The 108,373-nt window shown below is 57.0% G+C and overlaps 4 protein-coding genes across 19 annotated transcripts; 1 reads left to right on the forward strand and 3 right to left on the reverse strand.

The window, feature by feature from the left end:
* Positions 1-3,117: 3,117 nt before the first annotated feature.
* Positions 3,118-40,402, forward strand: UNC13A (unc-13 homolog A). 13 transcript variants are annotated; one of them, XM_068174045.1, is made up of 44 exons: positions 3,118-3,258; positions 8,055-8,084; positions 8,403-8,502; positions 8,719-8,836; positions 9,007-9,130; positions 9,304-9,377; positions 9,457-9,511; positions 10,217-10,252; positions 10,781-10,991; positions 11,435-11,560; positions 12,909-13,520; positions 15,162-15,255; positions 16,220-16,266; positions 17,342-17,420; positions 18,959-19,030; positions 19,335-19,554; positions 20,086-20,313; positions 20,496-20,637; positions 21,011-21,180; positions 21,623-21,738; positions 21,842-22,005; positions 22,739-22,889; positions 24,960-25,028; positions 25,134-25,223; positions 25,374-25,508; positions 25,782-25,915; positions 26,358-26,443; positions 26,674-26,800; positions 26,882-26,978; positions 27,103-27,246; positions 28,359-28,442; positions 28,673-28,750; positions 29,027-29,115; positions 29,243-29,395; positions 29,512-29,635; positions 32,801-32,839; positions 33,821-33,850; positions 34,951-35,007; positions 35,202-35,282; positions 35,404-35,551; positions 36,623-36,679; positions 37,965-38,057; positions 38,135-38,294; positions 38,578-40,402. In XM_068174045.1, the coding sequence occupies exons 1-44, from the start codon at positions 3,237-3,239 to the stop codon at positions 38,864-38,866; spliced, it is 5,355 nt and encodes a 1,784-aa protein (XP_068030146.1). In that variant the 5' UTR covers positions 3,118-3,236; the 3' UTR covers positions 38,867-40,402. The 13 variants fall into 13 exon arrangements, with proteins under 13 accessions (XP_068030146.1, XP_068030156.1, XP_068030145.1 ...); XM_068174044.1 differs by having other exon boundaries at positions 3,119-3,258; positions 22,739-22,901; XM_068174047.1 differs by lacking the exon at positions 36,623-36,679 and having other exon boundaries at positions 3,119-3,258; positions 22,739-22,901.
* A 14,715-nt stretch (positions 40,403-55,117) lies between these two features.
* MEX3D (mex-3 RNA binding family member D) lies at positions 55,118-67,033 on the reverse strand. Its single transcript, XM_068173977.1, has 2 exons — positions 66,464-67,033; positions 55,118-56,509 (listed from the first exon to the last, which is right to left on the reverse strand). Exons 1-2 carry the CDS (start codon positions 66,924-66,926, stop codon positions 55,257-55,259), a joined length of 1,716 nt encoding a protein of 571 aa, XP_068030078.1. The 5' UTR covers positions 66,927-67,033; the 3' UTR covers positions 55,118-55,256.
* An 8,984-nt stretch (positions 67,034-76,017) lies between these two features.
* MBD3 (methyl-CpG binding domain protein 3) lies at positions 76,018-93,016 on the reverse strand. Of its 4 annotated transcripts, none has more exons than XM_068174144.1 (8): positions 92,925-93,016; positions 88,655-88,711; positions 86,439-86,598; positions 84,206-84,343; positions 81,453-81,543; positions 80,393-80,570; positions 78,989-79,186; positions 76,018-77,851 (listed from the first exon to the last, which is right to left on the reverse strand). In XM_068174144.1, exons 1-7 carry the CDS (start codon positions 92,978-92,980, stop codon positions 78,994-78,996), a joined length of 873 nt encoding a protein of 290 aa, XP_068030245.1. In that variant the 5' UTR covers positions 92,981-93,016; the 3' UTR covers positions 76,018-77,851; positions 78,989-78,993. The 4 variants fall into 4 exon arrangements, with proteins under 4 accessions (XP_068030245.1, XP_068030246.1, XP_068030247.1 ...); XM_068174145.1 differs by lacking the exon at positions 92,925-93,016 and adding an exon at positions 92,545-92,765; XM_068174146.1 differs by lacking the exon at positions 88,655-88,711 and having other exon boundaries at positions 92,925-93,008.
* Positions 93,017-98,302: 5,286 nt separating this feature from the next.
* UQCR11 (ubiquinol-cytochrome c reductase, complex III subunit XI) lies at positions 98,303-101,620 on the reverse strand. Its single transcript, XM_068173770.1, has 3 exons — positions 101,479-101,620; positions 100,174-100,308; positions 98,303-98,545 (listed from the first exon to the last, which is right to left on the reverse strand). The coding sequence occupies exons 1-2, from the start codon at positions 101,526-101,528 to the stop codon at positions 100,188-100,190; spliced, it is 171 nt and encodes a 56-aa protein (XP_068029871.1). The 5' UTR covers positions 101,529-101,620; the 3' UTR covers positions 98,303-98,545; positions 100,174-100,187.
* Between the last annotated feature and the right edge of the window lie 6,753 nt (positions 101,621-108,373).

A 108,373-nucleotide genomic window follows, 5' to 3' on the forward strand; every position in this document is an offset into this window, starting at 1 on the left:
GTGTGTGACAGGAGTGTGTGACAGGAGTGTGTGTGTGACACAAGTGTGTGTGTGACACGAGTGTGTGTGACAGGAGTGTGTGTGTGACAGGAGTGTGTGTGATGAGTGTGTGTGTGACACAAGTGTGTGTGTGACAGGAGTGTATGACAAGAGTGTGAGTGACAGGAGTGTGTGTGTGTGACATGGGTGTGTGTGTAACAGGAGTGTGTGTGTGACATGGGTGTGTGTGTAACAGGAGTGTGAGTGACAGGAGTGTGTGACAGGAGTGTGAGTGACAGGAGTGTGTGTGTGACAGGAGTGTGAGTGACAGGAATGGGTGTGTGTGACAGGAGTGTGTGTGACATGGGTGTGTGTGTGATAGGATTCTGTGTGTGACAGGAGTGTGTGACAGGAGTGTGTGTGTGACAGGAGTGTGTGACAGGAGTGTGTGTGTGACAGGAGTGTGTGTGACACGGATGTGTGTGTGATAGGATTCTGTGTGTGACAGGAGTGTGTGTGACAGGAGTGTGTGCGACAACTGTGTGTGGTGTGTGACACGAGCGCGTGCGTCTGTGGCACACGTGTGCCAGCGCGCGGGCGCTGCGCTGACGCTGAGTGGAGCAGACGCGTCCCGCTAGAGGCAGCTCTGCTGCCCCAGGGCTGGCAGGGAGGTGATGCCATGAGACGGCACCAAAAATACATCGAGAGGCCTTGGTGGGGTTGGGAAGAGCCTCTGGCACATGGCTGGCTGTGGGGAAGGGCTCTGGGGGTGTCTGGGGGGCCCCCAAAACTCCTGCCAGGATGGTGGTTGTGGGGGGCAGTGCTGCGGAAATGCCATGTGCCATAGCTGGGGATGGCACACACTCCTGGCCCATCCCCAGGGGCATCACCTGGACTTGGTGGGGGTCTGGAAGTGCTTTGACAGGCAATGGGGGGCAGAAGGGGGTGACAGTCCCCAGAGTGAGGGGTGGGAGGGAGGGGGGTGGCCTCAGTGCTGACAGCCACCCTGGTGTGGGCCCACTCTGCCGTTCCTGCCTGGGGCAGTGCTGTTGGGAAGCAGAGAGCCAGGAGAATGGATGTGCCAGGGAAGGGGCTGGTGCTGAGCCAGCTGCTCCAGCCTGAGGACCTGGGGCGTGCCCTGGCACCTCAGCACTGCCCAGGGTGATGCTGCCTCCTCTGGCTCCTCATTGGTGCAAAGCCCAGCCCTCTATGCCTCAGTTTCCCTGGCAGGAAGGGCTGTGCCCACTGCTGCCCACCGTACCAGTTCCTGGGCCATCCCTGCAGCATCCCCCAGGGCCTTATCCCTGGAGAAGGGAGGGACCTGGCAGCGGGGCTGTTCACAGCTGGGTCTCCCTGCTGCCCAAACTGGGTCACCCTGCCTGGGCTGTCACCTCACGGGGCTCTGTGTGCACGTGTGGGGGTAACGGGGGGTGTGCAGGTGTGTGAGGGCACACATGGATACCCAGCTGCCACATCTCCTGCCACCAGTGGCTCCAGTACTGCACTGTCAAGGGGCTGACCCGCCCCAGGCCTGGGGCTGCGCTGGGAGGGTCAGGCCCTGCTGCTCCTTTGGGACCACTCATTAATGGTGACAGACCAGTGTGAGGGTCAGGCCAGGGCACACACTCCCACAGGTACCCTTGTGTGCACATCTTCCCTTGCTGTTCTGTGCCTCAGTTTCCCTTGGCATCTCTTTTCCCCCTGGTGTTCCTGACGCCAGTTTCTGCCGGTCCCTGCAAGATGCAATGATCCCATGGCAATAACACGGTGACACCTTTGCTTGTGCCACAGAGCCACCAGCATCAGCAGGATGGCAGCGTGAGCCCATCACCTGGCTCCACGGCAAGAGGAGGCAGACGAGGCCAGGATGAAGCCCTGTCTGAGCTCGTGTCCCCAGTGATGGAGGTGGAGGTCTCTGCTTTACTCTCATGTGGGACCCCTTCCATGAGGGCCAGCACCTGGAGCTGGGTGCTGGTCCCTGTCTGGGACCACGGCAGCTTCTGGGATCACTGCCCAGATCTGAGCATTTTCTGGGATGTCACATTTGGTTGCCCAGAGGAGAGAAGGGAGAACAAAGGGGGGTGACAACGACAGTGTGCCCCCACCTGCTCAGACCCATCTCTGAACATGTCCAGCACGGCCCGGGGGGGGCATGCCTGGGGGGGTGGGGTAAATTCTGCACCCCAAAACCACCCCCCGTTTAAGGCTGTGCAGGCAGGACCCCGGCCAGATGACCCCACCCTCCCAGGGAAAGGAGGGCACCACAGCCCCCCAGGGCTGTACGAGCCAGCCAGACGCACCCCGGACAGCACCGTCCTCCCTTCGGGCAGGATCCCCCGCCCGTTCCGCGGGGCGCTGCGGCTGTGCCGGGCGGTGCGGCTGTGCCAGGCAGTGCCGTGCCCGTGTGCCGTGCCGTGCGGGTGTGCCGTGCCGTGCGGATGTGCCGTGCCGTGCGGGTGTGCCGTGCCGTGCCGTGCCGTGCCGTGCCGTGCGGATGTGCCGTGCCGTGCGGGTGTGCCGTGCCGTGCCGTGCCGTGCCGGTGTGCCGTGCCGTGCGGGTGTGCCGTGCCGTGCGGGTGTGCCGTGCCGTGCCGTGCCGTGCCGGTGTGCCGTGCCGTGCGGGTGTGCCGTGCCGTGCGGGTGTGCCGTGCCGTGCCGTGCCGGTGTGCCGTGCCGTGCGGGTGTACCGTGCCGGGCGGTGCGGCTGTGCCAGGCAGTGCCGTGCCCGTGTGCCGGACGGTGCGGGTGTGCCGTGCCGTGCCGGTGTGCCGTGTCGTGTCGGTGTGCCGTGCCGTGCCGGTGTGCCGGGCAGTGCGGGTGTGCCGGGCAGTGCGGGTGTGCCAGGCAGTGCCGTGCCGGTGTGCCGTGCCGGGTGGTGCCGGTGTGCCGGACGGTGCCGGTGTGCCGTGCCGTGCCGTGCCGTGCGGGTGTGCCGTGCCGTGTCGTGCCGTGCCGGTGTGCCGTGCCGTGCCGTGCCGTGCGGGTGTGCCGTGCCGTGCCGGACGGTGCCGGTGTGCCGTGCCGTGCCGTGCGGGTGTGCCGTGCCGTGCCGTGCCGTGCGCTCCGTGCCCCCCCGGACCCCAGACCCGCCTGGGCCCCGGCGCCGGGCGGGGCTCGGGGGCGGCGCCGCGCGGGCGGGGGCGGCGGTGACGTCAGGCGCTGTCCGCGGTGCTGAGGGAAGATGGCGGCGCGCTAGAGCCGGGCGGCGGCCAGGGCCCCCCGCGCCCCCCGCGGCCCCCGGCACCCACACCGGCGCCATGTCGCTGCTCTGCGTCGGAGGTACCGGGGCACGAGGCACGGGGCACGGGCCGGTCGGGGGGCGCGTCCCGCAGCCCCTGTGCTCGGGGCGGAGAGGGGGGAGCGCGGGGCTGGCGGGGCTGAGGGGAGTGCGGGCAGAGGGGGGCGGTGGGGGGGGGGTCGTGGGAACGGCTCCATTCACGAGCGCCCGGCGCTCGGATTTATGAATGAACCGGCGGGGGCGCGCGCGCGGCGCGGGAGCCGGGAGTGGGGGTGGGGGAGGGGCGCGGGTGTGGGCGCGCCCTGCCCGCACAGGAATCCCCCGGAACCCCCCGGGATCCCCCCCGAACGCAGGTCCTGACCCCAAAACCCCGCCGGGAGCGACGGGGCTCCCTCCGCGCCTCCCTCCGCCCCATGGGGACGGGAGTCCGCCCGGAACCCTCCCTGGCTCCCCACCCGCGGCTCCCCTCCCGCTGTGGGAAGGGGGCTCCCCCCGGAACAACTCCCGGGCTTCCCTCATAACCTCCCAGCGCCGTGGGGCGGGAGCTGCCCCCGTAACTTCCCACTGCCGCGGAGGGAGGGGGCTCCCTATGAAACCCCCCTGGGCTCCCTCCGTGGCCCTGCCCCGCCGTGGGGAGGGGGCTCCCCCCTCGCCGCCCACCCCAGCCTCTCCAGCTTGCCGCCCCCTCGGAACCCGCTTCTTCCCATCCCGTCCCCTTCAGGTCTCTTCCCACACCCCCCTGAAGCGCAGACCTCCATGTGCTCAGCCCCCAGACAACCCTGCCCGTACACCCCCCTGCCACCATTGCATCTCTACCCCTATATCCCCCTACCCAACCCCCAGGACCCCACCCCTCACGCCTATCCTCAGGCACCCCCATTCTGCAGACACAGCCCTCTGCATTCCCAAACACCCCCTCATCAAAAACACCCCATATGTGCCCCCAACACCCCACATCGGTCCCCAACCCCCCAATTACACCCTGAAGCACCCCTGACCCCTAAAATCCCTCCAGTCCCCAAATCATCCATTCCTATGTATCTCTACATTCTCACTCCCCTGAACAGACCCCATGCACCCCAAATCCTCCCCACTTCGCTCTGTGAACCCCTAAATACTCCCCTCAAATTACAGCCCAAGCCCCAGCCCCACCTCCTGCAGCCCCCTATGCCCCTGCAGGTGTTGCCGACCTGGCATGGGGATGCTGGTGGGAGTCAGGGCAGATGGGGGGGTCAGGGTAGGAGCCTGGGGTCTGGTGCTGGTGTGTGCCCAGTTAGGGGATCTGGTGCTGGTCACCCATACTGGGATAAGCTGACGGGAGTGCACAGGTAGGAGATCCCTGCATCCAGCACGCTGAGCCCTGCCCAACTCGGTGCCCAAATGAGTCCTGCAGGCTTGGCCTCAGCCTCACTGGTCGGTCTGGGTTGAATGCTCAGTAATGGGGGGACAGAAGTGGGGAGGGGGTCCCTTTTCCCCGTTCTCAAGGCCCTGTGACATCCTGATGGGGACAGGGTAGCACTCGTGTGTCTTGGGGTCATAGGGTGGAGGTGGCAGGGTGACAGCTGGGACAAGGTGGGGCATAGAGTGCCTGGGATTCCCCCACTCCAGGTGAAATCTGGAGGAAAATGGGGCTCTCCTGGTGCTGCCTGAGTTTGTCAGGATGGGGGCTGTGCCCCTTCCACCGCCTGACATGTCCTTGTCCTTGAGGTGCTGTCACAGCCCCCTCTCTGGTGGCAGTGCCACAGCTGGTGTGCCCCTGTGTGTCCCCCGAGCCAGCCCCAGATTTCGGTACTCTCCTCTGGCAGAGGGGCGCCTCTTTACTGCCACTTAAAGGACTGTCACATGTGGTGACACCCTCGGTGGCGCTGGGGGTGGCTGCTGAGAAACAGCTCTGAGTGGGCTGGGGCTTCCCCCAGTGCCCTGTCACCACTCGCTGGTCACGCTTCTCAAGCTATTTTTGGGGGTCTCGGGGGTGGGGGTGCCACCCCAAAGCCTCCCCCAGGCTTTCCCTGCCCCTCCTGGGGGGCTTTGTGCCAGGGGGTGTCCCTGTGTGACAGGCACTGGACTGACCTGGGAGTGTGGGGTGAGTGGGGACAGGAGGGGGTGTCTGGAGTGGCGGGACGCAGACGGACAGATGGACAGGCGGGCAGACGGGCATCTGGAGAGACAGATGGAGAGACGGAGGGACAGATGGATGAAGGGGATGGGAGACATGATCACGGAGGCTGAGGGGTGGGTGGGTGGACTGACAGAGGGAGAGGAAGGACAGGGGTGGATGGAAGGACAGACGGGTGGGTGGATGGATGGAAGGATGGATGGAGGGGTGCATAGACGGATGGTTGGATGAAGGACAGAGGGATGGACAGATAGATGTATGGGGGATAGACATAGGGATGGGTGTGTGGAGAGACCGGTGAGTGGACAGATAGTGGGGTGGACAGGCAGGGGCATGGGTGGGTGAACAGAGAGGGGAGTGCACAGAGAGACAGGTAAATGGATGGACAGAGGGATGGACACGCAGGAGATGGACAAATGTGGGGTGGTGGGGTGAATGGGTGGACTCAGGCGAGTGGATGGATAGACAGAAGGATGGGTGAGTGCAGAGACGGGAAAATGGAGAGAGGCGTGGGTGGATGGGCAGAAGGATGGGAGAATGGAGAGACAGGAAAATGGACAGAGGCGTGGGTGGATGGACAGAACGGATGGACAGCAAGATGGGTGGCAGATGGATGGGTGGATGGCTGGAGGGATGGGTGGGTGGAGAGAAGGGTAAATGGACACACAGCAGGATGGATGTACAGAGGGATGTGTGGACAGGCAGAGGGGTGGACAGACAGACAGGCCTGCATGCCAACAGCCCAGCCCAGTTTTCATGCCATTCCCAGTCCGATCTCTGCCAGCTGCCTCCTGCCTCAATTTCCCCAACTGGTCAACATCCCCTGAGAGGAGCCAGATCACCCCAGCCAGGGAAGATCCATGAGTGTCACACTGTCCTCAGTTCCTTGCCTGGAGCCTCAGGTTGAATTTAGCCCCAGGGTGGCACCCCAGGTCTCGCTACCCCTGTGCCAGCTTTGGGGACCCTTTGATGGATGGGAGGGCATCACATCCCGCAGATGGTGACAGCAGGACTTCTCCCTGGCAGGAGATGACAGCCAGGAAAGCCACGTGTTCCCTGGGTAATTGTTTGTTCCTGTCAGCTCGGGTATTTTTGGAGCTTTTCCTTCCTCTGCTCTCCCGTTCCTTTTTGGAAGCAGCAGCTGGTGAAGAGTAGTGGGTGCCCCTGGGCCCGGGGGAAGGGGGATCCCTGTCAGCCACAGGCAGGTTCTGGCTCCAAATGCCCTATTAGAATAGAATAATATCAATTTATAATCTGTATAATATAATGTATAAATAAATTATATTTAATTTACATAATTATTACACACAGTGGTGCCAGCCATCCTCAGACAGCCCCCAGGCTGCCAACCTGGTGTCACTCGAGGATCTTTAGGATCCCGGAGCCTTGTGCCAACCCCCCAAGTGTGAATTCCCCATCTCTGAGAGAAGCTGCAGCTCCTGGAGCCCTGTGATTCCCTGGGAACATGGCTGCCAGTGAGGTAGCTGGTGACCTTCCTTCGGGCAAAAAGCCACCCAACGTGTCACCCTTTCGGTGGCACAGGGCAGGCAGCCGAGTCAAAGGGTCCCCAGTTCTTTTCTGAGGCGATGATTTCTATTGCCTCAGTTTCCCCGAGGTTTCTGGTGGCCTCCTCCCAGCCCTGCCAGGCACGTGGCACTGGCAGCAGCCCCACGTCCCCTCCAGCGCTGGTGGCGGGTGATAAGGGGCTGGCGAGTGGCACGTCTCCGAAATCAAATTACCTTTGATGTCGCCAGGGCTATTTTCATCCCTGCTCGGTCACGTTGGTCCTGCACCCGCTGGCACCCGCGTCATTTAAGCGTTCTCCGGGTGCTGTGTCATTCCCTCCCTGCCTGGTCCCCTCCCGACAGCCCCGAGGACACCCTGGCCCCGCCGCGCCCCCGGCACTGGCAGCGTCGGTACCTGGCTGTGCTCGGCTCCGTTTGGCCCCCGCCACTGCAGCCAAAAGCTGGGGACCGACCCCCACTCAGCGGGGTAAAGCTGGGGGTGTCAGCCAGAACTGGGGGAGCTTTCCCATGGAGCTGAGCAGGATCAGAGGGCTCCCTGCACCCCGCAATGGGCAGGATGGGAACCAGCCCCCCAGTGCCCCCATGGGGGAGACAGGGCTGGGATGCAGTGGGAGTGTTTTGGGCTGTATAGGATTTGGGGGGGGGGCATCTCCTCCACCCCCGGGGCTGTTTTGGGTCAGGAAGGGTTACAGGCCCCTAACCCACCCGGTTTTCCTGTGGTTTTGGTTTCCTCTTCCAGTGGTTTGGGAGAGCCTTAACCCTGGTCCTGCTGGGCTGGTACCACCCAGATGGGACTCGAGTGGGGAACTGCATCCCCCAGACCACAGATTTTCCTCTGGATATGGATGCTAACATCATCTGTATCTCCAAATAAATCCCAAATCAAAAGTGTGGGGTGAGGGGGGGTAACACCCCCTCAACAGAGGAAGGCTGGTCATTTGGGTTTGCAAGCTGTCCCAGAGTAGCAGGTTTTTTGGGGGAGCATTTTCTCCTCATTGATGCCCACCTCCAACTCATATCTGATCCCTCACCCTCACTTGGCATAGGGGTTCCCAGCATTTTCCCACCTGGCAGCTGGGGGGCATGGGGGTCAACCAGGACTGGGGTCCTCCCGCCGCCTTGACACCCTGGTGGGGATCCCCAGCCTTTCCCCAGGGTCTCAGCCTGATTTTCTTCCCTCCCTTTGTCCCTGCAGTTAAAAAGGCCAAGTATGATGGGCCCCAAGGTAAGTGAGACCCCACCTGCCTGCCCACCTGAGGGGAGAAGGTGGGGGGCTCTTGGGCTGGTTGGGTGTGGAGGGGCTGGGGAAGGGGGTCGAGGGGACCCTTAGCTCTGGAGTCACCATTTGGCAAGTTGGGGACACACACACACAAATGGGGGTGCCCTGGACCGAGCGGGGGGCTCACATCCTTCCAGCCCTGGCAGATGGAGGATCCCTCCTGGGACTGGGGTGCTGAGGGAAGTGTGTGTGGGGGTGGCAGGGGGTGGTGTTGGGGAGTAGGGACATACTGCGGGTCACTTCACCCTCTGCTTGTTCCCACAGAGAAGTTTAACACCTATGTGACCCTGAAGGTGCAAAATGTCAAGAGCACGACCATCGCAGTGCGGGGCAACTTGCCCTCATGGGAGCAGGACTTCATGTTGTGAGTGTCCAGGGGTCCCCTGATCTCCCCTATCCTTGCTGCTCCCCCCCATAAATAACACAGGGAGTCCCCCACTGCCCTGACCCCAGATCTGAGGGGCTCACCTGAGTCCTGGGCCCAAGGGGACAGGTAGAAGATGGGGTGGTTCCAGGAAGCTGCTGAGATCTCAGGGGGGTTAACTTCATGGCAGTAACCTGATACCTTTCCTGTCCCCAGTGAGATCAATCGGCTGGACTTGGGCCTGACTGTGGAGGTGTGGAACAAGGGGCTCATCTGGGACACCATGGTGGGCACGGTGTGGATCCCCCTCCGCACCATCAGGCAGTCCAATGAGGTAGGGAGGCAGGCACAGGCTGAACCCCAAGGGACATGTGCCACCCCCAGCTGTCCTTTGGGCCAGGCAGAGCCTTCCCCATCCTGCCTGGGGCCACACCCTGTGTGCTGGGGTTGTGGGGAAACGAAAGGGGGTCTGGGAGCACTCCTCACCCCATTTCTACCTGACAGGAGGGCCCTGGGGAATGGCTCACACTCGACTCCCAGGTCATCATGACCGACAACGAGATTTCAGGCACCAAGGATCCGACTTTCCACCGCATCCTCCTCGACACGCGCTTTGAGCTGCCGCTGGGTGGGTGCCCCATCCCTGGCCCCCAGGCCCAGGCTGTGTCTTTCCTTGCCCTCAGCCCCAGGGGTGCTCATGAGCTTTGGAGCTGAGGCTGAGGGTCTGATCCTGTGGCCCCAGAAGCTTGAGGGCTGTTATGGGGGAAGTCTGTGCACCAACTGGGGTCTTTGCCCTCGCAGATATCCCTGAGGAGGAAGCCAGGTACTGGGCCAAGAAACTGGAGCAGCTCAACGCGATGCGGGACCAGGATGATGTGAGTGCTGCCAGGCCTGGGGTGAGGGGGCAGGGGCAGTGCTGCCAGCAGGAGCCCTCACCAGCCCCTCTCTCCCCAGTATGCCTTCCAGGAGGAGCAGGAAAAGCCTCTGCCTGTGCATGGCTCACAGTGCTGTAAGTGCTGCCCTGTCCCTGCCCCGCTGTGGGACCCCCACACCCTCCTTTCTCCCCAGTCCCACTCCGAGGAATTTTAAGGGGCGGGCTCTACATCTGCGTTGGGGCATTGGACCCCAACCCTAGTGGGGTTCAACTTCACCCCATACCTGGTCCCCATCTCCATTCCTGTTGTCCTTCCTGTGTTTGCCAGTGTTTCTCTGCTGTCTCCCAGCTCCACAGTGGCTGAGCCTTCCTGTGGGTGGAGGGGAGCAGGGCGTAGGAGCTATGGGGCTGATGAGGACAGTTCCTCCAGGGCAAGGGACAGCAGGCTGGTGTTGAGGGCTGCTGGATGGGGGCCCTGCAGAGGCATTTGGGGTGCTCAATTTGTCCCAACACATGCCTCAGTTCCCCCTTCTGTAACCACCCCAGGGGCATGCATTGTTCAGTGCCCCTGTGCCCAACCCCATGCCCTGTCCCCTGTCAGTGCCAACATGCCTGGCCATAGCATTGTCTCCAGCCTGGGTCAGTGGCACCATGCCCACTGTCTCCAGTCCAGCTTGGTGTCGTCATGTTCAGGCCCAGGCAGTGTCCCAGTGCCAGTGTTCCCCGTCCCGGATGCTGTCCCCAGGGCAGTGTCCCCAACCCAGTGTGCCCTCTGGGGAGATGCTGGTTCTTCCCAGCCAGCTGCCTCCATCTTTATTGTCTCTGCCCCTTTCTTTGTAGGCAACTGGAATTATTTTGGCTGGGGAGAACAGCAGAGTAAGTATCCTGCCCACTCCTCTCTTCCCAGCCTGGGGGTCCCCAGCACATCCCTCTTTGCCTCGCCCAGGGCTCAGAGGACCTGGAGTTTGGATCTAGCCTGTGGCCTTGTGCCATGACTCTGTACTGGGTGAGGACAGTGTCACTAAGTGCCCTGTCCTGGGCAGGCTGTCCCCATGGGCTGGTGGGGACAGGGCACCATGGGGCTTTGTGCCCTTGGGGTGTCCCAGTGGCAATGAGCAGCTGGGGCTTTGCCTCTGTGGTGGAACATTGGTGGGTCAGCGGGAGGGTCCCTGCCGCCATCCTCTTCCCCCTTCTGTGTGTCCCAAATCCCCCCTCCACCTTCCCCTCATTCCCCCAGACCCTTCCTGTGCTGATAACGTCTGCTCGCCCCTCATCCTGCCCTGGGCCCACCTCCCCAGCACGGTCCCACAGCGGTGGGGGCACAGTGGTGGCACTAAAGGGTCTGTGCAGGGTGGGGGGCAGATTTGGGCCATCCCCTGCCCCACTCACTGTGGCCCCTTGCAGACGATGACCCCGACAGTACTGTGGATGACCGGGACAGTGACTACCGCAGCGAGACCAGCAACAGCATCCCGCCACCCTACTACACCACGTCCCAGCCCAATGCCTCCGTGCACCAGTACCCCATGAGGCACCAGCAGCAGAGCTCCCGCGACTCCTACACTGACTCCATGCAGAGCTACGAGATGGACTACTCGGACCAGGCTCCCATCAGGTAGAGTGGCCACAGCCAACTCACCCTGGGCCCGGCTCTCTCAACCTCCCCTGCAGGTGACAGAGGCCAGCAGATCCCCAGGGTGACGCCAGGGATGGCGCTCCCAGTGCGGTGGGTGACAGAGGGAAGGATGAGGTGAGGAAGAGTAGGGTGACGCTGGCCTCATCCAAGCCTTTCCTTCTCACTGGGAAGTTTTCAAACTCTTTTGGGTCACTGCCCTCCTCTGTCCTCAGGTGGTTTGGGCCCCCCCACCCCTGGCTGTCCCTGCTGGGAGCTGGGCAGTGGAGTGTGGGGTGGCTGGGAACACAGACGTGGCAGAGCTCAGCCCAAAGTGCCAGCCCCATCCAGGTGGACAGAGCCTCCCTGCCAGTGTCCCCACGGCAGCAGGGGGTGGCGGGTGGCGGTGGGACCTCGCTGACCATGTTCCTCTCCTCCCCTGGCAGACGCTATGGTAGCGTAGACTCTGCCGCAAACGGACGCAGCGACGCTGAGTCCGGTTCTGAGTCGAGCAGGCGGACCAGCCGCCAGCCTTCCCTTGAGAGCAGGCGGTCCCTAGACCTATCGGATAGGTGGGTCGCTACCTGTGCCGTGTGCCGTGTGCCGTCGCAGAGTGCTGTGGTCGGTCCTTGCAGCCATGGTGAGGCCAACACCAGTCCTGGCAAGGGCGGCCTTGTGCCACCCTCCCCGTCCCCAATCAGCCTTGTACAGGGACAGCTTTGGGATGCTCCAGGTGTCCCCCAAGCCCCTCTTGCTGCACCCCAGTTCATGGGGTGACGTCCCAGCATCCTGGTCCCGCTTGCTGGCACTGCAACTGTCTGGCAGCACTGCTGCCTGTTCCTTGTCATGTCAGCGGGTGTGGGACCGGGCCCCTGGGGACTCAAATGCCACCCCCTGTTGCTGGTCAGCTGCCAGGGTGTGCCTGTCTGGGCAAAAGCTTCATGCAGTGATTTGGGATCCTGCGATGTGCCAAGAGCACCTCTCCCATTTCTGGCCAGGATCAGGATGGGGAGGTGTGGGGTTTCCAGGTGTGAGCTGTGTCTCCTTCATCCCTGTGCCCCAAGTGCTCCTGGATGATGCCAGTACCCCTCCCAGCTGCGACCAGCCTGAGCCATCCCCCAGCACCCTCTTCCTTGCGGTGTCCCCTGGCTTCCCATGACCTGGCTCAGCCACTCTGGGCTCTGCCCAGCCCAACCCCTCACCTTTGTCCCCTCACGCACCCCCTGAGCCCTGGCTGCCAGTGCTGGAGACGTGGTGTCGGCCTCTTCCTCGGCATGTCCCTGTCCTGTCTGCATGTCTGCTTCTGTCAGCCTGTCCCCACGGAGCCATGGGGCTGCCCTGTCCCTGGCAGCCTCCCGGGCACAGGGCCCCTGTGGGCCTCCCAGTGCAGGCAGCTGTGAGAGGAGGGGGCTGGAAGGGCCAGGGGGGCAGATGGGGTGGGGGAAGGAGTCTGGCCTGGCAGCAAGAGCAGAGGGGACCCCCTGAGTAGGGATGGTGTCAAGAGGAGTGAGGGGGTTGAGGGGTGTCCTGGGGTGGGGTGCCTGGGAGGGCTGCACGGAGCACTGGCGACAGATCTGTGTGTCAGGGGCAGGACAGGGTGTCTGGCAGCAGCAGGAGGCAGGATCTGGCTGGGGCGCTGCTGTCCCCACCCCTGGCTGGGGTGAACCTAGGAGACAGACACTGTCAGCCCCATCCCCACTGAGCCCAGGCACAGGCAGGGAGCTCAGGGTGCCCCTGCTTGGAGGGCTGGTTCCACCCGATGGAGTTTCCTGGTTCTGTGCCTTTGGCTCCCACGACGAGGAGCCCAGTGCTCCCGATGGGAGCTGCACATCCTCCCGCCCCTGGTGCAGGGCCCCGGGGCTCTGCCTGGGGTGACATGGACCCACGGGAGCCCTGTCCTTTTGTCCCCTCGCCCCTCAGCCCCACAGGGAGCAGCCGCTACGCCTCGTCGGCCGAGCTGAGCCAGGGCAGCTCCCAGCTGAGCGAGGACTTCGAGAACGAGAGCCTGAGGGACTCGGAGCTGGACGAGAGGGACGGGGACTCCTACCACTCCTGCCACAGCTCCGTCAGCTACCGCAAGGACTCCCCGCGCTGGGAGGAGGAGGATGATGATGATCTCTACCTGGAGGAGGAGGAGGAAGAGTTCATTGAGGACTACAGTGAGACTGAGGAAGGCTACCCCAAGGAGGAGGAGCTGGAAGAGGAGGAGGAAGAAGAGCTGCGGGAGCAGGACACCTATGAACCCCCTGAGCATGAAACATACCCACCACCACAGAAACCCCTGCCACAGCAGCAGCAGCAGCAGCAGGTCCCACAGCAGCAGCAACAGCAGCAGCAGCAACCCCAGCTGGTCCCACAGCAGAAGCCTCAGCAGCAGGAAAGGAAGGAGGAGAGGAAAGAGGAGAGGAAGGAAGAGAAGGACACCTCTGCTCCCCAGGAAGCCCCTGAGGCCCTCCAGGCCCAGCGGGCAGAGGAAGAAGTTCCCATGCAAGAGGCAGCCCTGGAGACTGAGCCCCCAAAACCAGCTGAAAGGTAGGAGGGGAAGCTGACCTGTGGTGTCCCTGGGATGGCGCTGTGCCTGGAGGCACTGAGGATGCTCTGGAGGTGGCTCAGGGATGGTGCTGGTGCTTGGCGCAGGACCAGGGACCTTCTGCTGTGTCTGGAGCTTTTCCAGGTGCCTGAGCCATCGAGGTGGGGGAAGCCCACCTTGTGCCACCCAGGCAAGAGCCAGCACCCTGGGCACGCTGCCCAGGCCCAGCCACCCCTGGTGCTAAACGTGGCTCAAGGTGTTAAAGAACCCGCTGAGACTACAGGGCTGCAGGTTTATAACCTGGGACAAACACAGGGCTGGGGGAATGGGATCCCGGGGCACAGGCTCTTGGCACCCTGGGTGGAGCTTGGTCAGAGGAGGAGATTTCCTTTACAGAAGTCAGTCCTCTCCCTAGGCCTGGTAAAAGCTCATCCATGGCCTCCTGTGCTGTACAAGGGAATTAATTGGTGGTCAGGTTCCTGGTGCAGCATGTGAATAATGCATGTCTTGGGGACAGATTATTCAAATATCATTATTGACCATTTCCATTTTCAGTGAGTGACACTCCTCTGTGCAGAGGTGAACTGCTGTGATGGGCTTTCTCAGCCTTTTATTTAGTTTAAATTACACACCAGGAATCGGGAATCTCTAATTTAAACCAAAGTGTAATTAGCTATTTTTTAAAAAAATGGATATTTACCCCAAGACCTGGCAGGAACCTGGGGGCCTCAGGTCATGTCTGCCTGCAGTGCCCACTGGACAGGGGGCTTAGGGGTCCTGTGCTGGGATTTGGGGACTGTGGATTAGTGCTGGGGACCATGGATTGTGCTGAAAACCCCAGATTGTGTTGGGACCCCCAGATTAGTGCTGAGGGCTTCAAATTAGCACTGTTGACCCCAAATTAGCTTTTGAGACCCCAGAGTAGCACTGGGGACTGTGGATTAGTGCTGAGAACCACAGGTTAATGCTGAGGATCCCAGGTTAGCACAGACAGAGTCCCCCAGGTCTGAGCAGGTTCATCTCCTGAGTGCCCCATGGCCTCTTCCCAGAGTGGTTTGGGGTTCCTCTCTCCAGTGTCACATCACACCAGGCTCTCCAGGAGACTGGTATGTTTGGAGGATCTCTTTTCTTTTCCTCCATGTCTTGATGGAGAGGAGAAAAAGGCTCATGGGTTCCTCTCCATGTCTCCTTGTAGGAGAGGAGAAAAAGCCCCACAGCACCCAGCATGTCCAGGCAGACACTTTTCCCTGGGCTTGGAACCACTGGAGTGTTGGGTGCTCTTTACCCAGGAAGCTGTGGTGGGAAGTGGCCAGAGGATATTGTGCTGGGGAGATGGGGGGCAAAAGATGTTTAATTCACATGCTTATGTCACCAGCTGTCCCTGTGTGTCACTTGGGTGCCCACAGTAGGGTCTCTTGAGGGTGGGGAGGCTTCTGGCTTCTTCCTAGAAGAAGGATTGTGGCTGCCCTTTGCAGTGAGTCCTGCTGCCTTTTCAGTCCTTCTTGGTACCAAGAGGCAATTTTTTTTTCTCAAGGCACATCAGGATCCCCAGATGGCAGCCTCAGACCTGCTGGAGGTGTGGGGGCTGCTCCACCCTCCCTGGTGCTGTGCTGGGAGGTGACAGGGGATGTGTGTGCTTGCAGGGAGGCAGCAGAAGAGGAGGTGCAGGACCCCAAAGCACGAGCCAAAGCCAACTGGCTGAGAGCCTTCAACAAGGTCTGCATGCAGCTGCAGGAGGTGAGGACCCCCTGGCCACGGCCACGGATCGGGGCTGGGGGCACGGCCTCTTTCCACACCTGGGCAGCTTCCAGGGACATCCACGGACTTGGTGGTGCCAACGCTGGTGCCCACAACCCCATTCCCACCAAGTGGAGCACCCCAGAGGGGCCGGGAGTGCTGAGGATCCCCCATGTGTGCTGCATGCGTGTGCTGGTGCAAGACCCCCGCCCTCTCCCCTCTGTTGAGTTGACAATATTTTGTTTTGTTTTTAGACTCCATCCTCCATCTTTTCTTTTTGTTTTGGCTCTGGATTCGCTCCCCGGGGTCTCGATCCCCCTCCCCACCGCTTCTCTTTTCAGTTGTCCACCACCATGGCCCTTGCACCCGCGTCTCCCCTTCCTGCAGGGAAGGGGTGTAGCCTGCCTGCAGGTAAGCATGTCCACCTGGAACCTCCCAGCCATGTGTGTGCCTTCCCTGTGTGTGTGTGTATGCTCAGGGATTGCCCATGAAGGAGGGGTGATGGTCTCTCTCCGCCCTTCTCCTCCAAAATAATCCCCTGCCTGCAGGGGTAGGTGGCACTGCTGGATGATCCCTGCACACACACCCTCTTCTGTGTGCTCTGGCTTTTCCCTGCTCTTCTTTCCAACTGCTGTGGGTCACTGAGGACCTGCTGAGCCTTTGTGATGCTTCTTCACTCCCCCAAGCCCTGAATTTTCACACAGTGTAGCCATGTCCCCTGCTTTGCCAACCTCATCCCCATTGCTGAAGCCCACCCACTTGCTCACCTAGGTCAGCCTCCTGAAGAGATTTATTCCCAGGGCTGGCTTGGATGCGCTCCCCTTGGTTTTGGGGCACACTTTTCTCTGCCCACCCTGCTCATCCTTCCATGCCCCCTCAGTGCTGTGAGCATTCACTGCTCTGGGGGGGCTGTTCCCATGCTGGTGGCTCTTGCTGTGCCCTGACACTGTCCCTTGTTTTCCAGGCGCGCGGGGAAGGTGATGGAGAAAAATCCCTGTGGTTCAAAGGCGGGTGAGTACAACGGGAAGCTGGCTACACTCTGCCCCCTGGGACCTCAGCCCCCTCCTCATTAGGATGTGATTAATGAGCTCAGCATTAATGGGCTTGTGTGGGGAAGGGTTGCCGAGCTGTGGGCATGCAGGGAGGCCAGTCTTTTGGAGCTGAATGTTGGGGCTGGTCAGTGCTTTTGGAGCAGCCAGCAGACATGACATTGCTCTGTGACCCCAAGAGCTGCTGCTGAAGGGGAGAGTGAGGAGGTGAGTTGAGATGGGGATGAGGAGGGGCGGCCACTCCTGCTTCCCTCATGGAGCGGTGTCATGGGGAATCCTGAGCCTTTCACCTGGACAGGCTGGAGGTCTCAGTCCTGTCTTGCCCTCGCAGACAGCCGTGCTGTGGATCTGGGCAGAACCTGGTAGGTTGCCTGAGAGCCCCCAGATCACTCCAGGGATTTCTTTCCGACAGGGCTGTGAAGTTCCATTCCTGCCTTGGGTTCTCTTGCAGCAAAACTTGAGGCTCACCTGCTCAGTGCTCCCCTTTGGGGTTCCAGAGGGAACCCCAGCTCTCCAGCCTCACACTGCAAAGGCAAAGCTGACTAAGCCAAATGGGCAGTTTTTCTCCTGAGTTTCACTGTTAAGCTTCACGTGGGGAAAAAATCACCGTTTTTGCCAAAATCCCTTTCCCCTTAGTTTTTAGTCCAGTGATCCCTACCCTGGCTGGGGTGGTGGTGGGGATGGGGATCCCATGGGTGGGTCCCTGGCCACACAGGGGTTGCTTTGCAGTCATATTCACCAAGTCCTAGATATTGAGAAGAAATCCTTTCCTGTGATGGTGGTGAAGCCCTGGCACAGGTTGTTCAGAGCAGCTGTGGCTGCCCCATGCCTGGAAGTATCCAAGGCCAGGTTGGCAACCTGATCTAGTGGAAGGTGCCCTGGCCTTAGCAGGGCATGGAACAAGATGGGCTTCAAGGTCCCTTCCAATCCAAACCACTCCGTGGTTCTCTGAAGTGCTGAGCGACCATGGGGCAACAACAGGGGGCCCCTTCCTGCCTCAGGTTCCCCTTGCCCGCTGACTCTCCTCTCTCTTGCAGGCCTGGTGGTGGGCTGATCATTATAGACAGCATGCCGGACATTCGCAAGCGAAAACCCATCCCCCTAGTTAGCGATTTGGTGAGGTTCCTCCCAAGGCACCCCCCCACAGCTGCCAGCTTTGCTCCTGCTGCGCCCCACCGGACTGCGCCGCCCGTGCCCCTCTCCCCAGCTGCCTCTAACATGGCTTGTGTTCTCTGTTTTCTTTCCTGTGGCCTGGCTGGGCCTTCCCTGCGGCAGGGGGGCGGCTGTAAGGTTTCTGCGCTGCATTAACAGCATGCCCGACATTAAGCCTGGACGCAAATCTCTCCCTCTAGTCAGCGATCTGGTGAGCGCGGTGCGAGGGGTTAAAGAGACAGCGCCCTTGGGGCTGCCGGCCAGCCCTGGTGCCCCCAGCCCTGCCAAAGAGGGGCGGGGGTGTCCCACACTGCCTGGGGGGCTCCTGGCCCTCCTTGCAGTGGGGAGCTGGGCTCTCCCTACCCCGAGGGTGCTTCTCTTTAACGGAGCTCTGGTCCCTACCCCAAGCATCAGCCTGAGGTTTCCCAGGGCTGTATTTGGTTTCCCTTTTTTTTACTGGTGCTGTATCCCTGGTCCCTTCCTGCCCAGCTGCCATGCCAAGCTGTCCACAGCCATGCAGCTTGGACCACACTGGTGCTGGACAGACAGACCCCCGTACCAGGGGAGGGCTGGCAGTGGCTTTTCCACGTTGCTCAGACCCTGTGCTCCTGTCCCCACTGTCCCAGTGTATGGGGCTGGAGACCCCCGATGTATGGGCTCCCCATGATGGGGTCCCCTCCAGTCCCTGGGCTCTTGCACAGGGTCACTCTGCTGGTCCCCTCTCGCTCCTGATGACAAGAGACAGCAATTTTGGAAACAAGACACCCTTGTCCCCCAGAATTAGGTGCCCTTCCCCCTCTCTTTACACCCTGTCAGCTCCTTGTCCCTCCCTGGGGTGCCACCCTCCTGTTCCCAACCTGCCTCCCCCCATCCCCCCACCCCCTTGCTGTCCCCAACTTGGTGCCCCCAGCCCTCTTGGGCAGCTGCTGATGCTTCTGCACTGTGCTGTGTTGGTGTTCTGGGGGTGGGGGGTGATGAGGTGGGCAGTGTGTGGGGTTTGGGGGTCTGCTGCCTTTCCCTGCTGGGATTTGCAGGCTGCAGCCAGTGCTGTGGCTTGGGGACACACTGCCCCCCACCATGGACTGCTCAGTGCTGGATGAGGGGGTGTTTCCCCAATTCCCACTGGTTCTGGCAGGGAAGGGGCTCTCCTGGGAAGTCTTTGCACTAATACCTTTTTATTCCCCCCTCGCTGGCCCTGGCTGCCCACAGGCCATGGTAAGTGCCACCCACCCCATCTCCCCAGGGGTCTCAGACATGTGGTGAGAGGCTCTGCCCCACTGGGGCTGAACTGGGAATGTCATAGGCTGCTGCACTGGTTCCAGTCCCACTGCACAGCAGTGCTGGCAGCACTGGGGGCTGGGCTGTCCCCACTGCCCCCCATCCAGCCAGGACCCTTCCCTGTCTGGGATCAGGGTCTGTCCTGGGTGTTTCACAGCCACTGGGGGTGTAGGAGGGAGCTCTTATGTTCTGCTGGATCTGGGAACTCACTTTCTTTCCCACAGTCCCTGGTCCAGTCCAGGAAAGCGGGAATCACATCCGCGCTGGCCTCGAGCACCTTGAACAATGAGGAGCTGGTAGGTGCTGGGGTGGTCTGGGTTGGGGATGGATGGGAGGGGGAAACTGAGCCTCAGGGGCCAGGCCAGCAGTGGAGGTGCAGAGTCTGTGCCCCACCAGCATCCTCTGGTGATGCCTGAGCATCTGGGATGCTCATGGCAGCACCTGGGGATAGAATCATGGGATCATTAGGGTTGGAAAGGACCTATAAGATCATCAAGTCCAACTGTCAACCCAGCACCACCACCATGAAATCAGTGTCCCCAAGTGCATCCTCTGCCCTGCTTCAGCGTTTCTCCCCCTCTCTCCCCTGTCCCTGCACAGAAAAACCATGTTTACAAGAAGACCCTGCAAGCCTTAGTGTACCCCATCTCCTGCACAACGCCCCACAACTTTGAGGTGTGGACGGCCACCACCCCCACCTACTGCTACGAGTGTGAGGGGCTGCTGTGGGGCATTGCCCGCCAGGGCATGCGCTGTGCCGAGTGCGGCGTCAAGTGCCACGAGAAGTGCCAGGACCTGCTCAACGCTGACTGCCTGCAGAGTAAGGACCTGGGGCCCTCAGCCTTGTCCCTTCTCACCTTGCAGAGGGAGGAGGTAGCAGCCCCAGAGAGCTCCGCTCCTGACCTGGGCATGGGAGAAGTGGTGGGCAGAGCAGACTCGTCCTGGGCAGGGGATAGATCCCTCCAGGTTCGAATCAATTCATGGATGGAATCATAGAATCATGGAATTGTTAAGGCTGGAAAAGACCTTTAAGATTATCAGGTCCAACCATCAACTCATCACCCTTGTGGTCACCTCCAAACAGTGTTCTCAAGTGCCACAGCCACATGTTTTTTGCACACTTCCAGGGGTGACTCCATCACTGCCTGGGCAGCCTGACCCAGGGCTGGACAAGACTTCTGGGGAAGAAGTTTCCCCTGATATCCAACATAAACCTTCTCTGGTGCAACTTGAAGCCATTTCCTCCTGTCCCTGTCCCCAAGCCCACCATGCCAACCTGTGAGACCTCATGTCTTTCTCCTGGGTACCACCAGCCCCCCAGCCCATCTCACCCATGCCTGTCCTCTCCCAGGAGCGGCAGAGAAGAGCTCCAAGCATGGAGCAGAGGACCGGACCCAGAACATCATCATGGTGCTCAAGGACCGCATGAAGATCCGGGAGCGCAACAAACCAGAGATATTTGAGCTGATCCAGGAGGTGTTTGGGGTCAATAAGACCACACACACGCAGCAGATGAAGGCGGTCAAGCAGAGTGTCCTGGATGGCACCTCCAAATGGTCAGCCAAGATCAGCATCACGGGTAAGCAGCTTGTCACCTTCAGCACTGGGGACCCTGGGAATGTCCCCATTGCCCAACCCCTCATTCTGCCAGGCAGCTTCAGCCCCTGGGGGGACACAGGTGCCTGTTTCGGGGATCTTCGTGTGGCTGTGGCACTGACTTCTCTCTGTCTGTTCTCTCTGCCGTGCTGTGCTGTGCTGCAGTGGTTTGTGCCCAGGGCCTGCAAGCAAAGGATAAGACAGGTTCCAGTGACCCCTATGTCACTGTCCAGGTTGGAAAGACAAAAAAAAGGACTAAAACTATCTACGGCAATCTCAACCCAGTCTGGGAGGAGAATTTCCATTTGTAAGTTCACCCCCAGTCTCCCCATTCCCCTCCCTGGCCACTCATGGTTCTGCTAGGCTGTGCTGGTTCTTGCCATGTCCCAGTAGGGTGGGGGGAGCCAGCTGGGCCTCATCCTGCCCCCACTGAGGGGCTAGGGTCCCTTGGGGTTCTGTTTTATGCCATGAGGATGTGACTCCAGGGGCTGATCCAGGCTGTGCTGGGGCTGCCTGGGTGTGGCACAGAGCCCACTAGGAGGGGGTTGGTGCCCCTGCATCTGCTCTCTTCCCCAGTTCCTGCTTTGTGCTAGTCCCTTTTGCTTAGGGAAGCAGTGATGGGGAGTAGCTGGAAAGGTTTCACTGCTTGTGCTGGAGCTTGCCCTTTGTCACCTCCCCAGCGAGTGCCATAACTCCTCTGACCGCATCAAGGTCCGAGTGTGGGACGAGGATGATGACATCAAGTCCCGCGTCAAGCAGCGCTTCAAGAGGGAATCCGATGACTTCCTGGGCCAGACCATCATCGAGGTCCGGACCCTGAGCGGGGAGATGGACGTCTGGTACAACCTCGGTAAGCAGCACAGCCTGGGACCCTCGCCCTGGGCTCAGGGGTGACACATCCTGCTCCTGCTGGGCCCCCCTGCCCTGGACTCCGAGGGGAAAGTGCTGCCAGCCACAGGATGAAGGCTATTGCAGCAGGGTCTGCCCTTAGAAACAATTTAATACCAATATCCATCAGGATAAAGTGTTTTCCTAGGGTCATTTTGAGAACCCTCTACCCAGGAGGTTCTAGAACACCAGCCTCCTGCAGAAGGGAAACCAAGGCACAAAAAGACCATGTCTCTAGTGGCTGGAAATGTGGCCAAATCCCACCCCAGCCTGGCTGCACGTGGTGCTGGTGTCCCTTCAGCCCTGGCCCTGTGCCAGAGTATTGTTGCCCCTCTTTGGAGCTGGCAGTGAGCAGGGTTGCCCCAGGGAAGCCTGACAGCTTGTCCCTCTCCCTGCACCCGCAGACAAGCGCACAGACAAGTCTGCAGTGTCGGGAGCCATCCGGCTGCACATCAGTGTGGAGATCAAGGGCGAGGAGAAGGTGGCTCCTTACCACGTTCAGTACACCTGCCTGCATGAGGTGAGCAGCCCAGACAGGCACAGGGGGCACGGCCCCCTCCCCAGCAGTGCCACCCTGCCACCCCCTGCCCTGAGGAGCTGACAGGACTCATTTGTACCTCCAGAACCTGTTCCACTTTGTGACGGATTTGCAAAACAACGGGGTGGTGAAGATCCCCGACGCAAAGGGGGATGATGCATGGAAGGTGTACTTTGATGAGACAGCACAGGAGATCGTGGATGAGTTTGCCATGCGCTATGGGGTGGAGTCCATCTACCAGGCCATGACGTGAGTCCCCTGCCCCAGTCTGGTGTAGAGGGGCTGCACCCACCCCCCAGGTGGAGGGTTACTGTCTCCATCTTCCTCTCCGGCTGCCGTTGGCACTCACCTCCCTGCCATGGGTGCAGACTGGCCCCAGATCTGTGCACCCATCCTTCCCCTTCCCAATGCGCTCTGGCACAGCCTCATCTCAAGTCCTGTGTTCAGTTTGGGCCTTCGGGTCAGAAGGACCCGAAGCTGTTGGAGAGTGTCCCAAGGAGGGACACGGAGCTGGGAAGGGTCTGAGGAGCGGCTGAGGGCACTTGGCTCGTTCAGCTGCAGCACAGGAGACTGAGGGGAGGCTCCTCGGGGGCTGCAGCTCCTCCCGAGGGGAGGCAGAGAGGCAGGGGCTGAGCTCTGCTCTGGGACAGGGACAGGAGCCCAGGAAGGGCTGGAGCTGGGCCAGGCCTTGGCATGGAGCTCAGGGAAAGGTTCTTCCCCCCGAGGGTGCTGGCACTGCCCAGGCTCCCCAGGGAATGGTCCCAGCCCCAAGGCTGCCAGAGCTGCAGGAGCGTTTGGACAGCGCTGCCAGGGATGCTCAGGGTGGGGGTGTTGGGGTGTCTGTGCAGGGACAGGGGCTGCACTGATGATCCTTGTGGGTCCCTTCCATTTTGGGATGCTCTGGGATTCAATGATTTATGCACCCCAAACCCAGCATCCCTTCCTATGGCCCTAAACCCTCAGCTGCCACCTCTCTCCGTAGGCATTTTGCCTGCCTCTCCTCCAAGTACATGTGCCCCGGCGTGCCGGCGGTGATGAGCACCCTGCTGGCCAACATCAACGCCTACTACGCCCACACCACCGCCTCCAGCAATGCCAACGCCTCCGACCGCTTTGCCGCCTCCAATTTCGGGGTAAGTCCCATGGTACGTAAACGCTCTTTTCTTTTTCTCTCCTTTCTTTGGGAGGGGGTGGGGGGCTAAGGAAGCAAAACGAGCTGTGCAAAGCACCCCAGTCCATGCTGCAGCCAGGCAGCAGTGGGGTCAGCCCCTGCTTGCCCCAAAAATTGTCCCACTCCTGTGTTTCAGGAAGGAAAAGAGCCACCACCTTCCCAGGAGAAGGGCTAAATTTGCTCCCTGAATTATTATGGGAGCCTGAGCAAACTGGGACCCTGGGTGGCAGTATGCCATCTTGGTGGCCAAATCAGAAGCATGTGGCCATGACCCACCCCTGCGCTTCTGGGGGGCCTTGCACAGCCTCGTGTGCTTTGGGGGACCCCAGCCTGCTGCAAACTCAGCCAGTTGTGCAGCACCACTGGGTGCCAAGTGGGGCGAGTTTGTGGCAGGGATGGGTGCCCCTTGGGGACGTGGGCAAGGAGGGGCTGAGCCCTCACCTTGGCTGCCCCACCCATGCCATCCCTGAGGCAGGAAATGGTCGCTCTGGGTGTGCATGGGTCGAGCCAGGGTCAGTGCCCAGCCCCGGGTGCAGCAAGGTGCTGGGTAGCCAGGGACACAGCCAGGGCCGAGCACAGCTCCGGGCAGCTTTGGCTCACCTCCACGTTCCTGTTGCAGAGGTAGCTAGAGCCGAGCGAGCTGTGCCTCCGGATCACGCAAGAGAAGGAAACCAAAAACCCGCCTTTTCTCTAACATGGAGGATATTAAAAACTTGTCTCTTTCTCTTTTTTTAGAGAGCCTAAGGCTGGGTCCTAAAGTGCCCGGCCGTGTCGCTTTAACCCATCGTGTCCAGTGTTAGAGTGCTGCAGCCACTCCTTGGGTGTTGGGGACGCACGGCCCAGCCCAGGGCCCGGCTGGCCCATCCCCGCGAGCGCCGAAGGTTTGCGGTGGCCAGCACAGGCTGTGGGCATGGCCGAGCCAAGGACTCGCTGCCCCTCCCACCCCTGTGCTCTTATCCCAGGACTCAGACGCTGCTCCGGACTCTCCAGAGCCCTGCGGGTCAGCCCTGACCCCGCACAGCCAGTGCTGAGGGGGGAACCCAGGGCTCTCATGGGAGGCCCTCATGGCTGTCCAAAGCCTCTCCACCAGCAGGAATGCAAAGGGAAATGCTCCCCAACAACATTTTGGGGCCAATATTGGGAAGAAATTCTTCCCTGTGAGGGAGTGAGGACTGAGGTTGCTCTGAGAGCAGCTGTGGCTGTCTCATCCCTGGAAGTGTTCAAGATGAGATTAGACAGGGCTTGGAGCAACCTGGACTAGTGGAAGGTGTCCTTGCCCATGGCAGGGAGTAGAATAAGGTGGTCCTTAGGGTCCCTTCCAACCCAAACCAGTCTGGGATTCTATGATGAGTTGCTTTGCCACCAGCTCTGACCCCTGATCCAATCCACAACCCAAGATGGGATTTACATCCTTCTGCCCTGTGCTCCCTGGGTGGGAGCTGGGCTGAGCTGAACTACAGCCCCTCAGCCCCAGCGGAGACCCCCGACATGGGGTGTTTCTTGCCCATGTCCCTTGATGCAGCCCAGTGGAGTGAGTGAGGAGTCCATGGAAATGTCCAACTCCTGGGGCCACCCTGAAGATGGGCAAGCACTGCACATCCTTTCCCTGCCCTTTTTCTTGAGCTCTTGGAAAGCCCCAATTGAGGGGCTACTGATCCTTCAGCCCCTCTCCCAACTGTTGTCCTGAGCCCAGGCTCAGAGGTGTTCCAGTGGGCAGGGCAGACAGAGCAGCCTGTCAGTCTCCCAGCAATGACAGGGGACACGTGGTGTCACCTCTCCATCCTGAACAGCACCTGGCATGGCCACATGTGCCCCAGGAGCTGCTGAGGGCTTTGAGTGAGCCCCAGCCACCAGCAAGGAGATGCTCTTCTCTGCAGACAAGTCCTGCCCATTCAGGGCTCAGAAAGAAGGCAGGCAGGCAGGCAGGAAGGAGAGGAGAGGGCTGAGCGGAGAGCAGAGAGAGACAAGGGCGGGGGGGTCGGTCCCTGCCGCCTTTGCCCTGTTCACCTGCCCCCGGGGCGTTTCTCCACAGAAAGATCGCTTTGTCAAGCTCCTGGACCAGCTGCACAACTCCCTGCGCATCGACCTCTCCATGTACCGGGTAAGGTGTCTGCCCTGCCTCAGTGTCCCCACCTGAAGCAGCGGGTGGCTGCTCCCTCACTTGCCCTTGTGAATTTTGAGGGCAACTCCCCTCTTTCCTTTCCAGAACAACTTCCCTGCCAGCAGCCCCGAACGGCTGCAGGACCTGAAGTCCACAGTGGATTTGCTGACCAGCATCACCTTCTTTCGGATGAAGGTACTGCTGGGGGCCCCACTCACCCTATCCCTCGGGGGATCTGACTCTCTTTGGCCCTGGTTCTCTGCGGGTTGGGGTTGTGCTGGCCTGTGGTGCTCCCGGGTGGGTGTCTGGGGGTGCTCCAAACACCATGCTCTCCCCACACACCAGGTCCAGGAGCTGCAGAGTCCCCCACGAGCCAGCCAGGTGGTGAAGGACTGTGTGAAGGCCTGTCTCAACTCCACCTACGAGTACATCTTCAACAACTGCCACGAGCTCTACAGCCGCGAGTACCAGACAGACCCGGTGTGTGGGGCAGGGGGAATCCTGGGCACTGGCCTCCCCATCCCATCCCCTTCTCCTTTTCCTCATGCTCCTGCTCCCTCTCCAGAGCGCTCAGTCCTGTGCAGAATGATCCCCAGGCCTTGGAGTTTGAGATGTGGGGTTGAGATCAGGACAGACAAGAGGGGGTTGCATGGGGCCTCCAGGGTATTCCCTCCTGCTCCCTTGTTAGCCCCGACACAAAGTTGAGCCCTGCACTGGGTGACCAAATTCTCCACTGTGTCCCTGCCCCTCCAGACTAAGAAAGGCGAGGTGCCCCCTGAGGAGCAGGGCCCCAGCATCAAAAACCTGGATTTCTGGTCAAAGCTCATCACCCTGATTGTCTCCATTATTGAGGAAGACAAGAACTCCTACACACCCTGCCTGAACCAGTGAGTAGATGCTGGAGAAGGGGACACTGCTGTGCCCACAGAGGGTGCCCATGTGGAGGCACTAAGATCTTGAGACCTTTGGAAGTGATTATAACATCCATTCTACAGATAGGAAGGCTGAGGCTGCTGGGAGGTGTGTGAGGGATGTCAGTCCACATGGAGGGCTGATTCACCCTATGTTCATAGCCTCAAACTGTGCCAGGGGAGGTTCAGGTTGAACATCAGGAAGAATTCATGGAAAAGGTGGTCAGGCATTGTGTGGGGCTGCCCAGGGAAGTCTGAAGTCCTTACCCCTGGAGGTGTCCAAGGAAGGCCTGGGTCTGGCACTCAGTGCTGTGGGCTGGGTGACAAGGGGGGGATCATTCACAGGTTGGACTCAATGACCTTGGAGGCCTTTTCCGCCCTAAATGATTCTGTGATTCACACTCTCCCCTCGCCCCAGGTTCCCCCAGGAACTGAACGTGGGGAAGATCAGCGCTGAGGTGATGTGGAACCTCTTTGCTCAGGACATGAAGTATGCGATGGAGGGTGAGTCCCACCTGCCACCCTGAGCCAGAGAGGGAGGACCCAGGCAGGAGCTGTCCTCAGCTCACACCTCCCCTGTTCCCTGGGCAAACCCATTTCATCTCCTCATCAACACCATGCGTAGCTTAACCCCCCGCAAAAGCACTTCCACCTTTTTACCCTGGAGCTGCCCTTGGGGAGCCACGCTCCAGATTTGGGACTCAGAGTAAGCCCCAGGCCCTTTCCCCGTGCAGAGCACGAGAAGCACCGCCTGTGCAAGAGCGCAGACTACATGAACCTGCACTTCAAGGTGAAGTGGCTGTACAACGAGTACGTCACCGAGCTGCCCTCCTTCAAGAGCCGCGTGCCCGAGTACCCTGCGTGAGTGCAGCCCTGGGGCCGGGGAGGGGGACTGCCACCACGAGGGCTGCTGGCCTCACCATGGATGGGTCTCTCTTCCAGCTGGTTTGAGCCCTTCGTCATCCAGTGGCTGGATGAGAATGAAGAGGTGTCACGGGATTTCCTGCACGGAGCACTGGAGCGGGACAAGAAGGATGGGGTATGAACAGGACTAGGGACGCAGTCTCAGAGCCAAGGGGCTTGTCCCTTGATGCCCAGTATGTCCTGACTGGGGCCAAAATCTCCCCCACACATCCTGCTGACGCCTCGTCTCACTCCTACAGTTCCAGCAGACCTCAGAGCACGCGCTCTTCTCCTGCTCCGTGGTGGATGTTTTCTCCCAGCTCAACCAGAGCTTTGAGATCATCAAGAAGCTGGAGTGCCCCGATCCCCAGATTGTGGGGCACTACATGCGACGGTTTGCCAAGGTGGGCACCTGCCAGGGCGGGGGTCAGCACCACCCCTGGGACCCCAGTGCCAGCCTGGCTGGGGCTCCTGGGCTCTCTGTGACGCCTCCATCCAGCTGTGGGCAGCCAATATGCTACCAACACACCCTGGGACACTCCCAGTTCTGCTAGCACAGGATATTAATTAATTAATTATGAGCTAATTTATGAGTTATTTGCTTAATTAATATAGATGAATTAAAACTGGCTTGCAATTTAGGAGGGAGTTGCATGCAGGTTTGGTGGCTTTTGCCTTTGCAGCTGTGCTGGAGCTGCCCATGGAGACCACTTGTGCTGGATCTGCCTTCCAGTGGCTGTGCCCATGTGGCTCCTGGTGCATGAGCATAAGCCAGATGTGCCCAGGTGGACAAGGAGGACAATGGCACCTGGCTTGTACTTGCAATGCTGTGGCCAGTAGGACCAGGGCAGTGACTGCCCCCCTGTGCTGGCACTGCTGAGGCCCCACCTCAAATCCTGGGGTCAGTTTGGGGCCCCTTATGACAAGAAGGACACTGAAGGGCTGGAGTGTGTCCAGGGAAGGGAACAGAGCTGGGGAAGGGGCTGGAGCACCAGGAGCAGCTGAGGAAGCTGGGGAGGCTCAGCCTGGAGAAAAGGAGGCTCAGGGGGATGTTGTGGCTCTGCACAACTCCTGACAGGAGGGGACAGCTGCGGGGGGATTGAACTCTGCTCCCAGGGAACTGAGAGGAAATGGCCTGAAGTTGTGCTAGGGGAGATTTGGGTTGGATGTTGGTAAAATGTCTTCACTGAAAGGTTTGTCCAGCCCTGGCACAGGCTGTGCAGGGAGACAGTGAAGTCAACATCCCTGAAAGTGCTTAAAAAACATGTGGATGTGGCACTTGAGGATATGGTTTAGTGGTGAACATGGTGGTGGTGCTGAGTTGATGGTTGGACTTGAATTTATAGGGCTTTTCCAACCTTAATGATTCCATGATTCTGTGATCCACAAGGCCAGAGGGTATGTATCCAGATATGAGGTTGTTTCATTGCTGTTGGACTCATGGTTTCCTTCTCTCCCTCCTTACCCTTTGTTGCTGCTGTCTGGGTGTCTTCCTTGGTTCCCTGTTTGGCTGCAGACCATCAGCAATGTGCTGCTCCAGTATGCTGAGATCATCTCCAAGGATTTTGCCTCATACTGCTCCAAGGAGAAGGAGAAAGTGGTGATGTATCTCCCTTTTGCTGTCCTCACATGGTGGCCCCATCTGTCACCTCAGCCCCAGGGTGGGTCGGTCCCTTCCTGATGGCAGTTCCTGACGTGCTGCCAGGGTGGCTTCCATGCCATTCCTATCCTCAGGTCCCCCAGTGGAAGGTGGGAGGGTCCTGGGGCTGGGGCCAGCTGTCCCAGCCATATTTATTGGTGCTGACTCCCCTCTCCATCCCACCCCTCCAGCCCTGCATCCTGATGAACAACATCCAGCAGCTCCGTGTCCAGCTTGAGAAGATGTTTGAAGCCATGGGTGGGAAGGACGTGAGTATGGGGGGTTCCAGCAGGGAGCCCTGTGGGGGGTTGGATCATTCCCTTCCCCCCCGAGGTAGCCCCTTGCCCAGTTCCCCAGTGCTGGGAGCAGACCCCTTCCTCAGTCCTGTGTGGGGTCACACTGTCCTGCCCCATGGCACCCTGCTCTCCCACCATATCGGACTGGGAAGGGCTTCACCCTGCCCAAGGATGCATTTGGGATGCAGAAACTTCCCTGAGGGCTGGTTCAGGAACCCTGTCAGCTTCAACAACTTCTTTCTCTTGCAGCTGGACACAGAAGCCAGTGATATCCTCAAGGAACTGCAGGTGAAACTTAACAACGTCCTGGATGATCTGAGCCGAGTCTTTGCCACCAGGTACAGCTGGGTGAGAGGGCAGGGGCAGTGGGCAGAGGAGAGGTCTGGGGATCCCGAAGCTGTGGCTGGGGTCAGGCTGGCGGCTCTGGGGGGATATGCTGAGCTGCCTGAATGTTGTGGTGCCCAGTTTCCAGCCACACATCGAGGAGTGCGTGAAGCAGATGGGTGACATCCTGAGCCAGGTGAAGGGCACCGGCAACGTCCCCGCCAGCACCTGCAGCAGCGTCGCGCAGGACGCTGACAACGTCCTGCAGCCCATCATGGACCTGCTGGACAGCAAGTGAGTGTGGGGGACAGCTGGAACCCCCACCCTGCCCCTCCTGGCCTCGCCAGGCAGTGCGAGGGACATGCAGAGGGGACATGGGAGGGGTGACACGTGGGATCTCCTCTGTGCAGCCTGACGCTCTTTGCCAAGATCTGCGAGAAGACGGTGCTGAAGCGGGTGCTGAAGGAGCTCTGGAAGCTGGTGATGAACACCATGGAGAAGACCATTGTCCTACCCCCACTCACAGACCAGACGGTGAGTGATGGGCAGAGGGACCAGGGATCCTGAGACACAGGTGACTGACTGGGGCCAGTGTGGGACATGGCTGACCACGTGCCCTCACTGGCATGTGAGAGGGTGGGGACTTCACTGACATCTCCAAACTCTTGTCCAGCTCCTGGCCAGGGAAGGAATGGAAGAGAGATAGGTCATCCTTGCTCCAGAACCTTCTTGGTTGGCTTTGGCAAAGGACCTTCCTGCCACCTCCATTGTGGCATCAAGAGGGGACACTGGCCCTTTCTTATCCATCCTTCCCTCAGAGCTGGGACAGCATCCCATGCCACACTGATCCACACTGGCTGTGGGCATGCTCCCTGTGCCAGGAGGCGAATCCAGGGGCTCCTGGAGTTTGGGCAGATGCTGCCTGTTCACCTTGCTGAGGGTTTCATGAGGATGGGGGGACATATTCCCCAGAAGGGCTGAGCTGTTCCTTGCTCCTGGGGGGTTTAGGAAAGCAGAGCAAACCCAGGGAATGGTCCCTCTCAGAGGCTCCGCATCACATTGCTGTTTGTCTGCCCCCCCTGCACCTGGAGGTTCCTGAGGTGGTTCCTTTGAAGTCAGGCAGGAAAGGGTGACACCGAGTGCTCTCAACCAGCCAAACACCTGTCACTCTTTGGTGGCTTTTGTCACCATTACAAAGCTCAGGCTCTTCCTTGGAGTTACTGGAGCTGTCTGCCTTTATGTCACCTTTCTGGGACTGTGGAGCTCCTGTGCTGTGTCTGTGAGGGACAGCACAGTGATGACATGTCAGATGTCAGCCCTCAGTGGTGCCACCTCACTGTCACCGTGTCACAGCCCTGAGCCTGGCTCAGGTCAGCCCTACGTTGCTTCTAACTGGGCTCACACACCCTTGGCCAAAGGTGGCCAAATCTTAAAGGAATGCTGGTGCCACTGAGTGCCGGTCCCCATCCCAGTCTCTTTCCAGCTGGGATGTGGAGACAGTGCTAGGGCAGAGGAGAGGGCATAGACATGTGGCTCTGTTGGGTGATTTTCCTGAGGGCAGACAGTCCCTGGAGAAAGCTGTGCTGGGACTGTCCCTCGGGCAGGGGACATCCTGCCCAGGTGTCCCTGGGTGCCAGCCCACAGGGTGGCCGGACAGATTGGTGGTTTGGGGGTCTGTGTCAGAGCCAAGTGTTGACTGGGGTCCCTGGAACTGAGCCCCCTGGGGCAAAGCCCTCCCCCGACAGTCAGGAGGGACCGGGCAGGTGAGGATGGGGCTCCTCGGGGGCTGTGGAGGCCTGCGGTGCAGTGGCAGGGCAGTGACACTGAGTGCTGTGGCTGGGGGACAGCCACGGCGCTGTTGGGGGTGGGGGCAGCCAGGGCTGGCGCTGGGGAGGATGGAGGAGGCGGGGGCCGACACTCACGTCACGGTTGTTCTCTCCAATTGCTCCTCTCGCCTCTCAATGGCAGATGATTGTAAGTACGGCAGCTCCCTGTCTGTCTGTCTGTCTGTCCGCTCTGTGTCGGTCCTGGCCTCGCCGGTTCTTGTCTTGTGTGGCTGCCCGTGCCCTGCCCACACCCTCCTTCGGCTCCTGACCTGGTCCAGCTCCTGGTCCCCACCCCTGCCTGGCACTGGCTCCTGGCCGGCACATGCCAGCCCCTCCGGGATGTGGTGGGTGGAGAGGTCTTGGACAGATTGGCAGTGCCGGGATGTGGGGAGGGACAAGGGGGAGTGATGGGGTGGGAGGGGACGATGATGGCAGTGCCATGTCATCAGGGTCTGCCAAACCTGGGCTCCGTGCTGAGGGGAGGAATACCGTGGGAGGCACGAGCAGGGAGCAGTGTGTGCCTGGAATCAGGGCTTCTCGTCCTTTCCCTCGTGCCTCAGTTTCCCCTCGAGGCCCTGGCTGGGGTCTGGCTGTGATGGGGGTGAGGGCAGAGGTTTTCCCTGCCAGGAGGAAGAGGAGGAGTCTCTCGGGGGGGACACGGTGGTCCCTGGCCCGGGTGCTCAGTGTTGGGACAGGCTGCTGGCACAAGTTGTGAGGCTCCTTCCCTGGTCGGGATATGACCCTGGGAACCTGGACTGCTGGTTCCCTTCTCGGCATCGCTGCTGGGTCCCTGCATGGCTTTGACTGAGCAGTTTCCTTCTGTCCTCTTCTGACCAGTCTGTGGCTGTGGGTTTATGCCCTTGGGAGCAAGGGAAGGGCAATTCCCCCCTACAATACCTGTCCCCACCCCTGTTGTGAACCAGGCACCTGTGCAGGAAGAGCAGTGGGAGCCAGCTGCTGGGTGCTGGTGCCAATCCCTGAAGGGACAAACACCCCTCTGCTGTCCCCCAGTATCTGGTGTCCAACAGCAGCATTTGAGGAAGCCTTGGGGGCAGCGTGGGGCTGAATCTCTCCTCAGATCTCATGGGGACCTCATGAGAACCTCATGGGGACCTCGTGGGGACCCCATGTCCCAGCTTTGCTGCTCTGTGGGAAAGAGCAGTGTCAGCTCTGTGTGGTACAAGCTCCTCTTGTTCACCCATCACCCTGTGCCAGGGCCAGAACCCCTCCTGCCGTTTGGCTGTACCTGTGCTACTTGTTCCCTCTGAGGCTTCCCAGCCAGCTGACTCCGTGCTCCCCTCTCCTGACTCCAACAGTCCGTGCTGAGAGCTGAGTTCGTCCCTCCCCCATGGCACTGTGGCTCATTTCACACAGATGTTCTTGCCTGGATCAGTGTGGGGCTGACACTGGGCCCAGCCCTGCACAAACCAGAGCTCTGCGTGCCAAAGCCAAATCCCAGCTACTCCCTCCCTGCTCCCTCCCCAGTGCTGGGAGCACCTGCCAGAGCTGAAGCTGGATGTGTGGGGGCACCAGAGCCTGCCCACACACAGCTGGATGCTGTATTCCAGCAAGGACCATCCCTCACGGATTCAGCATCTCTGTATCCCACCAAGGATCATCCTCACAGATTCAGCATCCCTGCATCCCAGCAGTTTCCCAGTGTGAGGACAAGTTCTCCAGCAGTGCAACATCCTGCTTCCCAGTGGGGATCCAGCACCCTGATGGCACCAGGCCCTCACTGAGTATCCCGTGGGGACCAGTCCCCCACTGGCTGTCCTTCAGGAGCTCGTGATGTCTCTGCCACCTGTGCCCCTGTGTCCTGTCCCATGCTGTCGCCCCACCCCACACTCAACCTCTGACATTGCTTCTACAGGGCACGCTCTTGAGAAAACATGGCAAGGGGACAGAGAAGGTAAATAGCTGTGGGCTCCGTGTGTGTCACCACCCCGGGGCCACACTTGTGGTCTCACACCCGCCTGCTGTGGAGGTCCAGGCTTGTCCGTGCTTCCTCTGTTGTGCTGTCTGGATGTGCTGTTGCCTGCGTGGTGTTGTGGTGAGGTGTGCTGTGCTGTGTGCTGGGGACAGCCCCGGTTCTGTGTGTCCCCGGGGTAGGGAGCGGGGCCTCTGTGGTGTTCAGTCCCCGTGGGGTGGATGTGGGGTGTCGCCCATCCCCGTGGGGAACACTGCCCCGCAGCCCTCAGCACCAGCTGCCTGGTGGGACAGCGAGGGGTTGAGACCCTGTGCATGGGAGACCCTCCACACAACCCCATCCCACTGTGGGGGCTCAGGAAGAGGGGACCCTCTGGGCTGGGCCATGCTGGGCACAGTGAGGGCCCCAGGGCTGCTGAGATCCCCCGGATCTCTGAGCCCACTCCCCCTTCCTTGCTGAGCCCCAGCCCTGCTCCAAGGGCTTTCTCCAGCGCATGGGCTCTTGCCCTGTCTGAGGGCTCCTCACCACGGGGTGGGGGCCCAGCAGTGACCCCAGCCTGCGCCCCACATCCTGGTTCTTGGGAAGAGCCAGGCCAGCATCCATCTGGGCAATGCCTGCGGCTCCCCCTCCTCTCCTGGGGGACACTGGCTCCTGCCCAGTTTACTGAGTGTGCTGGGTGAGCTGATTCCCTCTGATCTCCCAGCCCCAAATGGGGTGGGGAGCAAACCTGCCCGCCCTCAGAAGAGACCTGGCACACTCATCACAGCTTCACCAGCGTGGGCACGGGGCTGAGCCTTTGCAGCTGTGAACTGGTGCCCAACCAGCGGCACCAGCGGGGAGCTGGGCAGAGCCAGAGGAGAGTACAGGGCCAGAGCCCTCATGGCCAAGGGTTGTGGGGGGCCTGGAGCTGTGGCCGAATGCTGCTGGGGCCACCAGTAACTGTCCCTTGCTGTTCTCTTCCAGAGCAGGGTGAAGCTGCCCAGTCACACTGAAGTAAGGACATGGCTCTTCTGCTCCCCACTTGGCACTGCTCTCTCCCCTTCCCTCCTCCCTTGTCCATTGTGCTCTGGGTCGGGGGCTCCCAGCTCAGTACAGTGTTCTGTCGTGCTCTGTTTTGGGGACACCAGTGTCCCCAGCTCCCAGCCTGTCCACTGACTGGGGGAGATGGGAACAGTGAAGGTGGAATTAATGGGACAGAACTGAGTGGGCAGAGGGGTAGACACAAAGGGTTAATGGGGGCATACAAAATGTGGGCATGGAGGGGGCAGACCCCTGTAGAAGGTACTGGTTAATGGGAGAGATGCTGAGGTTCCTGTGTTGGGAGGGACTGGAACTACTGGTGCTGGGAGAGGGAAGGTAGTGGAGGTCTCTGGGCCCCAGTTTATCCAGTTGCATTTGCACACTGGAGGAGCTGAGGAGGAGAGCTTGTGCTCAGCCCAGTCAGAGGTGCCAGCCCAGGGCAGTGAGCAGGATCTGCCCATCCAGGGAGCTGTTGTGCCTGTGGGCCCCACGGAATGGCTCCATGGCCCCTGCCATGGTGGGGGCACAGGTCAGGCAGAGGCAGCCCGGGTCTCCCACCTGGGGGGCTCCCTCGGGTGCCCAGGAGCTGGGAACCTCCCTGGCACTGCTGGGGCTGGGCAGGGCTCCGTGTGGCTGGGGGCTGTTTGGTGGCTGTGGGGTACGGGCTACATCCTCCCCGTGCCTGCTGTCCCTCGCTCTCTGCTCCCACCGTGTCCGATGTCCGAGTGGTCAGTGCCGTGCTGTGCCAGGCCCTGCTGGATGCAGGAGCAGGTGCTTGGAGCACAGGGAGCAGGATGGGACTCTTGGGCTGAGCTGCTTGTGCTGAGCAGAGCCAAGGGTGACGCCAGGGTGGCGTCCTGCCCTGGGGTCCTCAAGCCTGCAGCCTCACAGCTGTGCTGAGAACTTGGGGCTGCCAGCCTGGTACCTGTGTCACCTTCCTGGCTGCTGTCCCCTGGAGCCTGGAGGAGCCCCTGGAACTGCAGCAAGCTTCTGGCATGATGTGCCCAGCCTGGGCATGCCACCCCCAGCCCCCCTGCTCACCAGGGCTGTCCCTGTTTCTTTGCTCTCTGCAGGGCACACAGATGATTTTCAACGCGGCCAAGGAGCTGGGGCAGCTTTCCAAGCTGAAGGTGAGGGCTGGGGGGCTGGGCTGGGGGTCACCGAGCTGAAGATGAGGGCTGGGGGTGCTGGGTTGCTCTCTGTTCCAGGGTGGGTGCCAGTGCCACTGCTGCCAGGACCCCACCACTGCCCCCTTGCTGGACGGGCTGGGCTGGGGGCAGCGGGGTCCTGGTCCTGTGCTGAGAGCGGGATCTGTGTCCCCCAGGACCACATGGTGCGTGAGGAAGCCAAGAGCCTGACCCCGAAGCAGTGTGCCGTGGTGGAGCTGGCGCTGGACACCATCAAGGTGAGGGCCCTCTGGGGCATTTGGGGTTCCCCTGGGGCTCTGACCCTGAGGCCCAGACAAGGGGAGCACCAGGGGGACCCTCTCAGAACTGCTGAGCATCCGGAGGCCTTTCCCCCTCCAGCAATACTTCCACGCCGGCGGCGTGGGGCTGAAGAAAACATTCCTGGAGAAGAGCCCTGACCTGCAGTCGCTGCGTTACGCCCTGTCCCTCTACACCCAGGCCACAGATCTGCTCATCAAAACCTTCGTGCAGACCCAGTCGTCGCAGGGTAGGACACGCTGCCCTGGCCCCCGCTGGGCCCTCGTCCTCCCCAGGCTGCGCCATGGCCAGGACCCCCCTTGGCTCCGTCCCAGTGGGGCTGGGGGTCCCAGCCAGGCTCACGGTGGGGAAGAGATGGGTGGGGTAGGAAGGGCTTTTTCCTCCCGTGCCTTTCAGGTGAAGAGGGGCCATGGTGCCCAGTAGCAGCTGCCTGGCACTCTCCAGTTCCCCACCAGCAGGAACAGTGGGTCAACAGTGCCAGGGCATTGCTAGACTGGCATGGAAATGGGGCCTGTGGGTGGGGGGAAGGTCACCCTCTGGCCAGGTGTCCCAGTGTCTGTCTGGATGGCCCCAGCCACCCAGCACAGGCCAATCACAGGGTCAATGGGATCCGGATGCTGTGCCAGGGCCTGTCCTGGGCATGCTGGGTGCCCAAGCCCCTGATCTGGGCTCCAGGATGCTGGGGTGCAGTGCAGGATGCTGGGCACCTTCCAGGGCAGGATCAGCTCTAAATGCTGCCCTTTATTCTGTCCCTTGGCTGCGGGAGGAGGGCCCTGAGATGCTCGGTGGTGGTCACAGGCCCCTGCAGGGTGCCCCAGCCAGGCTTGTCTGCGTCCTCGGGGCGTGGGACGTGAGTTTGCTGTCCGTGAGTCTCCTTCAAGGGACGTCTGTCCTGTCTGTGCCTCCTGTGCCAGCCATGTCGGGGGCGTGGGGTTGGGTCTGGTGGGTGCCAGCACCCCTGGGTGTACCCTGTCCCCAGGAGCCCACACTCGGAGCTGGGGGTGCCTGGCACTCCTGTGTCGCTGCAGTGTTGTCCGGGTGCTTGGCCGTCAGTCTGTCTGCGAGATCTGATCTCTCTTTCTCTTTGTTCCCCCCCACCCACTGTTCCTGTTCCCCACACACATCATCTCCTTCCTCCTCTCTTCCTCATCTCCTCTCTTCTTCATCTTTTCCCTCCTCCCTTCTTTTGCCTCTCCTCCCTCCTCTCTTTGTTGTCATCTCCTTCCTCCTTCATCTCCTTCCTCCTCTCTTTGTGTACTCTGTGCTGTGTCTCTGTCTCTTTCTCTCTCCTTCCCACTAGTTCATGGTGGGAAAGGGATTAGGTTTACCCTTAGTGAAGAGGTTTATCCTGAGAAGGGTACGTGTGCTACTCGCCCGCCCCTGCACCTGCCTGCCGCCGGCCTGGGCTAGTAACAGTCCCAGCACCGCGGGCTGGGGTGGCCTGGGGACCCCCCAGCATCGCCGGCCTTGGGGACCCCCAGAATGGGCAAGCTGCCACTCCCAAGGCTGCTTTGGGGGGAGTATGGAGGAACTGTGCTCAGCCACCCCCAGAGCGGGTGGGGGTCTGTCCCCATGGGAATAGGGGTGTCTGCCCGCACGCTCTGGGCACCCCACATTGTCCCCAGCACTGCTGCCTGGTACAGCACTGCTGCACCCGCTGTGACCTCCCCCTGGGACATGTGGCCCTAGGGGAGGCCATGCCACATCCTGTGCCCTTCCTGCCCACCCTGCTGCCCTAAGGACCATTACTAGCCCTGCTCCGGCGCGCTCCGTGTCCCTGGGGCACAGGGAATGAGCCCCCCGCGGGCCCTGCTTGGCCTCCATCACACCCTGCTGGGGGCCGGGGCTGCACCCCCGCTTGGCCTTCCATGCCCAGACCCCCCTCCCCACCTGCCATCGCCTCCATCCCGGCTCAGCATGCGGGGGTGGGGGCTGGGGGCTGGCGGGAATGTGCCGTGGCCAGCCTTGGCCTGGCCTGGCACCCTCAGTGACATGTGGGGACGTGTCCTCCTTCCACTGCTACTCTCACCCTGAGAGCTGCCCACTGAGCCCTGTTGGATCTCCGTTGCCCCATTAGACCCACAGAACCTGTCCCTCTGCCTTGCACCCCCATCCTTCACCCACGGGTGCATGCACAACTCTGGGGTGGCGTGGGGTGGACTGACCTGTTGGCTGAAGGTCACCCAGGCTCGGGGACCCCTGGGCTTGGTGTGGTCCGTGGGATGGAGGGTACGAGGGGGCGGGTCAGCCGCGAGACACTGGTAGGGCTGTGGCTGCCCTGACTGGGTCCCTCCTGCCCAGGGCTGTGCCCATGACACTGTCACCCCTCTGTGGCCAGAGCACAGGGAGCTGGGCCACTTTCCTCTGCCCCATCCTGGACAGACCCCTCAGCCCTGCCTGAGCAAGGGGGGGTTCACAGGGGTGGGATGGCAGAGGCAGCGTGCTGCTGGGGGTGTCCTGCCATGTCCATCACAGCTGCTGCACCCGCACTGCTGTGCCCACAACCCTTTGGGACGCACCCTAACGCCCATCCCTTTCCACCCCGCGGGGGGTGACCTGCCTCCTCAGTGGGGTTAGTGTTGGGCAGGGCATGTCAGGAACATTGGGAAAAGAGGCACTTCCATCTCCTCCCTCCGTCACAGGCTCTGGCGTGGATGACCCTGTTGGGGAGGTGTCCATCCACGTGGAGCTCCTGACCCACCCCAGCAGTGGCGAGCACAAAGTCACGGTCAAAGGTGGGTCCTGCTGCCCGGGGTGCTGGGGTCTGGCAGGTGACAGTGCTCCGTGAGCCTCACCTGTCCCCTCCTTGCAGTGGTGGCTGCCAATGACCTCAAGTGGCAGACTTCAGGCATCTTCCGGCCCTTCATCGAGGTCAACATCATCGGGCCCCACCTCAGTGACAAGAAGAGGAAATTTGCCACCAAATCCAAGAACAACAGCTGGGCCCCCAAGTACAACGAGAGCTTCCAGTTGTGAGTGGCACCACGGGCTGGGGGTGAGGGGACGGGCTGGGGGACATATCCCCAGCACATGGGGACCCCCTGAGATCTGCCAGGGAGTTTGTTCATCCCTGATGGGGTTTTTTAGGTATTTTCTCATTGGTAAAAGCAGGGAGAGGGGAACAGGAGTAAAAAGGAAAAGGCTTTTCTGGGGGGGGGGTGGGGACACCAGCCATGTAGGGGCTGTTATACGGCCGGGCTAGGGGTGAAGTGTGACCCCATCTGCCAACACTGCCCGTCCCTTGCCCCCCCTCAGCACGCTGGGGACGGAGACGGGCCCCGAGTGCTACGAGCTGCAGGTGTGCGTGAAGGATTACTGCTTCGCCCGGGAGGACCGCACCGTGGGCATCGCCGTGCTGCAGCTGCGGGACATCCTGCAGCGCCCGGGCTGCGCCTGCTGGCTGCCCCTGGGCCGCCGCATCCACATGGACGACACCGGGCTCACCGTGCTCCGCATCCTCTCGCAGCGCAACAACGACGAGGTGGCCAAGGAGTTCGTCAAGCTCAAGTCGGACACGCGCTCGGCCGAGGAGGGCAGCAGTTAAAGTCCTTTGGCCCCCCCAGCCCTCGGCCCCCGCTCCCGGCCCCTGACAGAATCCTCCAGCCGTGCATAAGCCATAGGAGTGGCCGCAGAGGAGTCGCTGCCCCGGCACTGGGGAGGGGGTGCTGTGGCTGCAGTGACAGACCCTCCCCTCCCTCCCCGGCCACGATGGCTGGCTGACAGCGGTGCCGAGCACAGCCAGACCCCCGTCACACCCCGCAGGAAGGTGCTGGTGTTGGGGGGGGCTGCAGGGAAGGGCTGGAGCCGAGCCTGGCTGAGGGGAGCAATCTGCCCTTCCCCAGCCTGTCTGAGATGGAGGAACCCCAGTGGCTCATCTCTGAACCACCGCTGTCCCACCCAGCCCCACACCTCACCGAGTGACACAAGGAAAGGGCTGCGGGGTGTGTGTGTGTGTGTGTGTCTCGTGCCATGTGCGGGTGGTGGTGAGTGGCTGGCCCAGCGTGATGGCCCCTTGTCCCCATCCCTGAGCGTGGTGGTGTGTCCTGAGGGCAGGGCAGCTGCCAGCCCTGAGCACGTATGTGTACATATGTAAATACCTGTACATACAGGGCAGCTGGACAGGCTGTGTCCTGCACCCGGAAGGGCTATTGGGGCTGTTGGGTTGGCGGGTGCAGCCCCCACGGGCCCTGCACAGGGTCCCCTCCCTGGCTGGCAGCAGCATCACCAGGGTCGGGAGCAGCAGGGAGCAGCCCCCGGCCCATATCCTGTCTTCCCTGCCTTGCTGCCACCGGGGGCTACCCCACTGCCCCCCACAAGGTGCCAGGGCTTGGGGATGCAGGGGCTGGGGGCACCCGAGCAGAGGGACTCGTTCCTCTTTGCTCCGGCCAGTAGGGACCAGCATCCCTGAGCAATGCAGCCCATGGGATTTTCTTGGCGCAAGCAAAACCCTTCCCACCCCACTCCGGAGAAGCCCTCCCTCCAGTCCCCCAGTAAGCACCAGTTCTGTGCCCCCCAGTTCCCCAGTGAGCACCATTCCTGTGTGCTAAGTGGTGTGCATGTCTCGTGCGAGTGCCTGGGAGGCCTGGGTGCGTGGTGTTGGGGTGGCCACCCCAGCTGGCCAGTTTGCCTCGAGTCCTAGGACAGACAGAGGCCTCATGACCCCACAAATCAATACAGCTCTCTCTCCCATCCCAAAACAGGGTACCCCAAATGGCCCCCACGCTCCTTTGTCTAGAGGGTTTGCCTGGGACCAAAGGGTTTCACTTTGCTCTCTCGTTTCTGTTCAATGTTTACACCCTTTTCTACCGGCTGCTCCTGCACGGCCGGGCTGGGGCTCGGCCCTGCAGCCTGACCGTGGTGCCCTGGCCCTGTGCCCCTCCCCAGACCGTCCTGTTTGGCATGTGATTGAACTGACCAGTTCTGCTCCTGTAGCACAGTGTCACCGATGCCTGTGTGTCTGTCCCGCCCACCGTGGCGGCTCCCATGGATGCATGACAGTGAGATGTTTTGCACTATTTTGAAATTTTTGGGCTCTGTAAAAATATTTTATTATAACTGACATTAAAAAGCACACCCTTCACTGCGGCTCCTGTAGAGAGTTGGGAGGGGATGGGCATCTGGGGCCATTCCCACCTCAGTGCAGCACTTCCACCTTTAAAGGGAAACCCAGGATATCCAACCTCAAGGATAACCAGCTCCAAGGTTAACCAGCTCCAAGGTTAACCAGCTCCAAGGACCAATAGCCCAGGGATGATCCCTGTTGCCACTCAGCCTCCCTGAGGGTGCCTTTGCCAAACCAAGGATAGGTGTTAAATGGAATTGCAGGAACACAGAATCCCAGAATATCCTGAGCTGGAAGGGACCCTCAGGGATCATCAGCGCAGCCCCTGGCCCTGCACAGCCACCCCAACACCCCCACCCTGAGCATCCCTGGCAGCGCTGTCCAAACGCTCCTGCAGCTCTGGCAGCCTTGGGGCCGGGACCATTCCCTGAGGTGCCTGGGCAGTGCCAGCACCCTCAGGGGGAAGAACCTTTCCCTGAGCTCCATGCCAAGCCCTGGCCCAGCTCCAGCCCTTCCTGGGCTCCTGTCCCTGTCCCAGAGCAGAGCTCAGCCCCTGCCCCTCTGCCTCCCCTCGGGAGGAGCTGGGACAGATGTGTCCTGGGAAGTTACACTGCTCCCAAGCACAATGCTGATAATTCCCAGGCATGGGAGCGATCAGGACAACCAGCACAGCCTCACAGAGGGCAAAGCCATCCCTCGCTGGTCTCGTGGCCTTCCATGATGGGGTGACTCCATCAGCAGATAAAGGGTGAGCTGTTGATGGCACCTGCCCAGATTTCTGTGAGGCTTTTGACACAGTCCATCAAAACACTTTCCCCACTAAATTGGATTGATGTGGATTTGAGGAATGCAGTGCCCTGATGACCTACAGAGAGAGCTGGGCCTGTTTCTGGGCTCTGGCAGAGTCCTGCCTCACCCTTGAGAATTGTGGGGCTGTCACCAGGCTTTGCTAGAATCATGGGATGGCTTTAGGCTGAAAAGGACTTTAAAGCTCAAGCTTTCTTGAGGTTTTCTACATTAATTAGCTTTAATCATCATAGTTTCTCATGGGGCTCCTGTGCCTGTGTGAAAAGAGAGCAGAGGTTCCCTGGGAGGCTGTGGTAGCACAGGCTGTGCCCCTGCAGCCCAGGGAGGTACATGGGGAGCAGAGATGGACCCGCAGCCCCTGGAGGAGCCTGAGCAGAGCAGGGGATGTGCCCTGAGGGAGCTCTGAGCCTGTGCAAAGGCTGTGCTAGGACAGGCCCCTGGGGCTGGAGCAGCTCGTGCAGAACCTCAGGGATCCATCCGTTGTGGAAGTTCCTGGAGAGCTGGGCCCTCTTCCCCACGCTAGAGCAGGGGAAGAGGAGGAGGAGGAAGGAGCAGCAGGGACAAGGGGTGATGGACTGAGCTCAACCCCCATTTCCCATCCCCTGCACAGCTGGGGCGGGGCGGGGGAGGTGGAGAATTTGGGATGGAAGTTGAACCTGCAGAGAAGAGAGAGGTGGGAGGAAGATGTTTTGTGATTTACTTTTATTTCCCACAATCCTCAGAGGAGTTGATTAACAACAATTTAAACAATACAATCATTTATGCACCAGCTGCCCACTGTAAGCAGAACAATAAATATAATCCATGAGAGACTTGCCCTCAAACCCTGTTGAGTAGGTCCAAGTGAAGCTCTGAGCAAGCCTGGTGACCTCTTGGTCTGTGAGTTCCAGGATGCAATGCAGGGCACTGGAAAACCCAAACCCACCTCAAGTAGGAAAGTGGAGTCCCTCCCCACCAGCAGGACCTGGTGTAACCAAACTCCTTTAAGCCTGGAGAAGAGAAGGATCCAGGGAGACCTCAGAGCCTCTTTTAGTGGCTAAAGGGGCTCCAGGAGAGCTGGAGAGGGACTTTGGACCAGGTGACTTTGGACCAGGGCCTGCCGGGACAGGACAAGGTGAAATGGCTTCCCAGAGGGCAGGACTGGCTATTACTGGTCCATCTTCCCACCATCAAATCTCACCTCAGTCACAGAGTGGAAAACAGTTGGGTTCTTGAATTTAAATTCAAGTCCCTCTGAGCCCTGACTCTCATGACACTTCATCCTACCACCTTCATGTACCTCTCAGTCCTAAGGTTCCCAAAGCCACTATAACTCAAGACCAGGACACAGCATTTTCATGGAAACAGTTAATCTGCTCCTGAAATAGAGCCTGTTTATGAGGAAAGGGGGAAGCTTGTCTTCAGGAGATACTGCAATTCCTCAGGACTTGAGAGAGGATGCTGTGGTACAGTGTCTAACTGGAACTGCACAGGTGGTTCAGGAGGAGTGTACAATTCTTTACTCCTGCTCAAGGGAAGCCCAACTGTGATTAACTGCACCAAACCTCTCTAGAAATGCTCTTGTTCCACCTGGTGACATTACTCCTGCCAACACTCCTAACCCTAACAGGCTGAGGAGTTAAAGTCTGCATGTCATCAGCTAAGCCAGGTCATTCAAATAAATCCACCCTGCAAACAGCCTCAAGACCAGAGTTATGTGCAAAGACTTCTATTAGCTCCAAAGGATTAAAAAGTGGCCAAACAACCCAGTGAAAACTCAAAAGGTGCTGAACCCCCACCCTCACGGCCTTCCCAAACTCCAGAGGGTTCAGACACCTTGAAATGGGACACTGGCAGCAGCCCAGGGGCAGCCCAGGCTCAGAGGCAGCCAGGGAAGGCCAGGTTGAGGGTCTCAGGGGTGTGGAGCGCCCCAGGGACAGCGGGGAGCCGGTGAGGGGCAGCTGCACCGGGAAGATGAGGCTGGTGTCCCCCAGGAGCTGCTCGGGTCCCTCCCCGTCGGGTCCTGCAGCCGCCTTTGCGGGGACAGGGGTGAGACTGGGGCTGCCCAGGGTGGGGCAGCCCCCCCAGCCCCACTCACCTCCACACTGCTGAGGAGAGGGGGCTGAGGTGCTGCTCCAGCCCCATGGCCGGGGTGCACGCCCGGAGGATCTTCACAGCCTGGAGGACGGGGAAGGGCTCGGCACGTCCGGCCATGTCTGGGTACAGCGTGGTCCCCAGCCCAGGGCAGCCGAAGAAGGGGTGCCTGGAGGCTCCAGGTTCCCTGCCAGACCCTGTGGAAGGCCACCTCCTCCCGCAGGTTCTCCCAGTCCTGCTCCAGGCGGGCGTATTTCTGCACCAGCTCCTGCAGCAGCCTCTGTCTCTGCCGCTGGTGTAGCTCTGTGAGGACAACCACAGGACTGTGGGGACAGCCACAGCTCTGTGGGGACAGCCATAGGACTGTGGGGACAGCCACAGCTCTGTGGGGACAGCCACAGGACCGTGGGGACAGCCACAGCTCTGTGGGGACAGCCACAGCTCTGTGGGGACAGCCACAGGACTGTGGGGACAGCCACAGCTCTGTGGGGACAGCCACAGCTCTGTGGGGACATCCACGCCGTGACCCCTCGGGAGAGGATACACCAAGCCTGCAGGACCTGCCCTTGCCCAGGGGGATGAGGAGGTCCGAGCACCCCTTTTACCTTCCAGACCCTGGGACTGCTCCAAGGTGTGCTGGATCAGGGCTCTCCTTCCCTTCCCCAGCTGCATCCATGTCACAGCCTCCATCTCCACCAAGCGCTGCGGGGAGGCAGAAGGGAGGCACAGCCTGAGCCCTGCCCAGTGGGCTCGCCCCAGGGACCACCACACATTCCCAGGAGAGCCCTGTGGAATGCCCAGAAGAGCAGGAGCATCCCCCCACACACCTGCCCATGCTCCTTGGCCTCCTGGCCCAGGCAGCCGTGCCTCTCCAGCTGTGCCAGCTGCTGGACCTGGGCATCGCGGCCGTGTCCTCCTGCAGCTGCTGGGTCTCATCCCACCTGCCCTGCAGCTCCTCGGCCCCAAGAGCTGCTCCTGCAGCTGCTGCTTCTCCTGGGCCTGAGGAGAGGGGCAGAGCTGATGCCCTTTGGTTTTGCCTCTTTTTTCTTTTCTATTTTATCTCTATTTGTCGCACATATATTGTAACTCTGTAGCCTATTGTATTACTAAGTCGTTTCCCCAGTACTTTTCCATGGCCTTTCACTAAGCAGAAAGACAAAACAAATTCCAGAGCTCCGAGCCCTGCTGTGCTATCTTGGCTCTTCCTGGGAACCAAGGCCGAGAACAGCCCTTTGAGATACATTTCATGGACAAAGCACAGCTAGCACTAAGGCAGGGGCCTCCAGAGCAGGGGTTTGACCTGGGGAGAAATTGAATCACCACTTGTCATCCTAATTGGCGCTTTTTATCAATTATGCTAATTTCCTAAAACCTAGAAATATTTACTCATCTCTGTGGGGTTGGGCTTTTGTGGACAACTTTCCATGACTGCCTCTGAAGGCCTTTATGATGGAATAAAGAAAATAAAGATCTGCTCTTATATTACCTCCTTACTAAAATTATCTTGAGTTTCATTTCCAGGTTGGGAAAAAGGCAACAGAGCTTCAGGCAGGGCTGGGAACAGGGGCAGGGACACATCCCCATGTGTCACATAGCTGAGAGCCCCATGGACTCAGAGGCTGCCCCTCTTTGAGACCCCATTTCCCACCATCTCTTTGGCGTTCTGACTCTTGGAATCCCCACACACAAAGCTCAGGCCTGGGAGAGCAGCTGTCCCTGATCTGCCACCCCCACGGGCTCCAAAGCCCATGTGAGGGTCCCTTCCCCACCTCCAGGCTGATCCCCACAGCAGGATTACCCTGCCCTGTTTCCTCCAAGTCCCAGACAGGATCACACCACCCCCCTCATCCTCCAGAGACACCCCCAGAACTGGAGCAGTGACAGAGCAGAGAAACCCAGGTGGTGAGAAGAGACACTGCCAGCAGCAGAGGGGAACGTGTCACACCAGAACTGTCCCTGGCACATGGCACTGCTGCAAGGCTGCGCCCAGGAGGGTGCCCCACCCATCCCAATGCCACGAAGGAGCACAGAGATCCACGAGCCAAGCCCAGAGGCACAGCTTCTCCTGGGGACCCACATCAGGCAAGCAGCTCCTGCCCCAGGGCAGCTGGGACAGGGCCAGGTAAGAGGTGGCCAGCACAAAGCCCCTGCACCTGGATCACCTTCATCTCCGTGCCCTTGTGCAGTGCTGGACCAAGAGAGGGGCCTGGATCACCACAGCCTTGTGGGACCACACCATTTTGGGGGCAGAGACACCGCTGGCACCCCCAGAGGGGACCCTGGCACCCCTAGTCCTGTTGGGCTCCCACCTCTCGCTAATGCCCTGGGCAAACGGGCCCCGGGCAAAGGCCTGGATGGTGGCAGTGGCCTGGCACAGGGGCAGGGACAGGCTCCAGGCCATGCCCAGGGTCTTCTGCAGCACCACGGCAGCCCTGGGCCGCTGCAGCATCCTCGGAAACCTGCAGGGAGCTGGGCAGGGAGCACGGAGCCAAGAGGCGGAACAGGGAGCTGGGCGGGAGGTGGCAGAGCCTGGAGGGGAACAGAGCTGAGCAAGGGGCGGCAGAGCCCAGAGAAGGGACAGCAAGGGCTGAAAGAAAGAGCAGAGAGCAGGGCAAGGCGTGTCTCCCTGGGCAGAGGGAGAAAAAGCCCTGGGCAGAGCCTGCTCCCCATCCCATGGGGCCACCCGTGCCCTGAGCTGGCAGCACTGCCATCTGTCCCCAGCCCTGTCCCCGCTCCCCTGCGGGCCAGCAGCCCCCGGGCGAGCACTGCAAGCACAGCACGGCCCCGCGGAGCCGGCCGGAGCCCCGCGGTGCCGCTGCAGCCGGGTGTGGGCTGCCCGCAGCTCCTCCGGCACAGCCACATGGTGTCTGCGCTTGAAAAGGCAGGTGTCTGCTGAGGACGGCAGGAGCCTCCCCTGAAATGGAAAATGTAAACCCCCTCCCTCCGAATTGTTAAAAATTTGAAATTAAGGGGCTCTCAGGCAAAGATATGGGAGTAGGAATAACAGTTCTTTAATAGGAAAATTAAAAATACAAATGCAATAGTACAAACAAAAAAAAAAAACACTGACAGAGTGAGAATAGACCTGACACCCTGTGGGTCAGGGTGGTGGCAGCAGTCCCATCCCATGGTGGCTCAGCCCTCCTGCAGTGCCAGCTGTGCTTCTGCTGGAGCAGGGATCCTGGACAAGGGTGGAGTTTTCCTCTGAAGCTCCAGGGCTGGTGTGGATGGGCCTGGGCTTCCTCTGGGAATGCAGTGGGGCAGAAAGCTGCTCCTCTGGGAATGCAGTGGGCAAAGGCTGCTGTGGTGTTCCCAAGGTCAGATTGTATCCAGGTAGGAATGCTTGGCTCCTCCCCTGGGCGGAGCATCTCCCCATGGGATGATGGAATTTTCTCAGCCATGCAGGGACACTCACTGGCCATGAACAGAAGATAATTAATAATTAATGGCCCATGAACAGAAGAGATCTCCTGGAGGGAGGATTGGCTGTGGAAGAGATAAAGAAAACTGCCCGATGAACAGAAGATAACTGCCGCACCCCTAACAGATGGGGATAGAATTCACACCCCCAGCCACATCTTGTAACTTAAGACACCTGGCCAGCCCACAGAATCACCTTGGGCTTCTCACACGCGCACTCGCTGGGGTCCTGCGGCAAAGGGACAGTCAGAGCCAGGGCAGAGCACCCCCCAGGCTCCTCCAGGAGGGATCCTTCCCATCCAGCCTCCCCAGAGGCAGAGTTCATCCCCAGCTCACCCAGTTCTGTGCCTCACTGGGCACCAACACACGGGGAAAGCACCTGCAAGGGATGTTCTGCTGCCACAGCTGCATCCCCGAAGCAGGACCTTCACTTGAAGCAGTCTCCCAAGGGCAGTGCTGCAGATTCACACTGGTGCCCTTCAGCTCCTCTCTGCTCACCAGAGGCCTGTACCTCTCCAAGAACTCCTGGTACATCCATCTGTGAGGGACAGGGTGGGGTCAGAGGTGGCACAGCTGCAGAGGGACAAGCCTCCGGGTGCTCTGGGGTAGGGGATACCTGGAGGGTATCCTGAGGTGCTGCTCTGGATGGTCCCCTGGACCCCGCAGGCTCAGAGCTGCTCCACCACTTGCCTTGAGTCAAACCTGGGGCACAGAGAGGCTGATCCAGAGCAGGTCCCGGCCAGCCTGGCACTCCCCAAACCATGCAGGGCAAGAGACACAGGGAGTGGAGGCACTGCAGTGCCCCAGCAGCTCCCCCATCCCCATGCCCATGCCCATCCCCATCCCTGCAGGCAGGCTCTCACACAAAGGGCTCTTTCCTGCTCTGGGGGCTGATGCAGTGGATGTACCGGGTGGTGCTGCCCAGCTCCTCCCTCAGCCTCAGGGAGGCTTTGAACTGCAGGGGACAAGGCAGGGGGGGCTGAGGGCCAGCCAGAACCCCCGGGGCTCAAGGAGGTCCCCAGGGCACACAGAGCTCCTGGTGGAGAGGGACTTCTTGCTCTTCTGGCTCCTGGGCAAAGACTTGCAGCCAGAGCAGCCTGACCCCGCTGGACCTGTGGGACTGCAGGGACATGGGGACATCCCTGTCCTCCAGGAAGAGCTTGGTGAGGAGGGCAGACAGCCCAGAGAGAGCCATGGGAGCCAGGCAGTTCCTGCAGAGCCACCACCAATGGCCACAGCCCCAAAACCCACCCACCCAGAGACACAGCCCAGATGTGCTACATCCAGCTGTGCCCCACCCGCTCCCTGCCCCAGGAAGAGCCCTGTGCACCTTCCCAGGTGAGCTCAAGAACGTTCCCAGGTGCTCCTTACCTTCTGCCAGGTGCATGGAGGGTGGAAGGGAGAAACACCACCTTACACACATGGAAGCAGCAAGAGCCTTAAGGGCTCTGAGCAGGGTCATGGCCAAGGTGGATCCTGAAATGGGGAAGCCAAAGCAAGGGGAATGCAGCAGGGAGCACCCACAGCTCCTGACACACACACAAATGGCTGGAGCTGTGCCAGGGCTTGGCATGGAGCTCAGGGAAAGGTTCTTCCCCCCGAGGGTGCTGGCACTGCCCAGGCTCCCCAGGGAATGGTCCCGGCCCCAAGGCTGCCAGAGCTGCAGGAGCGTTTGGACAGCGCTGCCAGGGATGCTCAGGGTGGGGGTGTTGGGGTGGCTGTGCAGGGACAGGGGCTGGACTCGACTGCCATTGGTCCCTTCCCACCCAGGACATTCAAGGACTCTGCTCCCAGGGTACCCTGACCAAGGCCAGCTCTACGTGGGGCTGCACACAGGGATTTTTCTCTTGCCCCGTCAGTCCCTCCCAGGCTCCCACGGCCCAGCCAGGCTTTGCCTGCCCAGGGGATCTCACCTGGCTGAGATCTCGCCTGGCTGGCTCACAGCAGCCCCACCAGCTCCTCAGGAACAGCATCCCTGTTCTCCCCCACAAGCCATCCCAGCCTGGCTTCTCAGCTGGCAGGACACAGCACCCGCCCAGCCCCAGCCTGCAGCTTCCCAGAGCAGTTTGGTGCAGAGCTCTGCTCAGACACAGCCCAAGCACTTGGGAAATGTCCCTGCAGGAGTCACAAGTGGTGGTGGCCACGGCTTCTCTTGCCCTGCTGTGAGGCTGCTGATGGGAGCCAGCAGACAGTTTCCATAGTTTTACCCTCAGATGAGGAGTTTCAGCCCAGCAGGATCCACCCTCCCATTTGTGTGGAGCCCCTGCCCAGCTCACCACACCCACAGCATTCCCACCTTTCCAGCAAAGTGGGACACAATGAAAGCATCCACAGGGCATCTGTGATTCTGGGAGTGGGAGCTGCTGAGGGGGGTCTGGTAAAGCTCCTGGGCCCAGCTCTCTTCACTGCCTGAAAAGCAAACGGGTCAGAGCGGGCAGTGGGGGGCTCTGGGTGGTCACAGCAGCCTGTTCCCAGCAGCCCTTGCCCCCCTTGCACTCCTCACTCAGCAGGTCCAGGATGCCAAGCTGGCCCTCGAGGAGCTCCAGGCACGCCTGTGCCAGAAGGTGACAAACACCCAAAGGATCCCCTCGGTTCTGTTTTCCTCCTGATCCAGCCTGAAGATGTCCTGGAAGGCAGAGACAGGAAATCAGGAGTGGCCAGGAGGGGACAAATGTGCTCAGCCCCCAAGCAGCACCTTGGTTCCCACATGACCCTGAGCTGCCCTTTCAGTGGAGCACTCTGGGGGAGAGCAGTGACTGCTGAGCCCTGGGCTTGCAGGGACTGAAGCACAGCCACGTTGGACACAGAGAGCACAAAATCAGCAGGGACATGCAAGGCTCTCCCTCAGTGGCTCACAGCAAAGGGACACCCCTGGGGACACCCCTGGGGACACACCTGGGGACACCCCTGGGCAATACCCACCAGGTTAAAGTGCTCCTGGCGCTTCTCGTTGGTGCAGTTGATGCAGAACTGCTCAAAGCTGTTGTGCTCAAACATCTCAAACCTGTGGGCAGCAGAGAGGCACCTCCCAGGCAGAGCCACCTCAGGCACCCAGCTGTCCCCACTGCAGGGAGAGGCATGGCTGTGTCCCAGCTGGAGCAGGACAGGGACCAAGCTCTTCCAGGCAGCCCAGGAGAGGGGAGCTGCTCATAGCCACAGATGTCCAGGATGCCCATGGAGGTGTGGTGACCCCTCAGTGCCCACAGGGCACGGTTGACCCTCCTGTTATGGATGAGCAATGAGATGGTGGCTCACACAATTAAGGGGTGAACATTATGTGTGTGTTAAGAGAAGTTTTGTAGATGTGTAGTTATGTTACTGTAATGTGTCCTCCCCCTTGCACTGTTATCATGGGATGGCCGTGGTACTCGGGGCATTTGGGAAGGTTGGCTCGTTACTATTGCAACACCTGAGCTCCAACCAAGGTGTAAGAAAGTGATCTGCACCCCTGGACAGCGGGCGAGGAGTCACTGACAGGACTTTAGGAGGAGCTAGAAGTACAAAAGGTGGAGCATCCATCTTGAAGAGGAGTGTGTGGCTGGTAGTCCTGGGGGCTCCCAGCGCTGTAATTTTTCCTTATTTAGTCCTTTTGTTGTGGTTTTTGTTAAGGTTTAATAACCCTTTAAATTTTTAAAGGGTGAGCAGTTGTTTCTCACCCTCCTCACCATCCAGCTGAAGACCTGGCCATGCATGTCCTTGGCCAGGGCACCCTGGGCGTGCAGCGCCTGCTGCCTGGACAGCGGGGTCACCTTATAAAAGATGTCACCAGCAGTGACCACTCTGGGGTGGCAGAGCCAGCCTGGGACACCTCCACGCCCAGCAGAGCCCAGGGCAGCCCCAGGGCCTCGCTGCCTGGCTGCAAAGGCACAGCCCTGGTCACTGAGGCCTGGCCTGGCTGCAGCTCTGGGGACAGTTTGGGGTGGCATCAAGTCCTCTCCCACCGCCACAGCGCAGCTGTCCCCACGGTGGTGCTGCCCTCTGATCAGGGTGTGTCCCAAGGACAGGATGGCAGCCAGGATCCTGAACAGCTCCAACTGCTCGGACTCCTGCAGGCACAGCAAGGGAAGGATCCCTCTGATGCCTCAGGTTTGAGCTTTTCTGTTTTTCAGATTCTGTGCTGCTTTAGTGTGTGGGTCTGGGCTTCATATCAGGGGATGGTGAGCTCTCTGCACAGAGCAGGGAGACAAAACAATTCCTTCTCCAGCTGGGGACCAAGGACAAATGATCCAAATCTCAGGCCCAAGAGCACAAACAACGTGGAATGAAGAGAGAAAAACAAGCAGGATGGGACTGCATGGGCTGGAGCTGGAACTGGGCAATGAACTCCAATGTGCCAATGGAGCAGAACTTATAAAAGTGAGAGCCCCCGTGAGCAGGTGTGCATTTTGTGACCATTTTGGTTCATCTTGGGTGCAGCCCTGGCTGGGCTCTTGTGCTGCCCAAGGCGGATCCATTGAGGCCTCCTAATAAACCCCTGCTTTATTCTTTAGCTCTGTCCAGTCTCTGTCCTAGCTCAGCCTTCCCCAGGCATCAATCCTTTCAGCAGGACAGAGCCAGGCCCCATCCTGCTGCAGCTCTTGCTCCCTGATGGGCAGAGCTGGAGCCCAGCCCATGCCCAGGGCACAGGAGGGGCAGCAGCCCGGGTGGGTGCTCAGGTGACACCAAACTCTTCTCAGCCGTGTCGAGCCCCCTGCAAGGTGCTGCAGGCCACCAAGCTGAGCACCAGCACAGAGGTGACCCAGGGGACACCCGGGCCACCACAGCCCCTACAGCTACAGGGTGTGGAGCCCCCCAGGTCAGAAATGAGCCCCCCAGACCTGCGGGAAGGGGGTGAAGTCCCCTCCAGCTCCCTCCAGGGCCCCGTGGGTGGGACCCCTGAGCCCCTCACCTGCAGGTACAGGTCCCTCACAGCCATGGGGTCTGACCCCCCCTGCTGCTGCCAGTCCTCCCAATGCCTTTTTCTCTGGCCCTAAAAATACAAATCAGACACCATCAGAGTGACCACAGTGTACCTTTGTAGGAGGAACCTCAGGTGCACAAATCCGTCAGGTGGAAAAGGCTGAAGATGCACGCAGGGCCTGACCCGTGGGCAGTTTTTATAGATTCTGCAATTAGCATATCTGACAAGAGCACTCCAATTAGAAATCCCTGGTGAAGAGACTCCCAGTTCTAGCACCTCGGAGGTTCCTCCCTTAGGATAAGATCCCTGTTTACAAAAGTGTGTCTCAGAAAGTTGCTTTCAACCTGGTTTCTAAGTCAAACCAAGATAGCACAGGTGTTGGTTTTTTGGTTTCTTTTCTGCCTGGGTTAGGGTTGGGATTGGAAGCGTTTGAGATGGTATTCTGTGTTTGGACTCAGATGTTTATTATTTCTTATCTATATTACAGTCTTATAAGTTGTGAGCTCTCCAGTATTTCAATAACATGCTATAAAATGGCTCTGTATTTATTTCTATGAGATATTTTAAGGAAAAACTAATTAAGAAATTGCACAAATTATTTTTACTTATTTACTTTTACTTTTAATCTAATAACTAATCACCTATGTGGACTTTTCTGTCTAATTACAAAATACCACCCAAACCCATGAAGAAGAAGGTGAAGAAGAAGCACTAGCTACTGTCTCAAAACCTTTATCTTAGTTCTGTATATATTACTATATTCTAAAACCTTCAACTCTAAGTTTTCTATCACACGATATTACACACTTTTATTCAAACTACACACTCATAATCTTAGTTCTAGCATTCCATTTTGGAAGCCTTCTTCACGGCCTCAGGTCGAGTGCAGTGTTCTCGTGGGGGTCTGTGCCTTTCAACAGAGAAATCTGAAATTCTCAGTATCCAGGGCTGCAGCACACAGGGACCCTGGAAGTTTTGTCTTTCTGCCTGGGAAAAATATGAAACTAAGCTACAACGTGAAGCTACAAAGCAACAGCTATATGTGCAAAGGATACAGAGAATATATAAAAGCGAAAAAGGGTAAACCCCAAAGGGCATCACTCCCCCCGCCCTGCCTGCCGCCCTTTAATTAGCCGTTAATTGCCGCTAATTGGAGGGGGAGGGGTTATGTTTCCTGCCCTGGGGGGAACCCCCCCGCAGCACCCCGAGACCTCGGTAACCCCGATTCGGGACACGCCAAGGGTCCCCGTAAGAGGCACCCCAAGACCTCACTCGGGGTGAACAAAGAAGCCTCATCAGCACCCCCAGCACGGAACACCCCAAACTCAGTCCCCTCCCACCTGGGACACCCCAAGATCCCACCAAGGCCAGCCAAAGACCTCTCCTGTTTCGGATACCCCAAAACTGCCCTCACTGAAGGGCACCCAGGGCCCCGCCGGTCCCTCGTGCAGGGCACCCCGAGGAGCCCACAGCACGGCCCCGCTCCCCTCACGGCAGGGACTGCAGGAGGGACGGACCGCGGTCACCCTCGCCCTGGTGCTGCTCCAGCACCTCCGGGTGTCCCCGCTGCCACGGGCGCCTCGGCCTGGGCCCCTGTGCCCGTGTGTCCCCCAGCCCTGGGCGCTGCTCTCGGCAGGTGCCGGCCGTCCCCACACGCCTCAGGGACCCTGCAGGGCCAGAATGAAACCCTGGTGCCACACGGAGGGTGGGTACAGCTGGGGACAGGGTGACAACGGGGTGTCCAAGTGAGGTGAGGGATGATGGGCATGGACAATGGTTTGGGTTGGAAGGGATGTTACAGCCCATCCAGTGCCACCCCTGCCATGGCAGGGACACTTCCACTGTCCCAGGCTGCTCCAAGCCCCATCCAGCCTGGCCTTGGGCACTGCCAGGGATCCAGGGGCAGCCCCAGCTGCTCTGGGCACCCTGTGCCAGGGCCTGCCCACCCTGCCAGGGAACAATTCCTAATTCCCAATATCCCATCCATGCCTGCCCTCTGGCAGTGGGAGCCATTCCCTGTGTCCTGTCCCTCCAGGCCTTGTCCCCAGTCCCTCTCCAGCTCTCCTGGAGCCCCTTCAGGCCCTGCAAGGGGCTCTGAGCTCTCCCTGGAGCCTTCTCCTCTCCAGGGGAGCACCCCCAGCTCTCCCAGCCTGGCTCCAGAGCACAGGGGCTCCAGCCCTTGCAGCATCTCCGTGGCTCCTCTGGCCTGGCTCCAGCAGCTCCACGTTCTCCTGCTGTGGTTCCCCAGGGCTGGGGCAGCTCTGCAGGTGGGCTCTCACCTGAGCGGGGCAGAGGGGCAGAATCCCCCCTCCCCTGCTGCCCACGCTGGGCATGGATGGGTTTTGGGACTGGGAGCAGGAACATCTGTGGGGACGAGGAGAAGGCCAGAGCCAGAGCAGGATCACCCAGCCTGGACAGGGACAAACCCACCTGTGGGAGGTGGCAATGTCCCCACTGCTCCTGCCCCCACGCTGGCACCTTCTCCCTGGGCCCAAGGAAATGGGAACAGGTACCAGGAGGCTCCATGCAGGGAGACACTGGCTAGCACAAGGATTCATATATAGTAAAAAGTCTTTATTAAGAAGGCTTTGAAGTCAAAAAATAAAACTCTTGATACAATTTTCATAACCGTCAAGTCAGCTCAGCAAATATATAATCAGTACTTTAGCCATGTAAGGTTAAAGGTCCGTTATTTTCTTTTTAAAATAAAATATATTTTAGTTTTTAAAATTTATTCAATAAAGTACATATTTTCCTATAAATTCCCTACATATACATAAAGAGGTAAAAAATGAAAAAAATAAAACAAAAACAAAACAAAGAAATCTAAAAACAAAAAAACCCCAAACCCAACCAAAGAACAAAAAAATCAAACCAAACCAAAAAAAAAGACCTAAAAAAAAAAAAAGAACCAAAAAACTAATCCCAAAATAAAATGGAGATAGAAATCTTGTCTGGTTTTTGTGACATGGTGTGTTAACTGTGCCCCCTCCATTCCACGACCTCCTAACCTCACATCACACATTTCTGGGCAGTTTTCACATTGGCAAAATACAAGATAGGCCTGCATTACAAAAAAAAAAAAAAAAAAAAAAAAAAAGAAATTATAGAACCACTGAGAATCAGCCCCCACCCCAAAAAAAAAAAAACCTACATACAAAAAGAACCACAAAAAATTATTATAATAATAATAGAATGATTTTAAAAAAATAAAAGACAACCCTTGTGTGTCCTAAAATAAAAAGTGCAACCGGACCTTTTCTTTCTGGTTATTTCAGTTTGCAAACGGAATACTGGTATTTGGGAAGGACTGGTGGAGAACAGCCGGGCTCCCTCCCCAGCCCCGCAGCCAGGTGAAGAGTTAAAGCTATTCTGTAAACATCGGAGTTTCCTCCTCGCAGAATTCACGCCCCTCTTTCCTCATCCTCATCCTCATCTTCTTCTTCTTCTTCGGCCCCTGCTCCCCACCCTCCCGACCCCCCGCGTTCGGCCTCCCCCCGCCCCGCCGTGCCCTCTGCGCCTCTCCAGCTCCGCCGCCGCCTCTCCCCCCTCCCCGCCCCGTGCGCCCGTCGGATCTGGCATTAAATAAAAAGCTCCATTTCAACAGTAGAAAGTCCTTAAAACGCCGTGGTGTTGGGGTGGAGGGAGGGGGCCGCCGGGCGAGCCCCCGGGCTAGGAGAAGATGTGGATGGCTTGGGTGGCGGGCACGTGGCACGCGGGGCACTGCGGCTGCGCCCGGCCGCAGATGCGCAGGGCGCACTCCATGCAGAACAGGTTGTGGCCGCAGGGCACCAGCGCGGCCATCACCTCGCTCTCCAGGCACACCATGCACTCCCGGGAGCTCTTGCGGTGCCCGTCCGAGCTGCTCGAGTCGGTGGGCGAGCCCGAGGCGGCCGAGATACTGCCGGGCAGCGAGGAGGAGGAGGAGTAGCCGGTGCTGTTGGAGAAGGAGGAGAGCGAGCCCTGGGCGGGCAGCCAGGCCAGGGCGCCGGCGGGGTCGCTGGGGATGCGCCGTGCCGAGGGGTGCTCCAGCCCCGCCGCCCCGCTCTCGGGCAGGGTGGGCGAGTGGCGCGGCGTGGCCGGGCCGCTGTTGCGTCTCTGCGAGCTGTTGATGGAGGAGCAGCTGCTGAAGGCTTGCAGGGGGTTGCCCGAGCGCTCGAAGGGCGACCAGATGGTGGTGGTGGGCGTGGTGAGGTCGAGGGCCAAGAAGTCGAAGCCGAAGTCGCACTCGTCGGAGCCCAGCGGGGCCGGGGGCTCGCTGAAGGTGCTGTAGGGGCTGGTGGGGCTGGCGGCCGCCACGCGCCCGCTGTAGAAGGACTCGGTGGAGCCGCTGCCCAGGGAGCTGAGGCTGTCGTTGCGCAGCGCGGCCGAGGGGCGCTGGGCAGGGTGGGGGGCCTTGGCCCACGGGGCGGCCGTGCCGCCCTGCAGGTCGAGGCAGACGTCGGTGCCGTTGGAGTGGAAGTCGTTGTCGGCGTTGACGTCGATGAAGGAGCCTGTCCTCATGGTGATGTGCGCCTCGATCTCCTCCCGCGCCCGGTCCACGTTCTCGGGCATGCCCGTCACCTCGAACACGGGCTCCTTGTCCCGGCTGGGCGTCACGATGTAGGTGTGTGTCTGCTGCTGGATGCGCTTGATGGTGGCTCCTTTGGGTCCCACCACCAGCCCCACCACGCGGTAGGGGACCCTCACCTGGATGGTGGTCTGGCCTGGCAGGTTGGGGGGCCCCTGCATGGCCCCCGTCAGCCCGTTGACTTTGTTGCGTGTGGCCCGGATCATGGAGAAGTGCTCGGCGGCTGAGAGGATCTCCCGCTTGGCCATCTCCACGTCCTCCTTCCTGCCGGTGACGATGAACACAGGCTCCTCGCCCCTGACCGGTGTCTTGATGTACGTGTTGGTCTTGGCGCGCAGGGCTTTGATTTTGCAGCCTGCAGGGCAATGAGAAGGGGCAAAAATGACACGTCAACGTTGGGCCTCACGGTGACCCTCTGCTCACCCAGGATGGGGACACAACGGACCAGCAGGAACCAGCAGGAACCAGCAGAGACCAGCAGGAACCAGCAGAGACCAGCAGGAACCAGCAGGTGCCTCTGGCTCTGCACCTGCAGCATGGACCCCCTTGGAGAGAGGGGTCCCTCCTGCCTCCAAGGCTGAGGGGGGCTCAGGGCTAAGTGCTTTGGGGCTGCCCTGGCTTCTCCTGGCTCCTGGCACTGCTCTGACCCTCAGGGGTTGGGGATCAGCAGGATGCAGCCTGCAGCCCTGCTCCAGAGGGCTGCCCTGCTCCAGAGGGCTGGGACAGGCATGAGCAGAGGTGCCAGGGCAGGCAGCCATGGGCCACCATCAGGGCCACTGAGCAGGCGAGAAGCTGGATTCACTCCAGAGGTGTTTAAGGAGGTACAAAGAGAAAAAAGATGCCAAGATGGAAGAGAAGGAAAAGGCTGTTTGGATCCCGTAAGAACACTGACACCTCTGAGCCAGCAGCTGAACCTGAGGAACAGCCGTGGGTGCACTCCTGGAGGGACAGTGGAGCTGGACCTTCCCCAGGTGTGGGACACAGCCACCCCCTCCCCTCCTTGTCCCACGGGAGGGATTCCCCGTGCCTGGGCTGGGGCAGGGGTGCTCCCAGGGCTCCTGCTCTCCCTCTTCTGGAAAGTCCTGCTTCCCCTGCAGGAGGAACGTGATTCAGCAGGCAGAGCTGCCCACGGCTGGCTGTGGGATTGCGAGATGGGGCTGCAGCTCTGCCTTGGCCCCACAGAGCCCTGGGCACGGCCCAGGGGGCTCCGGCTGTGGGTCCTGGCAGCATCGTCCAGCCAAAGGCTCCCGCTCTCCTCAGGGGCTGCAAAAGGCTCCAGCTCTCCTCCAGGGCCACTTTGCTCTGCTCCACTGAGGAGCAGTCTGTGCCTGCCAGCCCAGCCCCACTCCCTGCACCCCCAGCCCTAATTGCATCCACTCTTAATTAAGTTCCTGTGAACCAGGCACAGCGCAACCGAGCTGAGCTCAGTGACCACTGGCACACAGCAGTGAGTGACCCCCTCTGTCCCCTCCCAGCCCTGAGCTTTGCAGGGCTCCAGCACGAAGCTGGGAGCCAGCAGGGAAGGAGGGTGCTCCACTGGAGCCCTGGGCTTGTCCCTGGCCATGGCAAGCGCTGCAGATCCCTGTGGATAAACAGCTCGGCTCCTCTGGGCACAGCCGAGCAGCTGCAAGTGCCTGGCTGGCTCAGGGCACTCCTTCCCCTCCTCCTCTTCCCAGACGCTCCCTGAGGAAGGGCAGGGCTGCTCTTCCAGCTGTGAGGCTGGAGAAGGAAAGGCCTAGAAGGCTGAAGGGCCTCAGCACATGAAAGATGCACAGCTGCTGGTGCTCCCAGGGCTGGAGCCCCTCTGCTCTGGAGCCAGGCTGGGAGAGCTGGGGGTGCTCCCCTGGAGAGGAGAAGGCTCCAGGGAGAGCTCAGAGCCCCTTGCAGGGCCTGAAGGGGCTCCAGGAGAGCTGGAGAGGGACTGGGGACAAGGCCTGGAGGGACAGGACACAGGGAATGGCTCCCACTGCCAGAGGGCAGGGATGGATGGGAGATTGGGAATTAGGAATTGCTCCCTGGCAGGGTGGGAGAATTGGGTTTCTGTAGCCAGGTTTTGGTAGCAGTGAGGTTACAGGGCTGGTTTCTGTAAGCAGCTGCCAGAAGCTTCCCCTGTCTCCACAGAGTCAATTCCAGTCAGCTCCAGGATGGACCTGGCACTGGCCAAGGCCCAGCCCAGCAAAGGTGGTAGGGACACCTTGGGCTAATGGATTTAAGAAGGAAAAAAGGTCTTGAGCAGCTGTAATTTGGTCTAGAGAAGAGCAGGGTTAGAACATGTGAGAGAAGCAGCTCTGCAGACACCCAGGGCAGGGCAGGAGGAGGGGCAGGAGCTGAGATTCCCCTGCAGCCTCAGGGAAAAACCATGGTGAAGGCCATGGAAGTCCACAGGGGTGTAGATGCACCTGCAGCCCCAGGAGGAGCCCACAGGGAGCAGAGGCATGCCCAAAGAAGGCCGTGAGCCTGTGGGAAGCCTGAGCTGGAGCAGGGTCCTGGCAGGGGCCTGCAGACCCGTGGAGAGAGGAGCCCACGCTCGAGCAGGTTTGCTGGAAGCACCTGTGACCCTGAGGGGACCCAGGCTGGGACAGCGTGTGGAGACCTGTGTCCCGTGGGAGGGACCCACACCGGGGCAGGGCTCCAGCTCCCCTCCCTGAGCAGCAGCAGGAACAACGTGGGATGAAGTGACTGCCCCATTCCCATCTCTCTGCACTGCTGCAGGGCAGAGGGAGAGCCCAGGAAGGATGGAGGGGTAAGGGGAAGGTATTTTAAATATTTACTTCTCATGGTCCTGCTCTGATTTTGTTAGTAATAAATTCAGTTAGTACCCCTAAGCTGAGTCTGTTTTGCCCTTGTCCGTATCGGGTGAGGAATCTTTCCCTGCCCTTATCTCAGCCCACGAACCCGTTGTTGTATTTTCTCTCCCCTGTCCACTTGTGGAGGGCAGTGATGGAGCAGCTTTGGTGGGTGCCTGGAACCAGCCAGTGTCAACCCACTCCGGTGAAACAGGCTGCCCAGAGCCAGAGCAGCTGGGGCTGCCCCTGGATCCCTGGCAGTGCCCAAGGCCAGGCTGGACGGGGCTTGGAGCAGCCTGGGACAGTGGGAGGTGTCCCTGCCATGGCAGGGGTGGCACTGCATGGGCTTTAACATTCCCTCCAGCCCAAACCATTCTGGGTTTCTGTGACTCAGCAGGGCTGGAATGGCACAAGAAGCTGAGTCAGGTCTGTCCCAAGCAGGTAAATCAATCCAGGCTCTCCAGCAGCACCCGGAGAGCAGGGGGGGGAACAGGAGCTGTGCTGTTCCTGCAGCTCCAGCTGTGCTGCAATCCCAGGGCACGAAGCCTCGTGGATGACAAGAAGTAAAAACCTGTCACAGTGAGTGGTGTCACACTGGGTGGTGTCACAGCCAGGCTCCTCGGCACCACCAAGCCCTGGCAGGTGGATTTATGGCTGGGGCACACAGTACAGCAATGGCCCAGGGACTGGGGCAGGGCAGAGCCATCGAAGGTGACATTTACTGAGGCCATCGCCATGTGCCAGCTCCTACGGGGCTGTCCTGGGAGAGGCGCCTGCAACTCCCACGTTCCCCTCCTGGATTTATCCTGGTGCCTGCTGTAGGATCTGCCCCAGCTCCACTGTTGGGCGAACCAGGACCAGCCCAGGGCAGTGGGGAGAGGCTCTGCTGTGTCTCCCGTGGGCACCAGCCGCACGCCCAAGGTCCCAAACTCACCCTTTGCAGCATCACAGAATCATGGAATATCTCAACTTGGGAGGGACCCACCAGGATGGAGTCCAGCCCCTGTCCCGGCACCCCAACACCCCACCCTGAGCATCCCTGGCAGCGCTGTCCAAACGCTCCTGCAGCTCTGGCAGCCTTGGGGCCGGGACCATTCCCTGGGGAGCCTGGGCAGTGCCAGCACCCTCGGGGGGAAGAACCTTTCCCTGAGCTCCACCCCAACCCTCATCAAGTGGCAGTTTCCAGGATGCAAAGCCCCTGGGAGCTCCAGGAGCTGCACATGGAAGCCATGCAAGGAGCCACATCCCACAGGGCTCATGGCCCAGTGAGGCTCTTCCTCACCCACTCCATCACACCAGCAGCACCACTGGGACCCAAATGATGCCATGGCAGCGCCAAAGAGAGGAAGAGTTTGTCTGGCTGCTCCCGTGAGCTCTTCACAGGGACCAAGCCAGAAACCTTGGACAGAAATCAAAGGGTGCCTGGCTTGGCCAGTTCCACCCTCCTCAAACCAGCAGCACAGGAAAAATGCCCCCAGCCCGTGGCTGCTGGATGCTGCCAGGGCCAAGGATGGCACCAAACACCGCTGGGGTGGCAGGTGGGTTTCCCAGGGGAGAGGTGGGAGAGGAGCATGGCAGGTCTGGAAGGGTGGGGGTGTGGGGTCACCCCTGCCTGTCCCAGAGCCAGAGCAGGAAACGCTGGCCAGGGAGGCACTGCCTGAGGCCGTGTGCTGGCACCAGCACCAGCAACTGTGCCTGCCAGGAGGCTCCAGCACTGGGACACACCAAGGGACGGATCTGTCCTGCCCTGTCCCCAGGCCCAAACTCCTCCTGAGACACCCGCTGGCTGCAGGGACTGCCAGGCAACAGTCCCAGACCCGGAGCAGGCAGGATGGGCAGGATGAGCAGCCTGCCCGGGCTGGGGTGACCTGGGCAGTGTTTAACACTGGCACAGCGAGCGATGGCTCTGGGACACCGGGGCCTGGTGACACAAGCTCCCAGCAGGACATCCCTGTCCTCCAGCACACCGGCAGCCCTGAGGTGGCTGAGCCAGGGCTGGCCCTGCTCAGGAAGGGGGGTGGCACCTCATAGCTGAGCCCCCCAGAGCCAGATGGACTTGAACTGCAAGATGGGGTTTAACCAGCAACTGCAGCTGGGGAATTATGGAATGGCTTGGGTTGGAAATGACTTTAGAGTTGATCTTGTTCCACCCCCTGCCATGGCAGAGACACCTCCCACTACCCCAGGCTGCTCCAAAAACCATCCAGCCTGGCCTTGGGCACTGCCAGGGATCCAGGGGCAGCCCCAGCTGCTCTGGGCACCCTGTGCCAGGGCCTGCCCACCCTCCCAGGGAACAATTCCTAATTCCCAATCTCCCATCCAGCCCTGCCCTCTGGCAGTGGGAGCCATTCCCTGTGTCCTGTCCCTCCAGGCCTTGTCCCCAGTCCCTCTCCAGCTCTCCTGGAGCCCCTTCAGGCCCTGCAAGGGGCTCTGAGCTCTCCCTGGAGCCTTCTCCTCTCCAGGGGAGCACTCCCAGTTCTCCCAGCCTGGCTCCAGAGCAGAGGGGCTCCAGCCCTTGCAGCATCTCCGTGGCTCCTCTGGCCTGGCTCCAGCAGCTCCACATCTTTCTTGTACTTGGAATGATCTGGACCAGCCCAAGACACTTCAGAGCCCCTGCAAACCTCCACCCCGGCACACTGTGACTCCATCCTGGATGGCCACATCCCTGTGAAGCTGCTGCAGGACCAGGGTCATGCCCGAGGCGGCCGTGGAAAGGACCTGGAGCTGCCTGGAAGTGCTGGTGAGCTCCCAGCCCGAGCAGTGCCAGGCCTCAGCCCAGCAGCAGCACGTAGCATCCACACATTCCCCTGGCCAAGGGCTGCTGTGCAGCACCAGTGGCAACAGAGCAGAACAAAGTGCCAGACTTTGCTGCAAGTCTCCACCGAAGTGGCTTTAAAGATCCAAATAAAACCAGCCCAAAACCAGAGGCAGGACAGAGGGGACAGACCCAGGGATGCTTCAGCCCCAACAGCCCTTTGTGAACACCAGAGCCCGAGAGTGGCTCAGCTGCTGCTACATCTCTGGTGGAGCTCTGAGTCCCGTGGGCACAAACTCATCCTGACACCCAATGGCCTCGCTCAGCTGCCAGCAAACCCCTGCATTCCAGAGGGCTCACCCCCCTCCAAGTGACAGCCCCGTGCCACCACACTCAGCTGTGCCTGCAGGCACAGCCCCGATGGGGGTGAGCAGGACACTCCTCCCAAATCATCTGTCTCAACTCCATGCCCTCCTCTTTCACCCTTTCCCTATCCCACACAGCTCCCATTACTCTCCACTCTGGCTGAACCCATCCCACCTGCCCTTGGGATGGGACATGGGTCATTTCTGACAAGGAACCGAATCCCAGGGAATTCTCCCCGGGGTAATGTGGGGATGGAGGCAGCACCCTGGGACTGGTGGCTGCTCTCCCTGGGCATCATCACAGAAAACTTGGCTCTCTGTGAGAAACCCCAGACAGATCAGGGATGAGAGCACTGCAAGAGCCCGTGAAAACCAGTACAACACTGGGAGAGAGGGCTGGGAAGGGCCTCTCCATCCTCTGTGCTCCAGTGATGGATCCCACGCAGCTCATCCCCACCCTGATCCCAGCACGGCCCAGGCAGCCTCTGCTCCCACATCAGGTGCCTCCTGCCCATGAGGACAAAGCCAGCTCATGCCCTTGCCCAGAGCAGATCTCTTCTTGACCAAGGAGGTCTGTGCTGGCAGTGCCCAGCTCTGAGCTGGTAAACCCCAAAGAGCACCAGCAGAGCTTTTCTGGAGGAGCCTCTGATGGCACCAGGCAGGAGGATGGTGTCTGCACAGACTCAGGAACCCTCTGGTGCCTCACTCATGGCTCTTCCTCTTCCCCAGCTCTGCAGCATCTCCTGGCCTCTGATCCAGAGTTCTGAGCTCCCAGTCCCCTTTGTTACCAGAGGATGGCACAGGACGGGCCAGGACAGGGGCCAGGCGTGGAGGAGAAAACACTGCACCTCCATCACAGCCCCTCTCCCCTTGCTGAGTGCTCCTTCCCAAATCTGCACACAGGAACGAGCTCATCCCTGCAGCCCTGCTGCAGGAAGCCAGCACATCACACCTTGGCTTCTTCTCCAGACACTGAAGAGTGGGGCAGGGAGGCTGGGCTCCTCTCCTCGGGACACAGAGTGCAGCCAGTGCCAGCTCTCAGATGTACAGGCAGATCCTTCAGCAACCACATCCATCTGTGTGACCAAGCTCAGGAGTTCCCAGCTCTGCTGCGACCCAGCTGGGAGGAGGCAGCCAGGAAGATGTGCCAGGTGCCTCCAGGGACATGGCACCTGGGCAGGAGACAACAGAGAGCAGCAACCCAGGGCTCCAAAATGAGAGGATTCCTTGCACCCCTGTGACCCACAGCGAGGTTACAGGTACCCAGGCTGGCCCGGAGGGGCCCATGGTCACCATGTGCATCCTCTCAGCACTGGAATGCCAGCCACACTCCAGCAGTGAGGACAGGTGCCAATGTGCCATCCTTCCCTGGATTTACCCTTCGAGCATCCCAGTATCTTCTATAAACAGCAACCTTCCTTCTGTAGAGCTGTGACAGTCCCTGAGTGTCACAGGTGGGGAGAGGAGCTGCGGCTCCATCCCATGGGGGGCACCTGGTGGGGAAGGGAAGAGCAGACACTGCTGGAAATGCCCCTCCAAAGCTGGCACAGCAGGAATCCACAGCAGCACGGAGCCCAGGTGCCAGAGTCAGGGCAGCTCTAACACCTGCCCCGTGCTCCTGGTGACTCCTGTTACCCCCAAGGCTCTCTCTGCTGGATGGTGAGAGGAGCCCACGCTGCTTCAGTCGGTGCCACAGCACTTTTTGGAGACAGTCACTCCCACAGCAGGAGTCATGACCAGGCTGGCAGGCAAAGGCACAGCCAGGGAATCCCACCAGAACCCTGTGGGCAGGGGGGAGAGGAGCCACAGATCCCAGCTGGAAGAGGAGCCACAGGTCCCAGCAGGCAGATGCTGCTCCGTGGTGGCACCGATGCCAATCTGGACATGGGCTCATGACAAACACTCCTCCAGCTCAGGGAAGAAAACAGCAATTTGTTTTAGAGAACAAAGATTCACCTGATGGGCTGCTGCTGCTCCTTTGTGAGAGGGTTAAATTAGGGCATCTGAAGGAGAGAAACTGAAGAAAAGAAGCAGAAGTTGTGTCCACCTGCCTGTGTCCCATCTCAGCCAGCACAGGCAGGACATCCATGTGCTGGTCCTGGCTGCCAGGGCCTCCCTGGTCCTCACTTGCCACAGCAGCCAGGTCTGGGCAAAACAGGACGGGTCCCCAAGAGCCCCAAGGTGCGTGGGGAGAGATCCTGAGCCTTGTCCCAGCTCCAGCCCCTTCCAGGGCACCCGAGGTACACATCTTCATCCCTTCCTATGTTCCAGGCATGGCAGCACCACAAATTTCTGCTCCCTGGGTGACAACTAGGCAGGGTAGTGAGGGAAAGACAAGAGTGACAGGGGCACGGCCTGGGTGACCCAACCCAGCCCTGCAGTGTCACCAGCAGGGCACATTTTGTCACCACGATGATGATGGCCCAGCCAAACACCCCAAGGCTCAGCTCATCAGCCAGACCTCACTGCCACGGGGCTCCCAAAACTGAGGGAGACTCGCAGGGGGGCCCTGGGAACCAGAAAGTCTGGAGGGAGAGCAGCACAGGGTGAGTGAGAAGGGCTCTGCTATGTGTGAGCCCTGAGGAATAAGCTCGGTGTTGCTCAGGCTCCACCTGAGCATCCTTGCTGTAATGCAGCTGCCAGCGGCACGGAGAGCAGCTGGAGCACAGACACCGCTGCCAGCAGTGCTGCCCACCGCCCCGTCCCGCAGTGTGGCCGAGGGTGCCGAGTGTCCCTCCCCAACCATAGCCCAGCGCGAGGCCACCACACTGCATCCTGGCAGGCCAAGGGCAGGAGAGGGGCAGGAAACACAGAGGGAAAGCCCTGGAGAGGGCTGCTCCTGCCCATGGGCTGGGGCTGCAGCAGGGAGCTTCAGCTCACAGCTGGCCCCAGGTCACCTCCAGGCCCACACGGTGCCCCTCCAGCACCCCTCCTCAAGCCAATATAACAATAATTTCTTCGGCAGTATTTTTTTTTCGTAAGTTTCACGAAGCTTAGCAAGCACCCAAACTCCACGAAGGTGTTTGGGCAGGTACCTGGCTGTGCCCCAAACTCCTCGGGGAGCTGGAGGGGCAGCACGGGGGTCTCACAACACCGAAACACCCAGGGCAAGGAAGTCAGCGACCGGCAGCTCCCGGGCCAAACGCAGCCATTCCCCGCAGAACCAGCGGGCTCCCAGCAGAGCCCAGCCCCGGCACAGGCTCTGTTTCACGCCGCCGCACCCCGCGGCTCGGCAGAGCCCGGCGGCTCGGCCACCAAATCCAGGTCTCATCCAGCCCGGGAGGAGGAGGAAGAGGAGGAGGAGGAGGAGAATCCCCGGGAGCAGGGCGCGGTGCCACGCTCCGCTCCCCGGCTCTGCCCGCCGCTCGCGGGGCCCGGCGGGGGCCGGCAGCCCGGTGGGACCCCCGGCCGGGGCGCCGGGACCGCCGAGGGGTGCACGGAAAGTTGGGAGGCCGGGAAGCGGGGCCGGCTGGGAGGCAGCGCAGGCCAATGGGAAGCGCAGAGCATGATGTCACCGCGCTCATCACAGCATGGCTCTGGCTAACAAAGAGAACAATGAGGCTGCCCAGTTCCCCGCTTCCCCCCTGGAAAAAAAGCCCCCCGACCCCCGGCCCGCAGCCCCCCGGGCAGGGAGGGCTGGGAGCCGCCGGGCGAGGGCAGGGCTGGGGTGCCAGACCCCGCAAGGGCGAAACACCCCGGAGGTCACGCTCCCTGCCAGGGGATTCCTGCCGGGATCCCTGCGGGCAGCAGCTCCCTTCCTTTCCCTTTTTTTTTTTTTTTTCCTTATATCCTCCGCCCTGGGTCTTTTCTTTTTGATTTTTCAAGGTGAAAGTTTGGTTCATTTGGTACGTCCTGGAGACAAAGCCCACTCCAGGCACACCCACCCGGCGGGGGCTGGGGCGTCCCTTTGTGACAGGTGGGTGCGAGCGGCTCCTCGGCCGCCTGCGGAGCTCCGGCCACCTACAAACGAGCGGGTTAATGACCATTTATATCGGATTTATCAGTAAGACTGGTAAACGAAGTCTGAGATAAGGGGCACCGTTTACACGCCGGGTCTGAGATACGGAGCTGGAGGGGAGGGGGCAGAGGCACAACTACAATGAAAGCAAAGCTCTCGCCTCGCTCCGTGTCCTGGCAGCTCCCACGGACTCGCGTGGCTCCCGGGAACTTTCCGTGGGCAGCCGGCGTTATCCCACCCGGGCCGATGGAGTTTAATTGTTATTTCCAGGCAGTTCGCCGGGACCGGCGCGGAGCGCGGCTCCCGGGACCCGCCGCCGACGGGATGTGTCGCCGTTAAGTTTCCGCCTCCGCGGAGACAAAGCCCCGAAACTGCCCCAAATCGCGGCGGGCCGGCGCGAGGGAGGAGGGTCCCCGTGTCCCGCCGTGTCCCCACGCCGCGTTACCTTGCCGGCCCACGATCTCGGCGACGTGCTCGGAGCTGGGCACGGGCACGCACTCGGTCATGTTCACGCTCTTCTTCCTGCTCGCCGGCGGCTCGGGCAGCAGCGCGGGCGGCCCCAGCGGCGGGGCCAGGCTGCCGAAGGCGCCCGCGGCCGGGGCGGGGGCCGGCACCGGGGAGCCGCCGCCGCCGCCGCGCTCCCGCTCCCTTAGGCCGCCCGGCCCCGCGGCCCCCGCCGGCTCCTCCGCGCCCTCCAGCCCCAGCAGCGAGAGCTGGTCCAGGGCGAACCTCAGCGCGGCGGCTTCGCCCTGCGCCGGCGGCCCCGGCGGCCCCTCCCGCTCCCGGCCGGGCTCGGGCTCCGGCGGCGGGTCCTGCCCGGCGGGCGGCGGCGGGCTGAGCAGGGTGAGGCAGCGCGGCGGGCCGCGGGCCGGCTGCCCGGGCTCGGGCTGGTACATGGAGCCGGGCATGGCGCGGAGCGGGCGCGGAGCGCAGCGGGCCGGGGCCGGGGCGGTGCCGCTGCCCGGGGCCGCCGCCGCCGCCGCCTCCCTGCGCCCCCCGCCCCGCCCGGCGATGGGCCGGGCCGCGCCCGCCGCGCGCATGCGCGACACGGCCCCGCCCTCCCCGCGGAGCCCCGCCCACCGAGCCACGCCCTTCTGTGCCCCGCCCTCCCCTCGGAGCCGCGACCCGGGCGAGGGGTCCGGGCACGGGGGGGGTCCGGGCACGGGGGGGGTCCGGGCACGGGGGGGGTCCGGGCACGGGGGGGGTCCGAGCATTGCAGGGGTCCGAGCATTCTGGGGGGGGTCCGAGCATTTGGGGGAGGGGGGGGTCCGGGCATTGCAGGGGTCCGAGCATTAGGGGGGTCCGGGCATTAGGGGGGTCCGAGCATTTTGGGGGGGGTCCGAGCATTTGGGAGAGGGGGGGGATCCGGGCATTGCGGGGGTCCGAGCATTTTGGGGGGGGGGGGTCCGAGCATTTGGAGGGGGGGGTTCCAAGCATTGCAGGGGTCCGAGCACGGGGGGGGCGGGGTGTGGGGTTCCGAGCATTGCAGGGGTCCGAGCACTGGGGGGGTCCGAGCATTCTGGGGGGGTCTGAACATTTGGGGGAGGGGGTCCGGGCATTAGGGGAGTCCGAGCATTAGGGGGTGGGTCCGAGCATTTTGGGGGGGTCCCAGCAGCATGGAGGGGTCCGAGCCTTGGGGCGGGGGGTCCGAGCATTGCAGGGGTCCGAGCACTGGAGGGGTCCGGGCATTCGGGGGGGGGTCTGAACATTTGGGGGAGGGAGACCGAGCATTGGGGGGGGTCCGAGCATTTGGGGGTGGGTGGGGGGGGGGTCCCTGAGCATTGCAGTGGGAGCGGAGGGGTGCAAGCATCGCTGGGGCGTTCTGAGCATCCCAGGGGAGCTCCGAACATCCCGGGAAGGATCCGAGAATGCCCGGAGGGGTCTCCTAAAATTGCTGTGGGTACTGAGCAGGCCAGAGACACTCCAGCATTGCAAATGGTTCCGAGCATCCGAAGGGGACCCCGACCATCGCGGGGGGCGGGTGTCGATCATCCCGAGGGGTTCGAGCAGCCCCGGGGACCACGAGCATTCCCGGCGCAGGGCACCGCCGCCCTCCCCCATCCGCAGCTCGGACCCGGCCGTGCCCATCGCGGAGCCGCGGCTGAGTGCCTGAAAAGCGCCGCCGAAACCGAGGGAGGCGGCGCGGAGGGGACAGCCCGGCCGTGCCTCGGCAGAGAGGAGCGAGCAGGTCGGTGGGTACCGCTCGGCACCGCAGGGAGCGGAGCCGCGGCAGCTCCTGCCGGTAGCGGGCAGCCGCGCCCCCCGCCCCCTCCAGGCGCTCGGGGACAGAGCTACGGCACAGCCCCGCGCCAGCACCGCTGGATTCCTCCTTCTCGCCGAGTTCCTAAACTTAGGAAAACATCAAATCTGTCTTTCTCCCCCGCCTTCCCCTTGGATGTTCAGTTTCTGTTTCACAGGGTTATTCCGCAGGGTCAGAGCACTCCTGGCTGGAAGGGACCATCCGGTTCCAAGACAGAGCCACACAGCCCTCAGCAGCCGGGACACCCCGAGTCCAGGGAGCCCCGTCACCTTCCCCACAAGGCCACCAGAGCAGGTCGCCCCACGGCTCACTGCCAAGCCGCTGCCTCCAAGCCTTTGTCCCAGCTGGGCCAGGGCTCCACAGGGCCCTTCTGCGTGCTGGCCCACCACACTCCTTCCCTGGAAAATCAGGGACCAATTCCCAGCTCCCCCAAGACCCCACATGCCCAGACGTTGCCATTCCACTCAAGTTCAATTTTCTCCATTTACACATAATTGTCTTTCCCAATCACTGTCTTTGGGATTAGTTCAACCCTTTGGCTTGGGATTGTTTTTAATTGCAAGAATCACCAGTGCCTGGGCTAGAAACCCCCCCTTCAATCCACCCACTCTGTTCCCATTTCAGATCCCAGGAAACATTAACCCTTGCTTCTCCATGGCCCCAAAACAAGCCACATGGGCTAGCCCTGTGCTTCCAAGCTGGTGACTCTTATGGACAGAGACAAACGAATTCTGATACTTTGAAAAGGACACCTGAAACTTTTGTGGGATCCTTCCAGCAAGGTTACAGCCACCAGGCTCTGTCTCCTTAATTCTTGCCCCTCCTCTCACCTGACAACTAAACTCATCATCTTCCAGATGCTAAAAAGTTTAATGAAAACAGCTAACAAGCTGCTTCTCCTCCTGCTTTCTCTCCAGAGGACTCAGCTGTGAACTCCCACCAGCCCTTTCCTTCTGTGGCTGTTGCAGAGAAAGCTGAATAAGTTCTGTTTTCCCCCCAAAAAAAGCTCAATTTCATGGAGATGTGTCCATATCCATCCCGATTGCTGTGCTTACACAGATCCAACAGCATCAGCACAGCTCTGGGAATCCTCCCACTCCAGACCTGCCTTTTCCATGCCAGGAGCTCTTCAGAGAGCTGGCAGGCTCCAGGATTATTGCATGACATCCTTGAATATCCCAGCTTGGAATGGACCCCCAGGGAACCCTGTCCCTGCCCAGGCACCCCAACACCCCCACCCTGAGCATCCCTGGCAGCGCTGTCCAAACGCTCCTGCAGCTCTGGCAGCCTTGGGGCTGGGACCATTCCCTGGGGAGCCTGGGCAGTGCCAGCACCCTCGGGGGGAAGAACCTTTCCCTGAGCTCCATGCCAAGCCCTGGCACAGCTCCATGCCAATTTTGGCATGAGGGTTTGCACCTATTGAGAGAATCTTCTTCTCCAGGGACAGACACAGGAAATCCAAGTCTAAGCTTGAGACATCTCCCCCCCCGGCTACTTCACTTCCCAAAATATTTCACATAGTAAGTTGAAACAACTAAAAATAGTGGGGTTTCCATAACTTAAGACAGAAGGGTACAACTCCTCCTGTCTCAGCCCCTTTCGTTCCCAGATAATGGAGGAAACTCAGGCATGACCAACACTGGCTCAGGTAACTCCACTAGGCAGCCTTGAGCAACCCAAGAGGACAGCACAGGTACCTGAACAGCTCCTCAGGGATGTCCTTGCTGCAGTTCCAACACCAAACACACTCCTGGCCACCACATCAGCAGCTCTGAAGCCACTGACCAGTCCTGTACATGGGCTTTCAAAACCCCCTCAGGAACTGCACTCCCAACACTGCCATTTTAGTCTCTCTGCTCTCTCAGTCCTTTTGGGAAATTTCTACATCAAGTCCAGCAACACCCAGGGAAACTGCCAGTTGTTATTTTAAGCACTTTGGCAAACCTGGTTTGTAGATGTTGTGCCTCTGATCTGTTCCATTTTCAGCAGAACTAGCTCACACTTTCTTCTGAGAGTCTTACTTCCACACATGACACCAGGCAGCCTTTGGGGTTTTTTTAACCTGAGCAATTAGCAGTTCTTAAAGAGACTTGTGTCTCCCATTAACAGAGGAAATGAAGTCTACAAACCAGGGAAGTTGTTCAGCACAAACTCTACTTCTTTACCAAAACATGACCATGCAGAAGAACCAACTCCACTGAACAAAAGAGGAAAGAGAAGGCATTTGCTTGCTGCTTCCAAGCCCATCTGTCCAGGTGCTTCCCCATTTCCCAGCAGAAGTCATTCCCAAATATTTGTAGCACCTGTAACAATTTGGTGTCTCACCATTAAAGCTGTGGCTGCCCCTGGATCCCTGGCAGTGCCCAAGGCCAGGCTGGACAGGGCTTGGAGCAGCCTGGGACAGTGGAAGGTGTCCCTGCCCATGGCAGGGCTGGCACTGCATGGGCTTTAAGGTCCTTTCCAACATAAACCATTCTGGGATCCTGTAATCTACAGAACCAAGATGTCCCCAACAAGAACAACAGAAGCCCATGTACACACAGGGGATTTCAGAACACTGGACTGAAGCACATCAGGTGACACAGCTCATTAAGAGGTTCAGCAGAGTATCGGTGCCACCACAGCTCCGACTCCCTCAGGAACAACTCTGCAGCTGCTGCTCACTCCAGGTCAAGTGTTCAATGGCAGAAGGGACAATATCTGAGCTGGAATATTTATTCTGCAATAGAGAGCATCCTTTGTAGATCTACCCCTAAGGATGAGATTAGTGAACACAGACAGGGGAACCCTCCTGTTCCCCCACCAAAACCCCCCACATTTGTCATACAATCATTCCAGACCAATTTGGGTTGGAAGGGACCTCAAAGCCCATCCAGTGCCAGCCCTGCCATGGGCAGGGACACCTCCCACTGTCCAAGGCTGCTCCAAGACCCATCCAGCCTGGCCTTGGGCACTGCCAGGGATCCAGGGGCAGCCCCAGCTGCTCTGGGCACCCTGGGCCAGGGCCTGCCCACCCTGCCAGGGAACAATTCCTAATTCCCAATATCCCATCCAGCCCTGCCCTCTGGCAGTGGGAGCCATTCCCTGTGTCCTGTCCCTCCAGGCCTTGTCCCCAGTCCCTCTCCAGCTCTCCTGGAGCCCCTTCAGGCCCTGCAAGGGGCTCTGAGCTCTCCCTGGAGCCTTCTCCTCTCCAGGGGAGCACCCCCAGCTCTCCCAGCCTGGCTCCAGAGCAGAGGGGCTCCAGCCCTTGCAGCATCTCCGTGGCTCCTCTGGCCTGGCTCCAGCAGCTCCACGTCCTCCTGCTGTGGTTCCCCAGGGCTGGGCAGCTCTGCAGGTGGGCTCTCACCTGAGAGGGGCAGAATCCCCCCTCCCCTGCTGCCCACGCTGGGGGCTCAGCCCAGCCCAGGGGGGTTTCTGGGCTCAGTGCCCATGGCCGGGGCAGGCTGAGCCTCTCACCCACCAACACCCCAATCCTTCCCCCAGGGCTGCTCTCTGTATTTTACAATTTGTCTAAATCACAGCACATTAGGCAAATTCTATAAAATGGGATCCAAAATTTAGAGGAAAAAATACTTTTAAAGAACAATTATAGCTGCTCTTCTCCTCTTTAGGAGGTCAAACTCTGCTTTCTGCAGCTCTCCAAGCACAGAGAGCACAGGCTTGGAGCACAGCACAGAAGAGGTGCTGCAGCTCCGAGCAGAATCACAAAAAAAACCCTTACTTTGTGTGGGAAGGCTTAAGGGAATATTTCAGCACATCAGGAGCTGAATCACTGCATGTGGGTGGAGCCAGACAGATTGACAAGATCTGGAACTTGAAAGATGACCTCAGCCCGAGATCAATCATCCCACAAAGTCGCTGACTGAGGGAACAGCACAGGGGGACAGCTCAAGGTGAGGAGGCTCAATGTCACCGTGGTGTGCCACAGCTGCAGAAGAGGCACAAGCTAGGCTGAGGTCACCCAAAGCCTGGTCTGCTGTGATCCCTCAGTGCCACCAGGCCCAGCAGCCTTTTCTCTGCCACTCTTGGCATCCCTGCCACAGCACCTTCAGAGGCTCCCTCCCTACAGCAGGACATGAAAGAGGCACCTTGGGGGAACCGTTAGCAAAGGGCTCTTTTTCATGCATTAGATGAATGAGGAATTGAGCTGTCAGGTAATGACTTTGGAGTTGTGGAGAAGCCAACTTGATGGAAAGCTAAGAATTAATTGCAGATCAGACAAAAGCATGAAAAAATAAAAGCTGGTACACCACGCTTTCAGGTTTTAAAGCCCTTCAGATCACTAAACCCCACAAAATGTACCCAGTAGGCTAATCCAGGACATGGAAATGGACTCATCTTGCAAACAAAACATGTTAGGAACTTTTTAGGATTCAACTTTTTCCAAAAGTTCAAGCTTGGGCGTCCATACCCCACCTTGAGCACCATGTCCAGCTCTGGGCCCCCACCAGCAGAAGGACGTGGAGCTGCTGGAGCCAGGCCAGAGGAGCCACGGAGATGCTGCAAGGGCTGGAGCCCCTCTGCTCTGGAGCCAGGCTGGGAGAGCTGGGGGTGCTCCCCTGGAGAGGAGAAGGCTCCAGGGAGAGCTCAGAGCCCCTTGCAGGGCCTGAAGGGGCTCCAGGAGAGCTGGAGAGGGACTGGGGACAAGGCCTGGAGGGACAGGACACAGGGAATGGCTCCCACTGCCAGAGGGCAGGCATGGATGGGAGATTGGGAATTAGGAATTGTTCCCTGGGAGGGTGGGCAGGCCCTGGCCCAGGGTGCCCAGAGCAGCTGGGGCTGCCCCTGGATCCCTGGCAGTGCCCAAGGCCAGGTTGAACAGGTCTTGGAGCAGCCTGGGACAGTGGGAGGTGTCCCTGCCATGGCAGGGCTGGCACTGGATGGGCTTTAGCATCATCCTTTCCAACTGAAATCATTCTGGGATTCTATGTGTCAGAAAACTTGCCATTTGTAAATGCAAATGAAACCAGATTTCTACAGCACAGCATTTGTGAATTTTGCCACTGAAGACCAACCTGCTCAGGTCACTCATTGCCCAATTCTGTGCAGTCTCCAACTACTGCTCTTTGTGACTCTGCAAGGTAAGAAAAATCCAAATCTGAGACTTATTTAATGAATTGACTAAAAGCTTTCCCATTGGAGGCCAATATTATTTCTTACTAGTACTTATTGTTATTAGCTAGTCAACAGTAGTTCTGGATATTGGGAAGAAATCAGCAATATTAAACGAGATTGCTAAGCAATGCCCTGACAATTCCAAGTGCATTTGGTGGGTCACTCTGGAGTTCAAAACGTTTTTCTCTCCCCACCCTCCCAAATGTTCCATCACTGTAAATACCATTTAGCACACACTGTTCTGTGCTGTTCTCTCCTACACTCCAGCTACTCACGGGATCAGCCTGAGGAGGAGGGGGAGAAAGGTTTTCCCTCATTAATTCAAGTTGATCCCTGCTAATCTGAGAACAAATCCCAATTTTTAGCTCACTACAGCCCATAGAGGACATTATTTTCTGTGCTGCAGAATTAGGACACCACCTTCCCATGGCTGTGTTTCATTAAAGCAGGAAGGTAAAGTAGGCAACACCAGGATCCTCAATCGACCCCAAAGTCTGGAACAATTCCAGCAGATGCAGAAATTCCTGTTCAGAGTGACAACAGTGAGGAATATGCATTTTATGTGATAGGGAAGAAGTGCTATTATCCAAGTATTTGCATGGGCATCTGGACTCTTGGAGATTGTTCTTATGCACATAATCCCAAATAACTAGGATTTCCTGACTGGAGAGTTATTACCTAAAAACTTACTTTTTCTCCATTAAGCATTCTCCTGCCTCCTCCCCCTTTAAACACATTATCCCACACTCTTTCCAAGGACCAGGACAATCAGTCCAGACAGAATGGTCCCTCCTTAAAGCAAGACAAAAGCACATGACTCAGGAGTCCTTCCAGGTGTCCTGCTTCATTCATATCACACAGAGCAGCAACGAGTATTTAGATGGGATATTGGGCAGGAATTCCTGGCTGTGAGGGTGGGCAGGGCCTGGCCCAGGGTGCCCAGAGCAGCTCTGGCTGCCCCTGGATCCCTGGCAGTGCCCAAGGCCATAGTGGAACGTGTCCCTGGCCGTGGCAGGGGTGGCACTGGATGAGCTCTAAGGTCCTTTCCAACCCAAACTCCCAGCCATGACATCAGAGCCTCCCCAGGCAGGGTTTAACATGCCTGCACTCTCAGAGTCCAGCCATGTCATCCCTGACTCTCTTCTCTTCCTGCTGTGCTGAGTTCACAAGCAAGAAAACTCCTCCCTTTCCTTGCTCAACAGCCAGTTCAGCAAGTTCAATTTCAGATGTGCATCGAGCCAAGTCTTCCTGGGCAGAACCACCTCCAAGAGCTCTGCTGCCCAAATCCAGGCTGCACCAATATCCATTCCAATTCATTCTATGGTTTGCAGGCTTAATCCAGCTAGAATTCAGTAAAAATAACACTCCCCAAACAGCAGGATAATGACATTCCCTTCAAATCTTGAACTTTTGTAAAACTAAGTGGAGAGGAAAAAACTGTAGCCATCAACACCCAATGCAGCGGAGAATATTAATTAACAAAATATGAGTGTTGCCTCAATTCCACTCAATTGCTCATAAGTACATTATTTACTAATCATGTGCCTAACAAGTTGTACCTCAAACAAGCTGCATTCTCCACCCTGGGGACAGATTTGATGATGGCAAACACTTTATGCCCGTCAGTCACGTCCAGGGCTGAGATAAGACAAACTAATCCAGCTGTTATTGCAGCAACACGAAAATGACATCATGGTCAGTGAAAACAAACACTTGATTTCCTCACCTTGGTAAGCAGGTAAAGTTATTTCACTTTCTCTGGCTGTGAGAGGAGTCCTGGGTCCCTTTTTGGCACTTTGCACAAGCAACTCCTCCATATCAATGAAAGCATAATAAACTTTGTAAACTGAAGGAAAGAGAGCTGAACTGGAAAAGGGGGAGGGATGAAACAAGAGAGTTGGCAGCAATTTAAATTGATATTCAGTGTATCAAAATACGAGTGTCAACATCTTAATCACCTGTGCTATGGTGCCTCAATGGTATGTTTAGATCCAAGTAAAAGCAGAGAAAGACATAACCAGATATTAAACAAGTTTTCAAAAAGCCAGTGCCAGAATAACCTCTGGGGTGGGATATGAACTGCTGGAGTTGAGGTTCAAAAGGCCACATGGGAATAGACTCAGGTTGAGCCAGGAGAGGTTTAGATTGGATATCAGGGATTTTGTTTTTTTCCCCACAGAAAGGGTTGTCCAGCCCTGGCACAGGCTGCCCAAGGCAGTGGTGGAGTCATCATCCCTGGGAGTGTTCAAAAACTGTGTGGATGTGACACCTGGGGACATGGTTTAGTGGTGAATGTGGTGGTGCTGGGCTGATGGCTGGACTTTATTACCTTAAAGATCTTTTCCCACCTTAACAAGTCTGTAACTCTGTCACCAACCTGCCCAAGAGATGGGACACCCTGGCAGCCTCTCCCTTGGTGAGGACACAGGAGAGGATTCTGCAACAAGAATGAACCGCTTTCCACAAGTTTCCCTCCACGTTCCCCTCTGCCAGGCTTCAGATGTCAAGATCCAAATCTCAGACTGGAGCCCATGACCAACCCCCAGAGCATCTCCACTGGGAGAGTGGAAAGGGCAGAGCACAAAACTCCAGGTAAGGGCTTGAGGCAGACTAGAAAGAACCTCTTCTTTGTGAGAAACATTTAATTCAACACCATGACTTACAAGAGGACAGATTTACAGAGTAGTAACTGTAACAGACTGTTCAGAAAGGAAAATAATGGTCGCTGCCTGCAGTGCCAGGTAAAGCTCCCCAAAGCAGCACCTGGCAGAGCATCAGCAAAGTACAATTCAGTCTCCTTGCAGTACTCAAATGAGCAGTATCAAGCACTTTTGAGTTCTCAAACCTTTAAGAAAAGAGTGAATAAGGGATCAATCACTTTGGCATGGGATAGTTTTCAGGGATCACTAAGCTGCACTACTCCCAAAGGCAATTTGGCCTTGCTGTCCCTGCTAATCTTTCTCACACAATAAAGGCTCTGGGAGCTACTTTCTTCCCCAAGTTTTGGGATACCAACAACTTGTACAATTGGTTGGTGGCACAGTATTTAATGCACCACTTTGTAGTGTTCTCTCAGCTGAGACGTCCACGCACAGCTGTGCAATGGATACCCTAAGACTAAAATAATTTTGCAACCCAGTCAACACATTCCCCAAGCTATCACGTCTCATCTTCCTCCCCTCTCCTTGTCTCCCTTCCCAGAGAAATCCATTTTTAGCCACAAGTTACCCCAATATGCTCAAAGATGTACTGGAAGAGACTGAGGGATCAATCAAGGTACCCATGGTGAAGCCCAATACTTATAAACACATTAAGGCAGGTTTCACATCAGTCCAATTTTCGACACAAAATGCTGGTCACTTCACTGCACATGCAAATAAGAAAGATTCAATACTTAATAAAAAGCTTTAAATTCCTTTTTTAGATATCAATTATAGAAAAATCAACCTTTTTCCTTTTTTTTTAAAGAGGTCAGAACATTACTGCACACAAAAGCAGGTGTGTAGCCACACCTGTTGGAATGGATCCCCTTCCCTCCACACTGAGGAACAGAGGGCAGGTTCTTGGCACCAGAAGAGAAAAAGGAGGAAGTTTTCCTCATTATCAGTCAGAAATGAGTCATTCTTCCATCCCCAGTTGAGAAAGTCCTTCTGACTGGACTTAAACCAAAGAAAAATATACCTCAGGCTGGGTATATTCTGAACAGAGTCTTGGAGGCAAATGTCTGGACACACAGAACTCTGTATCCAAACTGTGGTGTGGAATAACCAAATAGCCCAAATTCCCAGAGCTGGCAGCCCAAGTCCTCGAGTGCAGCTTCCCCTCCTCACCCCAGCTCAGGTGGGAGAGACACTGGCAGCTCAGCTCTGAGGCTGCACTTCCAAACACTTCCAAGACCAATGTGGTCTTGTGAGGAAACAGCAACTCACATATGGAATGAACCATTCACAACATGAAATGACCTCCCTACAGTCAGGTACAAACAGGTAGCCCACAGCAGAGTAGCCAAGGAGTGAAACAGCATCTCCCTCCCTTGGGTTAGAGAGAAAATTGTTTCTGTGGGTCATTAAAAGTATTTCAATAGAAAAGCTTAAAAATGTATCACCCAGCACTGACCCACAGAAAGTAATACAAAAAAAAAAAAAAAAAACCCAAAAAAAAAGAGCCAGTAAATTCAGTTCCTAGCATTTCCCCTCCCACCATGTGATAATCTTTATCCCCTCCCACTCTTGTATTCCCCATCACCCTGCCCCTTTAGAAAAAGGAAGGGGAGTAGAGTTTAGTCAAGTTCCATCTGCAAACTCCCCTGCAATGAATGAACCATCAGCTTCCATGTTTCCTGAAGTCCATCCAAAGGCTCTGGGGTACAGCTGGACTGATGGTGCACTCTTGGCTCTGTGAATGGTTGTGCTGACCCTGCTGAATGGGTTTATACTGGGGATTCTTAGATGGAACTCCCTGAAAGAGGAAAAACAAAGACCTTGTAACTCAAAAGAATTTGTGTATCTTTTCTTAAAAGGAGAAATCCCACTGTCAGAACACATGCATGTCTTTATCTCCTGGGTTTCACCTGCAGCAGTCAGTTTGTTCTGGCTCCTGCCTGTTTCCAGACCCCAAAAGCAGAAAGGAATTCAAGGTATTCACTGTCCAAATAAAACTACTGCTGGTGATAGGGGAAAATGGGAAAAAAGAGCCCAGATAAAAGATGGGATCTCCCAAAGGCCAAGCAGATTGCACATTATAATCAATCCTCAAGCTTCAAGGATTGCTTAACAAAATCAATCTTCCTCCTACCTGAAATCCCCATTCCCTCCAAAGGAGCTCTTCTGCTATTCATCCTAAAAAGTTCCTTTCTTCCCCCACCACATTCCTGATTCTTGTCTCAGAGGCTCCAGGGGAGGCCACTAAGTTATCTTAGGGCTGGAGAACCTTTCCTATGGAGACAGGCTGAGACAAGTGGGGCTGAACCCTGAGCCTCCTTTTCTCCAGGCTAAGCTCCCCCAGCCACTCCTGGTGCTCCACAGCCTTCCCCAGCCCCAGCCAGCCTGGCCTTGGGCACTGCCAGGGATCCAGGGGCAGCCACAGCTGCTCTGGGCACCCTGGGCCAGGGCCTGCCCACCCTCCCAGGGAACAATTCCTAATTCCCAATCTCCCATCCAGCCCTGCCCTCTGGCAGTGGGAGCCATTCCCTGTGTCCTGTCCCTCCAGGCCTTGTCCCCAGTCCCTCTCCAGCTCTCCTGGAGCCCCTTCAGGCCCTGCAAGGGGCTCTGAGCTCTCCCTGGAGCCTTCTCCTCTCCAGAGGAGCACCCCCAGCTCTCCCAGCCTGGCTCCAGAGCAGAGGGGCTCCAGCCCTTGCAGCATCTCCGTGACTCCTCTGGCCTGGCTCCAGCAGCTCCACGTCCTCCTGCTGTGGTTCCCCAGGGCTGGGCAGCTCTGCAGGTGGGGTCTCATGCCCACCTCCCCCATTCCTGACCCAAGGCCACCACACCTTTCAAAGCCCAGGCTAAAAAGCAAAGATTCATCAATATTTAAAGTTCCTCCTGAAAACCCTCCTGTCCCCAGTGTTTAAGGTGAGACACAGCACTATCACCCTACCTGGACTATACATTTTCCATCTCCTGATCATGGTCCTGCTCCTCCTCCTCCTCTTCTTCTTCTCCTTCCTCCTCTGCTCCTTCTTTCTCCGAGGGAGGCTCCCCATCCCTGGCAATCTCCTCCACGTGGGCCAGCATGTCAGCCATCAGGGCCTCTTCCAGCCTCTTCCTCACCTGCTGCACCAGCTCCTCCTGCTTCCTGCCCAACACAAGGGACACCCAACATCAGCCCCCAGGGCTGCCCCTGTCAAGGGAAAAGAGTCTCCAATCCCTCCAACATGAGACAAGCATGGACTGGAAAAGCCCTCTAAGAACTCCATTGTATAACAACAACAAAAAAACCCCCAAAACCCCCACCTGGCATTGTACTCTAAGTGAAGATGAAAAACATTTTAAAATTTTGTCCAGTATTTATATTATGTGTCCTGCACCTGTCGATTTCTGGCTGAAATTTGGCTAATCTAGCAGATGATTTTTTTTTTTTTTTTTGCCTAATGCTAATTTTTAATTCCTACTACTAATATCTAGCAAGTCAGCCTACCCTGCACAGACTTTCAAAAATAAGACTGGAGAAAATTAAGTTTCAGGCAATTTCTTTCTGCTCATTTTCCTTTTGAGTCCCAACCCTAAGAAGTCAAAGACACAGCAAAGAAGTGATCAACAACCAGTGGCTCATGGGACTCCTATTTCAGCTCAGCCACAGGACATCAAAGTTACAAACAGACTGTTTTTCCTGGTCATTTATGTCTCAATCAAGCCCAGAAAAGTCATGCTGCAATTCCAAAAGATTAATTCAAGCAGTCAAAGCAAGGACTGCCTTTAAACACTTAATGAATGCAAATTGCATGCTGCAGGCCTTTGGTATATTCAGTTCTCCATTAAAAACTTAAAGCTGAGCTTGACCAATCCTGATTTAACAAGATTTCATTACTAAAGCAACCTATAGCAGAATAAACTGCATCCTTGTTCCCTGTCACCACAGCAGGCACAGCTTGGGTTTGGTCAATCCGTACATTTTATTTAATTCATTTACTGACGCAGAGGAAAGTGAAGAGACTCCAAATCCCCCTGTACAGGATTTCTCCAATACCATCTCTGCTCAGAGGTGCCCCAGTCGAGGTTCCCCCAACTCAGACACTTTTGTAATAAAAGGAAACTTGAAACGAAAAACAAACATGAGCCTGAAACTCCAAAGTAACTGAGCATGGCCAAAACAAAACACAGTGGGCTTTAAGCACATGACAGAGCTAAATGTAACTACTTTTGTCTACTCTATTGCTAGAGAGCCATTCAAATTAATTCCCAAGGCACAGTGCTCCATCAGACATTTAGGAAGAAAAGCAAAGCACTGTTTGAGCACAAGGAACCTTGTTCCAGAACAGCAACTGCTACTTCCAGTTCCTACCTGATATCTTCATCCGTCACCATGAAGGCTTTGCAGAGGGGCTGGGAGGTGTTCAGCCAGACCCCAGGGTTCTTCTCCACAGCTGCAGAAAGCTGGCCAGTGATGGGCATGGTGCTGGTGTGCAGGGCACTGGCGATGGCAGAGAGCAGAGTCTCGTCCGTGCAGCCGGGGCCAACCCCTGCAAGGGGGAGGGAAATCCATAACCAGCACTGCCCCAGGCAGAGAGCAGGAAATCAGGACAATGGGAATTAAATTTTAATGGCAAAGCACAGGCTGTCAGTTGGAAAGCTCACACGACATAAATCTCAGACCTAAATGTTTCTAACAACACCTTCGCAGCTCTCTGAGGCTACTGAAACTTAGAGCAGTTCCTCATTCTCTTACAACCAAAAAGATAATAAAAATCACCAAATTGGGAAGGGAAGATGTTTCCATTCTGCTTGAAGAGGGCTCAGAGAGCTGGGGGTGCTCCTCTGGAGAGGAGAAGGCTCCAGGGAGAGCTCAGAGCCCCTTGCAGGGCCTGAAGGGGCTCCAGGAGAGCTGGAGAGGGACTGGGGACAAGGCCTGGAGGGACAGGACACAGGGAATGGCTCCCACTGCCAGAGGGCAGGGCTGGATGGGAGATTGGGAATTAGGAATTGTTCCCTGGCAGGGTGGGCAGGCCCTGGCACAGAGTGCCCAGAGCAGCTGGGGCTGCCCCTGGATCCCTGGCAGTGCCCAAGGCCAGGCTGGATGGGGCTTGGAGCAGCCTGGGACAGTGGGAGGTGTCCCTGCCAAGGCAGGGCTGGAATGGGTTGGGATTTCAGCTTCCTTCCAACCCAAACACAAGCAGCACTCTGGGATGCTCTGCTGCTTCTGGAAAATGAATCCCCCAAAAGGCTGAGAAGCTTTGCTTAAGGCCTCCTCAGAACAAAGGGACCCCAGGCAAAGCACTGGGGCTGCAGCAGGAATGACCACAGCCCTGCCAGGCTCTGGGAACAAGGAGCTCACCCTCAGCACCTTCATTCACTGCTGCCAGGTGCCAAATGCCAGCCCTGAGTGAAGGGCACCCTCTGATTACCTTGCAGCCCTTTGGGAAGGTCCATTGTTTTCACCAGCTCCTCTGCGATGTCAAAGGCGTTCAGTCCACTCAGCTTCTTCTCCCAGAAGAGCTGCAGTCAAAGCAGGTGGTTATTGGTGCTTAGTGGCACAGCCAGGAATGGAACTGACAGCTCCACAAAGTCCCTGCTTCCTGTGCAGACAGGGAACAGCAGTGCTGAGGACAGTTTAATGTGGATTTAGCACAGAAGGGATCTGCCACCTCCAACAGCAGGAACAATCCTCAGTGCCAATCAGCCCTGTCGAGTCTTAACTTCTTTTTGCCAGGGTTGGGATTAAATGTGGGAGATGGTATTTCTTGTTGGGACTCAGGTGTTTATTAGTTCTTATCTATGTCACAGTCTCACAAACCCTGAGTTCTACAGCACTTCACTCCAACAAACTGAAAATGGAGCCCTGTCTCACTCTTTACAAGGCCTTTTAAGGATAAACTGTCCAATTAAGAAATGACACCTAAATTATTTTTCCTTCTTACCCAATAACCAACCACCCGTGCCTGCAGTGGGGACTTTTTTATCCAATGACACAAAACCACCCAAACCCATGGAGAAGGTGAAAGAGAGGGTGAAGGAGAAGGACCAGCCTCCACCCTAAAACCTCCATCTTTCCTTATATATATATTACTATATTCTAAACCCTTAAACTCTAAGTTTTCCACCCTGTGACATTCCACACTTCTATTCAAACTCCACAGCCACAATCCCAGTTCTATCATTCCATTTTGGAAGCCTTCTCCACAGCCTCAGGTCAAATGCAGTGTTCTCCTGGGGGTCAGTGCCTGTCAGCACAGAAAGTCTGAAATTCTCAGTGACCAGGGTTCCAACACAGCCCCACAACTCCTCTCTCCCAGTTTGCTGCCTTGGAAAACTCTCTTTCCTTCCAGGGCCTGGAACTTTCACTGCTCTGAGCTGCAGCAGCAAGGCCAGGCTTGCTGACTTTCAGCTACAAGTCCACAGTGTGAGACAGCCTTGTTTGCACCCTATTTCTCTCCTATGGATCCCACAGAAACTTAAGGAATGCAAGAACTGTATTCAAGGTAAAGTATTATTTTATTCCTGTCTGGTTCTATTTTCTTCCTTCAGTTTGGTCCTTTCCCCCATGTCTGGTCCTTTACCAGATTTTGAGTCACAGGCTCTCCCCAGGCTTAAAAGCACCTGAATGTGTGGTGTGGTAGAAAGTCAAACACATCACCTTGATACACCTTTAACTTTGCACCAGGTGCAGGAGAGATATCAGGAGGAAAGCAATGCATAGCTGCAGGATCAACTATCTTGCAAAAAGCCACATTTTTATCGAGGTTTTGAGAAATCAAGAATTTACCTCAAACCGTGCATATCCCACCCCTTTTTCCTGACTGTCAAAATCCAAGTGCAATGACTTTTCCAAAAAGGGGAATGAGGCCAGTCACAGCCCAAACACAGGCTGGATATTCCCTAGACTTTCAAATAGGTGATTTTTTTTGTTTTTGTTACCCAGAGCAGCTGTGGCTGCTCCAGCCCTGGAATTGTTCAAGGCCAGGTTGGATGGGGCTTGGAGCAACCTGGGATAGTGCAAGGTGTCCCTGCCCATGGGAGGAGGGTGGAATGGGATCATCTTTAAGATCCCTTCCAGCCCTAAAGAATTTTGGGATTCTGTGATTTTTTTAGCCAGCATGATGGGACTTGGCACTGCTTTAAAATTTTGCAGAACATCTGGAGTCTGCTGAGCAAAAGTCAAAATATTCAGCAATCCTGTAAAATATCTTAAACAGGAACACAAATCCAGCTCAGAACTGGGAGAGGGCATTTTATCTTTAGTGTTCTCTTTTATTACCTAAACTATAAAAGCTGCAGGAATAGCAACAACACTGTGAACATACAGGATCTACTTCCCCAGAAAACCATGGTAAGACCCTGCCAACCTGCTTAAAAACCAGAAAAAACCCACCTCACCCACCAAAAGCCCACCCATTTCAGATAAGTTCTATCTCACACCTGGAGGTTCTAGTTGAACTAGGTTTATGAAATTCTTAAAAACTGCCTTCAAAAAGTGTTTTTTGAAGTTTTCAGAAAAGTTTTTCAGTGTTCCAATAGGTACAGCTTATTTTACCAGGGCTTTCCCTTGGTAAAGCACCCTTTACCCTTCCCTTTAACTCCGGTGTGTTCTCTTGTTTGCAAATAGACATTATGATAAGAAAACCACTTTGACTTTGTATTAACAATATACTGTGAAGTGAATTTATGATCTTATACTGGCAGAGTTTACTCCTACTAATGTACAGTCCCTTGCACTGCAATGAACACCACACTGGATGTGATCCCTGGGTCATGGATTTAATGGAACATGGAATTCTTACACAACTGCAACATCTGACACTGATTCTAAACCTAAGTGTCCTCTGAAGTGGTTACAATGCCTGAATAATTTTGTAGATAATACTTAATTTCAGCATGAAGGAAATTCAGATTTAGCTACAATAGAATTGTGATCTAACCAAAGGCTGGAGTTTGTAAATCCCAGTATGCAGAGTCCATAACTAGAGATTGGGAATGGGATTTACTCTGGTTTTAAGAGCTGGGAGCACTGCAAGCCACCGCTTCTGAAAGATCAGATTTTTCTGAATTCTGAAGTGCCAGAGATCAGGAATTGCCAGGCAGCATTTGTTCAGCATCACAAAATAAAGCAGATTATTTTGGGATCCTCCCAGTAGCAAATCCAGTAGTTTCTCATCCTTACCTGCCTGGGCTGGTCCACAGCTTTCTGGGGGTCACTCTTCACCTTGTTGCTGGGGTGGTTTGTGATCTTTGTGACGGGCTGTTTGAAGATAGAGGCTGTCTGTCTCACGGGCAGGGCTGTGTTCAAATCAGGCTTGCCCTGTTTCGCACAAAAACAAAAGGAAAAACCCACAAAAATAGTTTCAGTTTGCTAAAATGCTACTACAGCCACAAAGAAGTGCAGCAGGGAACAGTTCCTGGGCTTCAAATCTCGTCTTATCTCAAGTTATACAAGTTAGGCTGCCAAAAATACATAACTAAATTCAAATCTTGCCTTAGACCTATCAAAGTTTTCCACTCATTCTGTTTAACATAGCAGCCTCCTCCCATGTGAGTTCACACACATCAGTTTTACTCCCATTTTTAATGACTTTAAGAGTCAGAACAAACCACGTGTAATCACTAAAAGAGAGGATTACAACACAATATTTGTAATAAATTAAAAAATTACAAACAGGCATTTGTAGGCTGGTTTCTGAATCCAGAAACCATTCCAAACTCTTCCTTCTATATCCAGTTGTGACCAATAAACAAACCAACACCACTGAAAGCTGAATCCCTTTCTTACCTTTGCTTCTGAACAAAGCTCAGCTTTTAAATGAAGCTCATAATCAATTTTGCTCTACACGATTGCATTTTCTGTAAGGGGAAGCATAGGAAGGCTGTTGCTCATTCCCAAAATCTAGCACACAACTCTTGGAATGGCTGTAGGACACGCTTTGTTCTCAGGGATGCAAAAACTGTGTCTGCTTCACAGATTTATTCATGAGATGTAGAAAAGATGTATTCAGGACAAATATAATTCTGAACCATCTGGGTGCTAATCCTTTCAGAAGCCAGTGATAACATTTGTACATTTATTGAGAGTTTTGGGCAGAATTTTTAGCCTGAGAGGTGTGTGAGCTGCTGGTCTCTGCCTCGAGGCAGGTCTCAAAATATCACTGCAGCACCAGGGCTGTAAGAAATGTTCCCAGCACTCTCATGATGATGATCCTTGACTGGCTGATGTACTTAAAAAATGAGCATTGTGCTTTTTCCACATTCAGTGTTTAGGTGCATACACAGCAGCTTCTGGGTTCTGGGAAAGATTTTAGCATCTGATGAAGATCCTTAGGAATGACTTGGAACAATCAATCCAGACAGGGAGCCTGTCACTGCCATCCTGACACCTCAACAATCTGAATTAGCAGCTAGAGAATCTTTTATTTTGTTCTACAAATAGGCCTCACAGCCCTCTTCCCTCTCACGCTTTCTGCCCCAAATGCCACCTCCCCTTCCATCAGTGCCAAAGCTGGGTCACCAGCACAGCCTGGGAGAGCTCCAGTGAGTCACTGGCAGGAACTGCAGCATCTCCTCATCCCCGTGGACCCAAATCCCTTCTCTCCTCTCAAACCAAAGGCAAGGGCAGGGCAGAGCTGCTGCACAGCCCCAGGAAATGTGGGGCTCTGGAGCAGATTGTGCTGGAGGAGGTGAGCTCACACTCCAGGGAAGGGGATCACAGAATCATGGAATGGGTTAGATTGGGAGAGACCCTAAAGCCCATCCAGTGCCAGCCCTGCTATGGCAGGGACAACTCCCACTGTCCCAGGCTGCTCCAAGCCCTGTCCAGCCTGGCCTTGGGCACTGCCAGGGATCCAGGGGCAGCCCCAGCTGCTCTGGGCACCCTGTGCCAGGGCCTGCCCACCCTCCCAGGGAACAATTCCTAATTCCCAATATCCCATCCAGCCCTGCCCTCTGGCACTGGGAGCCATTCCCTGTGTCCTGTCCCTCCAGGCCTTGTCCCCAGTCCCTCTCCAGCTCTCCTGGAGCCCCTTCAGGCCCTGCAAGGGGCTCTGAGCTCTCCCTGGAGCCTTCTCCTCTCCAGGGGAGCACCCCCAGCTCTCCCAGCCTGGCTCCAGAGCAGAGGGGCTCCTCTGCCCTCATTCCCACAGGTCAATGCCTTTCTTGTGATGGGAACTGAGGAAGGTGACAGTCTCTTCCCTGCTCTCCTCCACAGAAGACTGAGCAGTGACACAACTCTCCTCCACGGCACGAACCCCCTGGGAGCGGCATTTGTCCAACCCCCACCAGCAGAGCTGTTCTGACACAGCTCCAATTCACACTCCAGTTATGAAGTGCTGCATTTTCCCTCTCTCCCAGACTGCTCTGGCAGCTCCACAGCAGGGAGGGGAAGCGCCAGGGCCTCTCAGTCTTACTTTGGCTTGGTTGGAGCAGTCGTAGCGCATCCTCTGCCTGTTCTTGTTCATTTTGTTCATCAGCATCTTTCCCGTGCGGAAGTCGAAGGTGCCCAGGTCCATGGAGCTGCCCAGGTACCGCGCCAGCTGCGGCTTGCTCCGGAACTTCTTCCCACTGGGGCTGCAAAAAACACACCAGAGCCATGGAGGGAAACCTAAACCCTCTGCACTTCCACGGCGTTGCCTCTGCAACTCAGGAGGGAGAATTTTTATTTCCTTCCTGAAAATCACATGCTGGACTTTCAAGAATGAAGCTCACATTCAACTCTAAAATGCTTTCATGTTGACTCCTTCTCATGTGGAACACACAAATTAAGTTAAGATGTTTTTATATGTCAAGAGGAAGGTTCAGATCAGATAAACAAATGTAGCATAATGCACACAATAACCATCAAGGGAGAGCTCAGCACAGATGCACTTTTCATTCAGCTGTCTCTCATAGTAAATGCCCATTTTCAAGTATAATTTCTTCTCCCGGGACTGGTGCATTTGACCAGTACCAAAAATGCTCCTTGTCTCCTCTCCCTGCCCCTTGAACAGCACACTCAGGTTTGATTCTATGTCTTTTGTAGCATCCTGAAGACTTCAGAAAAAGAGAAAACCAGAAGTTAACTACTGACAAGCTGCAAAACAAAGAATCGCAAAGTGATGCAAAGATAAATGTCAAAATCTCGTAAAACTTTCCATTAATAGCAAAAGGGAAGAGATATTCTTCTGTTACACCCAGGTTTCCATGAAGACTCAACCTGGAGAGCAGGCACAAATTATTCCACATCTTTACTGATGTTTTCTTTGTTTTTTTTTTTTAATTATTCAACATCATAGGGTATTTTTTTATTCATAAAGCAAAAATAAGCCAGTGTGTTATGGCTGCAGTGTAGGACTAAAGACAATAAGCACCAAGTATTCTTCACCTTCTCACTGAGCATCATAACAACACCTCTGTAGTCTGTCAATTACTCTCACTTCTGGTTCTCTCCACTTTGCAACTTGCACATTCAATCCTAGTTCACATCCAGGAGAAGATCACTTCCTGTATATCCATCCCACTATCACAGGTTAATGGGCTGGAAGGCATTTTAAGACCAAAAATACCAGTTACCACCTTATCTCACACTGGTGAGATACTGATAACTTTACCAGGGTCTTAACAACAACAAAACAAAAGGAAAAGTCTCTTTTCACATATTATCTCCTGTCCTGAAGCTTTATTAGGGGAAAACCAGCATAAGCAGAGAATTTCTAGTATAGGATAGTGACAAAGCAATTAGGCTAAGTCAGGCTGTGCATGAAAAAAATAGATTAAAAAAAACAAAACAAAAAAATAAAACAAAACAAACAAACAAACAAAAAAGCAAAACAAAAAAAAAAAAAAAACAAAAAAAAAACAAAAAAAAAAAACCCAGAGAGTACCACAGTATTAAAAGGTCTCTAAAAACTGAGATCAATTTAATATAAATTACACTTAAACTGAAATTAGAAGAAGTCTCTCGAAGGAGTTAAGACTGAAAGATTGTGGTGATCCCACACAGCATCTGCTTAGGAAGCTCCTGGCTCCAACTGCTCCCAAGCTGCTTATCCTGCCTGGATCTCCTCCCTGCCACCACCACTGCTCACACAGCCCAGTGTTCATGCAAATGAACCAGCTGAGGAAAATAATCCATCTTTGGAGGGCAGGGAGAGGAGGAGGAAATACTCTCCCACTGGATATTCCTCAGCTGGACCAGCTCCCTGGGGAGCTGCACTTGGGCCAGGAGACAACACAGAGTAGGACCAAGCAGCCAGGAACAGAGCCTGTGCCCAGCCCCAAATTTGTGAATCACTTTTTCAAACTTATAAAGGGAGTTTTTTGCTTCAATCCAGAGAAAGGAATAACCAACTCCAGCAGCTTTAGGGCAGAGCTGTCACTGCCAGTGAAGCCAGGAAGAAAAACTCCTGCTACATGAAGAACATGGCACTGCTTCCTCTTCCAAGATCTGCTGCTCTAATTTAAGGTTTAGTGTCTTAGCAGGTTTAAAAATAATGCATTAAAGTGCAGAGTAACTTCCAGAACAGTCAGTACAGTCAAAGACAGGATTTTAAGTGAACAGAGTCCTTCATCTCTGTGTGTTTAGTATGTGCTGTGGTGATTTTGCAAGGAAGAACTGAAAAGCTGCTCAGAGTCTCAAAAAACCCACCTGAAATGACTGAGAGTCCTGTCTCTTCCTGGGGAAGCTTGGCCCAAAGGAAAAGCACTGAAATGTTCAGAAGAAAAACTTTTATTCTGATTAGGTCTTGCAAAAGGCAGGATCATCCCCAGGCTCTCTGGGACAAGAACAGACCAGGGAACAAAGCTATGACCAAAAGGTGACGGTGCACTGAGAAAGGATGGGATGGGGTGCCCTGGAGCTCCTGGGGACCCTCTGGCAGGACCATGCAGGACATTGGGGCACCTCCACACACTTGGGAGAGTCAGAGTTGTGGGGGGGAGCCAGAGGAACCCAAAACTCGAGCGGGATTCCTGGTGCACACCAGGACACACAGAAACTTCCCCAATACCACGGAACTCTGAGCCCTGTTAAAGCGCCCTTTAAATGTCACAAAACACAGAATTTACCTCCTTCTGCTCCTCCTGCACTCCTGGTTTTGCACAAAGACTTTGAAGAGGCCCAGAAACGAGACGTTTTGGCACAAAGCTGCAAAGCCCAAGCTCTGCTGTGTAACATCCCCCCAGGCAGCGACGCCGAGAGCCCGGATTGATCCCGGGCTCCCGAATGAGGCTGTGCCACAGTTCCCCCGCGCGTGAAAGGCAAGGGCACGGCCAAGTTGCAAAGGAGTTTACAAGTTGCAAAGGATTTTCCACGCTCGTCCATCACCAGCTCCGGGGCTTTATTCGCTTGGGCCGCCTGGCTCCAGCTAACAAAACAGACCTGGCTGCCGGGACCCACCCCGAGCCACCCCCGGCTCTCATTCCCAGACTTTTCCGTGCCGATGAAGCCGCGTTCGGGGCAGCCTATTGAAGGGCCGGGCCTGCCAGGTGCCCCTGCTCTCCATGTGCAGCTCACCCTTTGTTTCCTGCCTTATATCCTTAAGGAGAGAGCGGCTGCCCGGGCCCTCTCCCCTCCTCCCTCATCACAGTCTCCTCCCCTCCGCTCTCCCATTTACCCTGCACAGGATCTGCACAACTTGGGAAGCAAGGGACAAAAGGCAAAAAAAAAAAAACCCAAAAAACCCTGAGCCAACCCAGCCACCGCCGGCCTCTGGAAGGAATGGAGGCAGGAATAACCCAGGGAAAACGGGTCACTGAAAGCAGGCACTCAGAGCCTCGTTTCCTCGCTGGATGGGGCAAGGGAAGAACACAAAATGATTCTTCTTCTTCTTGCCTTCCATCGTGCTCCCTCCCTCACTTCTCTCCCCAGTTCTGCTCCAGGCAAATCCAGCACCAAGGGCTCCTGGAGGGCTGCAGGGAGATGGGGACCCCAATGGCACAACCCAGCACTGCCAGCGTCCTGTCACAGCATCCCCTCCTACCCCTGGATGCAGCATCCACACCCAGCCCTGCCCCGGGGCCCCACACCCCAGCTGGGCTATCCTGGGATGGGCTGGCACGGCCATGAAAACCACGCCAGACCAGGCTCCAGCTGCCACAGCCCACCCCACACCCCTACACATCCACACCCCATCCCACGGGGCAGCCTCCAGCCTCGGGGACCCCACCTGTCCCAAGGGATGATGTTCCCAAGGGATGATGTTCCCTGTCCCCCCAGGACAACAGGGGTCTTCTTCAGCAACTTGGACTCCAACCATACCAAAAATAAACCCCCCAAAAAACCCCAAACAAAGCACTTGGAGACACACAAAACCTCCCGAATTTCCAGAAGCGTCACATCCCTAAAGAAGAGCTTGGGACAAACACAATTACAACCAGATGATTTTGTAGGGCTCAATTAGGCATCATGGAATCATGGAATTGTTAAGGATGGAAAAGACCTTTAAGATCATCAGATCCAACCGTCACCCCAGCATCACCCCGTGTTCACCATTAAGCCATGTCCCAGGTGTCACATCCACATGTTTTTTGAGTATTTCCAGGGATGATGACACCACAACTGCCCTGGGCAGCCTGTTCTAATCCTTTACAACCCTTTCCATGAAAAAAAATCTTCCTAATACCCAACCTAAACGTCCCCTGGTGCAACTTGATGCCGTTTCCTTCTCATGTAAGAAATTAAGAGCTTCCCTGCAGGCAAAGCAGAGCAACAGAGGAAAAGCAAAGCACAGACTCAGTGAAAGCATTTTGCTCCACAATTTTTTTTTTTGGAAAAGATTGTACCAATCAAAATATCCTTGGAGGAGTGTTAAAAACATTCCCTTCCAACTTCTTACATTTGTGCTGCAAAGGTAAGGAATTCTCAACAAAGTAAGTTTCACACAAGAGTGTGAAGTTTCCCAGCACAGTGATGTCAACATCCTGAGGCAGAGATGAGCAGCAATCCCAAATTTCTGACACTTGGTCATCAAACCTTCAGAAGAAAAACACTCTGAAGAAAAAAGCCCCACAAAGCAGCACTAAATTCTCCTTCCCCTGTGTGAGAACCCTCAATTTGAGGAGAGCCAGAACTCTAAGACAACCTGCCACTTTGTCAAAATCCCTGACAAGATTTTCTTCTTGAAATCCCTCATCCCTGCACTTCTGCTCACTCCAAATCCAGCCCACAAGTCCCACCCTATCAGCCAGAAACCCTCCTAAGGATGAGGTTTGAGGACTGGCTGTAAAATCCTGCCCAGGTACTCAGACCTCGAGGAAGATGTCATTTCCAGCCAGAGACTGGCTCACACACACATCTCACAGGGGGTTTTCCAGAAACCCTCCCTGCGTCTGTGCATGCCTGGGAGCTGGACAGAACAGTCACCCAGGTAAACAACAGGCAGAACTCACACAGGTATTACTGAACTGCCACACCTGTATTTGCCACTCTGAGGTAATGCAAAATGCAACAGAAACCAAAAATTAGTGCAACAAAGCTCTATTCTACCTTTGATCTCTGTCCAAATTGATACAAAGGGAAAACCCATAATAATTTGGTAACAAAAACATTCTACTTATCCTCTCTGCCCCTTTTTTCAAAGTTCATCTCCGACACTGCAACTTAACAAACAAGTTCTGGGAAAAACAGGATCTTTGAAGCTTTCAGCTGCTGCTGGTGGTCTCATCCTGCCCTCAGCCTCCGAGCTGCAGCAGCAGAATCGGCTTCACGTTCTCGAGGATGGCACTTTCTGCTTCACTCCCCCTTTTCTCACAACCATAACCCGATTCCAAAAATTAAACCTGCAACTAAAGTTGTGGCTGCCCCATCCCTGGAAGTGCTCAAGGCCAGGTTGGACGGGGCTGGGAGCCACCCGGTCCAGTGGAAAGTGTCCCTGGCCATGGCAGGGAGTGGAATGAGATGGGCTTTAAGGTGCTTCCCAACCCAAACCGTCCTGTGAGGATTCTGTGTCAGAGGCAGAAGTTGATGGTATGGATTTTCCCGACACGCAGGGCCAGCTGAGGACACAGGGACAGCTCCTGCTGCGTTCCCAGCTCCCGCTGGACCCGAGTTTCACACCTCAGCCCGCGGGTGCCTCGTGGGTGCGGGGAGGATCCATATGGCCACCTACAGCCATATGAGCCATGCAGGGCTATAAATAGAAACCCTGCAGCTCCCGGGCCGTGCGCTCCCCCCGCAGCCACACTCCCGGGAAGGCGCATCCCGAGCCCGCCCCGGGGCCAGCACCGCGAGCAGCCGAGGCTCCCTCCCCACAATTCCTGAGTACACCCAAAAGGCAGCAGAGCGAGCCCCGAGGAAGGAGGAACACCACCCCTGCTGCTCCTCCGAGAATAAAGAACCCCGAGCGGCCGCAGGGCACGAGCCGCTCTGAGGGGACGCGGGGGCTCCTCAGGGCGCGCCCCCGTCCCTGAGGGGGCCGAGCATCCCCGACCTCCCCGCGGCTGCCCCGGGCCAGCTCCCCGCTCCCTTCCCCTCCACCTGTGGCTGCAGCCCCGGCCCGGCCCCCCCGCGCCCGGGGCGGCCCCGCCGAGCGCTCCCACCTCTTCCGCTCCATGGCGGCTCCTCCCGGCCCGCTCCCGCCTGGCTCCGGCCGCCTCCTGCCGGCTCTTCCCGGCCGCCGCGCTCTCCTGCCGCCGCCGGCCCTTCCGCGCTCCCGCTGGCCCCGGGAGGCGGCGCCGCGGCCCGGCTCGTCCCGCTACCGGTCCGCTCCCGGTCCCGTTCCCGGCCCTGGCCCCGCTCCCGCCGTCCGGTGCGCGCCGCTCCCTCCGCCCGCCCCTTCCACCCACCGAGCCGCCTCCCACCGCCCGCCGCGCCCGGATCCCTCCGCCCGCATATAGTCCCTCCCCCCGCCGCCCCCGCGTGGTGCCCCCCCGGTCCCAGCCCCGCTCCCCCCGGCGGACCCCCACGGTCCCGGCCTTACCCCAGCGCCGAGCGCCGCGACCCCCCCCGGTGTCCCGGCAGCGCCGCTTTGGGCATCTTGCCCCGTGCCCGCCCCGGCCGCACTGGCGGCCCCGCGACCCCCGGCCCCGCCCCGCGCCCCGGGGACGCGGACCCGCCCGGACCCCCGGCGAGAACCGGCCCCTCGCCGTGGGGCTGCCCCCGGAGGGGCTCGCGGGGTTCGTTCCGTGCAACAGCAGCGTACCAAAAAAAAAAAAAAAAACAAACCCGCTCAAAATAAACCAACAAAAAAGGGGGAAATCTGCACATGAGGAACTGGAGTGGAGACAAAGCAATGAAAAGTTTTTCAGGAAAGCGTGTAAACCAGCACCTACTGCAGCTGCAGTGGCAAATTCCCGGCTGTGGTACTGCCAGGAGAGGTGTCTGCCTCTGGCTGCCAAGGAACATTCACCTCGGAATGCCAGCTTTGGGAATGAGATAGCACCCAGCACCTGAATTCCAGCTGCTGTGGTCCTCGCCATTCCATTCCATTCCAGTATCCACATGCTGAGAAACACCACAAGGCAGTCTCCTTCCCAAAGTAAATCAGATAAATCCATTTTCCTGTAATGAATGATGTACTAGCTTTTTGTTAAGAATCCTGCTTGGAGCAGCAGTTGGAAAGGATCAGTGTCGGACACTACAGCAGGGGTGTCCACAGGAGTGTGTCCACTCTCTCCAGCCACTGCTCTGGTCCGACATCAAACTGTTTGTGTCAGTAGCCAGTGCTTCCTCCAGTCCTCAGCTGGCAGTAACTTAGAATCCTGGAATATCCTGAGTTGGAAGGGACCCTCAGGGATCATCAGTGCAGCCCTGTCCCTGCACAGGCACCCCAACACCCCCACCCTGAGCATCCCTGGCAGCGCTGTCCAAACGCTCCTGCAGCTCTGGCAGCCTTGGGGCCGGGACCATTCCCTGGGGAGCCTGGGCAGTGCCAGCACCCTCGGGGGGAAGAACCTTTCCCTGAGCTCCGTGCCAAGGCCTGGCACAGCTCCAGCCCTTCCTGGGCTCCTGTCCCTGTCCCAGAGCAGAGCTCAGCCCCTGCCCCTCTGCCTCCCCTCGGGAGGAGCTGCAGCCCCCGAGGAGCCTCCCCTCAGTCTCCTGTGCTGCAGCTGAACGAGCCAAGTGCCCTCGGCCGCTCCTCAGACCCTTCCCAGCTCCGTGCCCCTCCTTGGGACACTCTCCAACAGCTTTGGGTCCTTCTGACCTTGTGGTGCCCAAAGTGCCCCCAGCACTGGAGGTGAGGCTGCCCCAGTGCAGAGCAGAGTGGGACAATCCCTCCCTGGGCCTGGTGCCCCCAGGACAGGGTGGCCCTTTGGGCTGCCAGGACACAGCGGTGACTCAGATCCAACTTGCCACTGACCAGGACCCCCAGGTCCCTTCCATGGTGCTGCTCTCCAGCCTCTCATTCCCAGTGTGTCCCTGCATCCAGGGCTGCCCCGTCCCAGGGCAGGAACCAGCACTGGCTATCGTTAAACACCACATGGTTGGGTATTACTTACTGCATTTATTTTTCAACTCAGGGCTCGCTCACTCGTTTCAAACTCCCTCGTTTGAAAAGCAGCAGGAGATTGAGGGAGGATGTGAGACTTGTCACGGATGCCAGGGAAGCCCACACCCCCACAATGGGCTGCAAATTGTCCAGACGCGGGAGTAGAAACTGGAAACAATTTCCAAGAGCCAGGTGCGCCTGTAGGTGCTGGGTTACATTTACTTTGTGTAAAAAGGTTTAAGATCCATGCGGGTGGAGGTGGTGTCTTTAATTTGATCGATGCTGAGCTTTGCCCTGAAGGCATTCCGGCTCCCCAGGGACTGGGGTGTGGTAGTTTATGTTGTCTCCTCTGGGCTCACAGGTAGGAAACGTCTCACTCTGCCATTGCTGTTATTTTCTGCAATCTTGCACAAAAGAGATGGAAAACTTCCAATTCCCACTATTGATCAAACCCACACTATTTTCCATAAATGCACTTCCCTGCTTTTTTTTTTTTAATAAAAACACCCCAAAACCTCAAATCCAGCTCAAATTATACTGTTGTAACCAAAAACTTGTACTGATGTGGAGCTCTGGAGTGCAAAAGGGAAACAAGCACAGTGAAACCTTCAGTGGTATTTTTTAAGAATCAACTGGCAGAGCTGGGAGCAAGTGGAGCTGTGGGTTTGGATGTGGAAGAGTGTCACAGCTAGTCTGTGGGAGGATCCCTGAATGTCCTCTGAACCTTGAGCTGAGGGTATCAGGAGGTAGAAAATCAGTTTTCACTGGCAGCTGGCACCGGTTTGTGGAAGGGAAACATTTACTCTCTCCTAGGACTGCGTGAAATGTTTGGGTAGAAATGAACTCTTGAGCTGAAGGGAAAATATTCCAGTGTTCCTCTGGGAACACTGCCAAGGTGAGGTATTTGCAGGTAGAACCACCAGCTGAAAGTGGATTCAGCTGCCGGAGACTCTGTGTTGCCCCAGGATGAGCAGATAATCCAAAAAATCCCCAAAATCACTTGTTGTCAGACATGGAAGGAAGCAGCAGGATATCCTGACAGAAAAACTCTTGATTTCACTCTGCAGGTATCCCTGGTTTGGAGCTTCCTACTCTGCATTCTCAGAGCCAGCAGAGGAGCTTATTCCAGAGCAGGCTTGGCCACGGAATTCCCAACCCCAGGAGCCCCAGCAGAGGCTCCTCCAGGAGAAGAGACCAACAGGGGCTGTGCAGGCTCACAGTGCTGAGGTGGCTGCAGTGAAAAATACCTGTCCCATCTCCACTTGTACATTCCACAGAGGGAAGGGAAGTGGGGGCACCACCACAAGGACAAACAGCTGGAAGAAGCAGGCAGGAATGCAAAGCCTCCCTTTTCTTAGGGGCTGTTTCAAAGTTAACATCATCAACCCAGAGCTGTAAATCCAAAGCTACCTCTGTGCCCTCTCCAGGTTTGGAAGGGGAAGCTTTTTTCCCTCTCTGTCAGGTCATTGTTTTTTAATTTGGTCCTCTAACATATGTGGCAGTCATAGCTCATTATGAAAACAATTAACTGTTAAAAGAGAGACAAAACTAGGATATTAAAAATTAGAAAGATCACCCATGCCACTTGAACAGTAGTTATTTGATTTTTAACAGAGACTTGCCCAAGAATGCAGAAGGTATTTTCAAGAGTGTGTTTCTTGCTCTTCTAGCAAAAGAAATATAGCAATTAAATCAGTTATACACTAATCCTATGGTTAATTAGCAATAAATGTATCACTGGAAATGCTGCACGAAGAACAAGCTGAACAACCCCCAAACAAATCCAAGGTCTGTACACTCGTTGCTGTGCTGCCTGTGCACACAGCAGATTTTAAATATGTTTTTCTCCTTTCAGTATCTCATCTCACCTGCTGGGCACACCTCTACCACTGGGGCTTTGTAAAGGTGACTGTCACCACTGACTGGCAGCTCGGGGACATCAGGGTTCTCAGAGGGATGGACACCACAGACCCCCAGCTTCAGGCTTCCCAAAGATCTCCAAGCCATGGGAACAGGTCAATCACCCACAGGAACAAGGCAAAACCAGGGAATTTCTGAAGGAGCAGGTTACACCCATCCTGCCCAGGAGTGTCACACAGGTAAAATAAGAGCAGGGACTGAGCTGTGCAGACCTGAGGTTACAATCCCGCTGCTGTGCAAGGCTGTCAGAACATCCACTTCCCAAGAATATCCACTTTCCAGGCATAATTTGGCTGGAAATGGATCAGTATCCACACCCCTACATACAGCAGAGGGCTGCTGTTCTCAAACCTGCACTCTCAGTATCCTGAGGTTAAGGTGAGGCTCTGGCCTCCTGCAGGTCAGTCAGGAGCACTGCTGGAGCAGGGATGGGACAGCCTGAGGAATCAGCACTGTTATCCCATTATTCCATATCCCAGGGAAGCTGCCCCAAGGCTGCCAGAGCTGCAGGAGCGTTTGGACAGCGCTCTCAGGGATGCTCAGGGTGGGGATGTTGGGGTGGCTGTGCAGGGACAGGGGCTGGGCTGATGATCCCTGTGAGTCCCTTCTCACTCAGGATATTCCAGGATTCTGTGATTGCATCTTAGTGGACATAGCAGAGCAGCAAAGACTATTTTTGCATGTGAAAATGATATTCTTTGCCCCCAGTTAATTAACAATGATGATACTGAAGCAACACTAAGAAATTTTACTGTTAATGAAGTAATCAAAGTGTCCTGCATAGTGCCACTGTTTGGGCAGGTTTTCCAACAGTTTTCCAAAAAACATCCCTGAGGGTGACACAGCCCTGACACTGACACATGGGCAACACAGCTACAACTGGGATTTTCCCCTAAAGAGATTCAAACCTTGCATTACAGCCAAACATTCTAGTAAGATGAAATTGGGCACTAAGCAGAGAGAAAACAGTGACCCTGTTCTCACACAGAGGAAGTTTGTTTGTAAATTCTGGTCTTTGTGAAAAGGGATGAACTTTTCCCCCCTGAGTCTGAGTCATCTGTGGCCAAGTGGCAGAGACCAGAGCAAAATAATCCTCGTTCTTCTTTTTTGTAACAGCAAAAAACTCACACCTAAAGGGTTGTGGCAGGCGTTTTCTAACAGCTAAGAACTCTCACCTAAAGGCTTGTGTTGGGGGTTGTTTCATCACCAGTTTAAGTTCACAAATAAACAGATCTATGAATTGAGAATATAGATTCTTTTTCTACTTAAACCCCAAATTAAGAACTGAGCAGCTCTCTGAACCCCTGGTTTTCATCCTGGTACAAAGAAAGACACCCAGGATTCGGGGCCTGCCTTCCTAAAGCCCCTAGATTAAGCCAGAAAAGCTTAAAAAATAGACAATTTAAGAGGTCCATGAATTGATGTTAAAAACCCCAAATCCTTTCTTTAAACTAAATTTCTGCAATCTGTTACCATGAAACTCTGCAATATTGGCTGTGAAAAGTTAACTGTATCCATGAGGCCACAGTGATCCAGGAATGATGAGCCTAAAATCAACACATCCCTAAGAGTAGCTCAAGAGCTGTAATTTATAAAAATAAATCATCAAGCCCAGTATCCTAGCAGCCAGTGGTTGATTCCCGAGGAACCTGCACATGAGAAGAGGCAAATGTGGCAGACCTGCCTTAGGACACACAGTCCAAGAAGCTGAAGACATAACACAGCGCCCAGAGCAGCTGTGGCTGCCCCTGGATCCCTGGAAGTGTCCAAGGCCAGGACAGACAAGGCTTGGAGCAACCTGGGATAATGCCAGGTGTCCCAACCCAAACTAGTCTGTGATTCCATGATTCTATAACCCAAAACCAAGCTAGGAGTCTGGTCTTAAGAATATGAACTAAGAAGGTAAGACACACACACACACACAAATCCCAAAACCCCAAGCCCCCCAGAAATCATTCACTTGGTTTATTTTGTACACCAGGTTAACAAACCACTCCCATCAAGGCAAGAGGTGCTGGGAAGTGCTCAGAGGAAGTGGTCAATGAGGGTGAATTTGCTCACAGCTGTTCATGGGAGAGACAGACAGACAGACAGACCCGCAGCTTGTTGCAGAATCTGCACCGGGCATTTCAGGGTCACCCCAGCAGGTCTCAGTGGACGGATGGCTCCAGACACTCTCCAGCAATAAAATCCTACAACAAACACAGAGCAGTCGTTAAGCAGAGCTTCCTGCACAGTGCCACAGCAGCCAACATGAGAGATTTCAGAAGCCTCCAGGATCCAGGCAGGAGGTTTCTGCTACAGGAGCTGATCCAGGTGTGGGTGGGCAGGCCTGGAGTCCCTTTGGAAGGGAGCACAGGCCACCACAGACACATCCCCTTTCTCTGCTCCTCTTTCCAGACACACAAAGTTCTTACTTCAAGATGGGAAACACGGGCTGTTGGCTCAGGAATAGAGCTGTGTTCCTACTACTGACTATTTTTAAGGAAGGAAAGCCCTTAGAAGGTAATTGAATTGCCTCTATATAACTTGAGAGCTTTTCCACTTGACAACTTTTCTCCATGCAGGATGGATGGGGCTTGGAGAAGCCTGAGATAGTGGAAGGTGAGCCTGCCCCTGGCAGGGGTGGGACTGAATGGACTTTGAGGACCCTTCCCACCCAAACCACTGGGTGATTTTATGGTTCTATGACTTGACTGTAAATATCACAATGACCCAAAATGCCTCCAGTTCAGCTGACTTCAAGACAAGTCTCATTCCTCTCTTGGTTACAGAAGGATCTGTGCAATACAAAGTTTGCAAACAGTAAGTTGTTTAAACTGCAACAACTACTGCTGAAAAAGGACTTAAAAAGTACTTTAAAAGGACTTAAAAAGTCTGTGCTTTCCGAATGGACTGACTTCCCTACAAAATACTGGGTACCTGGAACACAAATAGTTCACTTTCATTAATCAACATTCAGATGTAACTGTTATTCTGACCAGAAGAAACGAACACTGAGGTGGACAGACTTTCCTCAGAGTTTCTCCATTAGCATCCTTTCATGAATGGAAAAATCTTCCTGACTCCCTCCTATCTGCAGCAAGGAATAAAGAAATCCAAAGCCTGCCTACTAGAAAGAAGATGCAGTTAGAGCCCCTACAGAAGGATTGTCTAATTGCTGCTCCAGCTTTAGGAATGGTGAGACTTTCAGAACATTCAGAACAGCACCTCTGATATGCATTTAAAGAAGGAAAAGAACCAAAACCTTGAGAAAGCAAATATTTCAAGGAATTTGTGGAATACAATAACCAGCTCTGAAAATTCAATTTACTTTTAATACCAGTTACAAGGAGCAGAAAGGAGTCTGAATTTGCCTAGTCACAAAAGTAGTCAAGCTTGTAGCTCTTCTGCTCAGGAACAGAAGTAAACAGATACGCCAGAAGTAAAAACATTAGCTTGAACTGATCTCTTAAGAACTGCATTATGTTGTGGAAAACCCACTGCATCCAAAATAATCACTTGAAAAACATATTCTAATGAATATTTCATCCTTCTGGTGCTCTGTGAAGCTCCATTAAAAAAAAAAAAAAAGGAAAAAAAAGATTGTGCCCCAGGCAAAGAGGAAACTGTCAAAAATCCACTGTGACACCAGCACAGGGTTATTGTGTTCAAGTGCTCTAGGCTAGGTTGTCCTGGACAGGGCTTGGAGCAACCTGGGATAGTGGAAGGTTTCCCTGCCCATGGCAAGCTCTAAGGTCCTTCCAACCCAAACCCATCTGGGACTCTGTGATTTTACAGTTCTATTGGTTAAGCCAAGAGATGTACAAACAAAACTCACCATTAGAGGGAAGCTCAGTCTTCAGTTTTGTACTTGCCGCCGATGTAGGGAACATACTGCAAGACCAGCTTCCAATCTGTGGCCCAGATCACACCAACACCAGCCACACCACCCCATGCCACCACGGTGGGGGTCCTAAAGGAGAGACACACATCCAGGTAACAACAAATTACTACCGTGAAAGGCCTGGCAGATGTTCATGGCTGAGGTACCTGAGAAAGTCACTTCAATCAGGAAAAGAGCTGAGAATTCCAGAATATCCTGAGCTGGAAGGGACCCACGGGGATCATCAGTGCAGCCCCTGTCCCTGCACAGCCACCCCAACACCCCACCCTGAGCATCCCTGGCAGCGCTGTCCAAACGCTCCTGCAGCTCTGGCAGCCTTGGGGCCGGGACCATTCCCTGGGGAGCCTGGGCAGTGCCAGCACCCTCGGGGGGAAGAACCTTTCCCTGAGCTCCGTGCCAAGGCCTGGCCCAGCTCCAGCCCTTCCTGGGCTCCTGTCCCCATCCCAGAGCAGAGCTCAGCCCCTGCCCCTCTGCCTCCCCTCGGGAGGAGCTGCAGCCCCCGAGGAGCCTCCCCTCAGTCTCCTGTGCTGCAGCTGAACGAGCCAAGTGCCCTCAGCCGCTCCTCAGACCCTTCCCAGCTCCGTGCCCCTCCTTGGGACACTGTCCAGCAGCTTTGGATCCTTCTGACCTTGTGGTGCCCAAAATGATCTTGTGGTGAGCAACTGAAACAACCTCACAGACACAGAACAGCATTAGTCCACAGGGCAGCCAAGATATTTGAGAGGAAAAAGGTCATAGTCTTTTACTTAAAGAGACTACTGCACAGCAAAGAGAAGACACACTGCCATACAGTGCTGCAGTCACGTCCCGTCGGTTCTGCCCCGTCGTTTTGCCTCCCACAGCCCTGCAAAGGGCACCCACGGCACTGCTGTCTTTACGTACGTGAAACAGCCAGCGCCGGGTGGGCCGCAAGCCCCTTCCCCGGCTCCTCGGCCCGGCCCGAGCCCTGCTCCGCGCCCAGCACCATCCCCAGCGACCCTCACAGGGCGCGGAGGGCACGGGGAGGCCTCGAGCAGGGCTTCAGGAAGGGGTCGGGATGCCCTTCACACTCCCACAGTGCGCGCTGAGTGCGCGGCCGTGCCCGGAGGAGGCGGTGAGGGGAGCGCGGAGCCTCGGGCCGGGCGGACAGACCCGGGCGGGGCGAGCAGAGCCCGGGTCGGAGCGGACAGAGAGCCCCGGGTGGAAGCGGGCAGGCCCGGGCAGGCCCAGCGCGGCGTGGGCAGCCCGGTAGCTCCTCACCAGGTGCGCAGCAGCTCCGCGTAGCGCGGCCCCAGCAGCTGACCCAACATGGCGACGGCGCCACCTCACTCAAAGTGACCCCGAGCGGCGGCGGCGGCGGCGGCGGGGCTGCTCCGCGCACGCGCGGGGCTGCAGCGGGGCGGGGCTGCAGCGGGGCGGGGCTGCAGCGGGGCGGGGCTGCAGCGGGGCGGGGCTGCAGCGGGGCGGGGCTGCAGCGGGGCGGGGCTGCAGCGGGGCGGGGCTGCAGCGGGGCGGGGCTGCAGCGGGGCGGGGCTGCGGCGGGGCGGGGCTGCGGCGGGGCGGGGCTGCGGCGGGGCGGGGCTGCAGCGGGGCGGGGCTGCAGTGGGGCGGGGCTGCAGCGGGGCGGGGCCGCTCGGGGCTGTGGCCACGGGCCGCCATGAGGGGACACGGGCCCTGAGGGGACAGGGGCCACCATGAGGGGACAGGGGCCACCCTGAGGGGACACGGGCCGCCCTGAGGGGACACGGGCCCTGAGGGGACAGGGGCCACCATGAGGGGAGACGGGCTGCTCTGAGGGGACAGGGGCCACCATGAGGGGACACGGGCCCTGAGGGGACAGGGGCCACCATGAGGGGACACGGGCCACCATGAGGGGACAGGGACCCTGGGGGGACCGGGGCCTCCCTGAGGGGACACGGGCCCTGAGGGGACACGGGCCTCCCTGAGGGGACACGGGCCCTGAGGGGACACGGGCCGCCCTGAGGGGACAGGGGCTATCCTGAGGGGACACAGGCTGCCCTGAGGCACTAAGGAAACAGGAGCCGAGAGGACAGACTGTTGCCAGGCTGGAGAGGGGACACCAGCCCAGATGGGACACGGAGCTTGATGGGACACGAGCCCTGAGGGGACACGGGCCGAGGGGCCGGGCTGTCCCCACACCGGAGGGAGGACAGCAGCTGCCCTGGGGGAACAGGCTGCTCCTGCACTGGAGAGGCGACATGAGGCCTGTCTTCACAGCAGAGAGGGAACACGAGCCCTGAGGGAACAGGATGTCCCCAAGAGGGGACATGGGCCCTGAGGGGTGGCAGTGCTCCCACACTGAGCTGGGGCTGCTTCTCGGCCTCTTGTGCTGGAGGGAAGTGCCCCCTTTCCAAAGTGGTTTCCCCAGAGCCCATCAGTGGCCACTCAGTTTCCCTCAACAAGAGAGGGAGTTTTCAGCCAGGTTTTTCAGGAGAGGGTCATAAAATCACCATCGGTTCCATGATGTTCCCCAGGCTCTGCTCGGAGACTGTTCAGCCTCTTGTGAACATGCAGGAGGAATTCTGCAACAGACACCCCAGAGCAGCTGTGGCTGCCCCTGGATCCCTGGCAGTGCCCAAGGCCAGGCTGGACCAGGCTTGGAGCAACCTGGGATGGTAGAAGGTGTCCCTGCCCATGGGATGAGCTTTAAGATCCCTTAGAACCCAAAGCATTCCATGATTCTGTGATTGTCTAGCAGTGTGAGCATGACGTGATGTTTGCCCACAGGATCTGGTAGTCTCATCCCAGCTCATCTCAAGCTGATAGTGACTCATCTGGCAGGAAGCTCACCTGGTGGCCACTGGCCAGGTCTTGGGAAGCTGTATGCTCTCAGCAGCTCCTCTGTGCTGCTCCTTGCTCCTGTCCTCACCAGCTCTCCCAGCCCAAGCCTGCTCTGGACACCAGCACTCGTCTGCTTTATGCTCCACCTTGTGCATTTGTTGAGCATCCATCTTCCAGGCTGCTCCCAAGCACACACTTCTCCCTCGTCTGGATCTGAGTTGTAACCGGCTGGCACAGGCTGCCCAGAGCAGCGGTGCAGTCGCCATCCCTAGAAGCATTAAAAAAATATGTGGATGTGGCTCTCGAGGAAATTTTTAGTGGTGAACATGGCAGTGCTGCCGGGTTAATGGTTGGGCTGGGTGATCTTCAAAGTCTGTGGCAAGCACATTTCTCTCTCTGTCAGGATTTTTATAAAGGTGCACAGAAAGAAGTGAAAGAGAAAACAGTTTCTATTTCTGCTCCTTGTTTTTCTCTTGTAGAATGTGTTTGGAGATTGTTTACCTGGAGCGAATGCCTGGTTGGATCACGGTGGATTGTTTGGGCCTGATGGCAATCGGATCCACCTGTGTCTGGACTCTGGAGAACAGGGTCACGAGTTGGGAGTTAGATATGATAGTTAGAGAGAGTAGCATGTAGTTTTTAGTATCCTCTTTTATATAGTATATTAATGTATCATAGCACAATTATAATAAAGAAATCATTCAGCCTTCTGAAATAAGTCAGACATCATCATTCTTCCCATTGGGTTCGCCGACATCTACAACAAAAGTCTTTCTTTCCCAATATTTATGATTCTGTGATTTTTATGGTGGAGTCGAAGGAAGGACTGTCATTCCATGCACCCAGAGCAGCTTGGGAAGGGCAGAGCTGCCTCACTGCTGAGAGAAGGCACCCAAGGCTAAGGGAGATTTAACCAGCCACTGCCAGAGCCACTTCTCAGTTAGTCCGGACTGTTTGTCCTGCTCTGTGCGGACAAGCCTCGAGCCGGAGCAGCACAGTGAGAACACAGGCAGCAAAGAAGGCTGCTTCCAGGCAGATGCCTTGGCTCTGGAAGTGTCCAAAGCCAGGTTGGATGGAGCTTGTGGTCCAGTGGAAGGTGTCCCTACTTGTGGCAGGGCGTGGAATGAGATGGGCTTTATGGTCCTTTCCAACCCAAATCAACCGGTAATTCTGTGAAAGTCCTGGGGGACCTTGGAGCCCGAAGGGCAGGAGAATGGGGCCAGGTGGGGCTCAGGCTCTGTTCCCAGGGAGCAAGGGACAGGACGAGCGGAAACGGCCCCAGGTTGTGCCAGGGAAGGTTTAGGTTGGATATTAGGAATAATTTCTTCCCAAAGAGGGTTGTCAGGTAGTGGCACATCCCTGGAAGTGTTTGAACAATGGATGTGGTGCTTGGGGCATGGGTTAGTGCTGAACTGACTGTATGACTCGATGATCTTAAAGGTCTTTTTCAACCTTAATGACTGATTTGATGAATTTCTCCCATCACCAGTCTGTGCTGGGCTCCTGGATGGACTGGGGGCATTTAACTGGATTTTCTGTGGGTGCTTCCTTGGGGCACTGCTGTTTTCCCCAAGGAAACAACAGTGATGCAGGGGGCAGGATCCACACCCAGAGCAAGTGTCTGAAAACCTGTCTGGTGTTTTCTTTTGTTTTTTAGTACAAGGCAAAGCCTTTATTCCAACTTTTCATTCCTAGGGATACAACATCTGAAGGACACACATGGGGATAAAAAAAGTAATATTGTTATAAAATGTCACATTTATTGCTACATTACTGTTATATACAGGACAGTTCTCAAAATCTACTTTAAAAAAGTTAGGATTATTTAAAAATTCCAAATAATCCAGCCAGCTGTTTTGACACTTGTATAAAATTATTTAAAAAAATGAAAACAATTCATATCTTGAGGCACTCAGAAACACAATTTCATCCCCCAATTGTGATTCATTTCAAAGAGCAACGCATTTCCCACCCCCAAATACTTTATTTTTTTTTTTTTTTGCTGGGTTAGGCATATATATATATATATTTACTATATATATAGTTCAAAACTATAATGTGTATCTGATTTAAGAACAAGGATTTCAGCCACTTAAGTACATCTGGATTTACAGATAGGCAGCATAAACATCAAAAGCAAGGACCATTTTTTATTTTAAAGGCCAAAAACCAAAAACAACCCATAACTTTCTACAGGGTTAAAAATAAACAACTTCCGCAGGCATCTCCCATCTGCTCTCCCACCCCCCATTCCTACAAAAATATAAAGAACATCCCAGGAATGCTTTGTTTCCCCAGAGAGCTGGAGCCCTCGGCACCCAACAGGTCATTCCCAGCGCTGGGATCGTCCCTGTCCTGCCTCACCAGGTGCCTCTTTCCCCTCTCCTGGCACAGGAACAGAGGCTGCTGCGTGGCTTCCCACGGCTCCTTCCCTCCCAGGTGGCTCCATGGTACAAGGTTTGCTCAGAAGCTGGTGGGTTCAAGTCATTTGGGAAGACGTGGCCCGGGTGAGGGGGGGTCCCCAGCTCGCTGCCTCCAGGAGCTCCACGCTGCCCGGGCACAGCCCAGGGATGTGGGGCACGGGGATGCTCTTTGGCCAAAGGCCTCGGTACCAGGACACCCCCTCTGGAAGCAGAAACCCCTCTGCTCTCCTGAGCTGGGCTGAGATGTCCCGGGGTGAGTGTTACAGCCTCGCCCACCACCACGGCATGGGCTTGGCTGGGCCAGGGTGGGAATGGGGAGCCCTGAGGAGCAGAAGGGGTACAAAACCCGGGGAACAGAGATACCAACGTGGAGACCCGCAACAGGAGTGCCCTTGGCCCGGAGCTGGGCTGCAGATGGACACACAGGGTTTGATGGAAGATCACGAGGAGCCTGCACCACACTCCTAAGCAGAGCCCCCCTCCCTGTGGGAGTCCTTCAGGCCAAGGCACAGCCATGCTGGCTCCCCAAAAGGGCTCAATTGTCCTGGAAATCCAAGTACAGAGCACCAGGTCCCCCAACACCTGCCCCAAGGGCAGGGAGAGGCAGTTGTGCTGTGGGACACTGGCAGCACCCACCCCCCAAATCCTCTTGCCTGCTCCCAGCTGATGGGCAGCTGCTGGTAGGGCTGCCCCTCTGCAAAGGGAAACAGCTCAGAGATGCTGGCTGGAGAGATTGGGGAGCATGGGAGGAAGGGAAACACCCCTTCAGGCTGGGGTGGCTGAAGTAAGAGCAGCCTCAGCCAAGCCTGAGGCTCAGGTGTTAGAACAGGGCAGTCTGGGCAGCAAGGTCGAACAGAGCTTCTCCTTTCAGGGGGCTGGGGGATGAAGGATGCTGGCAGAGCCCGACCAGCATCAAGCAGAAGGCACAGGAGCATGAAGGGTGTGTGGAGGAGCCTCAGGACCAGGCCCTGCCCCCTCCGGTTCAGTGCTCAGTATGAGTTGGGTGTTCCTACAGTCTCATCTGCCCCCTCCCAGCTCCAGAGCATAGGTCTCAAAATGCTTCTGGAGCTGCCAGGAATGAAGCTGGACCCTGAGGGCAGCAGGGAGCAGGAATCACGGACAAGAGCAGAGAGAATGGGCTGGGCTGGGGTCTGCAGAGCCCCAGGAGAGGGGACAGGGATAAGATTTGCATAGGATTTTTAACAGGGCAAAGACCTTGTGCAAGCTCAGGGTGCAGAAAACAGGCCTTGTTATTGCTGGTGTTGGGCAGGAATGGGGGAGTCCAGTGACCAGGGCTTGCTCTGGGTTAGCCAGCACTGCAGGCAGGGGCTGAAGGCTTGTTGTGGCTCAGCTCCATCCCCAGCTTTGCTTCACCTCCCAGAGCCCAGGGATGGAACTGGAGCTGGCCCAGGCTCCCCACTACAGCACAGCGGGGCCTGCAAGAGGTTCCACTGGCCACAAAGTTGGCAGCAAAGCTCAAGGGGTGCAGGGGATTGGGGGTTTCCAAAGCCTCCTGTTTCTCCAGCCCCCACAACTGGAACCACCCAGGAAGGGTCCAAAGGCTCTGCTGGCTTCAGTGGGGACACTGGTGAGACACAAAGGACCTTGGAGAGCAGTTTCTGCCCCGACTCTGGAATTACAGCCTCCTGAGGAAACCACAGCTTGAGTCTGTCCTTCCTGCCAACACACCTCGGGGCTAGCTGTGAAAGCAGGGGAGCAGAGAGCTGCTGGCTGGGGCTGGGAGATCTCACGGGGGGTCACGGGCAGGAGTGACTGCCACACCGCTGGAATTCTGCTCCCTGGGGCTGTGAGCAGGAGCAGCCACGCTGCCACCACTGCCTGAGCACCAACCCATGGGAGGCTGCAGCTGCTTTGCTCTGGGGAAAAGGCAGGTGAAAAGGGAGAAGACAAAGATCTGCAATGTTACTGTTCATAGACTGGATTCCAGATGCTCCCCAGTAGTGTGGCGTGCACAGCTTGTGTGCAGGGAGGCAGGGGGCTGGCTGAGCAGGGCAACAGGAGACCCCCGGGCTGGGGACACAGGAAATGTCCCATGGCAGTGTCCCAGTTCTGCTGCTTCACTGATGCAGCCTGGGGAAAGAGGAACAAGAAGCTGCACAGAAGGGAAGGCAGCCCCCCATCTGATGAAGGAAGCTTTTGGGGGGCTCAGTGGCCCCCAAAGAGGAGGGCACATGTCCCCAGGAGCAGCCATGCAAGCAAAGGCTGAGAGAGGAAGGAGAAAATGGAATAAATGGCACCATGCAGCATGTCACCCCCCCGTGACACCTCTCCTGGCAGCACCACTGCTGTGGGGGACACACAGACAGGCAGAGGAGCAGTCTGGGGGTCTGTAAGATCCCAAGTGGAATGGAGCAGAGCTGTGGGCTGGGGAGGGTGCAGACCTGGCCCTCGCTGACCACAACACCTAAAGACAAGAGTTTCATTGCTACAGGGTGACATTTCAGGGCTGGGCTGGTGGTATTTTGGGGACAGCACCTGGCAGTGGTTGTTTTTAGAAAAGCCACTTTCCCTGGCAGGTTACAGGCACCGTGTTCACACTAAGCCAAACACACTGGCAAGACAAAGGAATTTTTCCTTGCTGCTCTTCCCAGTTGTTCCCTGAGCACCTGGAAAGCAGAGATGCCACTGATGCCACACTGGGCTGTCACACAAAGCTGTCACCCTGTGCCATCGAGGCAGCTGCAGGGACAGCACTGCCACCCCCTACATTGTGCTTTTGAGATGATCTCTCCAAACCCTGGCTCTGAGGGCTTGTGCTCAAGGACCTTCACCCAAGCCCTGCCATGGAAGGAAGTTGGCTGGACTTGCTGTCAAAGTAACATCTTAAACCACCTAAATGCAGCTGAAAAGCCCCGTTTTTGTTGCAATGCCTGGGGATTCAGGGATGGTGAGAAAGGCTCTGGCTCATC

The sequence above is a fragment of the Anomalospiza imberbis genome, chromosome 27 (genome assembly GCF_031753505.1).
Source record: "Anomalospiza imberbis isolate Cuckoo-Finch-1a 21T00152 chromosome 27, ASM3175350v1, whole genome shotgun sequence".
NCBI classification, from domain to species: Eukaryota; Metazoa; Chordata; class Aves; order Passeriformes; family Viduidae; genus Anomalospiza; species Anomalospiza imberbis.

What these genes read in the sequence shown, in the direction of transcription:
- UNC13A (XM_068174044.1), top strand. Translation starts at nt 3,237, where the DNA reads ATGTCGCTGCTCTGCGTCGGAG. An exon ending in TCCATCTACCAGGCCATGAC is followed by an intron (nt 22,006 to 22,738) that starts GTGAGTCCCCTG and finishes CTCTCTCCGTAG; the next exon opens with GCATTTTGCCTGCCTCTCCT. An exon ending in TGGCGCTGGACACCATCAAG is followed by an intron (nt 35,283 to 35,403) that starts GTGAGGGCCCTC and finishes TTCCCCCTCCAG; the next exon opens with CAATACTTCCACGCCGGCGG.
- MEX3D (XM_068173977.1), bottom strand. Translation starts at nt 66,926, where the DNA reads ATGCCCGGCTCCATGTACCAGCCCGAGCCCGGGCAGCCGGCCCGCGGC. An exon ending in CGAGATCGTGGGCCGGCAAG is followed by an intron (nt 56,510 to 66,463) that starts GTAACGCGGCGT and finishes ATTGCCCTGCAG; the next exon opens with GCTGCAAAATCAAAGCCCTG.
- MBD3 (XM_068174144.1), bottom strand. Translation starts at nt 92,980, where the DNA reads ATGCCCAAAGCGGCGCTGCCGGGACACCGGGGGGGGTCGCGGCGCTCG. An exon ending in AGGACTCTCAGTCATTTCAG is followed by an intron (nt 86,599 to 88,654) that starts GTGGGTTTTTTG and finishes TGTTTTTTGCAG; the next exon opens with CCCCAGTGGGAAGAAGTTCC. An exon ending in CTGTGGACCAGCCCAGGCAG is followed by an intron (nt 81,544 to 84,205) that starts GTAAGGATGAGA and finishes CTTTGACTGCAG; the next exon opens with CTCTTCTGGGAGAAGAAGCT.
- UQCR11 (XM_068173770.1), bottom strand. Translation starts at nt 101,528, where the DNA reads ATGTTGGGTCAGCTGCTGGGGCCGCGCTACGCGGAGCTGCTGCGCACC. An exon ending in GCGGAGCTGCTGCGCACCTG is followed by an intron (nt 100,309 to 101,478) that starts GTGAGGAGCTAC and finishes TCTCTCCTTTAG; the next exon opens with GACCCCCACCGTGGTGGCAT.